The sequence below is a fragment of the Melitaea cinxia genome, chromosome 30 (assembly GCF_905220565.1).
Source record: "Melitaea cinxia chromosome 30, ilMelCinx1.1, whole genome shotgun sequence".
Lineage (NCBI taxonomy): Eukaryota > Metazoa > Arthropoda > Insecta > Lepidoptera > Nymphalidae > Melitaea > Melitaea cinxia.
Window position 1 is genome coordinate 2,344,944 of NC_059423.1, and position 121,896 is coordinate 2,466,839.

At 34.7% G+C, this 121,896-nt stretch overlaps 1 protein-coding gene across 1 annotated transcript; it reads right to left on the reverse strand.

The window, feature by feature from the left end:
* Nucleotides 1-46,298: 46,298 nt before the first annotated feature.
* Nucleotides 46,299-121,692, reverse strand: LOC123668091. The gene is made up of 11 exons (XM_045601885.1): nucleotides 119,865-121,692; nucleotides 79,617-79,934; nucleotides 54,441-54,549; nucleotides 53,524-53,987; nucleotides 52,169-52,308; nucleotides 51,374-51,470; nucleotides 50,014-50,369; nucleotides 49,479-49,628; nucleotides 48,554-48,722; nucleotides 47,249-47,527; nucleotides 46,299-46,710 (listed from the first exon to the last, which is right to left on the reverse strand). The coding sequence occupies exons 1-11, from the start codon at nucleotides 121,560-121,562 to the stop codon at nucleotides 46,399-46,401; spliced, it is 4,092 nt and encodes a 1,363-aa protein (XP_045457841.1). The 5' UTR covers nucleotides 121,563-121,692; the 3' UTR covers nucleotides 46,299-46,398.
* Between the last annotated feature and the right edge of the window lie 204 nt (nucleotides 121,693-121,896).

Consider the following 121,896-nt stretch of genomic DNA (forward strand, 5'->3'; position numbering starts at 1 on the left):
AAAATAGTACTCTAACGGTGGCAGGTTGAGATCCTTAACTACCGGCGGCAACGCCGGTAGTTAAGGCTTCAAGCTGAAGAACCTCCTCACACTGTGGACACAATCAAGCGACACTGTCCTTAGATTCCGACTCTTGAAGCTATCCTTCTATCCGTCAGTCCTTAAAAGTCATAGGCCTCCCGTAATATTTGCCATTCCATCTGGTCTTGCGCACATATGCTATATGGGAGGACCTCCAGCGCCTCACAACGGGCGGGTCTTAAGAGAAACATGGACAAGGCAAAGATTATGTCTAATGTCGCAAGAATTACGTTTAGCGAGAAAATATTACGATATTTCCTTGTTGACATCCGGCTGATGGTCAGCGATGCGGTTGAATAACGGCCTTATATATTGCATTACATCGACAAGTAATACAAAGTGTAGTCATATAGTCATAGGATATGTCTACTAACACACACTACTACACCAGAATTGCAGCATGCAAAATTAACGCAAGTTTTCTCCCGACCAAGTTAGTACAACTTCGGTTACATGGAGTATGTCCGATTCACAGATTAACATTTATTGAGACATCAGTCAAGATAATTCAAATATGTAGATTTAGATCGCAATCAAAGTCTCAATAGGTGGTCCGATTATGATATGTTGGTGATTATTTATCCTGTATAAAAATATGCTGTGTGGCTACGGCACTAAAGAATTTAGCCACCCCCTCTCTTCCCGTGGGTGTCGTAAGAGGCGACTAAGGGATAACAAGGTTCCACAACCATCTTGGAACTTAAGATGCCGACCGATGGCGGGATAATCATCCAACTGCTGGCTTTGAAATACACAGGCCAAAGACGGGCAGCAGCGTCTTTGGTGCGACAAAGCCAGTACTGCGGTCACCAACCCGCCTGCCCAGCGTGGTGACTATGGGCAAAACACATGAGTTCACGTTATTTTTGGCGTAAACTTGTGGAGGCCTATGTCCAGCAGTGGACTGTATAGGCTGTAATGATGATAAAAATATGAACGGACAGAGGTCGCTAGTCATAAATAAATTGAAATATGATGATGATATAAGAATAATATATCAAAGAAAAAATTTTGGGCATATTAACTACTTATTTTACTGTTTCTCGGTCAATTTTTTTTTGTTTATTTATTTTTATATTGATATAAACACATTATAAAACCAATATTAAAAAAAAAGAAATTATAACAATAAGTAAAGTAGTAAGTAAGTAGTAAAGAAATTATAAGCTTTTATCCATATTATATGTATTTCGTTTATATGTAGGTATAGTATTTTTATGCGTATGTATATATATGTTTGTATGTATGTATCTATGTATGTATTGTGCTGTATATGTAGATATGTGTATTTGTACTCGATAGTTGATATTGTTCTAGGTGACACTAATTGTCACTTCTCTGTGTACACTTCCCTACCGCTTTTTCACTACGCTGTGTCCTATATACCCAAAGGTTGTCTGGAAGAGATCGCTACTCTAGCGATAAGACCGCCTTTGTACACTGTTTTTTATTTATTTGTAATATGTTATTGTGTTGATCGTTGTTGTGTACAATAAAGAGTATCTATCTATCTATCTAAGTTTTCTTATATTGTTTTCTAATGTTAACGCGAATTTCACTCAGTACAATGAAACAACTTTTTTGAATTTTATTACATTCCCATTCCCATCATTTTTATTACGTTTCGAATACTTTACAGCAACCTTGGTCACGGGAGGACTGAACTAATAATTAAATAAGTTTTCTTTTAGACATATTAAAAAGATCACCAAACATGTCAATGCCAGATAAATATAAATAGCGTTTTCACAACTGGTGAAACCGGCCCCTAATACATATTTATATATGAAGCGTATATTTAGTATTTTTTGTTTATATTTTGTATATACATATTATATTTATTGACAGATTTACTTTAGGTGATATGCTTCTGTATAGCACAGCCCATTCCTTACGCTACTAAATTGTTTCAAAACTAGCCCGTTGTCGCAATAGACAACGACCACTTCTGTTTATGTATGTATATGTAATCACATTAATTTTATTTATTTATTTATGTTCATTGGAAACAAACAGTATACAATAATTTTTACAAATTAGCACATATTTGGAAAATCATCACCCGAACAGTTTCCAACGACTAATAACACATAACAAGTACCTACGCGGCGTAGATTCGCCTCAAAACCAAGCAAACTTACATGAGTCAATAAGATTACAGAGGGTGTGAAACTATCAAATATCAAATTTACAGATTACAAAAAATATAAATATGTACCTAGTCGGCTGTAATCTAAAACACAAAGAGAACAATTTATTATATTAAGCGTAATATAATCTACCAATTACTTAGTTTTAAAAATTAAAATACAACTAAAACCCACGAATCTACAAAAACATCTTCAAAAAGCACTCTTCACGCTGCGTTACGCTTCCATAATCACGGCTAACGACACGTCACCGGGTAATCATCAGACAGTACAAGATAACAATAAAATAATTACATTCGTCACTTTGGATCCGGGAAACTTAGAGTTTTTAAACTTGTGGTTTTTTTCGGAAGAGTTAAATACTTTAATATATTCCACTGATTACAAAATGCGAGCTCCGGCTAATAATTTTAAAACATATTTAAAACTAGTTGAACACTGCGCGCGTTGCTACTCTTTTTTTCTCAGAAACTCAGAAATCTTTATGTCACAACACTTTGCTGAAGATCATGACATGACCAAATGCGTAGTTTACAATTCTATAAAGGACATAGAGACAAACACACACATATATATATATATATATATATATATATATATATAGTCTAGTGTATTACAATTGTCATGTCTAATTGTTACTCAACTTTTTCGAAACGTCTTGATTTTTATGACTTTTTGTTTATATCTTTATATATATATTTCTTGTGTGCGTGTGTATGTCACTGAACTCCTCCCAGACGGCTGGACGGATTTTGATGAAATTTTTTGTGTGAGTTCAAGGGGATTCGAGGATGGTTTAGATTCACAATTTGGTCCACTGGAAAATGTTTATTTAACTAATTTTTCATTTATAAGTATCTAGTTGTTAATTTTGGAATGTTTTACATTGGATCCAGTAGACTGCGCTACCATCGCAGCATCAAATATTAAATCGACTGTCCCTACGTACAGTATCGAAACTGAAAATTTTCTATTTGTTTATTACATGAAAAAACTACTTTTTATGTATATTTTCAAAGAAAAAAGAGAAAATGCTATAAAATACACATAAAATCATATTTTCCATTTGAGTTTATACTCATTATCGATACTTAACAAATCATTCAGCGTAAAAAATGTAAAGTGCCTTTTTTCAATTTCGATATTATACGTAGGGACAGTCGAAATATTATTCTATTTTAATTTCAGTTTGACCCGACAGTTGGTGCTGCGATCAAATTGAGAAAAATATTTGAAATTTTGTGTTATGGCAAAACAACGTTTGCGGGGTCAGCTAGTTTAATATAGTTATTATTAGGTTCGAGAATACACAGTAGGCTAGGTAGGGTAAGCGCATAAAAAAAGGCAGAGGTTGTTATTACGATCCTAGATGATAACAGTGAAAAAATCAAAAACAACTCTATTCAAACAGCACTTTCGAATCGTCATTTTACAAAATTAAACATTTTAAAAGTAATTATTATTTTTAAAGTAAAGCTACCACAGATTCGGAATGTGGATTCTGCAGAGAAGAATCGGCAAGAAACTCCGCAGTTCGCGCAGTATAGAATTACTATTATCTTGCATGAAACACAGCCTCACCAAGTCCACACGTCTTTGTTAGCTATGTCAATATCGATAATAGTGTCCACATGGTAGAAGAATATTCGCCGGCTCAGGTAGTACTTGTTATAAGTTTTATTGTTACCACATCTTTATAGAGATATGGTACGACAGTGAATAATTTGCTCAAAATCTTGAGGTAGTAACTAAATGTGTCATCAGAAACTGATAAATAATACTGCTTGATATAATAGATAGTGTTGTATTACTGTGGTAAGGTATCCAAAACTCCTGGAAAGATTGTAATTAGGGCTGGCTAAGTCCTTGCGTTGCTCTGGTATCCAGGCGGCCATAAGCTACGGTACCAGCTTACCATTAAAATGGATTTTCTGTAAGGTTCAGTTCACAATTCTCTGCTCCAGATTTTAAGCGGGATATTCTATGCTCAATCTCATTAAATTTCGCATTATAAATAATATTAAAACGGTCAATTTTTTTTAAATAAGTAAAGGGCATCATTTTAAACAGTGGCAGGAAACAAACACTACTTATACACTCATTTGTCCACTTTGTGGTCAAGTCGAGTGAATCAGTGACTTGAAGGACACTCAATATTGACATCGCCTTGCTAAAAGTGATTCATTTCAAAAGGATTAACCGAAATATCATTAAATTATTGATATGACACTTGAATTATTTGCTTAATATTTTATAGTACACTTCAAAAGTACATAAAATAATTATACATTATACAAACTTAACTTTTAACGGCGGTCTTAAGCAAATTCTCATAGATCTCATTGCCTCTTAAAACACTGTATCAGAATTTGGTCTATATTTGTCCATGTTTTAATGAGTTTCATGAGATTTTTAAATAGCGTATCACTGATAGTGATTTCTTTCAGACGACCACTTTTTACAGAGGAACCATTAGGACCAATCAATATTCACATAGTCCCTTAAAGAAATAAAAAATCTATATATAGTTGATATCAATGTCGTTAAGTTAACAAATAAAAAAAATGGATCTAAATTATCTCAGATTAAACATATTCAATAAATAAATCATATTACACCCGTACATCTTCAAAACAGTATTTATCTTTTAAGACATGTTTCATTTAAAAACTTCTACATATATGTATTCTATATATCTATGTATGTATATTCTATATATCTATATATCTATTCTATTGGTATATTGTTTTTATTTATCTGTTTGAACAAATATATTTTGTATGTATTATATTACATATGTGTTTATATGTTTATGTAGGTATATACCGTTTAAATGTATTGTAAATTAATTTAATTATATGTACTAAACTTGCATTGTTGATTGCGCACTATAACCAACATATTTTTCTTATACTAATTTTATTAAAGGTTGCCTGGAAGAGATCGCTATAAGCGATAAGGCCGCCTTTGCATACATTAAGTACCTATTTGTCTTTGTATCTAATGGTTCTAAAATGTATTTTCTTTTTTGTGTGTGCAATAAAGTTTAATAAATAAATAAATAAAAAATTCCAATTGAAAGAAAAATCACAGAAAATAAACAGATTAAAAAAAAAATGTAGTTTTTTTGATCAATTTAAAAAAATAAATAAATAATGTATTTAATTTTTTTATTAGACTAAACGTATTTAATAAATTAATCACATTAAACAAGTATAAAGATATCTTAAAAACAGTATTTATTTATTAAAACAATAAACGAATAAAATAAAAAACTCAACTCAGAAACTTCTAGTACAACAACAAAAAGTGACAGATCAAGCACAGATTAAAAATCATTAACATAATTTCTGACAACGGAACTTAACAGAAAATTAAATCATTATAATCAACCTTCTTTTTTGCCACAATGTAATCTGTTTTATTAGATTGTGAAACGTACAGGCCATTGTATTTCCATTGATTATAAAGAATTATCTAAATTACTTGTTAATAAATCATTACAGAGAGACATTCAATTGTTATATCATAATCATCTTTGTACGAAGTAATTGTAATAAGAATTATAGATGTTATGATTTGTATGTCCGTGTTTCTAGTTATTAGATTACTTTGTCACTGATAACGCTACCTGACGTATTTATTGGATAAAAATGTATATTATATATTTTTTATATATACCGGTTTACAAAGGATGTATTGATATTTCATTAATTATTATCGTTAATGTGAAGCTTCTACCATCGTCAGATTCTGATGAAAAAATCGGTAATAAAATAATGTCTGTGACTATTACGTACTTTGTAATATGAAGTATTATTCTTGATATTTAATACTAGCTTTGCCCAGCGATTTCACCCGTATTAATAGGATGAATAAACATATTATATAGCCTATAGCCTTCCTCGGGAAGTGGACTATCTAACACAATAATTGTGTTAGTGTTGCAGGAATAACGAAAAATAAAAACAATTTAAATTACATCGATAAATAATACAACGTACATGAAAAAATGGTCCAGTAAATACGTATTATTAGATATAGCTCGAAAAGTACCTACTTGTCAGACCTCAATTAAATTTAGATGGGACCACATAACATGCACCATCTTTCAATTTTAAAAAATATCATCGAAATCGGTCCACCCATTTAAAAGTTCTGAGGATTACCTCATGTATGTATATTAATATGTATGTATTAATATACATACATGTATATTTATGTATTAATATACATACATACATGAGGATTACCTCATGTATGTATGTATATTAATACATAAAAAAATACAATCGAATTGAGTACCTCCTCCTTTTATGGAAGTCGGTTAAAAATAATTTTCAAATTCGAAGCGATAGTTCCTGAAATTAACGCGTTTAGACAAACAGACAAACTTTTTAGCTTTTTAATATTAGTATAGAAATAATATTATTCTAGATGGTATGCCCTAACATCAACAATATCCTAATAAAATAATGTAATATTATGTATCATTAATCATTAAGTCTGATGACAATAGTAACTGCATTACTCCTACATGTGACTCATAAGAGGCTGTGCGAGGTCGAAAGAAATTCCAAATCGCTTCACTTTCCGAGGTCAAATTATTCATACGACTTTTGCTTTTATACTATCTAGTGACGACCATTTCACGAAAGTCAGATCAATTATCCTTGTGATACTTAATTACATCTACATAAATAACTAGCTGCCTCGGCAAACGTTGTCTTGCCGCTAAACGCTATTTAAAAATAGGGGTTGGTGGTAGTAGGGTGAAAATTTAGGGTTGTATGTATTTTTCAACGCCAAATCATAATAAAATAAATAATTTATCTAGAAATAAAAAAAATTTGGAGTGGACTACCCTTAACATTTAGGGGGATAAAAAATAGCTATAGTTCGATTCTCAGACCGACCCAATATGCACGCAAAATTTCATGAGAATCGGTCAAGCCTTTTCGGAGGAGTTTAACTACAAAAACTGCGACACGAGAATTTTATATATCAGATAATGGATCGCTTAAATGTATGTACGTGTAGAATTTCCAAGCGATAGCACCAAAACAGATTCATATTTTTGTGTTCTTTGCAATAAATGCATTAAATAGGTCCGACATGTGACTGAATTGTACTCTTTAAGAAGTATTACCATATTTATTACATATAGTACTGTATATAATTGTATGTATGTTCATAGTTATCGATTCGACATCGCTTATTTACTTCAGTCTGTAATATCCCACTAGGCATAGGCCTCTTTCCTCATTTTCACCCGGTTGCGTGTTCGATTCCCGCTCGGAGTGGATATTTGTGTTTATACAAATATTTATTTCCGGTCTGGTTGCCCCGCAGAGCACGTTAAGGTGTCGGTCCCGATTGTTATCATGTACACCTGATCGTTATTCATAGTAGAGAATATATCCGCCAATCCTCATTGAAGCAGTGGTGGATTCAGCTGTAGTCCTTCTTACTATCACAGATTGGCAAAAGAAATTTCTTCCAGAGATAAGTCCACCGTTGCTAACTTTTATCTACAAATAACTTTACAAAAAATTTAAGTATATTGAAGAATATGATATGTTATAAAAATATAATATTTATATGTATATTTAAATTAGCTATAATACTCATATGTAGTCAATAAAACTATTTCCCTATACACCAATCAACTAGTTTTGGTCCAATTATTAATTTTATTTGTCATTCATTTGTATTGTTTAGTTTTCGTACTAAAACTTATGAATTAGGAAGTCATTGAGACGAATTTTTAATTGTTCCATTTTGTATAATTATATAAATTTAACTAAATTATATTTTATTATATTTTATACTGCGTTTTAATGATTTCCTTTAAAAAAAATCTTCATATGTTTGTATTATTTATGTTTTCATATATATAAAATTCTCGTATCACAATGTTATTTACAATACTCCTCCGAAAGGGCTGGACCGATTTTTATGAAATTTTGTGTGCATACGGGTAGGTCCGAGAATCGGCCAACATCTATTCTTCATACCTCTAAGTTATAAGGTGAGGGATTAAGGGGGTTATTAACATATATGGCTAAACAACGTTTGCGGGGTCAGCTAGTATATATATATATTATTTATATAAATATTCTTAGTCTATTTACTTCTTTATTTTTTTTTAATAATAACTCAATAGCTCCCAGTAAACTATATAACCTGTTATGGGGGTCCAAACCAGACGAAACGCTCAGACCACGGCAAACAAATGTATGTTATATATACCTAATGTTAATTGCGCCACACGGTTCCATCCGCGTAATTATCGATCCCGTGGGAATGCAGAGATAAAAACTATTCTGTGTATCATTCTGAATCTTCAGCTGTCTACGTACCAAGATTTATTACAACCAGTTCAGTAGTTTATGCGTGAAAGGGTTACAAACATCCGTACATTCTATCAAATTTTAAATAAAAACACATATCATAATTATGCAGGATAAAACCCGCGACTGCTTATACAATTGTTTATTGTTTTTTGTTGTCATTGAGTCAACGCACTGCAATATGTTATTATCAAAATCATTTTTAATTTTAATTTTACATTTTAAATTTTATTATAAAAACATTTACATAAAAAATCGATTTAAATAAAATTATCTTATTAGAATTAAAATAAATTACCTTTATCATTTTATAAGTCAAATACAGATAAGATATTATCGTAACTAGGAATTGCATATGTATTATAATTTAGTGGAAACTAGACTTTTTGACTAGCCCGTTGACGCAGTTTGCAATGACCCTACTTTCTACTTCAGGGTTGTGGCTTGGTCCCGCAGTGGTTTGTAAGTGCTTTAGCTTTGATATTTACAACTTTCTGCGTAATTACCCTAATTTTTAATTCCGTAAAAACCTTCTACACAGTATCAATAAACTGTAGCCAGCCATTTCGTGTTATGCGCTTAGCAACATATGAAGTTATTCATTTTTATTTATACATTTTTTATTTACCTGGCTGGTTTACCTGGTGGTGAGCAGTCATCGGTTGCCAATTCTAACGCTGGTAATACAGCTCCTGGATCTCACCTGGAGCTCTGGTTACCTAACACACTACAGGAATACAACACTATTTGAGAGCAGCATTACTTAGTTGTGATCTTCTCCAAGGTCGAAGTACTTTCCCATTTGGGCTGCTCCAGATTTTAACAAGGATTTGGATGGTTATCCCGCCAATAGTCGGTTTTTTAAGTTCCAAGGTGGTAGCGGAACTGTGTTATCCTTTAGTCACCTCTTACGACACCCACGGGAAGAGAGGGGGTGGCTATATTCTCACTGCCGTAACCACACAGCAACGTATGATTGTATATGTTTAATTATCTGAATAATTATTATAAATTTGTTGTAACTTGTACACCTATGCTGACGCTAGACCATTTCTTTTGCCCTAAGGTTGCCTGGAAGAGATCGCTTTTTAGCGATAAGGTCGCCCTTTGTACCTAATGAATATATTGTTAAAATTTATCTTTTTTTGCTAAGTATTATTTCTGTTTTTGGCGTATAATAAAGTGTAATATTATAATTATCACTTTTATTCAACACATATCCTTATTATTAGATTTTTAAATAATATATTTATAAAAAAACAGATAAAAATATTAGAAAATATAAAAATAGTAGTCCTTCGGTGGTAGGTTGAGGCCCAGGCCGCCGGTAGTTAAGTTTCAAGCAACTCGGCCTTTTGAATTCGACCCTTGATCCAACAGTCAAGCGAGAGTTTCATAAGGTGTTGATCGATACTCTTCGCTAATAAACCATTGACTGACACAACAATAGGAACAATTATTGTTGACTCTACATTCCACACGCTGGCGATCTCGTGTGCAAGGTCTAAATATTTACTTAAATTTTGTTTTTCCGCCTTTAGGTGATTATCGTCATGTATAACTGTAATGTATTATTATTATTTTTACTTCCTAAGTCAGGTCAGTATTTGAGTAAAAAACACTTTTCAATCTTGTCATCAAATCATCGTGACACATTACAAAAGAACTCTCAGAAAAAAACCTAGACCCAAATTTATAATAATTATAATCACATATTTTATATGATACAAAAAGATTTTGTCTGGAAGTTAAGAAATATTTTTCAAGGTTTCAATTAATGTTATAAATATGAAAATTTCGCGGTTATATATTGAACTTTTCTCGCTAAAAAATCGCTAATCGGATTATGGTGAAACTTTCCGATAATAATATTGATATCAAGGACAGTATTGCAAGGTTTTTGAATCTATACAAATTAATAAAATTAGAGTGTCTGTTTGTAATAATAAAATAACCGCTTTTTACTGAATGCATATGGTTGTGTACACTGTACATATACCAAAACAATATTTTTATACAATTTTTGTCTGTTTATTTTATCTCTTGTTAATCTCTGAAACGGCTGGATTTTGACGGGACTATCACTGGCAGATAGCTGATGTAATAAGTAGTAATTTATGCTACTTTTATTTTAGATATTTATTATTATTATTTAATTGAACAGATGAGTTCACGTTATTTTTGGCGTAAACTTGTGGAGGCCTATGTCCAGCAGTGGACTGTATAGGCTGTAATGTTGATTTATTTAATTTTATAACTCTGCTAACTGAACAAATACTTTTTTTGTAAAATTCCACGCGGATGAAATCGCAGGCACAGCTGGTGAGTTAATATAAATCATTATAATAATGTCGCATTGGTGATATAGTTGTACAATTCATATTATTAACAAGTAATTTTATATTTTAAGGAAAGTCGACTTCAAACAGTTTTTTATTTTATTTATAAGAGGCAAATAAACACATTTTTTTGCGCATATATTATATTTATTTTATTTTATACTAGCTGCCCGGACAGACTTCGTTGTGTCAAAAGTAAATAGTAAAAATTTATTATTTTTTTTAATTCTTTTTTTAGTATTAAAACCTTCTGTGGGCTTTAAGGAACATACAAAAAAAATAGTGGAATTAATCGAGCCATTCTCGAGTTATGCGCATAACGACATTCATTTTTATTTATATATAAAATATAGATTATAGATTAAAAAATCCGTGGCCTCATTATTGGCCGAGCCTTTCTTCAAAAATATTTAGCATTTCAATGCTTATCCGCGAGTGGTTTTGGTGCTTCACGCCAACAGTCCTCAGGCTACCTGGAAAAGCTTATGACATGATATAACAATGTGACGTTTTTCTGTTACTGTTTACATTCGTTGTTTTTGATTATTGCTATATATTTTTCAATTTTTTTTTCTTTCGAATATAGTTAGGGCAACGCTATCGACGTATACGGTTCGTCATGTTTTTTTTTTTTCATTAAGTAAATAACAGTATTTTTAAACATAACATTTTCGTTGACTCTGATGTGCGGATTCTTTGTAATAGACCTTTCTAGAAAAAAGTGCTTTCAGTAGATTTGGCAAAAGTCCCATAAAGCAATCCACGCGCCCTTTCATTTCATTTTCCGTTTGATTCAGAGCCAAGTTGATGCATCTTTAACCTTACACAATACTGATATTGAAAAGTTAAAGCCTGCACGTTTGTTTATACTCAGTAATCTCGAGATTTTTTTTATATAATTGATGAAAAAAATTTAAATAGCATCATTGGAGCAGTTTGCAGTAATCCTACTTTTTGCTCCGTTGGTTGCGGAATCGAATTTTGTACCAAGTCTGGGTGTAATGCATCTTTATTTATATATGTATTATTTATATGTAAATTTATTTAAAAAGTATATGTTTTTATCGGTCGGGTGTTACCTTATGCACAGATTAAGTTGCTTTACTTTGTAACAGACGATCGTATGTCTATGATGTCAAAAATTCAAATAGGCTTAAAAAGCACTTTCGAATCGTCATTATACAAATTAAAATTTAAAAGTTATTATATTATTTAAAAGTGAAGCTACCACGGATTCGGAATGTAGATTCTGCAGAGAAGAATCGACAAGAAACTCCGCAGTTACTCTTTTGAAAATAATAGTCACTAAGTCCACATATCTTTATCATCTATGTAATCCTGCACCGAATAATACGCTTCATCTAATAATAATTTCTTCCAAATAAAGATTTTAAATTTATGTTGAAACAATTCCGAAATTGCTTATGAGATTTTATTATACATGCAAGTACGATAACCCAGAAAGGAGACGTTTACTTTGCGCAGTCATAAACTTTTAAACATTAATATGTTGAAGAGGAAATAATTGTTGGATTTTAACTCCTTACGAATCGATTTTCATATAAGGCCCTCGGTATGAAAAAGATATGAGGGGTAAAATCTATTGAACGAATGACCTCGTTACGTTTTTGTCAACGCCATCTATCGGAACCCCATACAACGTTTTAGTATTAATCTTTTTCTTAGACTAGTATACCTTGGAACTTAAAAAGCCGACCGGTGGCGGGATAACCATCCAACTACTGGCTTTGAAATACACAGGCCGAAGACGGGCGGCAGCGTCTTCGGTGCGACATAGCCAGCCCTGCGGTCACCAACCCGCCTGCCCAGCGTGGTGACTATGGGCAACACACATGAGTTTCACGCATTTTTGGTCCGAACTTGTGGAGGCCTATGTCCAGCAGTGGACTGTATAGGCTGTAATGATAATGATTAGACTAGTAAGCCTTTTTTGTGCCTATTTAGACAGTCGATCTGAAGGAGTAAACTACAGTCGTGCGTCGGAGCTGAAACACACATTTTTTCCTTGTTGATTAAATTATAAAATAGCTAAAACAATTGCAATAATGATTCCATTGTTAGTGAACTACTTACTTCTAAGAATAATAGGCTAATTTAAATCATTCCACGTGTGCTATAGGGTACCTATAGCTATTAAAGCGAAAACGGGACTTAATCTTAACGTAATATAGGCTTCAGAAATAATATTTATACCGTGATATGAGTATGATACATTACGCTATGGCTCATAATAACAAACAGCTAGAAAAAGTCTGGTTAGTTACAAAATTAAATTCTCAGCGGGCGACACCGAATACCTTAGCTAGTGTTTTTTTTTATTTCATTTATCCTTTACCATCTTTGAAGAGGATAAGGAAATAATTTCACTAAATAGCTTTCTCCTTGTACGTTGATAATGCCTTTTATACCGGTATAAACATACATATAAGTGACTAAAGAATTCATTTATTTAAAGATTTTAAAGGATACAAGCGTGAGGTATTAAATTAAGCCACATACCAAACACATAATTCACGCTAGGCCTCTTTCTCCAAGTAGAAGGATTGGAGCTTAACCCACTACGATGCTCTACTGCGGGCTGGCTGCTATTAAGTTATTCGTAGTCGGGGATATTGACCGAAGTAGGGCACAGCAGGAAATTACCTGCTCAAAATATAGAGCAACCCCACTGGGGTAGTAACTGTGGGTAAGTAGAGTTTGTTGTATCATAAGTGTCCTGGGGGTAATCGGGGATAAGGTCGGCAACGCGTTTGTGATGCTTCTGGCGTTGCAGACGTCTATAAGAAATGGTAATCGCTTACCATCAGGTGAGCCGTACGCTTGTTTGCCGACTTAGTTATATTGAAAAAGTATCTATGACAGCACAAGAGACTAAATACAAATACATGCCGAGCGGGAATCAAATCCTCAGTCTCCGATAGTTGAGAGCCTTCACGCACCACTACACCGGCTGTCGCTCTGTTCAAAAACCCAAAATTTGTTTGATAAAGTAAATGAATCATGTAGGATATGTAATCTTTGGCATTGATTTTTATTAGTGTTAAATTAGTCATCTCTCCTTTGACATTGAAAGTTACGAATAATGCAATATCTCTGTGAAGGGTAAGTGACTCAATTAAAAATAACTCTACTCATAATAACTGATCCAATTCGTTGTATCGAAGATATTTTGAAATAATATCTTTGACGGGTATTTTATTATTCGACCCGCTTCGGCTTCGCACGGATGCAATGCTAATTTAGCAACGATCGCACGCGTTTATTATCAGAGCTCTCTAGCGAGGAAAATAACAATCACTACATAGTATAAAACAAAGTCGCTTTCTCTGTCCCTATCATAGATGAAGTAAAAAAAAGTAGATAATGCGCGCCCTTTGTTGTTAGTGAAGCCACAAAACTCGGCTCCTTCAAGTAAACACACGCCCTCACGCACACATATGCATCAAACTACGCTCATTTTCGTTAGTATCTCACGAGGCCTCGTACAGTAACTTTGCCTATAAAATGCCGTTCTTTTGTAATTAAATGGTGCAAAAACAATACCAAAGTGAACAAAAAGTCTGAAGAAATATCGTTTCACACGTAAATACATACAAAACTTTATATTTTTTGTTATTCCAAAATAATATTGAGGTTATTCGGAACTTATAATTTCTATGCCCCGAAATGACGTACTGAGGGAGTGTTACCAGTAATTTTTATTTCCATTAACCCAAAATGCGGGTAAGTAAATTGTAGGCAATCATAGAAAAATAATTAAGTAGAAAGTGGACATCATTATTGTGTTTTTTTTTTATCGTGTGATTTTATGTTTTACCTAAATTGAAGTCAATATGAATTTTCAACTCGTTTTTGTCTGTTTAAATTTGTGAATTAACTACTCATATTTTACTACTAAATATCATGATTTTAGGTTTCCAACGAATATTTTAATAGGAGATAGATAGAATAGGTAGCTGCTGTGCGACTGAGCTGAAATGAACTACAACGACAGCCATCCTCATCTAGTGTGGTTTGTTCAAACCATTTTGATAAAGCTGACATGTACGGTACAAAACGTGGACTTCGCAGAGTACCATCACGTATATACTACTACTTACTATTAGGTATTTTAATGTTGAATTTTTTGTTCTAGGACCTACCGGATGAGTCTTAAATTAGTCGTTAACCAAGATTCAATCTTTGATACACCTAGAAAACATAAACTAAGAGAAAAGTTAAAAAAACAGGAACTTTATTTAAAAAAAAAATGTAAAAAAATTAAATCATTACAGCAAAGAGTTAGACGTCTTTAAAACAGGAACTTGCCCTTCAGAGAAATCTTCAATTACTTAAAAACGCAATTTTCATTGACACAGATTTATATAATTCATTAAATCAAAACATGGCTGCAATAGATTTATTTAACAATTTGAAGCAAAAAAGGAGTAAATATATTTTAAACTATAAACAGATTTTTATTTTCGCATACCCATTTTACCTATATTAAATTAATTGTGTTTAATCCCATTTAATAAAATTTTCAGGGTCTTTTTTTAAAAAGTGTCAACACTTCACTCACTCACACATATTTAAAAAAGTGGCTTCACTTTTTTGTTCTAAGTGCGTTATCTATTCTTTTTACTTGATCTATGGTCCCTATGTCCCTATGTATGCTTAAATCTTTAAAACTACGCAACGGATTTTGATGCGGTTTTTTTAAATAGATAGACTGATTAAAGAGGAAGATTTATATGTATAATACAAGCGTAATATAATAGAGGAACTTTGATAGTTTTTGCAACCGTGCGAAGCCGGGGCGGATCACTAGTACTAAATATACTACAGAATGTCTTTAATTATAGTGTGAAGCTAGCGTATAGCATGGTTATTAACATAATAACAACAACATTCAAATATGTGTCTTTAGATTACACGTTGTTACAGAATGCGTTGAAGAAATAAAGGTTCATTGCTCGTTCCCCGTAGGCGATAGTCTGATAATATGTAGCCTATATGTTGACCCGACTTCCGAAATTTGAAGTAAATCCATGCAGCACTTTTTAAGTTTATCCCGGACATACATACAGAAAAACAGACAAATAGACAAAAATTCTAAAAACTATATTTTTGGCTTCGGTATTGATTGTAGATCACACCCCAAGTATTCTTTTAAAAAAATATTCAATGTACAGTTTTGACTTTCCTACCATTTTATTATATGTACTCGTATAGATACTGTAGCATAAACTTTGTTTTTTAACTATTTTTATAAAGTTGAGTAGTAACCACCACCAATAAACTTTGCAAACATCATGAAAGAACTTGTTAAGGGCAATCATTGTCAAAAGTAAGTTTTTTTTTCTTTTGTAATCTGTAATTTTTGTATCCTCTTTTGTAATCCTTTTTTTAAGTAATTAATTGTTTTATTTTGTGTTATGCAAGCTGAAAAAAAATTGAATGTTATGCTAGTTACTGATATATGTATTAAGGACCTTACCCTATACCTAATGAGTTTATATCAATGTAAAAATATGTTTATTGTTAATATGCTTAAATACGCCGCGTGGACGCAGCGGTCACAGCCATGAATTGTACCTGTTGCCTTGGTGGTTTTGGATTCAATCCCCGTACATGACAAACATTTGTATTAGCCATACAGGTGTTTGCCGTGGCAGACCACGGCAAACACCTGTATGTTGTATGGGTGTTTGTGCAGTCCTAGTGGGTCTCCCCACCGTGCCTCGGAGGGCACGTTAAGCCGTCGGTCCCGGTTGTTATCATGTATACCTGATAGCGCTCGTTACTCATAGTAGGGAATTTATCCGCCAACCCGCATTGGAGCAGCTTGGTGGATTAAGCTATGATCTTTCTCCTACACGGGGAAAGAGGCCTATGCCCAGTAGTGGGATATTACAGGCTGAAGCGAAGCGAACGCTTAAATAAATTAATAAATAAAAAGTAATGTAAAAAAGCATCAAACATTAGGTACATACTAGATTCTGTGCGCAGTTTTACTCGCGTAAGTTACGATACCATTCAAATTACATAAATAGTAGATTTATTTCTATTTGTACCTTCTCTTCTTTCAAGTATACATTACAATGAAACAAACTTTTCGGGTTTTATAGCGATTTATTAAGTTTTTTAGATGGCCAACATTCTGAATACTATACAGCAACCATGGTCATGGGAGAACACGGGGTTCTCTACAATAAATACTGAAGGCCACACAGTATATTTATAATTAACTAGCTGTGCCCGCGACTTCGTCCGCGTGAAATCTAACAAAAACGTTGTAGGTCAATTTGCAGCTATAAAAAAATAAAGTAGCCTAAGTTACTCCTTATTACATCAGCTATCTGCCAGTGAAAGTCTCGTCAAAATCGGTCCAACCGTTTCAGAGATTAGCCGGAACAAATAGACAGAATTGTAAAAAGTGTCATTTTGGTATATGTACCAAATGTCATGTTAGTGAAAAGCGGTTATTTTAAATTTACAAACTGACAATTCAATTTTATTTATATGTATAGATATTAGGAATATCTTGTAGTATAGGTGGCTTCATTATTGCCTCTCGTCTGTATCCACACTATATTAGATTGTGAAACAGTACACAGCATCTGGCTCATGCATATGTAAGTATTCATTAATCAAAACTACGAAAAATATAATATAAATCGGTTCAAATGTTATGGTACAGTCAAGGTGACGGAATTCGGAATGAGGCGTAGAATAAAACAATTGTTACCGATTCTTAGCCTCAATATTTATATTCTTTGTAAACGCCTCGATGTTTTTTTGGAGGTCAGAATGTGAGGTGTTTTTGACTATACGATATCAAAACCCTTTGTTTACTTTTAAAAATATTTATTTAATCAAAATTTGTAACCGAGGTAGAAATTTCCTGCTCAAAACATGGAGCAGCCTGACTGGGGTAGTACCTCGACCTTACAGAAGATCACAACTAAATAATACTGCTCTCAAGAATTGTTGTGTTACTGTTGGTGACTAAGGTGACCAGAGCTCTTGGTATTCTTCAGATGCTTCTGGTAGTGCAAGCGTTTATAGGTTACGGTAATCGCTTACCATCAGGTGAACCGTAGGCTTGTTTGCCGATCTAGTTGTATTAAAAATAAAATAATCGGTGCGGAATTCGAATCTATAACCTCTGGAGCAGAAATTAGGGTCACTGCAAACTGATAAAAAATTAATGCTATTTAAATTTTTTTAATAAATTATGTACATCGATTTATGTTACATTGTTTTTTTTTAAACGTAGTTATTTTATTAGCTATCATAACTATTATTAGAACTTTGTCGCTGATATTACATACCGTTGTTAGGGCGAAGCGTAAAAAAGCTGTAGATTTTTTACGTTTTTTTTTAGGTTTTGGTAAAAAAAAAGAGCAACATGGTTTCTATCTAAATTTATTTCAATACGTCTGAAACCATTACTTGAAAGAGTCATTTACGAAAAATCGATATATGCCAAATTTATAAATAAAGTAACATTTTATTTCTAAATAATATTTTTTTTTTGCAAAATATCGTATAGAGGATTTAGATTAGCAAATACTAAAGTAAGTAAGTCGTAAGGTTGCTTGGTTGAACTCTACAATAACTGATTTATTTAATCAACATGCTCCTTTAAAAAGAGTAAAACTGAAACATAACCCAGCGCCATGGATTACCCTGGCAATAAGGCAATGTATGACCAAGCGTGATAAATCAAAGTCACGCTTAAGAAAAAATGCATCTGATTTCAACTTGGATCGGTACAGGTCCCTACGTAACTTATGCAATAAAATGTGTCGTGAGGCGAAGCGTCGTTATATTCACAGCACTATTGAAAGTTCTGACGGTAAACATGTCTGGAAATTCCTTAAATCTTTTGGTATTGGAAAATCTCCATCTTCTTGTGACAATTCTGTAGATATCAACGCTTTAAACTCTTACTTTTCAACTTCACCTATTTCTTTGGACGACCACAAAAAATCAAAAACTATATCGGACTTATCCAAATCTTTATTACCAAATTGTTCTTCTTTTGCTTTGCAACCGATTAGCGAACACGAAGTTAAAAAACATCTTTTATCTATAAATTCTACTGCTGCTGGTCAAGATGGAGTATGTTCCAGAATGATAAGTATCATTCTTCCAGAATTTCTTCCCATACTAACTCATTTATTTAATTACTCTATCTCTAGTTGTGTTTATCCGTCAGCATGGAAAAAAGCCCACGTTGTCCCTTTATCAAAAATTAACAAACCTACTTCACTAACTCATTTTCGTCCCATCTCCATACTTCCTTTCCTCTCTAAAGTGCTGGAGCATATTGTGCATGAGCAATTGTCTCGATACTTGCTAACTAACTGTCTTCTGAACCCTTGGCAGTCTGGATTCCGATCGGGACATAGTACTGTTACTGCGCTTGTGAAAGTTTCGGAGGATATCAGATTTGCTATGGAGAATCAGTATCTTACGGTTGTTGTTTTGCTGGATTTCAGCAATGCATTCAATTCTGTGGATTTTGACATTTTATTAAGTATCTTAAGATCTTTAAATGTTTCTTCCTCTGCGTGTAGCTGGTTCGATTCTTATCTCCGGGATCGTTCACAATGTGTTTGCTTGAGTGAATGTTATTCAAATTGGTGCACTCTTAGGACGGGTGTTCCTCAAGGTGGAGTTTTGTCTCCCTTACTATTCTCTATTTTCATAAATACAATTGCAACGGTAATCTCTTCCAATTTTCACCTCTATGCTGATGATCTACAACTGTATCGACAATTTAGTGTTGCGGATGTAACGGCTGCTATTGGTCATATAAATGAAGACCTTAATCGTATTAGCTACTGGGCTGAGTGTTTTGGTCTTGTCGTCAACCCCGAAAAATCACAGGCACTGAATGTTGGTAGCCGTTATATGCACTCTTGCCTATCTACTTATAATGTTCCTACTGTGACGTATAATGGCGTACTTATTAATTATGTCGACACGGCAAAAAATCTAGGTCTTCATTTTAGCCGCGACTTGTCTTGGTCCAAACATATCAGTGAAATCTCTAAAAAAGTACATTATTCATTTCATTCACTAAAAAATCTCCAATACTTTCTTCCCATTAAAACTAAAACTATTCTTGTTCAATCACTTTTACTTCCTCTCCTTGACTATGCTGATGCTTGTTATCTAGATGCTACCGAAGAACAACTCAATAAACTAGAGAGACTACAGAACTCATGCATTCGTTTTATTTTTGGACTTCGTAAGTTTTACCACGTCTCTAAGTTTCGAAGTGAGCTCAAATGGCTTGCCATTAGGCTTCGCAGGAATACTCATATTCTTTGTCTCCTTTATAACATTTTATTTAATCCCTTGTCACCTAATTACCTTCGCGAGCGTTTTGAATTTTTACATCCTCCTGGTTCCTCGTGCCGATCCAACGTACAACTACTGTTGCGTATTCCTTCACACTCTTCTGGTTTCTATACTAATTCCTATACTGTCCACGCAGCTAGGCTGTGGAATTCATTGCCGTCATCAATTCGCACTTGCACGTCTATATATACATTTAAGAAAAAATTAAAAGAGCATTCATTATCTTTCCTTATCATAATTTTAACTATGTGGGTATAATATATTTATATTTAAATATTATTATTTTGTGTGTCAGCTATATATATTTTTTTTGTATGAGTATATATGTATATGGACTGTGTGAGTATATGTTTGCGCGTGTGCATGTCCATATGTGTCTGTATGTGTGTGTGTGTATGTGTGTATATATATGTATCTGTGTGTGTGCGCGCGTATATGTGTATATATATATATCAATTATTTAATATTTTCTTTTGTACGTCTGTCTACCTACTTTAATTTCTGTCTGTAATCGTTCCTTTTTGGGTGTGCTGGAAGAAATCTCTCACAGGGATAAGCACACCCATTATACGTGAGTCTCCATGACAAAATATTGTGTATAATCTTGTACGTATAAAAAATTGTTAAATAAATAAAAATAAGTAAGTCGTAAAGTAAGTAGTAAGTAATCTAACGGCAAAGAACCAAAAAATCAAATAATCTAAATAATATTTTTTTTTGTATTCGTTGACTTTGAATGCACTTTTTTATCGTTATTTTACAAAATTATAATATTCTTTAGTAACTTAACTAATCTTTTTTTAATGCTGGGAATTGCTTTTACTTAGTGTGGAACTTCTGGCAAAGACGGAACGAGCCAAAATAACCACATAAATCAAGGGGTGCCTTCATCGTCATAGCGGGACGTCACGAGAGCTTTCGCATGCTAACTTTCACTTAACTAATCTAGTTTATCAACATATAACCTTAGCAAAAAAAAAAATAACTCTTTAATCTCAGAAATAAATTTTAAAACCAGATCAGTAAGTCAGTCTACTGTTGGGCATAGGCCTGTCCGCTCCTCATGCCAGACATCCCGGTTTTCCGCAATCCATATTCAGCCACCACCGGCAATCACACGTAGATCGTCGGTCCAGTGGGCCGAAGGATGTCCCACGCTGCATTCGAAAAGACGCGGTCTCCACTCCAAGACAAGTCAGCGTCAACGGTCATCGGTCCTGCAACACAGGTGACCAGCCCTCTATCAATTCAACTTTCTCAAAACTAGGTCAACAAACTAATATTAGTGCCACTAAAACTTTCTCTTATTATATTGTTCAATTTAAAAGAGGATACGATATCGTATCGTACGGTGTTAGAGAGACTCGAGCCCTCTGATCACAATCGTTATATAACACAGGATGCGAGTTGAGCCTTGAACTTTTTAAGAAAGCAAAAGTAATATTTGTTGTGACGTCCCTTCCAAATTTAATATGCAAAGATTTCACATCGCCGTGCAAATGTTTATAAAAAAATAATTATATTTGAGAGTCACTTGTTAGCGTCATACTATCTCGCTCTAGCAGTGTTTGCGTCTCTGTTACACCATAACAAAATAAACAACTTATTTTGTATTATTTTATATTATTTTGTATACCTAAAAAGTGCATCGTCGAAATGTATTTACGAGAATAACTTCCCAACAGCTTCTTGGTTTGCAGCAGTTTCTTGGTCTGAGCAGAATTTATGTTTCGAATCGAATCGAATCGTGGAAGTACCTACTTTACTACAGTTAATTTATTAAAAAATTATATATGTATAAGTAGTTATAGTTACAAAAACGACAATACAATTCAGCCGGTAACATCCTACTGCTGCTTATTCCTATCCTTTAATTGCTGGGCATAGGCCTCTTTCTCCATGTAGGAGAAGGATCGCACCATAATCCACCACACTGCTCCGATGCGGGTTGATTAATAATACTTAAGATAATGACAATTCAAAGGCAAAGTTAGACGAAAATATACTATGAATATTGTATGAAGTAACTGTTCTAATGTGGATGTATGTTGATTTCCAAAAATGTTTGGATATGTATATCGCAATTTAAATGTGTACTTTAAATGTGTAAGAGTTAACCGTAATATGTCTACTATCTTTTACAGCCTCAAAAATTCTATTGAGGTTGCAATCTCGACCACACCGATCAATGTCCTTCATGTCATTATCCATTATACGTGACATTGGAGACATCATCTCTGCTATACTGGCGCTATTAAAAATACTAATTATTATTATTCATTGTATATTTTTTAAATGTAACCATATTTATTTAATCTGGAAAATACCAACTAAAGCAACAAAAAATAAATATATCTTAGACATAAATTTATACAGTAAAAACCGAATCGTAATGTACTTTACATGTAATGTGCACAAAGCGTAGACACCGTTGGTTTTTTTTTATTACAAAGGAATTCATTACAAGATCACTACACAACTTGATATCAGTATCATTTGTCTCTTTTCTATAAGGTTGAGGTATTTCCCCAGTCGGTCTTCTTCAAATTTTGGAAAAGGTATTTCCTGCTTTGTGCTTTTGTTTTGGTATCACAGGGTAACCCATTTACGGGTAGGCCCGGGTAGGCGGTTATAGACCGTATGTCGGCTTCAGCACTTGGGGGTGCAATACCGACCAAAGCCCTGCGGGAGCCTTTAGCTACTTTAACCCGGGTCCGGATGGTCCCGGGTCCGGGGTCCGATCCGGTCCGATCCGGGTCGAGGGTCCCGGATCTGCAGGCAGCAGGATCCCTCCAGCGACAGGCTGCTTTGTCCTACCGCAATAGAACCAATAAAGTCAACAGATTATTCCTATACTTTAATTGAAGTACGTATACGATTGTCTTGCAGTGTTGTTAATTAGCTGTGATCCTTTCTGTAACTTTAAAGTATTTACTCAGTGGGGTAATTTCAGATTTTTTTAGTAACATTTTCTACTCTCCTTTACTCCTTGGACACGCTGTGTTGACAAAGGTGAACAAGGTCGGTAATGCGCGATGATGCTTGAAATTGTGATCGCACTCTTGTTTGCCAACGTAGTAATACAAATAACTGTGTTTGCTCGCAAACGAAAAAAAAACCGACTTCAATTACATCAACAAGTATTACAACGTAGGTACACGAAAAAATAGTAAAGTAAATACGCGTTATCAAAGATTACTCAAAAAATAGTCATCAGATCTCAATATGATATAAGACTAGTTGTACCCTGCACGCGTTGCTACGCTTTTTTTTTGTCGTACCAGCTCAGAAACCTTTGTGGGCTCATGCACAACACTTTGCTGAAGATCGTCATGATCAAATGCATAGTTTACGATTCTATAAAGGACATACAGACAAATATTCATTTATTTATAATATGGCACGGTACGGTATAGATATTATATGATAATATGGCCGACGCGGCGGCTTGTCCGGATAAGCTCTTGTGAGTTTTCGTGGCAGGCTTATGTATAAGTGTTAAGTATGTGTTTTTTGTGTTAAACAAAATTAGACGCAAAAGTCTATTATATACACTTGTAAATACAAATTGTGAATTGATTACATTACCGTGAAATAAAGTGAATACTTTGTCGATATTTAATTAGCCAAATATCAAAATATATAATTCCGCCAATAATGCTATTGTAACCTACTTCCTGTTGTGTACATTTATATATTTAACGTACAGTTGTTACAACGACAGTTGGGAGGTCATCTTTGTTAAATTAATTTATCAATTGAATGTCTATAGGAAAAATAAATTGATATATGTAAACTATACAAATAACGTGGTGCTTGTTGTGAGAATATTTTTTAAGTAAAACTTTTTAAACACGCTTATCTTTGGGAATAAGCTGGTGAATTCGTGACGAGAGTGTCGAGAAAAGTGTGGTGAGGCGAACGGAGGTTGAGAGGGAGATAAGTTAGTGAAGATAGAAAGAAAGAGTTACGTTTCATAAGTTTAACTTCAGTCGTGTGGTCTAAAGCACACTCGTTTGATAGTAAACTTTGTAAATGTATGTAATTAAAATTAATTTCTATTTCAATTTTACCATAACTTTAAATTAACTGAGGTAGGGCACGGCAGGAATTTCCTGCTAAAAATATGGAGCAGCCCGACTGGGGTAGTACCTCGACCTTACAGAAGATCACAGCTAAATAATACTGTTTTCAAGCAGTATTGTGTTCCCGTTAGTGAGTAAGGTGACCAGAGCTCCTGGGGGGGATTGGGGATTGGGTTGGCAACGCACTTGCGATGCTTCTGGTGTTGCAGGTCTATAAGGTACGGTAATCGCTTACCATCTGGTGAGCCATATGCTTGATTGCCGACCTAGTGATATATATTTAAAAAAAAGCTATTTAAAACTCTGTAGTTAATTATTTTATTTAATACATCTATATCTATACTAATAAATGGAGAGCCGGTGTTTTTGTTCGGTTATACTGCGAAAACTACTGAACCGATCGGAATAATACTTATACCATAAGATGCAGCGTGTTTCGGAGAAAGTTTTTAATATATGGTATGCTGGTTGACATAGCTAGTATCTTTGTATTTGTGTAAAAGATGACAAGTTGCAATTTCGTTCTTAATAATTATTTTTGTCGGCCCATATGAATCATAATTGTATAACAGAGCCTAGATAATTATAGCCTATATAATTTATATACATAACGTAGATATATTTTTTTTAGGATTCGAATACCAATAGTTTATTAAACATTATACATATTATATGTAGATATGTATCTTGATGATAAATTTTCTAATAAATAAACTTTTTAAAGCAACGTGCAAAAACTAACGTCCTTTATGACTGTTTTGTATGTAAAGGTTTTTGTGTTATATACGTTTGAGGAAAATAAAATTACAATTTATCAATAAATCAATGTTTATTAAAAGTTTGACGGATCTCACAGACGAACATCGTTTTTGAGATACAGGAAATGATTACACATCTTTAATTTGTAATTTATACTATTAAAAATGTTTGTATACATGTTGTAGGTATTTTTGTATCACTAGGTGGCAACAAGCGTAAGGTCCGACTGATGGTAAGTTTTTTTTTTTTTTAATTAAGTGATATATCCACAGGCTTATAATGCCCGTGCTTTTGTTATTCCATATTTTTTAATTTTTTTCTTTTAAAACATGTATCGGTACTTCACTGCAACTTTAAAAAACTTAATAAACTAGGCTTAGAATCTCTAAAAATCGACGTGTGATGTTAACCGTAAGGTTAGCATACTTGAATCCTCCAGTCAAGCGCTGCTCCAAAATTTGACAAAGCTATTTCCACTAGTTACCCTAAACCATTTAAGAAATGTAATTTAAAAAACTATATGAGTCAGCTCTGATGTACGACTAGAGCTTACTCCTTTAGGTCGACTGTATAAAATAGGCACAAAAAGGCTTACTAGTCTAAGAAAAATATTAATACCATATCAAATGGTAAATAAACGAATCAAATAACGCCATCTATCGGAACCCTATTGAGTTCCAATAGATGGCGTTAACAAAAACGTAACGAGGTCATTTGTTTAATAGATTTTACCCCTCATACTTTTTTGATACCAGGGGCATTAAATGAAAATTGATTCTTAATTAGTAAACTGCTAAAATAACTTTATTATGTAGTATATATGGTTTGTGTATTCAAGAACTTTAAACTCGAAAATTGTCAATTTATTATTAAATGTCCGCCCCGGCTCCGCACGGGTACAATGTTGATATTAAATATAAAATATGAAATAAATATTTGCAATGTAAGCGCAAAAAAATGTGTTTATTTACGACATCAAATTAGAAACCTGTAGACATCCATATGCATGTGGCGTATCCACCCATATACAAACTTTTTATATCGGAATAATAATCAAACCTCATTTTGTTTTTATATTTTTGATAGATGTCTATGTAATAATATTACTAGCGGACCCGGCATACGTTGTCCTGCCCCGAAAATAGCTACTAAATTTGATTGCTTACATACCGATAGCAGCGTCACCTACCGGGTCCAATTGATATAAAAACTACCCTACCTCCCAAGTTGGACCAATTTACAGATGCTTACAAAACTTGATAAAAATTGGTTCAGTAGTTTCAGAGTTACATACTGATAGCAGCGCCACCTACTGAGTCCAATTGAGATAAAACTATCCTATCTCCTAAGTTAGATCAAATTACAGATGCTTACAAAATTTGATAAAAATTCGTTGAGTAGTTTCGGAGTTTATTGCCCATATACATCGTGACACGAACCTTTTATATATATAGATGCTTTACAATTTATTCATTCGATTATATATTTTGCTACATGAACGTTGTTTTTGATTGTATCATTTTTATATATCTAATATATAAAATTCTCGTGTCACAACGTTAGTTAAAATACTCCTCCGAAACGGGTGGACTGATTTTTATGAAATTTTGTGAGCATATCGGGTCGGTCTGAGAATCAGCCAACATCTATTTTTCATACCCCTAAGTTATAAGGGGTTAATAACATATATGTATGGTAAAATAACGTTTGCGGGATCAGCTAGTATAAATATAAAAGATTTTACGAGCTAATCTGTTCCGTTAACTAAAAAATGAACAACGAACACGAATCTCTAATTATTTATAGTAATTATACGTATTCTAAGCTATCATAATGTGTAACATAATAAAGGCGTTCACAATAGAACAGTATGCATCAGCGTCTACCGTTCTGTCACGACATGAATGATGAATGCCTGCGGAATGATTTCATAATTCTACTTAGTATATGAACTTAAGATTTAGTTATTTATTTATTTAGTTATTTATTTATTTATTTATTTATTGCAATCACAACTTATAACTATCATTACAGATACTACCCAATTCGATAGTGAAGCATACATAAATTAACTTATATAACATATAACGCTATCCTTGTGAATTCATTCTGTGTACATGTGTTTATTTTTCATGTGTTGTTTTGTGTATTATGAATAGACAAAAAATTGAAGTTGACAGGGAGATATAAGTTAATGAAGATAAAAGGGAGTTACGATTTGTATATTACTGTAGGGGCAAAAGAAAATTTACTTCAGTCGTGTGGTCTAAAGCACACTGGTTTTTTTATATAAATTTTATTCTAAGCATTTTTGAATATCATATCAAAAATTGACCGTTCCAGCGGGGATCGAACCTGTATCTCCGACTGACCGTATCGGTGCTCTAGCCAATTAAGCTATGGAACGATGTACTCACTAGATCGAAATTCTTGATATGATGATTTTATATTCGGTCTAAGCGACCGCGGTGGACCGTTTTTGATATGATATTTAAAAAAATGTTTAGAATTTCCTAATGTAACAGGTTGTTCCTAGGGAAACACAATAATAAAATCATACAAATTAATAAAATTAATTGTTTATTTTTTGGAGTTGCTTTGCATAATGTCAAGAAGTCATGCCAAACAAAATTTAAATAATATTAGAACAGATATATGTATATATATAGGGTATTTATATTTTCATATTATGTATTTTATATTTCAATTTCTACATATATTTATTTCTTATCTTTATTTTGCCATTTAATTCTTTTGATATCAAATCTGCTGACACTAATGTATTTTAGACATAATAATTCTAAATTTTATCTATTTCGTTTTTATTAAAACACGTCGTTGATACATAGTAATAAAATTTATATTTTTATCTAAATTAATTCTCATGTCAAGATATTGTATTACAGGTCCTAAGTATTTTAACTTAAATTGTGAATCTGATACATTTTTAAATTATAAAATCGTCCACACACACGTTTCAGCCTGTAATATCCCACTCTGGACATAAGCCTGTGTCTCCATGTAGGAGAAAGATCAGGGCTTAATACACCACGCTGCTCCACTGCGGGTTGAGGCTCCACATACTGTGCCACTATACGCTTTAGCCTGTAATGTCCCACTACTGGGCATAGTCCTCTTTCCCCATGAAGGAGAAGGATCAGAGCTTAATCCACCACGCTGCTCCAATGCGGGTTAGCGGATATATTCATTACTATGAGTAACGATCGCTATCAGGTGTACATGATAACCACCGGGACCGACGGCTTAACGTGCTCTCCGAGGCACGGTGGGGAGACCCACAAGGACTGCACAAACACCCAGACCACGGCAAATACCTGTATGGCTAATACAAATGTTTGTCATGTGCGGGGATCGAATCCGCAACCGCCAGCGCAACAGGTACAATCCATGGCTGTAACCGTTGCGCCAACACGGCGTCTACTATAATTAACAGATTATTAAATTATTCCAAAAAGGAGGAGAGTTTAAATTCGACTGTTTTATTTACGTGTCTGTCCTCATAACTTTATATTTTAACTTTGTATTTATATTTTATGTTTTAAATGTTTTTTTTTGTGTGACTGAAGCAAATATCTGTAAACTTTTGTGTATGAATAGTATAAAATAAAGTCACTTTCCGCTGTCTGTATTCTTAGATCTTTAAAACTACGCAACGGATTTTGATACGGTTTTCTTTAGTAAATAGAGTGATTCCAGAGGAAGGTTTATATCTACAATACATGCATAATATAGTAGAAGAACACTGATAGTTTTACAGGTTTCTAATTTGATGTCGTAAATAAACACATTTTTTGCGCATATATTAATATTTATTTTAAATTTTATGTTTAGTATCAGCACCCGTGCAAAATTGGGGTGGGTCGCTAGTTTAATAGATAAATAAGGAAATCGCTTAATTGTAACAAGTTCACACTTTATTCAGGTATTTAAACACAGATATTATAGATTAAATACTACCTAACTATGTATTTCATTTAAATTTTGCCCTTTTGTTTAAAAGTCAGAGTCGACAAATAACTAATGACTAACATAGTTTCATTATATATTGTTCATTTATTTTTGAGTTTGTAAAAAAAGCTTATTTCATAATAGTAGATAATTTGTTTTATTTCAATATGTAGGTCAATGAAACGTACTTTTAAGATCTTAACTGTCTAAACTAATGTTATAAGCGAGGACCTTTTAACCGACTCCAAAAAAGGAGAAGGTTTTCAATTCAACTATATTTATTATCTGTACCATATAGCTTTTTACTGGGTGAACCGATTTCGATGATCCTTTTTCACCCGAAAGGTTTTACTTGTCAGGTGGTCCCACTTAAATTTATCAACAAATTTAATACACACACGGTCATCTGTTCCTAAAGTAAGCAACTTAGCTTGTGTTATAGGTAACAGCGGACTGGTATAGCTACATTTTTTTCCGATAAACTTATAAATACTACATATATAAATAAATAAATATTTATATTACACCCAAACTTGGGGTGGGATTCGAACCCACAACCCTCGGAGCAGAAAGCAAGGTCGCTACAAACTGCGCCAAGGGCTAATCAAATTTAAATTTTTAATTCTACTGTATTTTTATGTGGACGCCATTTGGAATAATTTTCTTTGTCAATTGAAAAAAATTGTAGTGTGTTTGCCGCCCGGGGATGATCATCTCTCACCCCCCCCCTCCCGGCACCCCCCGAGCTATTCCACTGATTATGGGAAAGTTAAGGGATTGTAAAATATTGAACACAATGTAAATAACAAATTTCTCATCTATTAATAAGTATGATATTTTAATGTCAATGGCGTCGAATCAGAAAGTGACGCAATAAGTGTCTTTTTTTTAATATATAGACTATCGCTTGACTGCAATCTCACCTGATGGTAAGTGAAGATGCAGCCTGAGATGGTGAGCGTTTGCCTAGAAGATGCCTATTCCTTTCCTATTCACGATTTGAAGATACCCAAGTTATACTGCGGAGTTTTTTGCCGAATCCTCTCTGCAGAATCTACATTCCGAATCGGTGGTAGCTTTACTTCTACAAATATAATAATTTATTTTTAAAGTTTTAATTCGTAAAATGACGATTCAAAAGTGCTCATGGAGCTTATTTGAATAAAGCTATTTTTGATTTTGATTTTGATTTTGAATATCTATACCGATCATTATAGTTAGTTGGAAAAACGGATGCCTGAAGGGCATTCCAAATTTTTGCGGTGCGTATTAAGAATAAGGAATCAAAGCGCTTAGTGCGAGATCGAGGGATTTCACCCACGTAGCTGTGCAGATTTATGCTATGCCTTGTAGTTCGCTGGTAGAATGGTGACGGTGGAACCAATTTGTATAGTTCTTGGGCACACTCTCCGAAACATATCCTGCAAAACACCGACTGACAGGCAACCTTGCGCCGATGTTCCAGACTTTGAAATCTAGAGTCTACGAAACATTTACTTGAATACAAATGTGATACAGGTATTATATGCCAACTAACTGTAATTTAGAGGAAAAATTGCCTATAGCCTTTCTCGGTAAATGGGCGATCCAACACAATAATAATTTTTCAATTCGAACCAGTAGCTCCTGTGATTCGTGATTTTTAACAAAAAAACGAACTTTTCAGCTTTATAATATTAGTATAGATACAAAATTTAAACAATTTATCATACATTACCCTTGAGGTACAGCACAACGGACCATATCCTGCTCAAAACCTGGAGCAGCCCGACTAGAGAAGTTTATACCTCAACCTTACAGAGGATCACAGCTAAATACCTGCTCTATCAAATATATAATATATCATATAATATCAAAGTAATGTTATGTTTTGATGTTAAGTTAGAAGGTAAATTAAACATTACTCGTTTACAATTCATAATTTAAGAACTAAATATGTACAGATAGTTTTGATACAAATCATGTAAAATTATGCCAAGAATGCTGGCTGCATTTCAAGCAAGGTGTTATATCTCATTTCAAAAAATTTTTTAGCACTCCTACTCCAAGGTCCAAGTGTTTCGACAGCAAAAGGCACAGAGATGTAATGAATTGTTGAATTTAGTTAAAAATAAACATATGCAACTTTAAAAACAATAAAGACGTCGCCATTGGCACAAGCGGTCATAGGTCATAGACATTAGCTGTTGTGCATTCGAACCCCGCTCACAGTATATTTTGTATTGCCCATACAGATTATGATCGTGGTCTGGGCATATGTGCTTATCTGCTGTGTGTTTCTGAACCTCCGGCAGAGGAGTAAATCCTTCTGAAGGCCAAAAATATAATAAATATAATATTGTTATTAGTATATTAATAAAATTCTTGTATTATATTAATATATGGATTAATTATTAGCAATTCTAAATCAAATTCGACCGATTTGTATTCAAAATGAATTACTAAAACATTATACTGTTTAAAAAATATAAGATTCATTCTTTATTTGGTTTGAATTCGGCCAATCATTCACATATTCGCCATATTACAAAACTCTCAACTAGATTCTTACATTCTATCGATGTTATGAAATAATAGTTTTATTTTTATTCAAAAAGATTATTTAAATATTAAATTTGAGACGATAAATTTTATGAATGATTGAATGATTGAATTAAAAAAAATATTGATTTTTGAGGGACTTCAAATACAGAGGAGGTTCATTATTTGACTGTATTTTTTATGTGCAACCTCCAACTTAAGCTCATAACTTTTTACTGAGTCTAGCAATTTCCATGATTCCTTTTTTTAATCGATAGTTGGTGCTTTCATGTGGTCCCACTTAAATTTGATCGAGATTTGTCCAGTACTTTTTGAGTAATCTCAAATAATGCGTATTCACTTGACCGTATTTTACGTCTCCTTCCGTTGTATTGTCGATGTAAATGAAGTTTTTTTTTCATTTATATTTGTGTTTGTAATGGATAAACTCAAAAGTACTGAACTGATTTTAAAATCCCTTCACCAAAATGCTACGTTATCGCTGAGTGACATAGGCTGTGCATTTGAGGGTTATAACTTTACTATTTACCAACTAATTCCACAGAAATTGTTTTGTCAAAAATATTTTACTAAGTACATAATAGGAATATTTAAAAAAAAGTAACCGAATAGGTGCACCCGCACATGACAAACATTTGTATTGGCCATACAGGTGCTTGCCGTGGTCTGGGTGTTTGTGCAGTCCTTGTGGGTCTCCCCACCGTGCCTCGGAGAGCACGTTAAGCCGTCGGTCCCGGTTGTTATCATGTACACCTGATAGCGATCGTTACTCATAGTAGGGAATATATCCGCCAACCCGCATTGGAGCAGCGTGGTGGATTAAGCTCTGATCCTTCTCCTACGTGGGGAAAGAGGCCTATGCCCAGTAGTGGGATATTAAAGGCTGAGGCATAACCGAATAGGGCCTACATTATATGAGATATATTCGGTTACCTAGCCGCTAAGTTATCGAGTTTTGCGATTAGCTACACATTTAGTGGATAATTTTTATATAATACTAGCTGACCCCGCAAACGTTGTTTTGCCATATATGCTATTAACCATTTTGACCCCCCCCCCATTATAACTTAGGGTTATGAAAAATAAATGTTAGCCGATTCTCAGACCTACCCGAAGCCGTTTCATAGCAGTATGTTAATTAGCGTTGTGACACGAGAATTTTATATATAAAAAAACAAAAAAGTTATTATCAGTTCGCATTAGTTATAAATAAATTTCTTATATCAGCTATTAGTAATTAATTATATCAGCTATCTGCCAGAGAAAGTCCCGTCAAAACCGGTACAGTCGTTTCAGAGATTATCCGGAACAAACAGACAGACAGACAGACAGACAAAAACTGTAGAAAAAATATTTTTGTATATGTACCGTGTATACATTCACATGCATTTAGTAAAGATCGGATATTTTAATTATTATTTTAATATTACAGACACTCCAATTTTATTTATTTGTATAGATATATAATATATTACATAATATATTATATATCATTTTCAAATAGACAAACAGAAAAACAAAATTTTCTTTTTTATAGTATTAGATTTATTATGTTTGACAAATATAATCGAAATTTCTTAATTTTGCTTTATTGGAACTAAATATAAGTATAATATTTTTTATGTTAATTTTTTGATGTAAATATTTCTGACGGGTTGGCGCCAGAAAATATATAGCCATATTATTTGCTGGTCCATTAGCCATTATGTCTCAATTTATGTTTTTTTTTTTTTTTTTGAATGGACAGTAAAAATATTTATTAAAATAGAGCACAGCAGGAAATGTTCTGCTCAAAATCGGGAATACCCCGTCTGGGGAAGTACCTCGACCGTACATAAGATACAGCCAAACAACACTGCTCTCAAATAGAGTTCTGTTCCTGTGTGAGTAACGTTATGAGCTCCTGGACAGAGTCAGAGATAGACTCATTAACCTGCTTGCAATCATCATCATCATTATCATTTCAGCCTATTGCAGTCCACTGCTGGACATAGGCCACCACAAAATCGCGTCAAAAATGGCGTGAGCTCATGTGTGTTGTCCATAGTCACCACACTGGGCAGGCGGGTTGGTGACCGCAGGCTGGCTTTGTCGCACCGAAGACGCTGCTTCGCCCTTCTTCGGCCTGTGTATTTCAAAGCCAGCAGTTGGATGGCTATCCCGCCATCGGTCAGCTTTATAAGTTCCAAGGTGGTAGTGGAACTATGTTATCCCTTAGTCGCCTCTTACGACACCCACGGGAAGAGAGGAGGTGGCTATATTGTTTAATGCCATTGCCACACAGCTGCTTGCAATGCTTCTGCATAATATTTATTAATTTAGTACTTCGTTACAAAGTTAACCGATTATTTCATCGATTTAATAATCAAGATAGGTGTGGACAACCGTTCTGGTACATTGGTAAGCGTATTCGCCTAAAATATCAGCGGTCACAGCCTGCCATCTTTTAATATAGTCTTAATATTCCTGCCATCCTTTATCAAAAAAAAAAAAAATATTTCTCCTTTTTTATAGTAATGTACAATAAAATTTAAAAAGAGAACGAAATCGTAAGTCTTTTGAAGCTATGGCGTGACCAAAGTACATTGGGTATACCTACATTGGAATTCTTTTTTATGTACGTCACTTTTAAAGATAATTTATTGCCTAAAATATTTCCAAATTCCGTAAAATTCAAGATCTTGATCTCGTTACTATGTAAATATTACCAAATTGCGAGTTCTATGTATAATAATTGATGATAATATTTCAAGCATCGTCGTCCGCCCACGCTGTCACTAACAATGGAAATATCTTCACGTTAGGAGTTACTCAAGACCAAATATTTGTTACTATGATATACTTTGTATTTATAACTCACATTTTTGTTGGAATTCATATCGATGATAGGCTTTGGTTATTAGTTTTAATATGTCCGAAATTTGGGCACATTAAAATTCAAGGTCACATTTATTAATCTAGGTACAAGTAGACGGTTTTATCTTTTCCTTTTATACCACCTTTACAAAAATAAGGTTTGACGAATATTTTTTTTAAATAAAAATAAAATTTAAAGTCTAATTGAGAAATGCTTCGCGTTTGAAGTTGTTTAAAATGGGGGTTTTTAATTCGTCTGTATTTTTTCATGTGTAACTTTTTATTGGGTGTACTGATTTTGATGATCTTTTGCATTCGAAAGCTGGTCATGTGGTCTCACTTAAATTTGAGCAAGATCTGTTGAGTGGTTTATGAGTTATCGCTAGTAATAATGCGTATTTAACTTATTAAGTGTCAATGTACATTGAAGTGGGTTTTTATTTATTTAAGAACGAACACAAATTATTGTATAAACAGTTGTTTGCCTGTAGTTTTTTTAATCGACTTCCAAAAAAGGAGGAGCTTCTCAATTCGCTTGTATTTTTTTATTAATGTTACCTCAGAACTTTTGACTGGGTAGACCGATTTTAATGATTTTTTTTTTAATTGAAAGGGGGTGCGTGTCATGTGATCGCGTTTAAATTTAATTGAGATCTGACATGTACTTTTTGAGCTATAACTAATAATGCGTATTTACTTGACGATTTTTTCGTTGACCTACGATGTATTATACCGCATAACTTTTCACTGAGTGCACCAATTTTGATGATTCTTGATTTAATCGAAAACATACTTATATTACATTACGTATTATTTTTTTTTTTTAATATTATTATTTAAACCTTTTATATAATCACATGTGGTTAAGTAGAATAAGTGCACCGTGTTTGAGCATTTCATTGCTTTTTAGCAGGTCCTGGGCTTTTTGCACTTTCCATGGTCTTTATATGTTGATGTACTTCGGTTGCTTGTACTGAGCGAATTATTTCGGTAGTAGGAACGCTACTTGTAGTTTCTTCAATACAACTGTCACGAATTATTTTCTTAAGGTCCTTATGGTAATCAGTTGCCTGGTCCATTATGTCTAGATTTTATTATTAATTACTAGCTGAGCTCGTGACTTCGTCCGCGTGGAATAGTGACTTTACATATTCAACGTGATTCTTTAAATTGACATAACTTTTTTATTTATGAACCGATTGACATAAAACAAACACTAAATGTTAAGCTAAGCCTACCACACTATATTAGTAAAAACTGTATCTATGAGATGATATTAGCGTGCGCAAGGGCACAGACAAACTGATAAAAATTCTGACAATCATTGTTTTGTGTGCTATTTGCATTGCTAAAGGTCCCAATAATAATTTTTCTCATATATGTTAAATGTACAGATAGCGAATCATCATTATTATCATCATTACAGCCTATACCGTCCACTGCTGGACATAGGCCTCCACAAGTTTACGCCAAAAATAACGTAAACTCATGTGTTTTGCCCATAGTCACCACGCTGGGCAGGCGGGTTGGTGACCGCAGTACTGGCTTGTCGCACCGAAGAACGCTGCTGCCCGTCTTCGGCCTGTGTATTTCAAAGCCAGCAGTTGGATGGTTATCCCGCCATCGGTCGGCTTTTGAAGTTCCAAGGTGGTAGCAGAACTGTGTTATCCCTTAGTCGCCTCTTACGACACCCACGGGAAGAGAGGGTGTGGTTAAATTCTTTAGTGCCGTAGCCACACAGCACAGATAGCGAATATTGATTATTTGTTATAAATAGATAGATACATTATTTAAATACGCATTAGTAAATTTCAAATTACTAATAACGTCAAACTAAATTATATTATATAATTATATTACTAGCTGTACCCTGCGTGTTGCTGCACTTTTTTTTATTTTTAGTCGTACCAACTCGGAAACCATTGTGGGCTCATGCACAACACTTTGCTGAAGATCATGACAAGATCAAATGTATAGTTCACTATTTTATAAAGGACGTACAGACTAACATTTTTATATATAGATAATAGGAGTCGCGACTCAAAGCTGAGCATCGACAACAAGCTGCTCATCTACAAAGCCGTTCTAAAGCCGATTTGGACCTACGGCATACAACTGTGGGGAGTAGCGAGCGCCTCTAATTTGATGGTACTACAAAGAGCGCAAAATGGCATACTACGGCAGATGTCGAACGCGCCATGATTCCTCAAAACCTCGGAACTCCATGAACTGCTCCACATTACAACCATCAAAGAGGAAGTAGCTTTCTCGTATCGTAGATACAAAACACGATTGCAGAAACACCCAAATCAACTTGCGGGTCAGCTGACGATACCGGAAAGTAATCGCCGTCTGAAAAAGCGACGGGACATGTTTGACGATGAAGACGGCTGGTCAACCTGATTAGCTGTAGCATACTAGAGGGCTGAACTTCGATGGGAGTTGCACCCTACACATGATAGACCGACACCGCATCTGCTCATGGCCTACCAGCCGATTGCATGATTAAAACCAGAAAAAAAAAATATACATATATATATAGATAATATGTGATTATATATTAAAAGAAATTGCTTAAGTGTTATTAACAAGTGTGAATATTTTACGAAAAACACTTTGAAATGTGGTCCACAATCTTTATTTTCAAAATGAAATACCTACATTAGATAAAAATAAAATCCCGAACATAATAAAGGAAGATTCTAATTCCAATATATATATAATAAATTCAATTTGCGTTTTTTCTATAATAAAAGAGGTAGAAATAATATTGTAGTAGTCATCATTACAGCCTATACAGTCCATTGCTGGACATAGGCCTCCACAAGTTTACGCCAAAAATAACGTGAACTCATGTGTTTTGCCCATAGTCACCACGCTGGGCAGGCGGGTTGGTGACCGCAGGGTTGGCTTTGTCGAACCGAAGATGCTGCTGCCCGTTTTCAGCCTGTGTATTTCAAAGCTAGTAGTTGGATGCTTATCCCGCCACCGGTCGGCTTTTTAAGTTCCAAGGTTGGTAGCTGTGGAAATGTGTTATTCCTTAGTCGCCTTTACGACATCCATGGGAAGAGAGGGGGTGGCTATATTCTTTAGTACCGTAGCCACACAGTACACATTTTAGTAGAAAAGCTGGATATAGCTTTATGGGGGCAAACATATTTAGAGGTCACAACACGACCGCGGCTACACCAGAAAGGTTTTTACGTTATTATAGATCTCAATAAAAACATCTTTATTCTCGATGCTTAGTAATGTTTGATTCATTGGTTTTTAAATACGCTGACGCACTAAGCGTTTACTTTTAGACCTTCCAATTCATCGTTATCAAAGTTTTCCAAATAATGAATTTAATTTATTAGTATTATGTTAGTTATGTTTTTTTGGGTTCAGTGCCTCAAAAGGAAAATACAGAACCCTTATAGAATTACTTTGTTGTCCGTCTGTCTGTCAACACCATTTTTCTCAGGAACGCGAAGAGATATCAAGCTAAAATTCATACCAAATACACAAATCTACTGTGCCTTAGAGCTGTGAAAAAATCAAACTCCTAAGCCAACGCAATCAAAAGATACAGCCGTTTATTCTGCAAATTTTCGAAACTCGGAAGGGAATCAAAACGTATGGGGTACTTCCCGTGAACTCAGAATCTTGAAATTAGGTACGAAGCAACGTCTTATGGCGCAGATAAAGAGAAAATTGCGAAAAGCAAAAAAATTTAGTTACGTCATATAATAAAAATATCTTTTATAATTTTGTTTGTACGGAATCCTCGTTGCGTGAGTACGACTCGCACTTGGCTGTTGTTTTGTAATGAGATAATTTTTAAAACATCAATATCCTAGTCTATATAAGTTTATATATTTACAAATTATAAATACATCAATTAAATTTAAATACCCATATAAGTTTAATAACCGAAAAGTTTTCATTTTTGAATAAAAATATTGCGTTGCATTCACCGAGTCAGTTAGTATAACGGTATAAGGCTTTACGGTTCTAGAAAAGGTTTATAAAGGTGTAAAGAAGAGGTCCTCTATTAGCGTCATGTTTTTAGAAACTTTTTAACCCCCATTTATTGCGCCTTAACCAAAAACAAATGTAAGTTTTTCGTGAAATTTTTAGAATATTGTCTTTAAATACAGGTATATTTTGATAATTTTTTTGGATCATGCGCATGGTAGGATTCACTGGCTCACGAATACCAGCAGAACAGGACCGGACCCTGTACCTGAATTTCACGCAAGAGGAGAAGAAGGCGTTGATAAGTCGGGGATACGGAGCCGGGGAGGGGTCGAGAATCTTGACCATTCATGAGGCGCAGGGACAGACGAGTGAAAACGTCATTGTTATGAAGACGAGGGCGGAGAGGCTCCGAATCCATGATAGTGTCTCGCATGCGGTGGTCGCTCTGACTAGACACACTAACACCTGTGTCTATTACACCGACGACAAGAACGGCGCAATCGGCTACTTCGTGGTGGAGGCAAACCGTAGGCAAATTCGATCACAGCCTCAAAATGGCGATCCATAATAGGGATGTTAACGTTATTGAGGATGTGCTCGCGAAGCTGGCGGCGGGCGCTGTTTTATAAAAAACGAGTGTGGCCGTCGACAATGCAGTTAATTTAAAGAGCAAATGTGATAAATATTAATGTAATGTATAAAGCATGTAGTGTGTTATAAATAGTAATGCTTCTTCTTCTTCTATCTATCTTCTTCTTCTACCTATCTTCTTCTTATTCTACCTTATTCTTCTATCTTCTTCTACCTATCTTCTTCTTCTATCTATATTCTTCTATCTAACTATCTTCTTCTTCTTCTTCTACCTATCTTTATTTTCCTCTATCTTCTTATTCTATCTATCTTCTTCTTCTATTTAACTATCCTCTTCTTATACCTTTCTTCTTCTTCTATCTATATTCTTCTATCCATCTATCTTTTTCTTCTATCTTCTTTTCTTCTTCTATCTATCTATCTTTCTATTGAGTCAAGCAGACCATGTAGATAAGCTGTTGCATAAATTTTATATGATTGATTGTAAAGCCAGTGATACCCCCATGGAGGTTAAATTAAATACTGTTAAAAATGAGTGTCAGAAAAATGATAGTCCTTATCAGTAGCTTATATGGAGCCTTATGTATCCTGCTATTCTTACTAGGCCAGTTATTGCTTATTCTGATGGATACTTGAGTCAATTTAATAATTGTCACAGTAGTGAACATTGGTGTTATGCTAAAAGAGTTTTAAAATATTTAAAAGGATCTAAAAATGTGGGTAAAAATGGAAATGTTGATATTCAGGGCTATGTTGATAGCAATTTTGTGAGTACTCAAATTACTATTGTTGCTATTTATAAGTTATCTATGCGCATTGATATAATTAGTCTGTGGCGTGGTTTTTGTTTTAGTCTGTGCTATTGTTGTACTCTGTGTAAAATTAATTTAAATATATCTCTTCCGTTTTGGTCAGCACAAGTAAAAGCATGTTTTATTGAAACCTCTTAATTATAACATCTTATTTTTCGTCTATCTGTCTACTTCTTCTATCTCCTTCTTCTTCTTCTACTGTCAATCTTCTTATATCTTCTTCTTCTTCGTCTATATATCTTCTTCTATCATCTTCCTTTATCTTATTCTTCTTCTATCTTCATCCATCTTCTTCTTACTATCTATCTTCTTCTTCTTCTTCTTCTCCTATAGATCTTCTTCTTCTTTTTCTCCTATCTTTCTTCTTCTTCTTCCTCTATCTATCTATCTTTCTTCTTCTTCTCTTATCTATCTTCTTCTTCTTCTATCATCTTCTTCTATCAAAGATAGAAGAAGACTTCTACCTTCTTCTATCTATCTTCTTCGTCTTCTATCTTCTTCTTAATATCTTTATCTTCTTCTATCTTCATCTTCTATCTATCTTTCTTCTTCTTCTTCTCGTATCCATCTTCTTCTTCTTCTACCTTCTTCTAATTACTTCTTCTATCTTTCTCTTACTATCTATCTTCTTCTTCTATCATCTTCTTCTATCGTCTTCTTCTATCTATCGTCTTCTTGTTCTTCTATATATCTTCTTCTAACTATCATCTTCTTTTATCTTCCTCTTCTTCTATCTTCTTCATCAATCTTCTTTTATCTTCTTCTGTCTCCTTTTTCAATCTCCTTCTAATTTTTTCTTCTATCTTCTTCTTACTATCTATCTTATTCTTCTATCTTCTTCTTCTTCTTCTATATATCTTCTTCTAACTATTATCTTTTTTATCTTCTTCTTCTTCTTCTATCTTCTTCTTACTATCTATCTTCTTCTTCTATCTATCTTCTTCTTCTTCTTTCTATCTTTCTTCTTCCTCTATCTATCTATCTTTCATCTTCTTCTCTTATCTATCTTCTTCTTCTTCTATCTATCTACCTTCTTTTTCTAACTAACCTCTTCTTCTTCTATCATCTTCTTCTATCTTCTTCTATCTATCTTCTTCTTACTATCTTCTTTTCCTATCTATCTTTTTCTTTTATCTACCTTCTTCTTACTATCTATCTCCTTCATCTGTCTATCTTCTTCTTTTTTCTTCTCTCTTCTATCTTCTTTTTGCTATCTATATTCTTCTTCTATATTCTTCTATCTATCTATATACTTCCATCTTTTTTTTTAATATATAGACTAGCGCTTGACTGCGATCTCACTTGATGGTAAGTGAAGATGCAGCCTAAGATAGTGCGCGCTTGCCTAGAAGATACCTAGTCACTCTTGATTTGAAGATACCCAAGTTATAATTATTTGGAAAAACGGAAGCTGGAAGAGCATTCAAAATTTTTGCGGTGCGTATTAAGAGAGAGGAAGCAAAACTTTTAGTGCGAGAGGGGGGATTTCAACCACGTAGCGGTGCAGACTCATGCGATGCCTTGCGGTTCGGTGGTAAAATGGTGATGGTGGAACCAAATTGAATAGTTCCTGAGAACACTCTCCGAAATATATTCTGTAAAATACAGACAGACAGGAAACCTTGCGCCGATGTTGTAGACTTTGTAGTCTAGAGGTAACGAGCGGTTCGTCACCGATTAGTCTCCTGGTGCGTCGATCCACAGAATCCAAAGCAGCAAGCTGGTACTTGGCAGAGCCATCCCATAAGTGGCTGCAGTACTCCATACTCGATCGAACTTGTGCTTGGTTCAGACTAAGAAGCTGTTCCGGTGTGCAGTACTGCCTGACTTTATTGATGATACCAAGTTTCTTACCAGCAGTTTTTGCCATGGATTCTATGCATTGTCCGAAGTTCATATTAGACGAGATATTGATGCCTAGAAGATCAATACTATCGGTGATCGGTACAGATATTCAAAATCAAAATCAAAATCAAAAATAGCTTTATTCAAATAGGCTCCAAGAGCACTTTCGAATCGTCATTTTACAAATTAAAACTTTAAAAATAAATTATTATTTTTGTAAAAGTGAAGCTACCACCGATTCGGAATGTAGATTCTGCAGAGTAGAATCGGCAAGAAACTCCCCAGTTACTATTTTGAAAATAATATATAAACTGTGTTTTAGTACAAAATTAGAAACATGTTGTATGAAATACAGCGTCACTAAGTCCACACATCTTTATCAACTATGTAATCCTGCACCGAGTAATAAGCTTTATCTATTAATTTTTTTTTAAATAAAAACTTTAAATTTATGTTGAGACAATTCCAAAATCGTTTGTGGTATTTTATTATACATGCGGATACCATGACCCAGAAAGGAAACGTTTACTTTGCGCAGTCGGAAACTTGGAGTTACAATTTTGTTATTCCGTCTCGTGTTTACAATGCGATTATTACTATTTATTTTAAAACAATGAATATTTTGGTGGATATACATAATATTGTTATAAATATACTGCGACGCGATCGTTAATATGTCCACCTTTTGGAAAACATCCCGTAGGGAGACTCGAGCTCCAAGATCGTAAATGCCGCGAATAGCCCTCTGTTGCAAGATAAATATAGTGTCAATATCTGCAGCATTACCCCACAGTAACAGGCCGTAAGACATAACACTATGGAAATAGCTAAAATATATTAAGCGTGCAGTTGCAACGTCGGTCTTGTTGTTAGTTGTCGTACTTTTCTAACTGCGAATGTCGTGGAGCTGAGTCTACCATTCAAGGATGACAAATGATACACCCCGGAAAGTCGGAGTTAATAGGAATGGCGTCCGTTTAGCGGTGAAAAGACACGCTTGCGTTTTGGAAGCATTAAATTTGACTAGATTAGCGTCACCCCAATCGGATACCTCTTTCAAAGCCAAATTCATGCGTTCAACCAGAGCCTCTCTATGCTCAAGAGTTTTAGCCACACTAGCTCGGGGACCGGACATGTATCTCTCCGTAACAGTGCTGTCATCCGGGTATCCAAAGATACCAGGCCTGAGGAGGTCATTAATGTGAAGCAAGAAGAGGGTTGCAGAGAGAACTGATCCCTGAGGGACACTGGCATTAGCCTGGGGCACACTTATTACTATGTGTGTATATTTATGTAAGAACACTTCTTTAATGCTTTGCTCCTGTTTATCTTGTTAATATCTTTAATAGAGATTGTCTAGAGATTGACAAGTGTAGAACTGGAAAAAGAGTAAGTGCAGAGTTTCTCACAGGTTACTCTCTGCAGAATCTGCATTCCGAACCGTTTGTAGCTTCACTTTTAATTGAAATTTTAATTTGTAAAATGACGATTATGACGGCTTTGGAAGCCTATTTGAATAGTGGTTTTTGATTTATTTTGATTGTCCGTTTAACTATAAGACTGCATTTTGTACAAACATTTTTGAAGTTATACTTCTATTGGCGCATTACGGAGAAGTGAGAGTAAATTTTTACGATCCGTGCACACGCGGTCTAAAATCCGACACCCTGAAGTTAGCTAGTCAACGAAGAAGAAGTTAGCAACGTGAAGTTAGCTAGCCAATGAAGAAGTTAGCAACGTGAAGTTAGCTAGCCAGTGAAGTATAACTTCTTACGTGCGTACATAACACAGACACACACTTATTTTTCTACGTAAAAGGTATTTTATATCATTACAGCCTATACAGTCCACTGCTGGACATAGGCCTCCACAAGTTTACGTCAAAAATAACGTGAACTTATATGGCTACTTAAGGTATTTTATATATGTATGGTAAATTATAATAAAACACAGGTACGAATACAAATACATATTTAATATTCTCACAATAAAATTATTCTTATATTTACAACTTAAAAGAGCACAGTATACAAAACATTAAAAAAAAATTATAAAGCTAACAGCAGGATAATATCTAAAAATAAATTATCCCCAGTTTTAAGGAATAATACCAAAATTAAAAATCTATATTACCGATACAAAGAAGAGATTGAAGGCACTACTCTCAGGAACAATTTGGTCAGAATTAAATATTACTTCCAACTTATAGCTCTTTTGATCTCATTCATAGGCTATATGTAATAACGTTACGCGCAGTGTCAGTGATAAATGTTGTAAAAAATGGGACAAAATTATCAATTTTGATATACAATACATAGACATATGTAATAATATAAAAATATATACGCACCAATGAACGGTTGCAACTTTTTTTATTTTTATTAATTTTAATAGTATGTGATACTATTAAAAACTTGAAAGCGAATAAAGTACCAAGAAATAGGAAGTTAAAATTATAAAATTATATCAAATAATATAACTTTACGCTTCTAAGTATCGTTTGGACACTAGATTGGACTAGCGCTAGTAATCAGTCGAGTAGCGAGTAGCCATTTTTAAAGAAAAAAGTTCTGTTTCAGAAACTCGATTAATTTATATTGTTTTAAAAACATAGGACAGTAACGATCCACATTACTGCACTGCTGTGCTTAGATACAAGGCAGTATATTTCCATATGGGAATAAAAATCTAATAAACCTCATAAAAACAAGGACAAAGGGAGACTAAATTCTTATACCGATTTATGAGAGGCTATGAGACACATATACAAGTCCCCAATTAGTATGACACTAAGCGAGCGCCCCTATCCCCACTCTATCCCCTCCATTCCACGCACTTTATTACCTCTCCTCGCAGATTATATATATGAGATTTTTCCAAAGGATTTTAATTCTAATGTAAAATTTTGATAACAATTTCATTTTTACGATTAGAATTTTTTAATGTATGTAATCTGTATTAATATTATTGTAACATTTATTCATTTCAAACATATCCAAAACATTATTTTCTATTTTCTCAGATTACGATATATACACTTTAATGGCTTTTAAGCACTTCAATACCATATACACAGTATTAATATTATATATAAAAAAATATCCATAATTATATTAAAAATGTTTTTACTGTGGATAAATTATTATTAGAAATACATAAGATCTATAAACTAAGATATACACACATTTCGTTGTGTTTATTAGTACCGGCCTCGAAAACTAGATTAATAACTAAAAAGTCATTACATACAGACTTTTCTGAGTACTTTTAATATATATATATATATATATATATATATGGTGTATGTATCAAAATATAACATGACCTATATCAGTAATGACGTATTTAGCTAGAGTAGCTAACGTTACTAATGCCACTAACTAAATCTTGCATAACTATAAAATAATTATCACTGAGTGAACACTTTGTTTTACTAAGTATTTTCATTTGTCAATAGGCGTTATTAAATATCATTGCTTAGCTCAAAAATATCATTATTACTGTATGTATCTATTATATATTATCAAACACTTTTATATATTTTTTATGTAATTTTATATATTTAAATTGTAGAAATAAATTTAAAATTTTGTGATTACTCTAGTATTATATTACATGTTATTAATATTTATCATTATGCAACTAAATACGACCTATAGGCCATATTATATATCATTACAATTTGAATATTGTCTACTGTAAATCTTTTACCTTGATTGTACGCGATTATAGTAAAAATAGCGTAATGTTTCGATTGTAATAATTATTTAAAAAATGTATAAGAGTTATATGATAAAATATATTTATAATAACGATATTAATATATACCATGTCGTATAAAATTGAATTTAATTCCTGTTTAAATAAGTGATTTTGTCATCTTTGTGACACGTATGGCAGTAAAAATAATTTGTGTTATTTGATTGCTTATATACAAAATTAAAAATATTTAAAATTTTAACTATTGTCCATTAAAAGATTAAATGTTAATATTTTCATTCATACATTATATATATTTGTTATAAGCCGCATCAAAATCGATAAAATCTTTTTTCTAATACAATTTTGTAGGATCATTTTCTATCAATTTAAAGTGAATCAAAATTAAAAAAAAAGTTTTTTTAAATTTTTTTTTATTCTAAAGGAATGTTATTAATACGATTTTTTTTCATAATTTAATTTTATTTTAAAACTTACTAATAAAGTTTTAGACATAACATGTATGCGTTATTATATCAAATAATATTTTGTGTCCAAATCTTCATCAGTAAGATCATTACATTTTTTTACTACAGATTAAAAAAAATGAATATTTTTTAATAAGGCGTTAACAAACTGGCAACATTTCTACTATAAATTTACGACTAATCTATACTAATATAATAAAGTTGAAGAGTTTGTTTGTTTGATGCGCTAATCTCAGGAATCGGCTTCGATTTTATAAATTATTTTCGTGTTAGATAGCCCATTAACTGATGATATTATAGGCTATTAAATATTTAAGTGAATTTTTCCTCAAATTAAAGCAGGTAAAACCGCGGGACACAACTAGTACGATATGAAATTAAAGAAAATCTTTTTAAACATTTTTAATAAGGCATTTACAAGGCATTATCTCTATAATTATTTTAATAAGATATTAGTTTTTCAATAAGGCACCGTTTACACAATCAACATTACGCGACCAGATCTCTCAGTTTGGTTTTTAACATTTTAACTTTTTTATTGACTGCATTTTTATAATTTAACTTGTCATTTTTCTGATTTTGCGTTTTACTGCGGCTCTTGACTCTTTCGTGAAACAATTCATAGAAATTCGGCAGTGGGGTGTCGACTAGGTCGCTATTGACGTAATCGTTTGGTAGTGGTAGATCGTGGTAGCATGTCGCCATGTTTTGTATGAAATGGTTGAACATGGCGGTCTCTGTGAACCATTCCAAGAAATACTGAACTTGCTTCGAGCTCGAATTTTTGATGAAGGCTTCTTTCTGTAAGGTAAATTGGTTGGAATTAGTAATGAAGTTATTATTGGAGTTCTCTTTAGGAAATATATAGGTGTAATAGTATACCAGCTTTTATTATAATGATACAAATTGGCAAGTGAATATTTATGTTTTAATTTTAGATATACACACACACTTTTGAAGTAAAACTTCGTCACGCACGCTTAACTTGGGGAGTAAGCTGGTGAATACGTCGCGAAGACGTTACGAAAAGTGTGATTGAACGAGGCGAACGGAGGTTGAGAGAGAGATATGTTAGTGAAGATAGGAAGAGTGTTACGTTTAGTATATTACTGTAGGGAAAACTATAGAAGTTTTACTGCAGTCGTGTGGTCTAAAGCACACTAGGTTTTTTTTTTATAAAAGACATACATACATATAAAAATTAATATATTTTCCACAAACAAAATTTCTTAGAGATTTATTTCATTAAAACTACTGCATATAGCGCAACATTTATCGTAAAAACTAAACTTTAGCGTCTCATAAACACAAAACAAAGTAACAAAAAAGTTATACTCACATCAAAAACAACCCCGTTCTTCCCCAAATCCCCATCCCCAACCTCTCCGTCGCTGAAAAACTTCCAAAAATCACCCAAAATATCAACGAAGAACCTCAAAAACGCTTCCGATATCATAACGTTCCTTGTCTTCGTGTCTTCGTGCTTGTCTTTGTGTTTAATCGACTCCATTTGTAGCGAAGTTTTTAATGTTTTGTAGCTCGCTGTCGGAAGGATGGTGGATTCGTCTCCCTGGTAGAACAGGACCTTTGAGGGGTGGGTTAGGTCTATCAGCATGCCCTGGAAGAGTTTAAAACAAATTGATTAATACACACGGTCGTCTGTTCCCAAGGTTAGCAACTTAACGCTTGTATTATAGGTAACGCACGCACGCATACAGCCTGTAACATCCCACTACTGGACATAGGACTATTTCTCCGTGTGGAAGAAGGATTGGAGCTTAATCCACCAAGCTGCTCCACTGTGGGTCGGCGGATATGTTCTCTACTATGAGTAACGATCGCTATCAGGTGTACATGATAACAACCGGAACCGAAGGCTTAATGTGCTCTCCGAGGCAAAGTGGGGAGACCCACAAGGACAGACATCCAAACCACTATATTTGTACAAATACTAATATCCATCCCGAGCGGGAATCGAAACCGCAAACCCTCGGTCTTTTAAGTGACTACTTGCACCATTACACCAGAACGATAAACAGCCCTGACTGATAAAGCTAGTTTTTTCGATATAAATATATAATTATATTCAAAAACAGAATCGAGGCGGGTATCGAACCCAAAGCACCCGGAACAGAAAGATGACTGCATACTACGCCAATGGGCTAGTCAAAGAAGTTATAGGAGAAGCTTATATATATCCAAGAGATGCTTTACATGTGTGTTGTCACAGGGGTCGCAGTACTGCTGTATACAAAGTATGTCATTTGCGGGTTCAGTTCACGCTCACGACAAAGTTTTGTACAAGCCATACAGATTTGCTCTGCGCGTTTGTGCTTGTGTATTGTGTTTTCGAGTTTTATATAATTATTATTTAACTAGCTGACCCGGCAAACGTTGTTTTGCCTTATATATTATGAATAATCATAGCGTTGTATGTACTTTTCATTAAAAAAAATGAAAAAATACATTGGGGTGGGCCATCTTTATAACTTAGGGGTTTAAAAATAATTTACGACCGATCTTCAGACTTACCAAATATGTACAAAAATTATCATAAGAATCGATCGAGATTTCTTGGAGGAGTTTGGCCCCTAATATTGCGACATGAGAATTTTACCTATTAGATAGATATAGATGTATTTACCTCTTCGATCTGTGCCGGATTGTGATCAACTAGCATCGCGGCTAGGATAGGTAAGGGGGCGGTCAGAACATCTCTGGTGATCTGGGCCGGGATGCTGGATATCAAGGGTTGCTGCCATACGAAGGGGTACAGAGCGCTCTGGAGGGCCTCCATACATGAGGAGAGGACACTGGAACAAATTATATCTTATAAATTATAGGCTTATCGAAATCCTACGCAGTTTGGGCTGGGAACCTCGACTTTACAGAAGATCACAGCTAAATAATACTGCTTTCAAGCAGTGTTGTGTTACTGTTGATGAGTAAGGTGACCAGAGCTCCTGGGGTATTGAGGATTGGGGGGTAGGCGTCTATAAGCTACGGTAATCACTTACCATCAAGTGGGCAATTTTCTTGCCATAAAAATGGTATAAAAAACTTTTTTTAGAGTTTAAATTGATATAATATATTATTGTATAAATATTTATATATTTAAAAAGAAATTCCTTTACTAAAAAGGTTTTTTTAGTTTAAATTATGCCACTGGCTGGCTGTAATTAAAAACTATCTGTAGAGACAAAAAAAATGACGTCGCGTGGAATGTTTTAAAATTTATTTACTTATTGATAATTATCAGCATCAGTCAAGAAGAGTATTTATAGAATAACAAACTTGAAATGTGGTCTTCGAAGTGAAACTTCGATAGAACAGCTGTGATTTGATAAAGAAACAAACACATAAATGTATAGGAAAGAATGAGATAGAATACATTACACATTATTTTATATTCTCAGTGAGAAAAATCTCTTATAGGTTACTTTTCAGAAGTTAAACTTCTGCCGTGTGTGAATTGCACACACTTTTTTTTAATTTCAGAGCAATGCAAGTTATGTACTTACAATAATAAATAAAGAATCTGATATATGAAATTACATAAAATCACTTACCTCAGCTCGTCACCCATGATTATGATCTTCCTCTCCAGGAGTAGAGAACCAAAGACCTTTATCACCAGACCAGCTCCGAAGGTGTCCAATAATATTGATATGTTGTCTTCATCGGCTCGAGGGTCTAGTGGCCTTTTTATTATCATTGTCCTATTGCAGACGTTTTTAGTTAAATTACATTTGTGATTTTATTTCAAGTAAAGACGAGGAAAAAAAATTTTTTTAGGAATGTAATGTAAGACATTGAATTACATTTATATAAAGATGTAGTCACACGTCAAACTAGTGAATATAATATAAATCATATATTGTGGAATAACAAACACAGCCCAAACACAAAAACCAACACACCACAACAAAGCCAGCCCTGCGGTCACCAACCCGCCTGCCCAGCGTGGTGACTATGGGCAAAACACGTGAGTTCACGTTATTTTTGGCGTGAACTTGTGGAGGCCATGTCCAGATTAAAGTCGGTTTCATTTTTCGTTTTCAAGCAAACAAAATTATTAAGAAACTATTAAATTTAAAAACTTACCTAGACATATCTAAGCCCAACAATCTCGGCCGATTATTATTCTCCAAGTCGTAATACTCCGGCAATTCGTGGCTTTCCGTCTCAGTCGGACTTTCCTTTCGACTTTCCGCTCCAGTAAGGTCTTTCCTTACCGACACGTTCATTGAACTTTCGTTCCGTCTAGGATCTGGCATCGTCTTACACTTGTGTATATCTCCTAAACTCACTGAATTTCTCGTTTTTTCTTTGTTTATATTCGTGTACGTTATAGATACTTGTTCGCCTGTGTTCGGGAAGTCTGTTTCGAATAATTGTTGTAATATTTGATTAATTTCGACCTCAGAGTTGCCGTGATGCGATTCTATTTCTTGTAGTATCTGAAATTAGAAAAGGATTTAGGTTAAAACTTAGCTAACTTAGCCAGAAAGTTATTATTATGAAACTATCGATATTTCGAGACATTCAAAATAATGATTGTAATAAATCTCGTAAAATCAAAAGTATTCAGTGACCATAAATGTTCGAAAACTTATAGCCAGTCCCAAAATTCTCAGCTTTCTGCTTATTTTAGGATACTTCTGGTAAATTTCATAAACGTTTCTGCATTTTCATTAAAAAATTTCCACCCAGTAGTTACAGCAACCGGCTGATAACCAATGGCTACAATCTTGACAAATATTTGTATAAGCCATACAGATATTTGTCTTGGCCAGAACTTTTGTGGTCGTTTTGTGTCTTTCCTGATAATTGACAACGGATTCACATCCTACTGGGAGTCATTCAGTGCAGTATATATTATTTATTTCATTATATATTATACTATATATTTGGGTTTAACCAACCAAATCCGGCTTTAAGATTTCTAAACGAGAAACGAATGTTTATGGATTCATATGTATTCTAATTTAAGATTTCCCATTAGGAGTCAAAGTCAAAAAAAATATACTTTATTTAAATAAGCCTCCAAAGCACATTTGAATCGTCAATATACAAAGACAAATTATATCTGAGTTAAATATAATGTACTGAGGTAGGGCTAGCAGGAAATTTCCTGCTCAAAATGTGGAGCAGCCCGACTGGGGTAGTACCTCGACCTTACAGAAGGTCACAGCTAAATAATACTGTTTTCAAGCAGTATTGTATTCCTGTTGGTGAGTAAGGTGACCAGAGCTCCTGGGGATTGGGGATTGGGGATAGGGTAGGCAACGCGCTTGCGATGCTTCTGGTGTTGCAGGCGTCTATAAGCTACGGTAATCTCTTACCGTTAGGTGAGCCGTACGCTTTGTTTGCCGAACTAGTGATATAAAAAAAAAGTTACTTAAAACAGTAAAAAGTTTTAATGAAATTGGTAAATTACCAAAGATTTTGGCAATTATTGTACCTTATAATAGAAACCAGGCGCTCTGTACTTCCCTATAAGGCAATAACAGAGTGGGAGACAAGTCGTAGCCCCCTCTGGGAGTACTCTGCGACAGTAGCTGAAATGAATACATACGATACAACAGATTATAATTTACTTTTATTAATGATTATTCAAAATCAAAATCAAAAACAAATTTATTTAAATATATCCTTCAAAAGCAATTTCGAATCGACATTTTACAAATTAAAAGTTTAAAGTGATTATTATTAAAAAGTGAAGCTAACACCGATTTCGAATTTAAAAAAAAAAATATTGATAAAGCTTATTACTCGGTGCAGGATTACATAGTTGATAAAGATGTGTGGACTTAGTGACGCTGCATTTCATGCAACATGTTTCTAGTTTTGTACTAAAACACAGTTTATATATTATTTTCAAAAGAGTAACTGCGGAGTTTCTTGCCGATTCTTCTCTGCAGAATCTACATTCCGAATTGGTGGTAGCTTCACTTTTACAAAAATAATAATTAATTTCTAAAGTTTTAATTTGTAAAATGACGATTCGAAAGTGCTCTTGGAGCCTATTTGAAAAAAGCTATTTTTGATTTTGATTTTGAGATTCTGGGGAGAAGAATCGGCAAGAAACCCCGCAGTTACTCTTCGGCGCCAAAAGGCTAGGCAAAGTATGTAAATAAAATATATTACATTTAGACACATTGGGATTTGGTCTAGGTGCTCTAGGTTTGGTCTAGGTTTATCCTTATGGGTCTACAAATAGTAAAATAGCAAATATTCTATTCTATACTAAACTTACCCATAAGCCCTCTCCCCCCTCTCATCAGTAAGTACGAGCGAGTAGCACTGAGCCGCCTTCTCTGTCGCCCATTCGCCTATCGTTCCGGAACTTATCGTTTCCGGAAATATTAAATTTTCTATGTGAGGCGGCACTTGCACCTATAAAGAAAAAGCATATTAAAATAGAGGAAAAAGAGAGATGGAACTCCTGAGGGAAATGATGGTAAAAAGAGAGATAAAATACTCTTGATAACTTTGCTTGTGTGGTTACGGCGGTAAAGAATACATAGCCAAACCCTCTCATCTCGCGGCTGTCGTAAGAGGCGACTAAGGGATAACACAGTTCCACTAACACCTTGAAACTTAAAAAGCCGACCGATGGCGGAATAACCATCCAACTGCTGGCACTGAAATACACAGGCCGAAGACGGGCAGCAACGTCTTCGGTGCGACAAAGCCAGCCCTGCGGTCACCAACCCGCCTGCCCAGCGTAGTGACTATGGGCAAAACACTTGAGTTCGCGCTATTTTTGGCGCGAACTTGTGGAGGCCTATGTCCAGCAGTGGACTGCGATAGGCTGAAGTGATGATGATTATGATGATGATGATGATAATAACTCTTACAACTTTAGCAAGTAAGTACAAAATTACATTTTAGAGTTGGCACCGCTCTTGCGATGCTTCTGATGTTGCAGACCTCTATAAGCTACGGTAGCCGCTTACCATCAGATGAGCCGTAAGCTTATTTACCACCTAAGTAAATAACTGTAGCCTATAAAACACGACTATACGACTCTTGTGGCAGAAAAATAGTGGGAAGACACACGTTAAATAATCAATGTGATATCTACTCTACAATAATTTAACTCGCTGATAATTAGGAAAGTAATGAGAGCTAAGTTGAAAGTGGTCCCAAAAAAATTCGGGATAGGTTGTGCAGATTTTGTTGAGTCTTTTTTTTTTTAAGAGTTTTGCGATATGATTTTGGATGTTAATTCGCACAAAAGTTACTGCGTCTGACTTATTGTACACAGTTTAAAAACAGTATGTAGTATCTAAGATTTTTATTTTTATGTTACCCACATTAGGAATTCTAAACATTTTTGAATATCATATCAAAAATTGACCGCTCCAGCGGGGTTCGAACCCGCGTCTCCGACTTGCCGTGTCGGCGCTCTAGCCATTTTTTGATATGATATTCAAAAATGTTTAGAATTCCTAATGTGGGTAACATAAAAATAAAAATCTTAGATATTAAAAATATTCAAAAATGAACAGTATGTAGTTTAATTGCGTGGATCAATGTAACGCCTCTCGCTTGTATGGTAACTTGGCAAGTAACATATTAAAAAAAAGCAAATAAAAAAAAACTCACCTGACTTGGAAAAACACTCTTGACATACGCCTCCCCGGTCATATAGTTCAGACCGACCAATAAACACACATTAAACAAGCCCTTATCCCTTGGAACAAAGGGCAGATCGATATCCACACACCCAGTCTTCTCATCAATACTCAAATTGTCCAGAGAGTCATCACTGACCAAATCCTTCATAGACAGTATATTACCGCTCGAGTCGGTCAGGTTAATCTTGGAGTCCGTGGAATCGCGCCTCTCCATCTTGTCTCTGGTTAAGTTACTCTGTGACGTCCTAAAGCTTTTCCAAGATCGGAATGTGGAGTATGTATTGTCTAAGATTTCAGACTTGTACGAACAGATAGACGTTTGGTGTCTGAATCTAGACTTAACATTTTTGTCTAGATACGCCACCCTTGATGAGACGCGGCGTACGTAGTTCTTTCGCTTTTCAGTTAGGCTTCTTGTTAGGGTCACTGATTCTGAAATATGAGAAAATTGTGACGTGTGAAAATTGTCACGCGAACCCTTTACCAATTATCCTATTTTCTAATTTGGATAAGCATCTGTATGGAACATTTTAATGTGTTATAAATAAAGGTTTCTTATATACTTTCTTTTTGTAAGCATCAAATTTTAATTTTATCCCTCTCATTTTCCTATTCGAAGGACATGAAACCCAAATTTAAATTCAATAGTTAGTTGTTTGAGGTCAGATTAGCCTCAAGAGCTAATCGGTAAAAAATACCACAAGAAGATCCTGAATAATGACTGTTAAGCAAAATCACATTTATAGGAGGCATACCTTTTTTAAACAAAATATTTTTCTACTTCCAAGGACTATTGTTTATCATAATTTTTTACGGTCTACTCTGGTTTAGAAAGGTCTACTCTCGTCTACTATGGTCTACTAGGGTCTACTCCGGTCTACTCACCATCACTGTTCGCATCCGAGAGATCAGTGGGAAAGCTCCCCGGTTTGTTTTCGTCCATGTTGCAAGCTGCCTTCACTGTCTCGTAGATTTCCGTCATGAGACGGTTTAGCTGTAAAGAATAGAAGAATATATAAAAACATGATGTTAGACACTTAGTTGATCGTAAGATTTACGGTAGTTTGAGAAATTCGATTTGATTGAAGGTCAGATTTTGGAGTTACTTGTTGCGAGTTTAATCACTGTATGTGATAAATTTACAGGTCATCTATTATTTATGATAGTCTAGTCAGTTGTACTAAGTTCTGTGTTTCCGTACACCTGATATTAGACTACCACATCAGGTATTGTATCAGACTGTTATTTTTATTTTACTTTATAATTTTGCTAATAGACTATAAAATTAATGAGATATATAGAAATGTTAATATACGAAATATAAATAACATAAACTTATATGTTTGAAAAACAAATAAATAAATAATTATGCTACGCTTAATAGCAAAGCAAAAGGTCGTAAAGTGAGTAAAGCCGGGTTGTTTTAAATTAGAAAAATTCCACTAATTTCTAATTATGTACAATGGCGATAATCACACTATTTTATTGTTATGTAACTGATAATCTGTGACATCTGACCTTTCATAGAACGCCTAGTCAAATATAATTAACTAGATTCTGTCTTGGTACTCTTAACCATAGCAATATTCATCAGACGATATCTTAAATAAGATTTTTCCATGGTTTTAAAACCGGTATAAGGTCAAGGTTATTGCCATCTTTGATTGTAAATAAAATATTTCTTATTTAATAATAATAATAATAATAAATTTATTTGTGAAAACACACTGCATCAAGTTAAAATGATATAAAAAGAAAACACATTGTATATAATTTACAACAAGGACAAGGAAATACAAAGAGGATGCAAACGTACAACAAAACAAAAAAAGAGATACAATATAAACTTATCGATTAAAAGTATTTAACTAAGACATTTTTTTTATATAAGTTCGCAGCATGCCTCACAAAAAGGTGTGACCTCAGTTTAAGTTAGGACTGTTAGTCCTAACACTGGTGATTTCTTAAGTCTTCTAAATTACAGTTTTAATGGCTATACTTTAAGTTCAGTTGCAAATCCATCTTGGGCCCAAACTACTCCGTCGATTTGATTCATTTTTAATAAGTTTAAATAATTGTGTTTGCTCGCAAACGAAAAAAAACCGACTTCAATTACATCGCAGAGTAATACAACGTAGATCGACGAAAAAATAGTAATACTTTGTTCGTATTCCATATGACGCGACATTATAAAATTGTAGAATTATATAATGTTCTACTGTTATTTCTAACATTTTGTTAGCGATTGAAGGCAGAAATTTCATAAAAGGCCCGTCGTCGATTCGCGCGAAGCGCTGACATCGCTTATTACGGCGGGTTTTTTAGTTGAAGCGGATTTATATTGAATTACGGTTTATGTCTTTTTTTATTAAAAATATGTAATGTTCATGTTTTCACACAGCTCCGATGCACGACTGGAGTTTACCCCTTCAGATCAACTGTCTAAATACTAAATAGGCACAAAAAAGCTTACTAGTCTAAGAAATATATTATTACTATATCAAATTGTAAATAAATGAATCAATAACGCCATCTATCGGAACCTAATTGCGTTATTAGAAAACGTCTGAACGCCATCTCTAACAAGGTCATTCGTTCAGTAGATTTCACTGTTCAATTTTTTCATTCCGGGGCCTTAAATGAAAATCGATTCTTAAAGAGAAAACTCCAAAAACAGTCAAGTAAATACGCCATATCAGATATAGCTCAAAAAGTTCGAGTCAAATCTCAATTATATTTAAATGGGACCACATGACAAGCGCCACCTATCGATTAAAAAAAGAATCATCGATATCGGTCCACCCAGTAAAATAGTAATGAGGTTAATATAACGTTGGTCGACGTAAAATAGCCAAGTAAATACCCAGTATTAGCGATAACTCAAAAATTAAAAGCTCAAATATATTTATAACGAATAAACTGCTACTCTCTACTCTAGTGGAATATTGTAATTTGATCGATAGTGAACGAAGTAATTTCATTAAATTTTGATAGATGGCGTTGTGGCAAAGTATTGAACATGAACACAGTCGTCTTAACATCGTCATGTAAATACGTGTCATCAAAGATTACTCAAAAATTGCTCATTATATCTCAATCATATTTAAAACGGACGACATGACCAGTATTAGCTTTTGATTTATACAAAAAAGATCAAAATCAGTGTACCCAGTAAAAAGATATAACGTATAATACAACGTAGGGTGACGAAAAAACCGTCAAGTAAATACGCAATATTAGATATAACTCACAAATTACTAATCAAATCTCAATTAAATTTGAATGGGACCACGTGACGAATAGTAGCTTTTAATTTATATAAGAAACGTCAAAATCGGTGCACCCAGTAAAAAGTTATGAGGTATAATACAACGCAAGGTGACGAAAATAATGTCAAGTAAATACGCGTTATCAAAGATTAATCAAAAAGTAGTTATCAGATCTCGATAAAATTTATATGTGACCACATGATAAACATCAGCTTTCGATTAAAGTAAAAATTATCAAAATCGATGCACCCAGTAAAAAGTTATTGCGGATTTTCAAGAGTTTCCCTCGATTTCTCTGGGATCCCATCATCAGATCCTGGTTTCCTTATCATGGTACCAAACTAGGGATATCCCCTTACCCAACAATAAAAAAATTATCAAAATCGGTACACCCAGTAGAAAGTTATGTGGTATAATACAACGTAGGTCGACGAAAAAAGCGTCAAGTAAAAACGCATTATTAGATATAATTCGAAAAGTAGTTGTTAGATCTCAAATAAATTTAAATGGGACCAATCGGCACACACCACCTTTCGATTAAAACAAAATTTGTCGAAATCGGTCTACCTGGTCAAAAGTTCTGATGTAACATACATAAAAAAAAAAAAAAAAAAAAAAAAAAATACAGTCGAATTGAGAACCTCCTCCTTTTTTGGAAGTCGGTTAAAAAAGGTAGAGGTTCTCAATTCGACTATATGTATTATGTGTTATCTCAAAAATATTTACTGGGTGTTTTTTTTTTTCTTTACAAAACTAAGTCTCTAAGCTATTACCGTAGGTTACAGACGCCTGCAACAGCAGAAGCATCACAAGCGCGTTGCCGACCCTATATTTCCCCCCAGGAGCTCTTGCCACCTTACTCACTACAGGAACATAGCACTGCTTGAAAGCAGTATTATTTAGCTGTGATCTTCTGTAAGGTCGAGGTACATCCCCGGTTTTTTGTCCATTTTATGACAAGGTATAAAAGAAAATAAAAAAGATTACGTTACAAAAAAAATACGTACCCTACCCTGTGGAAAGGATCTCATAAACTTCATAAAATCATGGACGATTGCAGAATAAATTCTCTGATCGAGTTATGAGACGCTATTAGAGCTATGAGAATCTTGTCTGCGTTTGTTCGCGTTTTTACTTTATAAATCTACTACAGTACAGTGTACTGTTTCATTTAAAATTTCAATACCTAAGTGTGTAATTGTATCTGATGTCCCTTAACAGACTACCGTGTGTTAGGTCAATATATTTATATTAATTTTCTTTAACTATATCATAAAATTACCAATAAAATATGTACAGTTTTATTTTTGTGTTACCCACACATTAGGGATTCTAAACATTTTTGACTATCATATCAAAAATTGACCGCTCCAGCGGGATTCGAACCCGCGTCTCCGACGGACCGTGTCGGCGCTCTAGCCAATTAAGCTATGGAACGATGTACCCGTCAGAGCGAAATTTTTGATATGATGACCAATAAAATGTTACCTAATTTAATAATTTACTGACCTCTTAATGCGTAACATTTTTTTTTAGTTCAAAGTAACCTTCACGAAATTGTTTATTTTTAACTATCAGCGAGATAAGAGCACTTTACAACATCGTTTGATTTAATAATATAAAACAAAAAAAGACCGTTAATTTGATAATGTTATTAATTAAACATTAAACTGTAAACTGATATCTTATAGATAAAATTCAATACGTATGAGAATAAGTTAAGTAGTGGATGTCGTAAGAGGCGACTAAGGGATGACACAGTTCCGCTACCACCTTGGAACTTAAAAAGCCGACCGGTGGCGGGATAGCCATCCAACTGCTGGCTTTGAAATACACAGGCCGAGACGGGCAGCAGTGTCTTCGGTGCGACAAAGCCAGCCCTGCGATCACCAACCCGCCTGCCCAGCGTGGTGACTATGGGCAAAACACATGAGTTCACGCTATTTTTGGCGTAAACTTGTGGAGGCCTATGTCCAGCAGTGGACTGTATAGGCTGTAATGATGAGAATAAGTTATCGTGCGAGATGTACGGATAAAGATGTTAATATGCGATGCGAAACAGAAAAAAGTTAGTCATTTTTATCTGCCGGATACCGTTATACGTCAGATAGTTTTACCAGTAAACGGTGAAATAGGCTCTCAACTTTATCACGAATATTATTTACCTAGAACATATATTGATAAAATAGAAAACCGAGTGAGAACTTATTACAACGTAGTATACTAAAGCGCACGCTATATAAAAATTACTATAAATGTATAGCAATGAACTAACTCATACCAGCGCTTATGGCACAGCTATGACCAACAGAGTGATTTATTACGGCCTACTTTTTCGAATACTTTTTTTTTAATTTTAACAATTTATCTAACATAATAATATCAACAGAGTGATTTATTACAGCCTACTTTTCCGAATACTTATTTTTTAATTTTAACAATTTATCAAATATAATATAAATCACTGACACCGAGTTGGCGCAACGGTTACAGCCATGGATTGTACCTGTTGCGCTGGCGGTTGCGGGTTCGATCCCCGCACATGACAAACATTTGTATTGGCCATATAGGTGTTTGCCGTGGTCTGGGTGTTTGTGCAGTCCTTGTGGGGTCTCCCCACCGTGCCTCGGAGAGCACGTTAAGCCGTCGGTCCCGGTTGTTATCATTTACACCTGATAGCGATCGCTACTCATAGTAGGGAATATATCCGCCAACCCGCATTGGAGCAGCGTGATGGATTAAGCTCTAATCCTTCTCCTACATGGGGAAAGAGGCCTATGCCCAGTAGTGGGATATTACAGGCTGAAGCGTAATATAAATCACTATAATAACACGTTGAAATAGGCAATTTAATTAGTTATCTTAAGTTCATTAGCATTCCAGTTATTCCGTGATTAAAATCAAAACATTCTTCATTCACATAGACTTTCAAAGTATCTCAGGATCGTCATTTTACATTTACTGTACTCTTAAATAAGTTAATTATAATTAATGTAAGGCTAGCACCGATTCGAAACTCATATTTTTTGTTTTTATTTACCACCCCGTTGGCGCAATTTTTAGATGGCATACTCTCTGCTTACGGGGTCGTGGGTTCGATTCCCGCCTGAGTCTGAGTGTAATATTTGTATTTATATCTGCATTATTTCTATATATATTTTTTTTATGTCACTAGGTCGGCAAACAAGCGTACGGTTCACCTGATGGTAAGCGATTACCGTAGCTTATAGACGCCTGCAACACCAGAAGCATCGCAAGCGCGTTACCGACCCAATCCCCAATCCCCCCAGGAGCTCTGGTCACCTTACTCACCAACAGGAACACAATACTGCTTGAAAACAGTATTATTTTCCTGTGATCTTCTGTAAGGTCGAGGTACTACCCCAGTCGGGCCTGCTCCATATTTCGATCAGGAAATTCCTGCTGTGCCCTACCTCAGTTAACATTTATAAAAAAAAAAATTAGCTATATCAGCCGGCTGTTACCTATAACCAAAGCATTAAGTTGCTTACCGTAGAAACAGACGACCGTGTGTGTTTTTATAAGATATTTATAATCTGTTGAAAGAATTCGGCAAGACTGTATATTGACCTAAGTCAATATAAAACTTAAAAAAAAAACAACAACAACATGATAACTAAAAAAAATAGAAACTAACGGAATTGTCATTGGCTTTTTCCTTTCATGTCACAATCGATAAACAAAATATGTATGTGTAATCATATAGTCGTTCAGTCACAGCCGTAAGTCGTAATAATCAACACTATTTGAAGTTGGCTAGACATTTTACATTATGTTGATGCAAAAAAAGCGAATCAATACATAGAAAATAGTATAAATGATCAATTGTTACCTAAAACACACAGGATACGTTTAAAAATGTATAAAATTTCTTTCAATTACTATCAAGTTTAAGTTCGAACTCATGGGGGTTTGAGTAGACGGGTCCTAGAGTGGAGACCGCGTCTTGGCAAACGCAGTGTGGGACGTCCTCCGGCCCGTTGGACCGACGATCTACGTAAGATTGCCGGTGTAGGCTGGATGAGGATTGCGGAAGACCGGGATATGTGGCGCGAACTTGGGGAGGCCTATGTCCAGCAGTGGACTGCGATAGGCTGAAGTGACTATCAAGTTATATGGACCGATGATACACGTAGACAAAAATAAGCCACTTAACGTTAAGATGATTAAGACCAAGAAAGACGTGTAGTATTTAATCAAAACCAAAAATAAGTTAATCAAGTATACTACAAAAGTGAAGCTACCACCGATTCAAAAATCTAGACTCCACAGTTACTTGTTAAAAATACTGCGTTTTACTACAAATAATCCTATAAAACAAACACACTCACGCACACATAAATACCAACTAACATCATTATTAATACACACAAGTATAACACAAAAAAACAACTTTCTTTTAAAAATACATATATCACCTTGTACGAACATCTTGGACGGTATACCATTAACACAGAACCGATTAACGAAATTAAAAAAAAAAGTAATAATTCGAATTTCAAAAAAAAATTAAACTGTCAAAATATCCTTTGTACTGATCTCGTTGAGCATTCAGAGTAAACTATCTCGTATATTAAGAAAATATATAAATGATAATTAATGAGACGGTGTTATGCTGTATTACTCAATTAATTATATTTAATTTGATGTTATTTTTTAATATTACTGACTTCAAAAAATTAGGTTTCTCAATTCGACAGTATATATATTTCATCGTTTTGACCCGGTTTTGCTGATTCGTTTTTTTTTTCTTTTTGTTGGAAAGGACATATCCCAAGGATCCCAATGATGGCATCCCAGAGAAATCGAGGGGAACCTTCGAAAATCGTAGTGGCGACTAGTGCGTTTTTTTTTTTTAAATTTTCGTCTATCACTGTATTATTTGTCGATGTAATTGAAGTCGTTTTTTTTTTGTTTGTTAGCAACCACAATTATTGAGAATCACTTTTAGTGTTTATAGGTTTAAAACTTTTCAAAATCGTGGCATATGGATTGATTTTAAAATTCCGTGCATAAAAGATGTTATTCTCGACTATTTATTTGTACTGAGCCGCTCATTTGACATAATACTTCAGCCTGTAATGTCCCACTACTGGGCATAGGCCTCTTTCCCCATGTAGGAGAAGAATCAGAGCTTAATCCAACACGCTGCTCCAATGCGGGTTGGCGGATATATTCCCTACTATAAGTAACGATCGACATAATAAATATGTAGGCTCGCCAAATAAATCACAATTATAATTTATAATAGCAGTCATTTTTAAGCGATTTCAGTAATTCTCATAAGTTTTAAAGTCAAGCTTCGAATCAACCCAAATCACTTTCGGCCAAAAGAAATATGTGGAATTGAATATAGTTTTACTGTAATAAGATTTTATTATGATCATCATATATATTATTACGCTAAGGTTATATATGTTTGTCTCCATTTTTAGAAAAAAAAAAATGACAGTTACTCCACATAAATTATATATCATTTTTTAGATGATTGCTTGCCCTACCAGCATCAACAACAAAAAAATTATTATTGCTTTTGTTTTTGTAAATTAATTAATTATTAAAATTATATATATGACGGCTTTAATTTTAAAACAACGTCAACATGATTGACAATTATTATACTTATTTAGTGCGAATGTTCGCACGGGTATTGCTAGTATTTCTTAATATAATAAATTAAAACCATAAACTGCATAACACCGTCCCACACAAACGAGGCTAGGTCATCCAACATTGTACAATAACAATTACGATAACGTCAATTAGTGATGTGTAAACATTATATCGATACTAATTACAGGCTACTTTCGTGACAGCACATTGATTTGTTTTTATTTTCGATACAATTAATTATCTTATCGTGCGAAATTACTAGGAAGTCGTGGTTGTTATAATGATTAGGCAATTATGACGTCATAAAGTTCATCAAAGGGGTTGTTTAAATATGATAAATGGCCTTTGTCGAGCCCACTCACGCTGTAAGCAAAGCGTACTGGAAGTCTAGCGACAATTCTTACCACACGAACACAAAACACGCGAGAGCATTATTGGGGAGGTAGATGTAGGTAGGTAGGAGGGAGGCAGGTAGGAGGAGCTTCTATAAAGTTGATGATTTTTCAAGGTATAAGGTAAGGGTTCAAAATTCGAAATTATTAATTAATATAATCAGTGTAGAGTCGCTGTAGCGTGTAAAGTAGCTAGTCTGTTGATACGCTGTGTTGATAGCGGGGGTAGGGTCAACAACGCGCTTGTGATTCACTCATATGCTACGGTAATCATTTACAGACGAACCGCTTGTATGGATTGATCATTGTTTACACACGTATGACGTTCCACATCGATAACTCTCCACACATCACTATAAAACCGCGATAACTCTAAAACATCGAACCGTCAGACAGACAGACGCCGAATGACACAAAAAGAAATTTCTTCATAAGCACCGACGGTTATCTCTACCTACCGTCAAATTAGTACAGTGATTACGTACAAAGGAGCCGTTTGCATCATTAACTTTTACAAGAAATGCCGCGAATTTGTTTTCGTTTCACTGATATCATCTTTACATATACTTAAGATTACATATGTATAATTAGTTAGCGAATAACGTCGCGGTAATCGACATGTTTTATTTGATTATGTAATTATTAATTTAGTTTAATTTTTTTATATATATTAACGATATATTTTTATTATTTTTATTTTATTTGACTATAGTTATCAAGTATAATGATGAATATAGAATTTTATTGATTTAATACAAAACTAGATATAGCTTCAGGTTTTTCCTGGTATTCATTTACATACTTGGATGTTATTCTTTTTGATATTAAATACGCTATACTAATGATTAAGAAAGGCCAAGATATATCCAGCTCAAAATCTAAAACAGCTCTGAGCAGTCTGAGGATGTACCTCAACTTTACAGAAGATCACAGCTAGATATATGATACTGCTTTTAAGAAGTGTTATGTTCCTGTGGTCTTCTAATGAAATGAATCGAAATGAAATGAAAACATTTATTTCGTCATAAGGTGACACACTTAAAGAAAGTCAAAATAATGTCATTTACAGAAATAATAATACAACTAAATAAAAAAAAAACGACAATAGTAAAATAAACTTAAGGCAGCAAAAAAATCAAACAATAAAATAAAAATTTATGTCTTAACATTGGGTACACTACAAACTTAGGTAATTTAGTATATGGCATAATATATAGGTGTTATGTGCAACTTTAACTTAGTCAAAATAATCAACATATTAAGTTACTTAAAATTTCTAATGTCTCGGTAGACATTACCTTCCTATTATGTCCTCGGCTTTATTAAATATTACAAAAAATAAGATAAACTAATGTCCCTAGTGTAGGCCGAGGAAAAAAAGCCGATCTAAGATGGATCTGAGATGGTAAATCTCCTGGGATGGGTCTGGGATGGAGTGGGTATCAGAAATTATCTCGATCAGGAGGTAAATAGGCAACTATTTCATCACAAGTAATTAACCGCGACCTTTGGTTTCTTTCATGAATAAATAATGTGGAGATCGATGATGAAATATTAAATATATATTACAAATTAGTATCCATTGGATACCGTTATATGTGAGATAACAATGTGAACTTTTCAGCCATCAATGAAATAAGCTGCGTTTTGTATGTCTTAAGTATTTTTTTTTTTTTTAATAAAAAGGTGGCTAACAAGCATAAGATCTGCCAGATCAGTGGATACAAAACAAATACACTTTCTTATACATTAACAGAAGAAATTTTTACATCGAAAGGGAAACATAAACATGTACAAAAGGCGGTCTTATCGATAAAACAGCTCTTCCAGACAAGCTCAAGCATGAAAAGGACATGACAAAGAATTAGATGGCATGGAGGTGTACATACATATATAGATGTAATCATACACGTAAATATACATACACTATAGTCATAGCGGATACCGTAGACCATATACGCCTGCAACACCAGAAGCAAGCGCGTTAGCGAACGAGCTCTGGCTAACTTATCTGTCACAGGAATAACAATACTTAAGACCAGATTTATTAACCTGCAGTCTTCCATTAGATTGGGCTACTTATACACTGGGGTTGCTACAGATTTTGAGCAGGATGTTCTCTACTGTTCCCTACCTCAATCAAATTCCAGGAAATAGACAGATGAATACGCAAAATAACGTTAGCGAACAATCACGCAAACTATTCATAAAGTTCCAAGACTGGATTAAAATATACATAAATAATACTTGATAAACGGGGGTTATCAAAATCATTAAAACGCCTTTACAATATACACATCTTCCCCCCTATACATATCTTCCTTGTAATTCTTTGTTAAGTTTATTTTGAAATTTTAAAATTGCAAATGAAATATGTCACGGTTCTTTGGTTTAGTAAAAACGTATTTATTATTTTATTGATTAATAGAGCTTAATAATCAATTATTAATTTCATAAAACAACGAAAATCCACTGCAAACAAGTAAAAGAACAATCCTACGCTACATATTAATAAGCTGTATATATTTATTGTCAATTATTGTATACATTTACTTAATTTTGGTATCCGCTCTCTAACGCCATCTATCGGAGCCTGTGAACAAGCGCGTGTACAGCGCCATCTCTGATAAGTTCTCTTAAATAAACATATTTGGAACAGCACTAAACTACCCGCTGACAACATTATACCTATTTAATAAGCTCACCCCCGGGCTGGCTACCTTACCGCCCCCAGGAATACTATGAGAGCAGTATCATTTAGCCGTGATCATCTTAAGGTTGAGCTACTTCAAGCTGATTGCTCCAGATTTTGAACAAGATAATTCCTGATGTGCCCTACCTCAAACATCCTTTAGCTATTATACATTTCTTTTAAAATCGTGAAAAAGCAACTACACTGCTAGTGCGAACTAGCCTGTCACGCATCGAAGCACAGGTGGGGCGATTGCCTTAGGTCATGAAACCTTGACTCATCCCTCAGTTATGACTAAACCTCGTAGCTATATCTAGCTACTGTGTAGGGCGTTGTTCATTTTGTCATTTGATAATATTTCGTTATATCATATAATTGCGTTTGCTCGCAAACGAAAAATACCGACAATCATCATCAATTACATCGATCTGAATAATACGACGGTCGAAGAAAAAATAGTCAAGGAAATAAATCATCATCATCATCACTTCAGCTTATTGCAGTCCACTGCTGGATATAGGCCTCCACAAGTCCGCATCAAATATGGCGCGAACTCATGTGTGTTGCCCATAGTCACCACGCTGGGCAGGCGGGTTGGTGACCGTAGGGCTGGCTTTGTCGCACCTAAGACGCTGCTGCCCATATTCGGCCTGTGTATTTCAAAGCCAGCAGTTGGATGGTTATCCCGCCATCGGTCGGCTTTATAAGTACCAAGTTGGTAGTGGAACTATGCTATCCCTTAGCCGCCTTTTACGACACCCACAGGAAGAGGGGGGTGGCTATATTCTTTGATGCCGTAGCCACACAGCAAATAAATAACACAGGAAATAAATACGTACGCGTTATTAGAGGTAGAGTGAAAAGTATCAAAATTAAATTTAAACAAACGAGAAACACCTACCATACAGCTAAAGTATATAAGCACTATATTTTATCTCAAGTCAATGATAGCATAAAACTAATTAATAAAAACTCGGAATGTTTGCATAACAACCCACATATAACGAGTGAATGCCTACGAGTCGTCACTGTGTAGTGACGTCATCGCCCTTATCTTTACATCAGGTGAGATACGGCCTTGTGATGAAACAATAAGACACTGTTTTATGATGGTAAGTCATGGTAGGTTAATGGACTGCAAAACACACCGAAATGTAATGTACGAGCATAACTTGCCAACGTCTGCACAAAATTGGGTTTTCGAAGTAAGACTTGTTCACGCACGCTTGACTTGAGGAGTAAGCTGGTGAATGTGTGAGGATATCGTTACGAAAAGTGTGATCGGGTGGGGCGAACGAAACGAGAGAGAGGTACGAGCACACGTTTTCTTTCTCTCTTTCTCTCATAGCTCCACGTTTCGTATGATTGATTATCTAAGACGCAGTGCAGGCATATCGTGCAGGCCTAATGCAAAATAAGTTTTACTTCAGTCGTGTGGTCTAAAGCACACTCGTTTTTTTGTTATTTAAAAAAATTGACAATTACAAAAAAATATAGCGTTAGGATGTTCGGCAGGTCACCTAGTTAATAATGGTTGACAGTTTTTAAATGGGTAACACCTAAATTAAAAAAAAATCTATACAATACACCCAAAGTCGTCTATTTCTAAAGTAAGCAACTTCATGCTAGTGTTATAGGTAACAGCCGTCTGGTATAGCTACATTTTTTTTTTTTTTGATAAACATACTTATAAGTAATATCTATATATAAATAATAATTAATAATTGTGTTTGCTCGCAAACGAAAAAAAGCCGACTTCAATTACATCGACGAGTAATACAACGTAGATCGACGAAAAAATAGTCAAGTAACTACGCGTTATCAAAGATTACTCAAAAAGTAGTTATCAGATCTCAATAAAATTTATATGTGACCACATGACAAACATCAGCTTTCGATTAAATTAAAAATTATTAAAATCGGTACACCCAGTAAAAAGTTATTGCGGATTTTCAAGAGTTTCCCTCGATTTCTCTGAGATCCCATCATCAGATCCTGGTTTCCTTATCATGGCACTAACTATCTTCTTTACAACAAAAAAAGAATTATTAAAATCGGTACATCCAGTAGAAAGTTATACGGTATAATACAACGTAGGTCGACGAAAAAAGCGTCAAGTAAAAACGCATTTGTTAGATATAACTCGAAAAGTAGTTGTTAGGTCTCAAATAAATTTAAAGGGGACCAATTGACACACACCACCTTTCGATTTAAAAAAAAATGTCGAAATCGGTCTACACTGTCAAAAGTTCTGATGTAACATACATTAAAAAAAAAAATACAGTCGAATTGAGAACCTCCTCCTTTTTTGGAAGTCAGTTAAAAATATATATATATTACACCCACACTCGTGATGGAAATCGAACCCACAACCCCCCGGAACAGAAAGCAGGGTCACTACAAACTGCGCTAACGGACTAGCAGTTCTTTTTCTTCGTGACACTCTTGACAGAGCTGTCGTGGTCATCACGTAGAGACTTCTGTAGGGGCAGTTGTTATGTTCTTCACTAGTAGAGTTACTTTTAAAAATTTTAAAAAAATTAAATAATAAGTTTAAAAAAAACCGAGCGCGCCGGCCTAGCTATTAAAATAATAAAAATACATTTATGATGATAGTTGTTTTTGTTCGCAAACGATATAAAAATCGACTTTAGTTTGCATCGTAATTATTAAGATACCTCAAAAAGAACTCTTCAGATCTCCCATCTAATATAAATGGAACCACATGAAACACCATCCAACTGTTGGTTTTGAAATACACAGGACGAAGACGGGCAGCAGCGTCTTCGGTGCGACAAAGCCAGCCTGCGGTCACCAACCCGCCTGCTCAGCGTGGTGACTATGGGCAACACACATGAGTTCGCGCCATATTTGACGCGAACTTGTGGAGGCCTGTATTCAGCAGTGGACTGCAATAGGCTGAAGTGATGATGATGATGATGATGATGACATGAAAAGCATCAGATTCCGATTAAAAAAAAATCAAGTAAAAAGTTATAAGGTAACATAAAAATAGTCGAATTGAGAAACGTTTCCCTTTTTTTAAGCTCGGTTAAAAAGGTCGACATAAGGGTTAGTGTAGTTCACTCGAATGACAGTCAGTTTACATGAGACTAAAATATTCCTCAAAATAAAAAAAAAAACGCGTTGTAAGGAACTTAAATTTGAATGTTAATTAGATCTGTGAATCATACCGACGACGATAAAACATGGCCTCTACGTAAACACTTTAATATCAGAACAAAATAAAAACGAATATCTACTATGACGACCGTTCCGGTTTAATGGTGCGTGTGGCGTGTCGGCGGGGCGTAGACACCGACGGTGCTGGTTCGATTCCTGCTCGTAGTGGATAGTTGTGTTAATATATTTTTTTCGGTATTTACATAAATATATCTTTCTGGTTTACCACCACTTGGTGGTCCACCGTACCTCGGAGAGCACGTTAAGCTGTCGGTCTCAGTTTATATCATACACATCTGATCGCGATCGTTACTTATGCTGCGCCAACACGCAGTGGAGCAGCGTGGTGGATTAAGCTCCAATCTTTTTCCTTCATGGAGAAAGAGGCAGAAGCCCAGCAGTGGGATGTTACAGGCTGAAGCGAACTATGTAATCCTATACCTACACGACAAGTGTTAATATTGGCAATTTCTTGCACCACTACATCAGAGCATTCTAAATGAAGCGGTATACTCGTAGGTATCGGACCTTAATTGAGCGCTCGGCGACAGAATGAAGTCGTAAACAGATAAAACAGTTCTTCAGTTCAGATCAAATGCATAGTTTACGATTCTATAATGGACATAAAGACAAATATTCATTTTTATATACATAGATAACCGTGCCGATGAGCGATGACTATACACAAATGAAGTCCTCTAGGGGAAACACCTTAAACAATATATAATGATAGTTGATCACGCTCGTTGGTGAGCGTGGGTGGATGATAGCCATGGGAAATAATGGAATAATGTTTGAGTATATTAAAAAAAATATATCAAAAGAAAATATATAAAAAGAAATGGATCAAAACATTTTGGAAGTGATGAGGTTAAGATTATTTCAATATTAATTTGTTTACTATAGATATATTAATAAATATAACTATCATTTATTCAAAATAATTAATGAAATTCAAAATCAGCAAGGAACTCAGTTCCTTTTTACAAAAAAAAAAAAAACTCAATCGTTATAAATCTAGTCAAGTCTTGCATGAAATACAGCTATTCAACTTTAGGCTGAAATGGCAGAGTGATTCAGTTCATACAGCGGTACTTTTATCAAAACATACCAATTTTCCCGTAATTATTTCAATTCGGAACTTCGCTTGTGAAATTCGTTGCAACAATACAATTAAAACCGTTCATTGTCAATCGTTTCGTACCGGTGTGCCAAATTTAACTGTCGATCGATGCTTTGAACCGTGACAGACGAAAAAACAAACAAAATCACTTTCACTTTAACCCAATAATGGGCACGACTTCCGGTGATGTCGACACTTGTTCGTTTGGTCATGGTTACTATTCGATTTTTGGATCATAGGATCATATTGTTTTATAGGTCACAGCTACTGCTCAGGTTTTTTTTGGTCATAAAGTTACGGTTTACAGCCTATAAAGTTCCTCGAAATGGGATCTATTTGACATGATATGTTTAAAATAACAGTCTAAATAAACAACTGCCATTGTATAGATCAAAATAGGGCCATATTCTTTCGGGGGTTCAAAAATACACTACCATCTGCGAACAGCCAGACCGCAGCAAACTACGACGAGACCACAACTGGCCACAAAGCGAGAATCAAAGTTGTGACAGTCCCTATATCATGCGTTCTGGCTATTTTGTCTTCTTCGTCCCGGTTTTGACAGATATCAAATGATAACTATATGCGTCACCGCGTGTGCAAGTGTATTCAAATAATTCTGTTGAAGTTGGAAACAGTTTTGGTTACGTGTGTTTTATAAATTGTTACACATAATGTTACCTTAAAAAGTTATTTTTAAGGTACAAACGCGAAAACGCGATTGAATATTGATGCTGATTTGACTTTTATCCTCATCCAAAAATAAAAATAAAAAAAAAAAACAAGATCTAATGATCTTTTTTCTTTTAATAAAAACTTCCCAGTGTTCTTTCTACCTTGTGGCAGGAATTTAAATCAAAACGTAATCATAATTTTCTTTCAAATTAATTCAATAATAATAATGATACAACTTTTTTGGATTTTAGCGCGGTTATTAAGTTTTTTAAATGCCCGACGTTTCATTCAGTAAATTTATCGTTATACTTAACTAAGATACTCATTTCAGCCTATCGCAGTCCACTGCTGCACATAGGGCACCCTAAATTCGGGGAGGCTAAGATACAGACCGACGAAAATGGGAAAATTTTAAATTTTGCTTCAGTATCGATTATAGACCTTAGTTACGTCTATGTATATCCTTTACAAAATATATCCAACATACATAATCGGTTAATTACATATTCTTATATATAAATTTTTTTGTCACAGTTTTAGTTACCATACTCCTCCGAAGCGGCTGGACCGATTTTTTTGAAATTTTGTGTGCATATCGAGTAGGTCTGAGAATCGGCCAACATTTACTTTTCATACCCCGAAGTTATAAGCCCCCCTCCCCTTATATGGCAAAAAAAAAACGTTTGCGGGGTTAGCTAGTAGTTTTACAATAAGCATAGGTTCTATAATGACATAACTAAATAAAATCAAACTTAACCGTGGGATTTTCGCCAAGATACCAAAACAAAAACACCTATTTATCTTGTATATTACGTATGAAAGAAATACACAATTTACATAATTTGCTATATAACAAATATACCAGTTATAGTACATAGATTCTAAAGTAATTTAGAAATAAGTACATAATTAATTGTTTCCTGAAATTATGCCGCATCTTCCGCTGTCATTACGAAAGAAATAAACAACTTCTAGACGTGGACATACCCACATACATAGCAATACTAAACATAATATTAATTCTTGTATAGGATTCGTTGTAAATATCCCATTTTACAAATAAGTCAGTATTAGTGACCACGAAACTTGAAAAAGCTTATAAAATTAGGATGTTTGTTCAACTAGATAAAATTATATTTGACAAACTATCTGGTACATAATTGCGTTTGTTTGCAAACAAAAAGAAACGACTTTAATTGACGTAAATATAATAATCAATGTAAAAATATTCAATTAAACACGTATTATTTGGGATAAAAAGAAATGGTTGTCTTTAAAATTGGTTTAGAGACAATAGACAACGTCATAACAAAACGTCTCTTCGGACGTATAGGCCTATCAAGTGGAAGAGAGTTAGATGTGGCGCAAGCGTATATTGAGCGTAACGCTACAATGAGTCATCCTTTTTCGTGCATGTAGCCGGCGTTCATTTATTAGACGTTGTAAGTAATTGTCAGATGTCAATCAATTTTAAATGGGATCACAGCGTACAACCTTTCGAGGTTAATAAGGATCGAAAAAACATTAAAAACTATTACAGTCCAATTGAAAACTTTTTTGAAGTCTTTTAAAACTTATAATTTTGGTATGTTTGTACGACAAGATAAAATTGTTTTACAAACAAACTGATACAAGGATATCTACGTTAAAGATATAACAAAGTACTTACATATTAAAATTCAATTGATGTTTCAAACAATTACATTATAATGAAGCGAAGGTAATCACTGCACTGCGCAAAAACCGGTAGTTCATATAACCACATAAAAACCGTTTATTTTGTTATACTATCGATAAACACGCAAATTCAAAATGTAAAAAGTTGCTTATTTGATTTAGAACAACAAAATAGTTTCTTTATTGGCATCACATCACACCAAAATCGTTTTATATTTAAAATAAAATAAAAACTACTTTTTGTTTACTTGACTGTACTTGTTTAATTTAATGACACCGCACCCCAAAATCGTTCTATATTTATAATAAAATAATAAAATAAAATAATAACACAATCGATCATTCAAATATCAAATTTAAATTTAGAACACAGTTTTTATTTATTTATTATTACTTTTTAATTTTATTGATAGTACACACAAAAAGGTTAACACATCCAATATGGCGTTTAATATTTGACATATATTTTAGCGGGTAACGTTTTCACGAAACGGCTCGGAACGCCGTTCAATTTTGTACTAAACCGCTAGTTTGTGGAATCCTTCTACTTGTTTATGGTTGGTTTACATGGCGCTGTTTTTTTTTTTCATTCTTTTAAATTATATTCCATTGTTATGAGACAAATGTTGGGAATTTTACACGCTAATGTGGACAGTTTTATTTAGTGATTATAACCTACTTTTTTATTTTACTGTTTTATTTTTATGTATTAATAAAATATGCTATATTCCTTCTCCTACATGGGGAAAGAGGCCTATGCCCAGTAGTGGGATATTACAGGCTGAAGCGTGCTATATTAATAAGGAAATATTAAATATATATTTTTAAAGTTGCTTTAATAAAGTATTCCATTTAAAATATTACATTATTTGTATATCACATTTAAAATACACATATACAAAGTATATACAAGCGAGATTTATATTCTATATATACAAAAAAAACATGAAATAGTAGCAGCTATATATATAGGTATATAGGTAGTACATGTGACTTTATTTATTTGTATATATAAGCGACATATAACAAACGTTTTTCTATGCCATTTTTACTGTACATACCGTGACTCAGAGATAATAGCCGCTATTGTGTACATAGAACAACGCGGTGGAAATGGGAGCATTAAAATTTATCATTACCTGCGTTTATTTTATACAATATTATTTATTAAAAATATATGAAAAAGAGCGGAATCAAGCATATACTTTGCTTACAAAGATTTAGCGTGCAACTAACACACAAGATCAAATCGCTGATCCATCATAAACAAGTATCTTATCTTTTTATCTTGATTATCTTCTTTATCTTAATCCTTTAGCCTTTCAGGGATCATGAGTGTTTAGTAAAAAAATATTAGACGTCGTCGAAATCAATATACATTATAAATATCTACACAAAAAAGATAAGAATTAAAAAAGAAACGAGTGTGCTTTAGACCACACGACTGAAATTAAACTTACGAAACGTAACTCTCTCTCTTTCAACTTCCGTTCGCCTCGCCCGATCACACTTTTCGTAACGCTCACATCACGCATTCACCAACTCACTCCCCAAGTCACAGGTGCGTAAAGAAGTTTTACTTCAATAATTGTTTTGTTTTCTATTAATATCATAAAAATTCCAATTTCGCGTTTCCTAAACATCTCTGAAATACAGACATCGGTCACTTACAATTTTATTTTATGCGTCTAATTTTATTCTATATGTATATCTATAATGTCACAAACCAGCATTGCTTTTGCAACATTTTTCATTCATCATCATCATCATCATTCCAGCCTATTGCAATCCACTGCTGGACATAGGCCTCCACAAGTTCGCGCCAAAAGTGAACTCATGTGTGTTGCCCATAATCACCACGCTGGGCAGGCGGGTTAGTGACCGCAGGGTTGGCTTTGTCGCACCTAAGACGCTGCTGCCCGTCTTCGGCCTGTGTGTTTCAAAGCCAGCGGTTAGATGGTTATCCCGCAATCGGTCGGTTTCTTAAGTTCCAAGGTGGTAGTGGAACCTTGCCTTAGTCGCCTCTTACGACACCCACGGGAAGAGAGGGGGTGGCTATATTCTTTGGTGCCGTAGCCACACAGCAATTTCATTCATGCTTAGCTTCTATTGTTTGTAGTGTGATGCTATATGGCTGGCTATACATAGGTTTCCTCCATTAGCTATTCAGCAATAAAATATTTTATCAATTGTAACCAGTAACTTTCCTGAACTCTATGCGTTCGACCAAATTAACTCTTCAGCTTTGTAATATTAGAATAATACCACTTCCAAGATGTTTTATTCTATGGTTAAATTTCTGTTAGTAGTTTAGTACACTCAGAACCAGAACTGTTCTAAATTTTTGTGTACAAAAATTTAATTCTTCGAAAATCTATTCTTTATTAAACTGTAAAAGTTCCAATTCTGTGGATTAATTATATTTTGAAAACAATGAGGGTAGTCTATAAAACATACTGCAGTCTAAAGTGTATTATTTATTATTTTTGTCTGCTTTTTGGTCAAAAATCGAGTAAAAACTACTGAATTAATTTGAATGAAGCTTCGCACGCTTAAATTACTGACATCGTAATCCTCAGTATAAGCCGCCGATAGTCACCGGTTTTATTCCAATTTTATGTTTCTATGTTGTTATAAGTTAGTAATATTTGTTTTTTTTTTGTCTTGGTATATGTCCGAGCCTCGCTGAGCACGTTAAGCCATCGGTATCGGTTGTTATCATAGATACTTTATAGCAGTTGTTACTCATGGTAGGGAATAACCCACTCGAAAAGGAGCAACGTGATGATTTAAACTTCAGACCTTGAGAAATGTGTAGAGAGGAGGCCTTTGCAGTGGGACGTTTAGAGGCTTTTTTGAGGCATTCTGTACGTACATTTTTGATGTTATACATCATGAAAAAACCCACTCCCTAAAGAGACAACGAAGAAAAAGTAAGCAACGTGAAGCTAGCCAATAAAGTATCACTTTTTACGTGCGTACATAAGTACACACTCTTTTTTTAATTAAGGGGTACAAACAAGTGGATAGTACCATCTGGTGTTAAATGCCGTCGCCCATGAATATCAACAACAATAAAGAAGTTGCGGGTGCGCTGCCTGCCCAGATTAATTTAATTAAAGTACAGAACAAAGATGATTAAATAATTTTCGTGTAACAAGTTATCTTGTATAATTTTCTGCCAAGATCGAAACAAATCGGTCAAGGTTTTGCGATTTTTACTTAAAAAAAAATATTCATTAAAACTGTTCTACTTTTATGATAATTATCTCATAAAGTTACCGTTTAAAAGTGAATTAAAAAACGTCATAACCTTTATTCGGAAATACCTTAAGAAAGGTCACTTTGAGAACCTTATGAATGTATTATTGGAATTTTTAAAAGTATGCGAACTGTTTGTGAGAACATGAATGGACACAGTTTTTTGATATTTCTTGTAATTAAATATTTGTCATCTATAATTGTACAAGCAAGAAGCATTTAATTACCCCACATATACTACACACCACTTCCAGTGGCGTATTTTAAAATTCAGCGCCCCGGACCAATAAAGTTTGCCGCTCCATAAAAATATAAGTGAATAATTAAAGTGTAGATTTATTTTGGAATTTTTCGGCTGACCTTCTTCACCTTTTTTGGTCACACTCTCCATAAAATTTCCGCATATTATATTAGGTACAAATCGATTACAGCAAATAATTATCGATTTTTGTACAATTCAATATTTTTTTTGACCTTTTTGGCCCTAGTAACACGGCCTTGACCATTTTTAAGCTATACACAAGAAAATAACTATACAATAAATCTTAACGCTGAGTGGCAGATATATCTTTAGCCACACTATTCAATCAAAGCGAGTTATAAACTTCATTCTAGCTTTAAAATCGTAATTTTACAAATTATAATTATACTAGCTGTACCCCGCGATTTCGGCCGCGTTAACTTGAAGGAAAAAACGGCCTTAAATATTATTGTATAGCTTACATCCTCCTCGATATATGAGCTATTCAACACAATAAATAATTCATTTCAAGCCAGTAGATACTAAAATGATTGAAACAAACAAACAAACATTTCAGCTTTATAATATTAGTAGATATTGTCTTTGATAAATTAATTATAGTTGAGGTGAAGCCCCCACTAGGATTTCGGGATATAGATTCTGGTGAGAAGAATCGGCAAATAACAGTATTGTGTAGTTCAATCAGTCAGTCAGTTCAATCTGTTGCAGTCCACTGCTGGATATAGGACTAACCTGTAGAGTTATATTACTTATATTACTATTATTTTATTAAAATAGTGTAATTTTAAAGCATTTATTATTATAGGCTGCAATATATTTCTTTTCTTTCTTCTTCCGAACGTTAAAAAACAAACATTACGATTCAGCCCGTAACATCCCACTGCTGGGCATAGACTCCTTTATCCGTGTAGACGGATCGGAGCTTAATCCACTACGCCGCTCCACTGCGGGTTGGCGGATTATAAATAAATAAATATTACTTAATTGAACACTTTTCCATTCATCTATACACGAATCAATTAGCCTAACTAAAATGGTTCTATCTCTGTCATCCACAAACAAAACTATCATCTATCTTTTTCATACATATTATAAGTTTGCAGGACTTTCTACTTTATTACCATTATAATAAGCACCATTTTCTATTAAATAATATTAAGGTTATGAGTATAGTCCCATAATTGAAGATCATTAAGACAATGGAATACGATAGCAACAAACGACTGCAACTGTATATGTATATATATACGTGTATGTTTTGTGTGTGTGAGTGTGTGTGTGCGCGTGTTTGCGCGTGTGTGCGCGTATGTTTTTGTGTGCGTGTGTGTGTGTGTTTGTGTGTGTGTGTGTGCGTGTACGTATGTGTGCGTGTACGTATGTGTGTGTGTGTGTGTGTGTGTGTGTGTGTGTGTGTGTGTGTATGTGTGTGTGCGTATGTGTGTGTGCGTATGTGTGTGTGCGTATGTGTGTGTGCGTATGTGTGTGTGCGTATGTGTGTGTGCGTATGTGTGTGTGCGTATGTGTGTGTGCATGTGGGCGTGTGTACGTGAGCATGTGGGCGTGTGTTCCGCAGTGTCAACACCCTAGCGCCATCTAGTGTTTGGTCAGTGACTCTAGGTTAACGGAAACGTCTTTGTCACATGTCGCGGTCCATCTTTGAACTTTTTCATACAAAGATATTTTTCTTCTTTCATCTACCCACCGTACTCCATAGCTTCTAATGTCATCAGTCCGGTCCAATGCAGTGATTAATGGTGACTATAAGGACGACGACGAGGAGTCATCACCGGATTGATACCCCCAACGGATACAAAGTTACTAACCGAACAAGACCACCATATTTTAAAAAGGCCATGATACTCATAAGGCGTCTCTTCCTGGAGGCATGTCCTTGGCCCATTGGGCCTGTCTGTCTATTTGTTCCGACTAATCTCTGAAACGGTTGGACCTATTTTGACGGGACTTTCACTGGCAGATAGCTGCTGTAGGAAGGAGTAACTTAGGCTAATTTTATTAAAGAAATGTATTTATTTTATAACTCAGCGAACGGAACAATAACTCTTTTGTTAAGTTTCACGCGGACGAAGTCGCGGGCACAGCTAATAAAAAATGCATTAAATCAATAAAAAAAAAACATTATACACACTACCATTTATTTGACACACGCGCGTCAATCAAATTGAGAATCTCGGAAACGGCTCCAACGATTTTCGTGAAATTTAGTATGCAGGGAATTTCGGGGGAGATAAATAAATCTAGCTAGGATTCATTTTTAGACAATGTGGTTTAATCCCTATTTTTAGGCAGTGAAAAAATGGCTACAATATCGTTAGAATACGAAAGTAAATTTCGCACCTGTCAATAAAGTAATAGCTCAGAGGAAATCGGCCGGTCGCGATCGAGCGAAAAAAGCATGGTTCCAAATCCTAAAGTTTCCGAGATCGATTATCATTTTTTCTTTTTTTTTTCTAATTACACTCGTTATTTTTTATTTAAATAGCCAGTTCATATTTTTTATTATTATGTCGGTAAAATCGAAAAATATTATTCATATTTTATCTTTATTATTTTTTAATAATTTTTTATTTTTGACTTTTTAAACCTATTTACTTATATTTTTTATTATTGTCCGTAAAAAAAAATATTATTGATATTTTATAAATATGTAATTCGTATTTAAATATGATTTTCAAAAAACACGATTTACTAAAAATACCGAGCTTAGCTCGGTCACCCAGGTACTTATATATTTAAATTTACAATTTAAATAATAATGGTCCCAATTCGACCACTGAGCGACCACTAGTATAATTATAAATAAACTAGCTGTCAAACCGCCACTTCGTTCGAGTAAACTGCACTAAACCGTTTGTCGACCTTTTTTAACCGACGTCAAAAAAGGGGGAGGTTAACAATTCGACTGTATATTTTTGTGTGTCTACCTCAGAACTTTTTAATGGGTGGACTGGACTGATTTTGATAATTCTTTTTTTATTCGAAAGCTGGTGTTTGTCACACGGTTTCGTTTAAATATTTTAGTATTTTGTTTGCAATGGTCTGGACGTTTATGCGTGTGTGTTGTGTGACCCTGCCACAGATGTTAATCCTAGTGGGGGTCGATATCTGAGTTAGGTTAGGGGTAAACGATATCAAGGTTGTATACCGCAAATGAGGCACAAGCTGACATTTTCCTGTTCAAGTACCTACAAGTCTTTGTGAAAACTATTCCCGTCACAAAAAATACGCGAATTAACCCATTTTATAAGGTCAATAGATTTCCTCGAATGCTTGTGACATATACATTTTTCAATCATTACAAATTCACTCGTACATTTAAACCAGCTTTATTAAACCCATATCTTTGTCATTTATATAATCTTGTACCGGAAAATAATTAACACCACCAACATATACCTACTCACAAGAAGATACACCGTTACAAGAAATTCATATCGCCTTCACTAATGCCCTGACATCTGGCGTCTTGATCACAATCATTTAATTGTTCTATATATTATAAACCAAAAATATATTGCAATCAAAGGTTAAGAATAGTTACTGATTGTGGGCCGACTTATGGCTAATCAGCCCTTTCTTTCAGGTATCCCAAACACGAAAAGAAAAGCTTAATATCAAAAACGGGCATTTGGTACGTATTTACGTAATAAACTTACGCATATGAATGAAAATAAAAAATAATACAGAATGTATCCCCGTTATAAAATAATAAATATAAATGGAAGATGTCTACGTAAAATCGCCTTCGGGGACTGGATGAGGATTGCGGAGAACCGAAATGTTAAGAGCGAACTTGGGGATGTCCAGTTGTGGACTATGATAGGCTGAAAAAAGTCTACCTTAATTGATGATTGATGAAATTAAAATGTACTCACATTCTCTCTATCCACATCGAGCTGAGACTCTCTCTTCGGCAAGCTGAACCCCCTCCCTGAATCCTTCTTCTTATATCTCTTGATATCCGTCGCAAACTTCTTCTCCACCTGTCTTCTAGCGTTTTTGAACTCATCTGCGACATTCTCACTTGACTTCCAGACTTTCTTACTTAGTATCGGTTTAGGGATTAATTCTTCCTTTTCTGTTTTCTGTGATGCGTTCTCGAAGTTCTCTCGAAGTTTCTGGAAGTCCGATTTGGTTACATCCGGTGTCGGTGAACGGGACACTTCGTAGGGTACGTCATAGATTTTTTGATCCTGAAAAAAAAACATAAGCAACTTGAGTAAAAAACAATCATTACATATATAATGCCTGTGCTATGTATAAAGTTGAATTAATCGTAACTTTTTTTGGTATTTTTTAATTTACTTAGATTTTAATTCCATAAAACCTTGGGTAAAGCTTTAGATTAGGTAAAACCGAATTTCGGGACAGTGGGGGGATGGGGGGGGAGAGGGTGGAGAACGCTACCCCTAGTACCACTGTCGCACCTCGGAACCCCATGGTTATGGAGATATCCATGGTTAAAGTTTTGAGGTTAGAAGAAGAATTTCGAAAGTTAGAGGAACGCTTGGCTCCGGCGCTACGGGAAGTGCAGCCCTTCCGCCCTTGCGTGGACGGCGGGCGAGGGCTGCCCTCCCTTCGCGCCTCCGCGGCACAAAAAAAACACTCTAGGGGTAGGACAGACCAAGACCACGTGGACAGTGGGGTGCTCCGATTCGGTTTTGGGTATTTTTCGAATTTCTAAACCTATATTCTAGCACGCAATGTTACTAATTTTATTAGAATATTATGTCTGACGCGTTATTTTGTTTAAAAGTGTCGATTTGTCACACAATGCAAACAGTACGAGCTCAAAGGTATTATAATAGCTTTAAATTCTTCTTCTAACCTCAAAACTTTAACCATGGATATCTCCATAACCATGGGGTTTTGAGGTATGACAGTGTTACCTTGTATAGATTCCCCTACACCCTCTACCCTCCACACCCAAAAACCCCATAATTCGTTTTTTTTTGTACGGAGCATGAGTGAGCGTGCTTTCTCGCACGCAAGGGCTGCACTTCCCGTAGCGCCGGAGCCAAGCGTTCCTCTAACTTTCGAAATTCTTCTTCTAACCTCAAAACTTTAACCATGGATATCTCCATAACCATGGGGTTCCGAGGTGTGACAGTGGTACCAGGGGTAGCGTTTCCCACCCTCTTCCCCCCCATCCCCTCACAGTCCCGAAATTCGGTTTTACCTAATCTAGATCTTAGCCAAACCTTGCAACAAGGTGTTAGAAAACTTATAAAATAAGGCTAGAAATTCTTAATCTAGACGTTTTTAAGTGTTGTGCTTAGCAAAACTTTTGGCGATTAGTTTTTATTTATACATATTATTTTTAAATGGGTTTTCAATTAAAGAAATTAGTATTTTTATAACCAAAACAAATAAAATTAAAAGACTTGACAACGCGTTAGCTTAGTGGTCATAATGATGTTTAATTTATATTATTTTGTGTGCTCGCAAACGAAAAAACCTGACTTTAATTCACATCGACAAGTTATATGTAAAACGTGGGTAGTTGAAAAAAAGACAGATAAATTCACATTATTACAGATAACTCAAAAAATACTTGTCATATGACGCTGAAATTTAAATGGGATCACACCGGATGGGATTAAGCTCTGATCCTTCTCCAGCATAGGGCAAAAGGCCTATACCCAGCAGTGGAATATTACAGGCTGAAAGCGTATATACATCAGGCGGTTACAATTTTTTATAAGTATTGATTACATTACCTAGTCTCCACGCCACTTGGCATTAAATAAATCATATGTGCTTTTTAACTCATTGATAAGCTGTAAACCCAAGTTATGGGATGGTTTCGTTGTTATAAATGTTATGATCGTTATTATATCTCCTTTCAGAAGCATACTTTCTGTTTAGTTATTCCATTACAAAACAAACACGCACTGTTATGCAGACTTCCGGTGTAAATGAGTCAACGTTACACATGGGATGTTATCACTTAGACGATAGTGATGTATTTATCGACAGCGTCTGACTTTTTAAACTTTCACGGTCACTGATGAGTTCGAAAAAAGCATTGCTTTTTTTAATTTTTAAGTCAGTAAGTAAGTAAATTATTTAATAATCTTAAATATGTTAATTAAAATTTATCATAATAAATTTATTGCAAAAAAAAAAATGAATATTGTATAATATAATTATGTTGACAAGCATTAATTCCGCCGATAAACTGTTACGAAATTTGGCGGATTATGAAATTGTACATTATTTGGTCCAATAAAGAATTTATTATTTGTTTATTTATTTAGTTTTGATACAACACTATGATTTATAATTAAAATGGGATGTTTACCATGTTGTTAGTTATCTATACAAATAAATAAAATTGGAGTGTCTGTTTGTAATATTAAAATAGCTACTATAGCGCTTTTTACTAAATGCATATGGATGTATACACGGTACATGTACCAAAATAACATTTGTTATGTTTTGTCAGTCTGTCTTTCTGTCTGTCTGATTGTTTCGGTTAATCTCTGAAACGGCTGGAGCGATTTTGACGGGACTATCACTGGCAAACAGCTGATGTAATAAGGAGTAACTTAGGCTACTTTTATTTTAGTTTTTTGTTATTATTTTATAACTGCGAACTGAACAATAATTATTTTGTTAGATTCCACGCGGGCGAAGTCGCGAGCAAAGCTAGTAAATAATATTAATCTTAAAAGAAAAATATATATCGGTCAGACAGTGTCGACAATTACTTAAAACACAGACAATTAAATTACCTAAAGAACAGACTACCGTTTGTATTTAAACATTTATTGGTATATATTTTTGCCATCGATTGTACCATGTGAAGACATTATTTCCACATTATTGTCATAGCTCCGGAACTAGATTCTATTGTGTTTTACAATGTTACTACGTTTGACGAACAAGACATAATGACTTTGGAAAGTAGACGCTTCAAAATGTCTTTAGAAACTTGCTTGTCACTTAGGTGACATTTTGAACTGAACTGAATAATGAGGATCGAATCGTATAATTTATTTTTGTGTTATCCACACATAAGCGAATTCTAAACATTTTTAATCATCATCATCATCATCATCATCATTACAGCCTACGCAGTCCACTGCTGGACATAGACCTCCACAAGTTTACGCCAAAAATAACGTGAACTCATGTGCTTTGCCCATAGTCACCACGCTGGACAGGCGGGTTGGTGATCGCGGGGCTGGCTTTGTCGCACCGAAGACGCTGATGCCCCTTGTCGGCCAGCAGCCAGCAAACATTTTTAATATCATATCAAAATCGACCAATCCAGCGGGGATCGAACCTGCATCTCCGACTCACCGTGACGTAACCAATCCTACTCCCGACCCACTCCAGGAGCTTCGGCTGCCTTACTCGCCACAGGGCTAAGTAGATCAATCTTACAAAATATCATAGACAAATTATACAAATCTTAAGCAGTGTTTTGTGCCTGTGGTGAGTGGGGTAGCCAGAGCTCCTGGGAAGGCTCAACGCTACGGTCTGGAACGTACTTATAATGCACCTGAAGCTACAGACGTCGTGAACTGCGGTAACATCTTACCGTCAGCCAGAACCGTATGCTTGTTTGCCATCTTTGAAGTTAAAAAAAAGTGGCCAGAGTGAGTGTTGCTCCTGTTGTGCATGCTCCTGCAACGCGCAGCGCTCCAAGCGTTGCGCGTTGCATTAGGTCGGAAGTTAGGATTCCTACGCTTACTTACACTATAGCGGTGTTAACAGTACAGACAAAAACCAGATCGGCCATAACGCCAATAAGATAAATCGAAGAAATGTCTAAAATCTAGATATAAACTGCAGTATTATGAAATGTGATCTCGATCTGCAGTAACACAACACCGGTGACCGCAAAACGACCGCACGGGTCAGTGAACCCTAGTCACTATTTCATTTATTATTCCTTCTGAGGAATTCTCACATACATATATAGCGATGATAAAAATAGTTTTTTTTTTTTGGGTACAGAACAGCAGAATATATTCTGATCGAAATCTGCAGCAGCTCGTCCGGGGAAGTACCGCAATCTTACAGAAGATCACAGCTAAATAATACCACTTTCAAGAAGTGTTTGTATTCGTGTGGTGAGTAAGATGACCAGTGCTCCTGGGGAGGGCATAGGGTCGGCAACGCGCTTGCGATGCTTTTGCTGTTGCAGGCGTCTATAGGCTACGGTAACTGCTTACTATCAGGTGGGGCCGTACGCTTGTTTGCCTAATTCGATTTTATTTTTGAAAAAAAAAAATTGTTTGTTTCAATTATCAAAACTAGATACCACCCTACTTTCTGAATCACATTTTTGTTTCGACAATTATATTATACACAGTTTAAATTAATTTGAACAAAGTTTCATTGTAATAACTCTATTGACCAAGAAACACTATAGTTTGTGTGTATATACATATATTAAGAAAACGCTTAGAGACTGTGTTATCGGTTGTGGATAACGCTATTTAACGGGCGACGGTATCGGTATATAACATTTTTGATATATTAACCTTTATTACCACCGAATTCCAATATACTTATCAGCTAGTTCTATTTGCAGCTATGAATCTAAAAGTTGCAGTTTATTATTTGATGATAAACGCGTCCTAATGGCCTATTCTACTACCTGCTGTTGAAGTCTATTCGTAACTTTTTTTTTTTTTTTATGTCACTAGGTCGGCAAACAAGCGTACGGCTCACCTGATGGTAAGCGACTACCGCAGCCTATAGACACTTGCAATACCAGAAGCATCGCAAGCGCGTTGCCGACCCAATCCCCAATCCCCCAGGAGCTCTGGTCACCTTACTCACCAACAGGAACACAATACTGCTTGAAAACAGTATTATTTAGCTGTGATCTTCTGTAAGGTCGAGGTACTACCCCAGTCGGGCTGCTCCATATTTTGAGCAGGAAATTCCTACTGTGCCCTACCTCAGTTAACTTATTTGCTGGATAAACTTTATCCACAATTAGTAAAACCGGCCCTTAATATTTCACATTATTTTCAAAGTAGGTATAGTTCTGTTAAAATTACAAATAATTTAAGATACAGTACACTGTGTAATATACAAGAATCATGAGTACATTTAACCTGCGTACATTTTTTTTTTAATTGGTTATTTATAATTTAAATTTACTTAAAAATAGGGAATAAAGCATAAGAGATTTTATATATAAAAAATGATTTTGGAATCTCACCAACCATACAAGCAGAAAATCAAAAATCAAAAACAAATTTACTCAAATATGTTTAAAAAGCGCCATCGAATGGTCATTTTTTAAATTAAATTCTTAATTATAGTTAAAAGTGACGTTACCGCCGATTCCAAATTGAGATTCTGCAGAGAAGAATAGGCAAGAAACTCCCCAGTTACTCTTTAAAAAAACTGTAATCTATATAAATAATAATTGTGTTTGCACGCAAACGAAAAAAACCGACTTCAATTACATCGACAAGTAATACAACGTAGATCGACGAAAAAATAGTCAAATAAATACGTATTACCAAAGATTACTCAAAAAGTAGTTATCAGATCTCGATAAAATTTAAATGTGACCACATGATAAACACCAGCTTTTGATTAAATTAAAAATTATCAAAATCGGTACACCCAGTAAAAAGTTATGCAAATTTTCGAGAGTTTCCCTCGATTTCTCTGGGATCCCATCATCAAATCCTGGTTTCCTTATCATGGTACAAAACTAGGCACATCTCCTTTTCAATAAAAAAGAATTATCAAAATCGGTACATCCAGTAAAAAGTTATGTGGTATAATACAACGTAGGTCGACGAAAAAAGCGTCAAGTAAAAACGCATTATTAGATATAACTCGAAAAGTAGTTGTTAGATCTCAAATAAATTTAAATGGGACCAATTGACACATACCACCTTTCGATTAAAAGAAAATTTGTCGAAATCGCTCTACCGAGTCAAAAGTTCTGATGTAACATACATAAAAAAAATACAGTCGAATTGAGAACCTCCTCCTTTTTTGGAAGTCGGTTAAAAATGCATGTTGCTAAGCGCATAACTCGAGAATGGCTCGACCAATTCGGCTATTTTTTTATACGTTCCTTAAGGCCCATGGAAGGTTTTGAATACTAAAAAAAAAATATAAAGTGTTTACTGCAAAACGTTACACTTACTTAATTTTTAGCATTAACTTTTTACAGAACGAAGTTTGTCCGGGAAGCTAGTTTAATATGAAATTGATAATGCTCATGAATGCAGAAATTGTCTTGAATAAGAAGATTTTGAAACCATTCAAGATTTCTATGCTCACGTTTAGATTATAACTTTACTACCATACTTGACTTTTTTGTGTATTTGCCAACAAATAAATAAATAATTTTGAATAAGATCATTATTTTACGGGACTTATAGTGTACTAACACTAAGTTGGTACACAATAAGTGCGTTTGCTTGCAACCGAAAGAAAAATGACTTCCATTGTTATCGACAAGTAATTAGAACATAGAACGTCGAAGAAAATAATAATCAATAAGGATAGCTCAAGAAGCCTCGTCAGATTAGTATTATGCTCCAATCCATGGAGAAAAAGACCTATGTCCAGCTGTGGGGTGTTACAAGCATCAATCGTATAGACAGTATTAAGTTTACCAACATGTATTTATAAATACGGCACAAAATAAAATCGCTTACAGCAAACTATTTGAAAGATATACGCATACCCGATGCCACATCCAACAATCTTAAACATCAGTTCTCCAAGTCGTAACAACCTAGGAACATAAAAGGAAGCGGTGAGAGCCACTTTCTACCGCTAAACGGTACTTGAAACAGTTTCCATGTTTATTTTTTTTTTACTTTCTAAATATATATGGATAGAGTATTATAACATATTTGTTAAGCTAATAAGATAATCACTAATATCAAAAGTTCGTACAAGGTTAAAAATATCTTTAGCCGAGTAGTCAGTCAGTCAGTCAGTCAGTTCAGCCTATTGCAGTCCACTGCTGGACATATGTCCAGAAAATAAAGAATTGTCTTCAGAAGTTCGCACCTAAAAAGGGCGTGAACCCATGTGTGTTACCCATAGTCACCACGCTGGGCAAGCGGGTTGGTGACCGCAGGGTTGGCTTTGTCGCACCGAAGACGCTGCTGTCCGTCATGTATATATATTATTCTTTTTATTTATGTATGTTCGGGGATAACTTCGTCGTTTATAAACCAATTTTGATAATTCTTTTTTTGTTGGAAACTAGATATTCCAAGTGTTGTATCATGATAAGGAAACTATGATCTGATGATGGAATCCAGAGAAATCGAGAGAAACCCTCGAAAATCGTAGTGACAACTAGTCCGTTTGTAATTTTTTTCGTCTAGTTATTAGTCTTCAATATTTTGCCCATACATTACAAAATTGAGTTATCATCTTCATGAGCAAACATAAGTATTAAACCCCGTGTAACATACATCTATACATATATATTCAGAACATTATTATAATATTTATGTAATAACAAAATTAGTTTTACATAATAGCAATACATAACAAAGTAAATATTTACAATTTAAAACATATTTATTCATACGCATAACGTCCGCGAGGAATTGGGGCTATAATGGATATTAGAAGTCATGTAAGCGCTTTCAAATCTTTTCTGTATACGAAACACGCTAGTTTTATGCAAAATTGTTGTGTATTCTCGTATTGTAAATAATTATGTGTTTGCTGTGTATTTGTTGTAATAATAATATTATTATATATAATTATTATATATATAATATTATTATATGTAATAATAATATTATTACAACAGATACACAGCACACATACACTTTATGTTTGTTTGTATGTCTTGGTTTTTATGCTGGAAGTGCAATAAATGTTAGCTGAAATAATTCTATACAAATAAATAAAATTGGAGTGTCTGTTTGTAATATTTGAATAACCGCTTTTTACTAAATTTATATGGATTATACACGGTACATTTACCAAAATAATATTTTTATCAATTTTTTTCTGTCTGTCGGTCTGTCTGTTTGTTCTGGCTAATCTCTTAAACGGCTGGACCGACTTTGACGGGACTTTCACTGGCAAATAGCTGGTGTAATAAGGAGTAACTTAGGCTACTTTTATTTTAGAATTTTATTTTATTTTATAACTCTGTGGACTGAACAATAACTAATTTGTTAAATGCAACGCAGACGTAGTCGCGGGCACATCTAGTCTATTAATAAATGTAAACACAATATATAAAATACATATTATATAAAGAGTCTTCCTCAATTAAAAATAATATTATAATGTAAATAAACTTTTTTAACTTTTAATTTATTTTCCGCCGATAATTTATGATTTTTAACATTGTTTCCTACTATAGACAATTGTTTAATTAATTTATTTAGACATTTACTATATTCTAAGTGTAATATAAAAATATTTGTAAAAAATTAAACAATTATACAAAACTAATGGTTTCCCAGTGGTCGAAATTCGACCACAATTAATTTAATTTACAAGTTTGGACACTCTAAACAAAAGAGTAGGTATATATAGGTACGCGTGTGTGTGTATACATGGTAGTGTGTGTAGTGCTTTTTATAATTTATATTATGTCTTATGCATAATTAAAGAAAAACATATACGAGCATTCTATACTCGTCTATATAAACTATAATTAACAGATTATACCCTTATTTAAATATAATGTTCTGAAATCTTGAGCATAGTTAGACACGTGATATTTGGTTATGACGGTCGCAATTACAAATAAATAAATATCTACGAGTACAACATACACACACGGGCCTATGTTCCTACGGTAAGCAACTTAATGCTTGTTACAGGTAACAGTCGGCTGATATGACTATATATTTTTTTTTGATAAATATACATAGAAATATTACATATATAAATACAAATATTACACCCAGTCAGGCGGGAATCGAACCCACAATGCACAGCCACAAAAAACCACGAAAGCAAGGTCACTACAAACTACGCCAACGAGCTAATCAAATTACAAATGGGGAAAAATAAACCATTCACGTTGTTTTTATTTATTTTAGTGTTACCTACATACACATTGGAGAATCCTAAACATTTTTAATAGGTATCATATCAAAAATCGACCGTTCCAGCGGGGATCGAACCTGCATCTCCGACTCACCGTGTCGGTGCTCTAGCCAATTAAGCTATGGTACGATGTATCCGTTATGTCGAAATTTTTGGTATGATAATTTTTCGTTTCGGAGCCTATAAGATTCCACAGCTGTGTAGTAGAAGAGTCAGAGCTTAACGCACCTTTCTCTACAACGGGTTGGCGGATAATTAAGCTATGCAAGTATCAGCCAGTGTATTCATTAAACGTCATAATAAGCCTCCTACATCAACTCGATGATTAACAATTAATCACAACGATACGAAAACCACATGACGCAAAACCCAGCAGGAATTGTATAAAATCGTTCACTAATTTCTTCCCTATCTTCGTCATACGGTCAAATATATATTAAAATCCAACTTATATTATATTATAGATGCGAAACTTACCAAAACTACTGAACTAATTATAATTAAAGTTGGTACGTAAATAGCTGGAGGTCTAGAATAACTCTTAGGCTTTTTATACCCTCATTAACACGAGATCGAAAATTGATTGCGGGTAAAATAATAATAATGATAATAAAAAAAACACTTATCGGATTCCAGTAGGATAAAATTTTGTGCATTGGATACAAAAACACAATCCAAACACAAACGCACAGATCATAACAAATATTGTATGACATATACACATATTCATATCATCATAGAAAGGAGGTTAAAATCGCACACGACCAAAAATCATGAAATTATATTTTCACTTTGAAAATATTTCTTGAAATGTTAGATCTGAACGCGTGAAGCTAAAACCAATAAAGTTTTTTTATTTCAATTTCATTTTAAAATGCAAATCCTGCCAAGAATAAGCAGCAAATAACAACTCTTATAAAACTACCCTCAATACATCACTAAGACAGTAAAAACTCAGTTATCCTCTACGAAAGCCAATTTCACTTAGATTTATAATATAGGGGAGAAGTGGCATGAAAGAGCCAGGTTTTGAAAGAGCCACTTCTATTATTTCGGTAGTTTAGGAACGGATTTGCTTGGTGATTTTATTTTTAAGTGGCTACACTGATTCCCCGTCACCTACAAACATTTGGTAGTTCACCGGTATCAACGGACGCCGGTGCATTGAGTTAAAGTTTTTGACACTAAAAAGTAAGTATTTTACTTCATTTAAGATGTTTTTTGATATTTTATTGTAAAAAAATATAGGTAAATGGATTGTAGACTGAGTTTGTGGATATATTTGGCTTTGCAGCTGCGTAACAACTGAGTCGCAAAAGTTTTGATATTGTTATTATTTTGAAGGTTATATTTTTTTTAAGAATAAGTTGTGAAAGAGCCGGGTGAATAGGCCATAAAAGAGCTGGCTCTTTCGTAATCGGCTCATTCATAACCCTGCATTTGAAATTTACAAAAATACCTGAAGCTCAAGAGAAGAGAAAGAGGATAATGCAAAGAAAACAAAGAATATTAAGAAACTGACTACAATACAGTCCATAAAAACCATTAATACAAAATCAACAATAAATCAAGAAAATTCCGTACTGCAAGGTGACTGATTTGTCTGACTCTATCGTATTGGCTGAAGTAAAAAAAAAAAGGTTGTTCGAGGAAAAACAAACTCCAAAACAAAGAGAAATAGTGATGATTGCGTACTTTGTCACAAAACATATGAAAACAGTGATGAAGATTGGTTTAAGTTAAAGTTTGTTCTGTTTGGGCTCATGAATCCTGTGGCATTAAGGGGAAATTTAACTTCTTTTGCAAGACATGCTTCTAATTTTAAGAAAATGACATTATATTCTAAAGTTCCAAAAAAGTCTGAATCTCAAAGTTAAGTAAATTCATAGTTAACACTTTAAAGCTCAAAGTGAGAAATATTTTTTTTGAAGATGTTAAAGATTTAACGATGTTGTTTTTGATAGAAGATATTAGTTTTTTGTTTGTTAAATTTTTGAGATTGTTATTAATGAAAAATAATCCGCCTCTAATATATTAAGATTATATATATTATAATAGTTATGACTAAATAATATTTTAAGATTAATGACTTAAAATGACTGATAGAATTATTATTTTTTTAAAGTCAATTAGTTTATAATGAAAAGAATTTGTTAGAATTGTCGTTTTTTTTTTTATAGGACAATAATTATTATTCTGCATAATTTTCACAATTACACTTTATAATACTGACTGGCTCATTCATAACTTTTGGTGGCTCTTTCAATACCGAATAGTTATGAAACAGCCAAAAGACACATTTTTTAAAAATGAATACAGCACTAATTTTTGTAATGTTTTTAAGGTTTTTTCGTATGAAATGACATACTTTATTAAATAAATAATAGTTTGACAAAAAAATATCGTTATTTTTTTCATTAAAAGTATATTTCTTTGCTCTGTTTAGTAAACTGGCTCTTTCATGCCACTTCTCCCCTACGTGTTACATGTATTATATGTACATATTAGCTGTGCCCGCGACTTCGTCCGCGTGGAATTCAATAAAATAATTATTGTTCAGTTTGTAGTTATAAAAAAAAAACTTAAATAAAAGTTACTCCTTATTACATCAACTATCTGCCAGTGAAAATCCCGTCAAAAGTGGTCCAGCCGTTTCAGAGATTAGCCTAACAAACAGATAGACAGACAGACAAACAGACAAAAATTATAAAAAATGTTATTTTGGTATATGCACCGTGTACCGAAAAATCAGCAACGAACCATAAAGTTAATCTTTTAAAACTACCCTCAATAAATCAGTAAAACTAAAAATAACTAAAACGTTGTCATGTAAATCATAGTCATTGTAATGTACATATATTGTCTCATAAACCAATTCGAGACTTAAATTCTACGAGAAGAATCAGCAAGAAACAGTTACTCTGTTATGTTACCCTCAAAACATCACTCGAAAAAGAAACAATCATATTTTCCAAATGAAATCCAATTCAATAGTCCATAACTTCATATTCCCATGATATTACGTTACCTCGTAACATTGTTTATTAATCCGCAGAGTTATTTCGAACACGTCACAGCCTACATAGATAGTCATCTATCGGCACAGTTTAAGAACAATGAGGTACGTGACCATCTCACACTATTGTTTACGATAATATAACTACTTATTTTATTCTGTTTTCTTCTTGAATTACCTATTTTCGTGCTCAGTTCCAGAGTATTCTCAAGTCTATTCGCGTTAAATTTTTTGTTTTCCAACAAAAGGTAAAGTTACTATGGCGTCGATATGACGATAAGTCACTATTTTCTTAATGCCAATATGCTATAGACATATTTTCTTGCACTGTAGCATTGTTCTTATGCGCGTATATTTGGACCACTTGGAATTATGTTACAAGTACCAATTATGTTTCTAATAACGCTAATTGTTTCAAAGATGACTGCTACTCTTACGCTTCAGCTTATAATATCCCACAGCTAGGCATAGGCCTCTTTCCCCGTGTAGGAGAAGGATCAGAGCTTAATGGACCACGCTGCTCCAATGCGGGTTCGCGGATATATTCTATTATTATAATTTAATTGTCTTCGTATAAGTTATTCAGTAGTCAAATATAAATTCTTGAGTAAATAGAGAATCTCAAAATTATATATTATATATACACAAACAACATGTATTATGCAAAAGCCCGTACAACTCGCAGTTTCCAAATTACCATATTCACCAACATGAACACAACGATGCTTGAAAGCAGTATTATTTAGCTGTGAAAATCTGTAAGGTCGAGGTAAAACCCCAGTTGGGCCGCTCCATATTTTGAGTAGGAAAGGGGACTGTCCACTTTGTATGGAGGTTTCGGCCCCGAGTGGATAGTCGCTGAGAATAATAATTATATATTAATTAAGTAGTACTAACAAGTAGGAATTAGAAAAATGATATATTTTTGTATCCAGGTGTTTCATTTTTTGTTTTTTTTTTTTTTTTTGAGGATAATACAAGAAGGTTTCTGAAATAAAAATCATCGTTTTTGTTATTTTTGTTTTACTAATCGGATTCGTACGTTAACAGAATGTTAACTAAAAACTAAGCAGGTGGATTTATAAAATCTTGAAACCTTTTCCAGCCTAAAAACCTTTTTTTTTTTCTTTGTTTTGTAAAATTGTCATGACATGGGCACAACCTACTGTCCGTCGACCAACCATGCAGTTACAATATTTTTTTATGGCTTCTCTGCCTGACCTTTATTGTTTACATATAAAATAAATACAAAATATATTTTCCTACTTATGTGCCTACTGTGTATTTTACGTCGCAGTAGTGATGAATTCTCAGTTGACGGAAAACCTTTCAGTAGGTTGCTAATAGCAACTTGCTATATTTCCTATATATAATAAAGTACTCTGTGTTGCTATATCACTATCACACTATGAAAGCAATATGGAAGTCAAATGAATGTATGTCGCAAAAGTCTGTAGTTTAGGTCTGCCATAATAAATAATATTTTCAATAAACAAATAAATCGATTAAATCGATAATCGAATTTAATATAATTAATTGCTTGCTTTTTATTTAGTCAATAACAATGTTTCTAAAATAGTTTTTTTTTTCACCAAAGTTAAATGTATTTTTACTAAATACACTTTTATAGATAACTTTATTTCTTTATTAATTCGATTTAACAATACTTTTAATCGATTTTAACAAATAATTGATTTAAAAATATTTTAAAAACGATTGTTCGTTAATAATTATTGTTTGTTTAAGACTGGCAACGTGGTATAATCAAATCACCAACCGAAAATAAAGTATATAATTAATGAATTAAAATACTTATTAAATAAACTTTTCATCAGTTTATATTGATACAACTGAAAATCACGAATAATTATGATTTAATATATGAAAATTTTTGGTATATTTGTTTTTTTTGTATGAATTCTGTTCACGCTGGGCCGTCGTTCAGTACGATCGATTCTCAAAAATTTTATTAGAATATTTTCACACCGTAAGTAGAATTTGTCTGGATTATGTGTGTTCTTGCAAATAAACGACGATTATTATTATTCTAAAACTTAACGATTTTACATTTGTTTACTGGACGTTTTCAAGTTCTAAAGACATCTAACATTGAACTAAAGCTGTATACTAATCTTGTGACATTGTGTTATTTTCAATAGTGCGGGCCGTGGCCTGAGATAAAAACAGTATAATTGATTGATTAAATTAATTAATTAACTCATACTGCCACTAGCTTCTGACCGTAAGTTCTCTTATCAATTTTTATTTTAAGAATTTTATGTAAATAAATTTGTAAACCTAGAAAAACTACAAAATAGTATTCAAAATTATATTGAACATTATTTGTTGACAAGTAAAAAAAAAACGACTAATTTACATTGACAAGTAGATATAGTACGATACACATTTTTAAGGATATCTCAAAAACTTTTGTAGTCTTTATACACATAATAACATTATACATATTTACATTCACAACTTAAGAACTAAATATTTACAGCTAGTTATGGTACAAATCAATCGCGTGGAATGGTGCCAAGAAGTCCACGTGGAATGGCAGTTAATTCCCCGTTGAATCGCTATGCCGATTTTATGGCCAAGAAATGCACCAGCCCTATTGTTACTAGTGGAGGCAAAAAAAAGGAATTGCTCAAATTTGACACCACAATAAGCACTAATCTTTGAATAAAAAAAAAGAAAGATCGAAATCGGTACACCCATTAAAAAATATGAGGTAACAGATACTAAGCATACAGTCGAATTGGGAAACTCCTCCTTTATTTAAAGTTGGTTCAAAAAAAGACTGTTTATCTAATTTCGTGCAAATGCTACACAAATCACTGATCAAATAAGCAGGAATTCTAGCCTACTATCAACGTGAATAGCTTTGAAAATTCCAAAAGCAAAAATCGGAAAACCAAAAATTAAATTTTGACTTTGGTCACAAGAAAGATATCTTCAATATAATTATGATAATAATCGTTTTCTGTTACATCTTACAGTCATCATCATCATCATCATCATCATTACAGCCTATACAGTACATCGCTGGACATAGGCCTCCACAAGTTTACGCCAAAAATGGCGTGACTCATGTGTTTTGCCCATAGTCACCACGCTGGGCAAGCGGGTTGGTGACCGCAGGGCTGGCTTTGTCGCACCGAAGACGCTGCTTCGCCCGACGCCCGTCTTCGGCCTTTGTATTTCAAAGCCATCAGTTGGATGGTTATCCCGCAGTGGATCATTGTCCAGCAGTGGACTGCGAAGACGCTGCTGCCCCTCTTCGGCCTTTCTCTACATCACACATCTTACAGGCTGAATCGTATTGGTTATAAATAAAGAAGAATAGAGTTAATTCGAATTTTACACGCGTATCTCGACATTATTACTTTTCTCCTTCTTTAAAAAGCAAAATCATTTCTAAAAATTTTAGATCTCTCGATCCCAATAATAATTTAAAAAAACATACGAACAGACTCTTAGACCTTGTTATTTTAATACAGATTATGATAACAATATTATTAGTACCAAGCGTTACGTCTTGAATGATTTATATTCATTTTATCGCGAAAAAATAAGGTTCAAGTTAAAAGTCTTAAAATTGTAATGTACACTTTAACCTCGTCCTAATATTTTTTTATTCTAAACTTTATAATTTTAAGGACTTTTATCTTTATATGGATATGTCAGCTTTATCATATACTAATGTACCTATATAAATAATTACATTAATTGGTGGATTACAACATAAATAGATTTTTGAATAACGTAATATCTGGCGTCATATACTGACGTCGGTCACTTGTATATCGTTACTAGCTGTACCCTGCGCGCGTTGCTACGCTTTATTTATTTATTTATTTTGGTTGTACCAACTCAGAAACCTTTGTGGGCTCTTGCACAACACTTTGCTGAAGATCACGACATGATCAAATGCATAGTTTACGATTCTATAAAGGAAATACAGACAAACATTCATTTTATGTGTATAGATTTGTGTTTATTTTTTTAAAGGATCAATTTTACCAGTCACTAAGAAAGTTTCAGAGTTATCGGACATATGGCTGCCTCGAAATGACTGATTCAGATTTTTTTTATATAACTAGGTCGACAAACAAGCGTACGGCTCACTTGATAGTAAGCGATTACCGTAGCCTTTAGCCGCCTGCGACACCAGAAGTATCGAAACCGCGTTGTCAATTCTACCCCCTTCCCAGGAGTTCTAATCACCTTACTCACCACAGGAACACAAAACTGCTTGAAAGCAGTATTATTTTTATATAATCTTCTGTAAGCTCAAAGTACTTCCTCAGCCGGGTTGCTCCAGATTTTGAGCAGGATATTTCTTGTTGTGCACTACCTCAGATATCATTATTTTCCGTCATCAAACTCTGCTTTACCTATTTTTCTATTCACAGCCTTCGAAACGTCAAAAGTTGTCGTTTATCAGTCGATTTCACTACGACGCAACAGACCCAAGGCCTGATTTTATCCCCTACTGAGATGATAGCTTTTACTGAGTTAGGGTGAGATAATATCTTGCTTAAAATTGGAAGCAGTCCGACTGAAGAAGTACATCAACCAAGGCTCAATAATATTGCTATCAAGTAGTATTGTGTTTATGTCGTAAGGTAGCCAGAGCTATTGGGGAAGGGTCGAGCAAGAATCGGCAAAGCACAAATAGTGCTGCTGGCATTGCAAGCGTCCAAAGTCCACAGTATCCGCTTATTTAGTATATATCCGTTTATAGTCTTTTTTTTAATCTGCCAATCTGCATTGGAGCAGCGTGGCAGATTAAGCTCTGATCCTTCTTCTACATAGGGAAAAACATAGGGATGTTACAGACTGAATCAAACAATCAGTCAAGTCTTCAATACATTTTGCAATCATTACAAATTTAGTTGTTTCAATTATTGCAACGGGATATTGCAGGCTAAAGCGTAGCACGTACCGTATAGTCGTTTGGACACTTACGTGGAAGATAAATTTAATTAGCAGTTGGAAAAATTGGATCCAAATTCTGTCTCAATTTTCGTACTGGTTTTTCCATTTAAAAATGGGATAACCCGAAAGACCTCTAAGACATTTGTGTTAAGCGTTATTTCCGTGACATCTTATAACATTTTTTTAATAAGTGATATAATATAATTTAAACTTATAACAATGGAGAGGAAAATCCTTTAATAAAATGTAAAAACCAATAATTTAAAAAACCTGATTTAGATTCCACAAATGATGTTTTTAATAAAAATAATCTTTATATATTTAATAATCATACAAACAGTTTTTTTTTCACAGGTGAACTTTAGTTTTAGATACCTGAGGAAGATCTAATATAATATTGAAATGTCGCATGAATTTACCATTGGTATTTTGATTGGCACCTTATGTCCATTTTCCTGAGAACTCCAATAGTGTAATAACGAATGGACGCAATGACAAATAATAAAAACAATATTTAAGCGTCTCTAGGTAAATAGAGGAAGCATTTTCGAAAAAAAAAATTTTTTTAAGAAATTACTTATTTTGCCGTTGGCGCAGTCGTCCTGCTTTCTGCTCCAAGGGTTCGATTCGTAACCTGATACTACGTTTAAGATCAATTTATTTATGTATGTATTTTTAGATTGTAAATTACAATACAATATACATCTGTTGCCTATAGCAAAGGCATCTAATTGCCTAATGAATAGACGACCGTGTGTGTATGTCAAAATATCAATGTATTATTATATGTAACAAACGAAGACAAAACACATTAACATCACGGATTCAAATTCAAAACATTGAATAATCTGATATTTTGGCCTTATGAGTCTCCCCACCGTATCTCAATTTACATTGGTAAACAAACGTTAATCATTGTACAGAAATTATTGGCCGACCTTCAATGGAAGATTAGTGGAAGGGTAGGCTTCTCTATTAGGGCTGTGCAAGACCTTATGCATTCGGAAATACTTCTTTTTCGTCCAAAAGGCCATATCATGAAAACATTCGTTTTAGAATTGCGTTTTTCAACTTTGGGAGTGTGACGGAATAAGGTGTGAAGTCCCTCACCAACCGTAGAAAAGGGAGGATCCTCCGACCACACGGATGTTGTGTCTGGTGTGCTACCCCTACGGTTGTTATCGGGTTCTTGTATATATACTCAATCGCTCTGATAACTTTGATATCGCGATGTAAGATACGTCAGTTTTCTCTAGTTTGTATGTTGCGAGATAGATGCCGCCACACATACATACATACATATAATCACGCCTCTTTCCCGTAGGGGTAGGCAGGAGACCATTTCTTTCCACTTGCTACGATCCTTACATACTTCTTTCGCTTCGTCCACTTTCATTATTCCCTTCATACATGCTCTTCGGTTTAGGGTACTCTTGACCTGGCCTTTTTTCAAGGCGTCCCTTATTTGGTCTCGGAACGTCCGCCTAGGTCTACCCCTTCCAACCGTTCCATCCACACTCGCCTTATACACTTTTTTCGTCAATCGTTCTTAACTCATTCTCTCGACATGACAAGCCGCCATTGTTATTTTTTTTTCTTTTTACGAATGCTTAGATATTTGATATAGCATATAAAAAGAGACAAAGGTGATTGAATATAACGTATTATACTTGAATACAGTGATACAAATATATCACTTTCAAGGTCAAAAAGTCTAACAAAATCAACACGTGTAAAGCGGAAGTTTTGATTTGCTTTTTAAAGCAAATGGAAAATGTGTTATCTAAAAATATATTATGCTTAATATTTTGTTCTTTGTCATTTTTTCATTCAAGGACTGGACTTAATCACTACGTAGTATAAAACGAAATCGCTTCCGGTGGCCTGTATGCTTAGATCTTTAAAAGTACGTAACGGATTTTGATGCGGTTTTCTTTAGTAAATAGAGTGATTCTAGAGGAAGGTTTATATGTATAATACATGCATAATATAGAGAAACTGATAGTTTTAGAGGTTTCTAATGTCATGTCGTAAATAAACACATTTTTTTACCCATATAATATATTATATTTATTTTGTTTTATATTTTATATTTAGTATTAGCATGGTACCCGTGCGAAGCCGGGGCGAGTCACTGGTAAGAATTAAAATATAGGGTTGCTATATATACTCTACACCTACATATATATAGAAATTAATAACCGAAATGTGTAATAGCACCATTTTTTAAGTTTTTCACTGCTGGGAGATAGTTTGTACGAGAAAATTTAATATAAAATCGGGTAATTTACGTAAGTCCAACGGATCAGCTAGTACGCCGGATAAGCTTTTAAGTATTTAGGAAACTTCCTGACATGAGACATGACAATCACTATTTTGTTTTTATATATTGCCTGTAACTGAACAAGTAGCATTTGATTGATATGACACACAATAGCGATCTATCGGTCAACTGGTATCAGTGAATGATAGGAGGTACTGTGTGTCATCCATGTTTGTGATCAATTCGATTAAAAGACTCCTGTTTTCTGTTATATTCGTCATATTAATAAATAAATAAAAAATGTGTGTCAGCAGCGACATGCGACTAGAGGTAACTGTTTAAGAATTTCCTGGTTATCCATAATATTTAAAAATATACATATTTATCTCAGTAGGGCACAGCAGGAAATTTCCTGCTCAAAATATGGAGCAACCCGACTGGGGTAGTAAATCGACCTCACAGAAGATCATCACTCATCATTTCAGCTTATTACAGTCCACTGCTGGACAAAGGCATCCACAAGTTCGCGCCAAAAATGGAGTGAACTTATGTGTTTTGTCCATAGTCACCACGCTGGGCAGACGGTTTGGTGACAGCATTGCTGGCTTTGTCACACCGAAGACGCTGCTGCCCGTCTTCGACCTGTGTATGTCAAAGCCAGCAGTTGGATGGTTATCCCGCCATCCGTCGGCTTTATAAGTTGCAAGGTGATAGTGGAATGGTGTTATCCCTTAGTCGCCTCTTACGACACCCACGGGAATTCCTTAAATTACATTTATCAAATTCACTTGATGAAGACCACAGCCAAATAATACTGCTCAATAATTAGTGTTATGTTCCCGTGACTATATTCTTCATTACCGTAACCACACAGCGTAGCTTTAGCAATAGGCCTACCCAGTGTCTTATATATACGAAACGTAACTGGTTATGAGAAAAAGAGAGAAAGAAAATGTGTGCTCGCACCTCTCTCTTGCTCTGTTCGCCTCGCCCGATCACACTTCGAAACACTCTCGTCACACATTCACCAGCTTACTACCCAAGCCAAGCGTTCGTAAAGAAGTTTTACTTCAAAAATACAGTCGATTGAGAGATCTCCTTTTTTTATAATCGGTTAAAATGGAACACGGAATAACAAAAAATATTTTCTAGGAAGTGATAACAAATTACGTATTAAAATAATTTTAAACAGCATTTAACCTAGATTGCGCAAAAATCGGTAATTCGTTGTTACACGGACGATAAGCGTCAATGATGAGTCATTTTACTGTGTAGGAAATCGATTTATTATAAACAATTGATAAGCTTTATTTATATAACAGGTTTATATAACAATACTAGAAGAAAATACATGATCGGTGTTGGTTCACTTGACGTACAATTTTGATGTTTTGTCAGATTTGTGTTAGAATTTCCGGTAAAGAAGTACCAGGTAATGCAATCAAGATAGCTTTAGATTACGTAAATATTAAAATATTTACTTAATGCAAGCAAAATTTAGAGCAACCTGTGTTCCTGTGGTGAACAAGGCCGGAGCAGAGGATCGGCAACGCGTTTGTGATGCTTCAGATGTTGCAGGCGTCTATAAGCTACGAGAACCGCTTACCATACCAGGACCAACGACTGGAGCTCCCTTTTAAGCATGTTAATGCCTATTCCTGGAGACTCCACTTTTACATTGACATAACAAAATAATAAAATAACATATATACTAACATATAATATACCTTATATATAAAATTCTCGGGTCACATTTTTATGAAATTTTGTGTGCATATCGGGTAGGTCTGAGAATCGGCCAACATCTATTTTTCATACAACTAAGTAATAGGGGGGTGGGGGGGTTAAAAGGGTTAGTAACATATATGGCAAAACAACATTTTCGGAGTCAGCTAGTATTACTATAGATATACTAGTACTTAAACTGTTTGTGAAATAATATATTTATTCAACATCAAAGCATTTCTATTTTCCCGCCTAACAGACTGATGACCTTATCTAGTTTTATCAAACAATTAGAACTTAGGTCGCTAGGTCCTACTGCGTCATTTATTTGTTTGTTCCTAACTAGTACAGAAACTATAATTATACTTAAAACTTCAAGTTTACCAACTTTATAAAATAATTAGATCTGTAATGTTTAAGCCGACATTAGATAATTGTGTTTGCTCGCAAACGAAAAAAAACCGACTTCAATTACATCGACAAGTAATATACAACAATAATAATACAACGTAGATCGACGAAAAAATTGTCAAGCAACTACGCGTTATCAAAGATTACTCAAAAAGTAGTAATCAGATCTCGATAAAATTTATATGTGACCACATGATAAACATCAGCTTTCGATTAAATTAAAAATTATCAAAATCGGTACACCCAGTAAAAAGTTATTACGGATTTTCGAGAGTTGCCCTCGATTTCTCTGGGATCCTATCATCAGATCCTGGTTTCCTTATCACGGTACCAAACTAGGGATATCCCCTTTCCATCAAAACCGGTACATCCAGTAGAAAGTTATGCGGTGTAATACAGCGTAGGTCGACGAAAAAAGCGTCAAGTAAAAACGCATTATTAGATATAACTCGAAAAGTAGTAGTTAGATCTCAAATAAATTTAAATGGGACCAATTGGCACACACCACCTTTCGATTAAAACAAAATTTGTCGAAATCGGTCTACCCGGTCAAAAGTTCTGATGTAACATACATAAAAAAAAAATACAGTCGAATTGAGAACCTCCTCCTTTTTTGGAAGTCGGTTAAAAAAAGAGGGTTACCGTAATTTCTGTATTTTATTTTATTTTTATATATTGTTTTTGTAAACTACCGATTGCTTTTACCATGACTAGTGAGCATCGTTATATGAAAAACAAGCAAAGCAGTAGTCATTAATTTTTATAGTTTTATGTAATTAACAGGCCTACATTTTATCATTTATTTAAAATAATTAAACAATTTTTCATAGGAAAACTTAATTAAACTTATATGTACATTTAGCGTCTTCACCAACCCGCCTAACCAGCGTGGTGACTATGGGCAAAACACGTGCATTCAGGCCATTAGCGCGAACTTGTGGTGGCCTATGTTCAGCTGTGGACTGCGATAGGCTGAAGTGAGTGAGAAGTGACTTAAATAATAATAGTCGCGGTAAGTCCCGTAGAATCCAAACTGTTCATATAGTGAGTCATAGAAAGTTTAAAAACTTGGAATGTAGCTGTTTGCACCGAGTCCCTAGTTGCGTTATGTTACCAATTTTTCTTTTACAGACAAGAGTTGTGTTAGAAGTAAAACTTCTTTACGCAGGCTTGACTTGGGGAGTAAGCTGATGGCTGCGTGACGAGAGCGTTACAAAAAGTGTGATCGAGGCGGACGGAAGTTGAGAGGGAGATATAAGTTAGTTAAGTTAGTGATGACTCGTCATCAGCGGTCAGCGATAAAATCCGAAAAAGTTATTTCATTGTATCTCCATACGTATACAAACATCATCAATTGAAGATAAAGGGATGAATACCCGTATTCATAGCTGCGGTTGTTTATCGAGTGTTACTATTTATAGTTAAAATTAAACAGCTGTTCAGTCTATCTATAAATATACCACATTCCCTGTTTATAAGGGTCGGTAGATATTTAGTTTTCTTAGGATACCATTGATTAAACATTAATCAAAATTTACTTTATTCATTTAGGTTTTAAGATACTTTCAAAGCGTCATTGTATAAATTAAATGATTTTATTTTATTTATTTGTATAAATATCTATATAACATATTATATGCTAGCTTATTTCCACTGTTTGTACATACCTCTCCATTGCATATTTTTATCTATTTGCTTATGTATGTGTATTTATATGTTTAAGTATTTGTGTGTATATATATATACATAGTATTATAGTATTTATATTTATACTAGTTGTGCCCGCGACTTCCTCCGCGTGGAATTTAATACAAAAGTTGTTGTTCAGTTCGCAGAGTTTTAAAATGAATAAATTTCTAAAATAAAAGTAGCCTAAGTTACTCCTTATTACATCAGCTATCTGCCAGTCAAAGTCCCGTCAAAATCGGCCCAGCCGTATCAGAGATTAGCCGGAACAAACAGATAGACAGACAAAAATTGTAAAAAATGTTATTTTGGTATATGTACCGTGTATATTATATATACATTATGCATTTAGTAAAAATCGGTTATTTTAATATTACGAAAAGACACTCCAATTTTATTTATTTGTAAGTATGTATAGATGTATATATGAATTTGTATGTGTTTTGATTGAACTTTATAACCGAAGCGCTAACCCATTACATTGCTAGCTCCTTCCTGTTGGGTAGTCTGGAAGAGATAACAATTTAGTGATAAGACCAGCCATTGCACTCTCTGTATTTAATATTAAGGTTTGCAATGAAAGCTAGTTTTAAGTGCAATAAAATTGTTTATTATTATTAACATACATACACTATAATTATGTATCTTTTTTCATGAAATATATATAGGCAAAGTGAAGCTACCACCGATTCGGAAAGTAGATTCTGCAGAGAGGAATCTGCAAGTTGGCAACGACAGTGTTTGTTTTTGCACATGTAAATTTATGTATATCCATACTACATAAATATATAGAAATTAATCGATTAAATGTTTGTAAATTGGAGTTTAACATATATAAAACCTCTTTCAGCTTCGGAGGTTAAAAACACGAGAAGCAAGACATATTGGCACAAGTATCTACATGCAAATAGGCATTTATCCTTTCCTGTAAATCAAGAATTTGTATTACTACCTTCCTACATTCCAGTACTTATATATAGTCACCCTACTTCACTCCTAATTTAGATGCCATATTGAATCTATTATAGAGCACCTAAAAATAACCACACAAGCCCGGCCTTACTGAACTAAATACACTACTAAAATAGTTTCAGATCATTCAAATAGTAAGCACGATTTATTATTATTATTGTTGTTAGAAATTATAAAGACAATATTTTTATTTTAATCCCCCAATGTTACAATACATAGGCCTTAATATTATATACTTTCAAATAAGTATATATAATATTCTATTTGAAAAAACAAAGACACATGAGTTCACTCCATTTTTGGCGCGAACTTGTGGAGGCCTATGGCCAGCGGACTGTATTAGACTGAAGTGATGATGATGATGATGATGATGATGAGTAAATATTCTACTAAGTATTTTTTTATACAACTAGGTCGGCAAACAAGTGTACAGCAGACCTGATGGTGAGCGATTACCGTAGCTTATAGACGCAATACCAGAAGCATCGCAAGCGCGTTGCCAAACAAATCCCCAATCCCCCAGGAGTTCTGGTCACCTTACTCACACAGGAAGGCAACACTGCTTGAAAGTCGTATTATTCAGTTGTGACCTTATATAGGTTCCCCAGTCGGGCTGCTCCATGTTTTGGGCGGAATATTTCCTGCTGTGCTCTACCTCAGTTAATATTAAGTAATATCTATACATATGATAAAATGGTAGGAAAGTCAAATACTATTCATACTCTTCATCATTCCACTGCTGGACATAGGCCTCCACAAGTTTACGCCAAAAATAACGTGAACTCATGTGCTTTGCCCATAGTCACCACGCTGGGCAGGCGGGTTGGTGACCGCAGTACTGGCTTTGTCGCACCGAAGACGCTGCTGCCCGTCTTTGGCCTGTGTATTTCAAAGCCAACAGTCGGATGGTTATCCCGCCATCGGTCGGCTTTTTAAGTTCCAACGTGGTAGCGGAACTGTGTTATCCCTTAGTCGCCTCTTACGACACCCACGGGAAGAGACGGGTGGCTATATTCTTTAGTACCGTAGCCACACAGTACACCGTACTCTTTACTCATCTTAAAAAATTAAAAGTACTAACACACTCTCATCACATAACGCGTTATCGCAGTTAACTATGCGTTTATAATCAGTTGTTTGTTGGTTGTTCCGTATGAAAAAAAAAAATCGTTCCAAGCCTGCACACTTTACAGGGTTGGCAAGAGTTAATTTTAATTAATACCAAGTGATCCGGCGCACTTCGTATCTTAGTTTTGACGTGACAACGTCTACTAAATCGATGAACGCCGGCGGCATGCACGAAAAAGGATGACTTATTGCGTTACGCTCATAGTCCCGTTGTCCGGCTTGCGCCGCATCTATCTATATTCCATATACTATCTCGATTGCCCTATACGTCCGAGGAGATGTTTTGTTATGACATTGTCACGTTAAACTATCGTCCGTAAACCAACTTTACAGACAGCCAATTCTTTTTTTTTTTGTGGGATTTTTTTTTATATTTTCTTTCATACAAATCTTTTCCCGATAATAACTAATACATAAAAGAATTACCAAATTTGGTGCAGTCGTTTGGAAATTATGCGTGTACATACATTTCGTCGGTTCAATTTTATTTATATAGAAAATATAGATTTTATTAAATATTAAAAATAGTTATATTATACAACCCATTTGCAGTTAATTAAATTAAGCACTTTGAGTTAATTTACTGAAGTAAAAATCATACACACATTGTAAAGTAACGATTTAAAAGTGCTTTTGAGAACTACTTTAATTAAGACATTTTTGTTTTTCGTAACATTCTTAACTTAACTAATAATAATATATATAATAGAAGATAGATAAATAAATAAATGGGTATGCAGTGACAACCCTATCGTTCACTTTCGATGACCACCTACACGCGATCCCTAACAATTGACTTTCGCTTGCCAATACCGCTGTAACGTTGCTTCATACGATGTTCTGACAATTATATTTTATTATCTATGAATAAATTTAAGATACATACGTATTCATTTATACTACTTCAACGGCAAACAAGTGTACAGTCCACATGATAGTATGCAATACCGTAGTCTATGAACGCCTGCAAAACCAGGAGTACCACAAGAATGTTGCCGACCTTACAACCCCTTCCAGAAAATCTGATCACCTTACTCACCACAGGACCACAAGATTACTAGACAGCGGCCTTACCTGACTTATCAAATAATCTTTGTGTACAAAGCGTGAAAATACCTTGCCCATAATTTGGAATAACCCGACTAGATGTACCTGAACCTCATAGATCAGAAACAAATAATACTCCTTTCCAGTAGTGTTGTGTTACTGTTGTGAGAAGCGGGGATATGGTTCTCCGGGGATGCGCTGTATTGACAGCAGGGGTAGGGTTCTAGGACCCTTTTGCGGTCGTCTATACGCTACGGTAACCTCTTACCACCACGCGGTCTGTACGCTTCCTTACTTTCTACTACTACTTCCTAGGGTTATATGTACCTAACATTATATTTTTATCAGTGTTAGTTCATCAATACATATAATAAAAATGTAACAGATCGCTATCTGTACGTGGAAGATATATGAGAAAAAAATATTATTGGGATCTTTATCAACGCAAATCCAATCTGTCTGTGTGCGCGCACGCTAATCTCAGAAACGCAACCATCTAGTACACAGCCAAACCCACAACAAGATCTGGCCCCCCTATTCGAAGTTTTAAATGAAAAGGTCGAGATCATGTCCTCGGAGCTGCGCACCCTGAGGGATTCTAGCAAGACCACCGCATCCCCAAAAAAACCAACACTGGAGACGGAGATGGCGGTTCAGGAGGTCAAGCAGACCCTCAATACTATTAAAGAAGGAGTCACGAAATTAGCTCCTTTGGCGCCGACAACCTACGCCCATGCCGCCGCCCGACTAAAAACAGAGAGTGTGGAACAAAGACCCAACCACACTCTCATCATCTCGTCCCGGAACCCGCAGGAGACCAGCGAACAAGTGCTTACCAAGATCAGAGACTCGCTGGATTTAAAGAAGTCTGGGGCGAGGATGGAAAGGGTCCGTAAGGCTCGCGACCAGAAAGTCGTGGTGAGGTGCGCCTCAAAAGAGGACATGGTTAAGATCAGGGGCCAGGTCCAGAAAAATACAGAGCTGACGGTGCGGGAGCCCACAAACCAGGACCCCCTGGTCTGCGTGCGGGGAGTGCTGTCAAATTACACCAACGAGGAGATTGTAGACCTTATCAAGGCCCAAAATAGTCATATCCTCGAAGGAGTAGACAAGGCGGCACTTAAAATGAAGGTGCGGTTTAGGAAGGTTTGATTTGGTTCTCACTAATAGTGTGGTAAGCTTAACTTAACATTTAGTGTTTGTTTCATATCAACCGGTTCATTAATAAAAAAGTTATGTCAATTTAAAGAATCACGTTGAACATGTAAATACCCAAAACGCGGAAGAAGTCGCAGGCACAGCTAGTCTGTAATATGAATCAGTCATAATTTCTATAAAATAGATCAATATTATATGACTGATTTAGTTTTAAAAAACATTGTTCTGTTTTGGACCAATTTATTATGAACGGTCAATCAACTCTATATAAATAGAATACGACAAATACGTAACTTTATTGACTGTATTATTACCCTCCTTTTTATTAACCGACTAAAAAAAAAGAAAGCTCTTAATTCGACTGCATTCATTATTTATGTTACTTCATAACACTTTACTAGGAGAACGATTTTGACGTTTTTTTTTTTCAATTCGTAAGCTGGTGCTAGAAGCTAAAGATTTAAGCCGAATCTGACGAGATTTTTTTTTAATTATCCTAATAATGCGTATTTAATTGATTATTCTATTTTTTTGTTTCTTATTCTTATACATTCTATATTATTTAGATTTATTATTATTTCTATAACTGTATTTTATAAACGACTTCCAAAAAGGAGGAGGTTCTCAATTCGACTATATTTTTTTTATGTGACTTCAGAACTTTTGACTGGATGTACCGATTTCGACAATTTTTTTTAATCGAAAGGTTGTGTGTGTCAATTGGTCCCATTTAAATTTATTTGAGATCTAACAACTACTTTTCGAGTTACATCTAATAATGCGTTTTTACTTGATGCTTTTTTCGTCGACCGACATTGTATTATACCACATAACTTTTTACTGGATGTACCGATTTTGATAATTCTTTTTTGTTGAAAAGGAGATATGCCTAGTTTTGTATCATGATAAGGAAACCAGGATTTGATGATGGGATCCCAGAGAAATCGAGGGAAACTCTCGAAAATCTGCATAACTTTTTACTGAGTGTACCGATTTTGATAATTTTTAATTTAATCAAAAGCCGATATTTATCATGTGGTCACATTTAAATTTTATCGAGATCTGATAACTACTTTTTGAGTAATCTTTGATAATACGTATTTACTTGACTATTTTTTCGTCGATCTACGTTGTATTACTTGTCGATGTAATTGAAGTCGGTTTTTTTTTCGTTTGTGAGCAAATACAATTATTTTGTGTAAAAACTGTCTACGATTTGTGTGATATCCCAAATTAACGTGTTTTTTTTTCTTTCTTTCTTCACGTTCCAGCTTATACAACCATTGCATTAACCGAGTGAAACCGTACCGATTAATTAATCCACCTTAAATCCCGTTTCTAACATTGCACCAGTAAGTCTGTACAGGTTACCAGTAACCGGCCTAATTAACGGAACGACTTACAATCAACAGTTTCAACAGTCGCCTTGAGAACTGGTTCTACATCCTGTGATTGTACAGCGAGCGGGATATAGGTACTTGGGGCCTGTTTCATCGTTTGCCGTTAACGCTATCTGACGGATGATGGTATCTAACAGAGCTCTTGTTTATGATAGATTACATCAAAAAATCAAAAGAATTTTTTGATTTTTGATTTTACTTTTACTTTATTTATTTTTATATTTATTTTATTTTACTCATTGATTTTTTAATTTAATTTTGTTTTGTTTTATTTCAAATTTTATTTTGTTGTACTAACCTAATATGGACTTAAAATTTAGTCTGAAATAAAGTATTATTATTATCACCAAAGAAGCACCAACGAATTGTCATTATATCAAAGATTCAAAATGTAAATTTTGCATAGAAGAATCGGCAAGAAACTTCGCAGTTTTTACAATAAATAAATATAACAAACACACACACACGGTCGTCTGTTCTTGTTCCAATGGTAAGCAATTAATGCTCGGTTGATAGTAACAGCCGACTGTTATAGCTAAATATTTTAATACAAATATTACACCCCAGACCCAGGATTAAATCAAAAAGGCAACCCGCGGAGCAGAAAGCAGGGCCACCATAAACGGCGCCAACTGGCTAGTAAAGACGTCAGGGTCAACGAGTTACTCTTTAAAAACTAACCTGTGTTTTATTATTATTATTTTTCACCATCGAATTCCACTATATGAGATAATTCTATTCGTAAATGTAAAAGAAGGAAAAGAAGTTTTGAGGTTTGTTAATTATAGATAAGTACCTGGGTGACCGAGCCTAGCTCGGTATTTTTAGTAAATCGTGTTTTTTGGAATTCATATTTAAATTTGAATTACATATTTATAAAATATGAATAATATTTTTTTTTTTTAAATAACGAGTGCAATTAAAAAAAAGGTAAAAAATAATTGATCAGGGACATTGGGATTTGAACCACGATCTCCTCGGTTGATCCCGACCGGCCGATTTCCCACCGAGCTATTACAACTTTAATGACAATTGCGAAATTTACCTTCGTATTCTAACGATATTGTAGCTATTTTTTCACTCCCTAAAAACAGGGATAAAACGTCATTTTCTAAAAATGAATCCTAGTTAGATGGATTTATCTCCCCCGAAACCTCCTATATACTAAATTTTATGGAAATCGTTGAAGCCGTTTCCGAGATTCAGATTATATATATATACAAGAATTGCTCGTTTAATAGTATAAGATAAGGTCCTAATGACGACGAGTTGGCGCAACGGTCACAGCACTGGTTTGTACCTGTTGCGCTGGCGGTTACATGTTCGATTCCCGCACACGACAAACATTTGTATTGGCCATACAGATATTTGCCGTGGTCTGAGTGTGTGTGTTTGCGCATTGTGCAGTGTGTCATGTCAATGGTGCTCGGAGAGCACGTTAAGCCGTCGGTCCCGATTGTTATCATGTACACCTGATAGCGATCGGTATTCATAATAGGGAACATATCCGCCAACCCGCATTGGAGCAACCTGGTGGATTAAGATCTGATCCTTCTCCTACGTGGGGAAAGATGCCTTTGCCCAGCAGTGGGATATTACAGGTTGAAGCGAAGGTCCTAACGTCCTAATCTACCTTCTGCTGTTAAAGTCTATTCGTAACTTATGTGCTGGATAAACTTCATGCACAACCGGTGGAGAAGGCCCTTATAATCAATGACTTGCTAACTGGCGTTTTGGGTCTTGAGTGTACTGCTCTGAGCCATATTATGGGCTCTCGGACATTACTAGTAGGGCTCGAAAATAATCGCTCCGTATTTCTTGTTGTGTAAAAAAAAATATTAAAAAATTTAATTTAATTTAACTAAAAATATGGTATTTAAGGTAACGAGGCTCCAATAAGAATTATACTTAGTAATAATTATAGTGTAATATACAATATTGCGGTGTCGACAAATCAAAATTAATCTGCCAGAAACTTGGGACTTAACGCTATCGGGCCCCTGGATACTTGTGTCATGCCCCCTTTTTTTTTTTTTTTTTTTTGATATCGCAGGGTAACCCATTTACGGGTGATATCCAGGATGCCCGGGTAGGCATTCCTAGACCATATGTCGGCTTAGCACTTGGGGGTGCACTACCGACCAAAACCCCTGCGGGAGCCTTCAGCCGCTTTAATTGGAGGGTCCCGGAACTGCAGGCAACAGGATCCCTCCAGCGACAGGCTGGCCTCGGCGAAAAGACCAGACTTCTCCTCCATGGGACTGTCCGGCTCACCTCTGAACAATCCCGACGACGCCATGTCTAGCAGGACCGGGTTCCCATCCCGGCCCGACATGGGCACAGGGGCGTTACTGGAGACGCATTAAGTAGCGCCTCCTACGCACCCCCGTTCGTCGCCTGCGGACGGAGGCCTCGTCGGCGGCCCCCTCTCTCATCCGCTCGTCGTTCTCCTTCTGGGACATTACTGTCTCGCAGAAGGAGACCATCGCCTTCCAGGACTCGTCGTCACCGAGCATCGCGGTGATAACGCTCGGCAGTGACAAGTCCCCTCCGAGGACTGTCGTCAGATCGCGACGTAGCGCCGCCCATCTCGGGCACACCTCGAGGGTGTTCTGGGCAGAGTCCACCGCCGCGCCGCAATCGTGACATTCAGTCGTCGGCTCCCTTTGGGCCGTCCGACACAAGTATTCACCAAAGCAGCCGTGCCCGGTGAGAACCTGCGTCAGACGGAAGGTGAGGGGTTTGCGCTTACGGCGCATCCACCGCTCAAGGACCGGGTGCAAGGCAGCCGTTACGCGTGTGCCATACGGCTGCTCCACCAGGTCCTCCCCCCACCTCCGCATTAATGCTTCTTGCCCCATCCGGCGCACCCGTAGGATCCCGTCCAACGTGAGGTTCTCACCGAGAGCCCTCCTACCCGAGACGTATGAGTAGGTCTCGGCAAGGACCTCCGCCACGAGCTCCCACGGGGGGTCGCCAGCTAGAGCAGTAGCTGCAGCCCACGATACCGTACGATACCCCCGAATCACCCTCACCGCGATGATCTTCTGCGCCGACCGCAGTGCGGCCTTATTCTTCGCAGTGAGGCGATCCGCCCAAACCGGGGCACCGTACGTCACCATACTCCGGCAGACTCCGGAATATAGCTGCCTGCAGGCGGCGCTGGGTCCTCCGAGGTTCGGGAGGAGTCTGCCCAGTGCACTCGCCACCTTCACGACCTTCGGTCCCACCATAGCGAAGTGTGGACCGAAGGTCCACCCTCCGTCAAGGATGAGCCCCAAATATTTCATTTGGGAGCTCATCCTGACCCTCCCCTCTCCGATCTGCAGGGTAGCCCCCGGTGGGGGTCCCTTGCGTCCGGTCCCGCGAAAGAGGAGGGCTTCGGTCTTTTCAATTCTGTGTGTCATGCCCCCTGTACAAGAGGGACCAACATGTAAATCTTATATATAAAATTCTCGTGTCACTATGTTAGCTACAATACTGCTCCGAAACGGCTGGACCGATTTTTATGAAATTTTGCGGGCATATCGGGTAGGCCTGGGAATCGGACTAAGTATATATTTTTTTTTATTTTTTTTTTGACAATTTTTTTTTTATTTTTATTATGATTTGGCATTAAAAATTTACATAGTTAACATTCTTGACATTTCACCATACATAACCCTGCCCTACCCATGCCTCACCATTCCTTCGTCTCCTACGTTCAACGCAGAACAAATATCACTACGTGTATTACCATCTAACCAATATCCATGCTAATCCACTTTCAATTCACTCCCGTTAAGTAGATCGAACTAACACAAAAAAAAATCGACAGTTTTAAATACCGTTTACTGTAAAATCATTGTATACATGTGTGAAAACTCACATTTATCTTTATTTTATACCTTAATGTATTCACATATGGTAGAATTTTGTATATAATTTGCATGGTAAATGCAATTCAGGATTTGTATTCGATGTAAAGAAAAAAAAAAACTGTGACTATACTAATTTTAATGATCGTTTGAAGGTGTGAAGACTAGATGTGTGGCGCGGTTTCGTTCGCTTTTACTTACTCTTTTAATTACTTGGTTAGATTGGACATTCAAAGTAAAAAAAAAGTATTGTTTAACTCAGATCAAAGGGGGTTTAGTAATTATTATTTTATTGCTATAAAATTTATATTATAGGTATATATTAATTTATTTAATATAATATATTTTTATATAAAAATTATTTCATAATTGTATGAAATGAACTGCTATTTTAGTATTTATACTAGCTGACCCAGTAAATGTTGTTTTGTCATATATATTATTGACCTCCTTAATCCCCCCCCCCCTTGTAACTTAGAGGTGTGAAAAATAGATTTTGGCCGATTTCGACCTACCCTGCACACAAAATTTCATAAAAATCAGTCTAGCCGTTTCGGAGGAGTATTTTAACTAACATTGTGAAATGATAATTTTATATATAAGATTAAACAAGTCAAATATTTTTTATTTTTCAGTGATTTTGTATATCATTATAAGAAATAAATAATTCTTAAACCTAAAACATAGGGTAGGACTGACGTCATTATGCACAATTAATGTCTCATAAATGTTATATAATCAAATTTAAATATAAAAATAAGTTAGCGCACAGACAAACTCTCCCACTCTATTTATCACTATTTTTAAAGCACAAAAGATGACACCGAACGGTGATAAATTAGAAATTTTCTAACAGAACTACGAGAGAAAGTCTGCGATTTGACAACATAATGAGACACGTCTCAGCAGGTCAATTACTACTAGGTAGCTGAGACACGCATCTTTGCATACGCGAAAAATTAACAGATAACTCTTTAAATAATAACATAATGTACAATCATTAAATAGTCAAACTCCAGCTCTGTTGAAGTAGGGAAAGAAGATATATCTTGCTAGAGTCGCTCGACTGGGCTTTCCTTCAAACCTTCCAGAAGATCAGACAAATAATACTTAATAAATAAAAATAACGCCGCCGCGTTGGCGCAACGGTTACAGCCATGGATTGTACCTGTTGCGTTGGCGGTTGCGGGTTCGATCCCCGCACATGACAAACATTTGTATTGGCCATACAGGTGTTTGCCGTGGTCTAGGTGTTTGTGGATTCCTTGTGGGTCTCCCCACCGTGCCTCGGAGAGCGCGTTGAGCTGTCGGTCCCGGTTGTTATCATGCACACCTGATAGCGATCGTTACTCATAGTAGGGAATATATCCGCTAACCCGCATTAGAGCAGCGTGGTGGATTAAGCTCTGATCCTTCTCCTACATGGGAAAAGAGGCCTATGCCCAGTAGTGGGATATTACAGGCTTAAGCGTAAATAAAAATAAGGTCTTAACACGTTGAACGCCATAGGGGGCACCAGTTGGGCCTCATTTATTTAGTCGATGGGCCCGGCTTAAAAGTGCATATTTACAAAATTTTAAATCAAAATTTTATATTGCACTACCTTGCCTTTTCTTAGAGAACTTACGTATTTTGCCTTACACTATCTGAGATATTTTTTTTAAGTCATATTCGTTAAGTTGACTCTGGCTCGCGGTCATGTGGTGGTCTCCCCCGCGACACAAACGGAACAATTGTGTGTCGACTACATGGTGTTTTGTTTAACGTATTTTTTTCCTGTGGTAAAGCTGTGAGTGGTAGCCTTGCAACGCTCCTGGTGTTATAATGTCCATAGGTATCTGCTTACCATCAGACAGACCAGCGTGTTTGCCACTCTAGTGGTCTAAAAAATATCTCCCGCATAACATAAATTAACAAAGCAAATAACCCCTCCATCTTTATCGTTCATTCAGTCATTTTGAATAATAGCAACCATTAATCTTTATCGTTAGACAAGCATAGTCCTAGCATTAAATAGTAGCATATTAAAACAGTTTTTTTTTTTTTTTTACGAAAGAATAACTGCGGAGTTTCTTGCCGATTTTATTCTGCAGAATCTACATTCCAATCATTACAAACTTTAGATATACACACACTTCAGCCTATCGCAGTCCACTGAAAGAAAGAAAGAAAGAAAGAAAGAAAAAAACGTTTATTTGATCACACACAAGAGACAAGAACAATAGTTTAAAACGACTATAGAAAGCAACATACACATAACACTGCTGGACATAGGCAAGACAATTTTGCGCCAAAAATGGCGTGAACTCATGTATGTTGCCCATAGTCTCCACGCTAAACGCACAAGTTTAGACATTAATACGTCAATTTTCTGTATCATATTATATTGTTTACAACACAATTGTTAGTGTCCGTGTTAATGGTAATTGAAATGTACTTTATTAATAGGTGGAGACCCGGTGTCCTGAAACACAGGCCTTGAGCCTAGCTTAGGCACCAGTCTCCCACAATATTATTGCTCATATTATTATGTACCTACCAAATTTTACCAACCAAATCTTGTTATTATATTATTCCGAATCGGCTTGAGCTTCATTTTTAACTTATGCTGGACCGATTTTAACGGGACTTTCACTGACAGATAGCTGACGGTGTAAGGAGTAACTTAGGCTACTTTTATTTTACAAATTTATTATTTTAGTGACCTATAATTTATGTTAAATTCCACGCGGACAAAGTCGCGGACACAGCGATTGTATTATGTACGATAGTACATAATACAATTTTTGATTTTACGTTTGAGTACCGTACACCTGTCGCCTCGTTGATCCTACGGTAACCGGTCGTCAAAAACACAAAACTTGAGATACATTTCATTGCTCAATATTTATCTGACCGTGAAGGTGCGTCACGGTACGCCGCGTGTGAACCAACCCCACATCTTAATCATCCTGTTATTAATACTTGTTTTGACTATATTTTATATAGTAGATTAGCACATTATTTTTTACATACTGTGTGTATACGATCCTTAAATGGGGTCTTTTTAATGCGACTGTATTTTTTGTGTTCATAAATTTTTACTGGGTGTATCGATTTTATTGATTCTTTTTTTTGGGAAGGGTGATGGTTGTTGTGTGGTCCTAATTTAGTTTGAGCAAGATCTGACAAAAAAAAAATTGACGTGTTCCTAATTATGCGTATTTAATTCAATATTTTTTCGACTACCACACAGATGATATTCTCATTGTATGTCGATGTAAATTGGAGTAGTTTTTTTGAATGTTTGTTAACAAACAATTATTTAACTTCATTTTATACCAGTTTGGTCTATATATGTACATACCATCTTGTCGCTATCCTTGTATGGGACAGTGGGTTTTAAATTAATCCAACTGTATTTGTTTTGTTTGCTCTAATTTAGGTGGATAATTTGGAAGAAGAAGAAGGAGAAGGAGAAGGAGAAGGAGAAGGAGAAGGAGAAGGAGAAGGAGAAGGAGAAGGAGAAGGAGAAGGAGAAGGAGAAGGAGAAGGAGAAGGAGAAGGAGAAGGAGAAGGAGAAGGAGAAGGAGAAGGAGAAGGAGAAGGAGAAGGAGAAGAAGGAGAAGAAGGAGAAGAAGGAGAAGAAGGAGAAGAAGGAGAAGAAGGAGAAGAAGGAGAAGAAGGAGAAGAAGGAGAAGAAGGAGAAGAAGGAGAAGAAGGAGAAGAAGGAGAAGAAGGAGAAGAAGGAGAAGAAGGAGAAGAAGGAGAAGAAGGAGAAGAAGGAGAAGGGTTTTGGTCAATGTGCATATTTATCTATTATCGTGAGACTACAAATATGCAAATTTGCATTAATTTGAAAGTGAAGAATGGACATTTTAATTTTATTCTATATATTCTTTACGAATTCTAATAATTATAAATAACTAAATAAGTCTTGATGCTGTGTGGTTACGGCATCAAAGAATATAGCCACCCCCCTCAACACATGACTTCACGCCATTTTTAGCGTGAACTTGTGGAGGCCTATGTCCAGTAGTGGACTGCGAAAGGCTGATGTAATGATGATGTGATGAAACAAGTCCTAAAACATTTATTTTGTAACATAACCGATTTTTTCTCTTTACAAAAAATGTATAATGCCATCTCGGTGAACCTAATTCAAAGTAAAGAGAATCTGTGGGATTTTTTTATGTAGATAAAATACTAGTATTTCAATAATGGACACAAGATTTTTTTTTAATATTCCAAGTTATTTTCTAATTGTGGAGTTACAATTTTTTTGTATCTTACACAGCCTTATATTAATTAAAGCCTAAATACCTATAGAAATATACTTCTTTTTTGTTTTGCTAAACTTGGAAACCCAGGGTGAGTTTTTACTGATGATACCGGTTTAAGATAACGTTTCTTTATTAACAAGATTTCTATAAATATATTTCTCTAAGTTCAGTGGACGACTATTGTTCTTTATAGTCTATTCCGTATATAATATATAATAAAATAGTGCCTCATCATGGAGTGTCTGTCTACAATATTAAAATAACCGCTTTTTACTATATGCATAATTATGGATGTATACACGGTACATATACCAAAATAACAATGTATGTCTGTATGTCTGTTTGTTCCGGCTAATCTCTGAAACGGCTGGACCGATTTTGACAGGACCTTCACTGGCAGATAATTGATGTAATAAGGAGTAATATAGGCTACTTTTATTTTAGAAATTTATTTATATTGTAACTCTGCGAACTGAACAATAACTTTTTTGTTAAATTCCACGCGGACGAAGTCGCGGGTACAGCTAGTATACATACATATAATACACTAGCAGCCCTCTACGGTTTTACAGGCGTTAATTTTAGGAAGAAATTAAGGCGACAAATACAGGCTACAATATAGTCTTCCTCGGTAAATGGGATATCCAACACAAAAAGAATTTGTCAATTCAAAGCAGTAGTTACTGAGATTAGCGCGTTAAAATACTTTACAGCTTTATAACATTAGTATAGATAAATTAAATAATTAATTTTCGGCCGTTTCAGAGAATAGTCGGAACGAACAGACAGACAAAAAAAATTATTGTGGTTTATGTACTGTGTATATACCCATATGCATTTATATTTTAACATTACATACAAACACTCCAATTTTATTTATTTATTTAGAAGATGTATATATGATGATGTATGTACATATAATAATATACATATCACATGCATAAATAACAAATAAATAAATATCTTATAACATTCACACACGGTCGTCAATTCCTAAGATAAGCAACACTTAATGGTAACCTATACGAACAGGTAACAGCTGACGATATAGGTAATTTTTTTTATAGATATATACAAGTATACATGGAAATAATACATATATAATCGAACCCACCACCCGCGGAGCAGAAAGCACAAACTGCACCAACGGGGTAGTCAAACAACAGCTAATAGCAACATAGCTACTATCACTGTAAATTTCCATAAGAGATAAAGTATTGGTGCAAAGTTTAAATACATTATTTACTTTATTATTTATCGTTGCGTCCATTTGCTATAAGTACTCTTTGACGGTTCGCAGGAAAGTGGACATAAGGTGCCAATCAAACCACTAATTGCAAATTCATGCGACGTTTCGATCCCTTATTGGACCATCATCAGGCCTCAAAGAGTACATTATTTACTATTTATTATTGTACGAGGGACCCGCTCCGTCTTCGCTCGGGTGCAATGCTGATACTAAATATAAAATCTAATATATAAAATTCTCGTGTCACAGTGTTAGTTACAATACTAATAAATGGATGGAACAATTTTTATTAAATTTTTTATGCATATCGGGTAGCTCTGAGAATCGGCCAACATCTATTTTTCATACCCATAAGTTATAAGGGTTAATAATATATATGGCAAAACAATGTATGCGGGGTCAGGTAGTATTAAATAAATATTTGCAATGTAAGCGAAAAAAAAGTGTTTATTTACGACATCACTTTAGAAACCTCTAAAACTATCAGTGTTCCTTTACTATATTATGCATGTATTTATACATGTATGCCTTTCTCTGGAAACACTATTTACTATAGCTAAACCGTATGTAAATTCGTTGCGTAGTTTAAAGATCTAAGAATACAGATGGCGGGAAGCAACTTTGTTTTATACTATGTAATGATTCATATAACAACTGCTCTGGCCTAGAGGTTGCTTTTGGGTTCGATTCCCGCTCAGGATATATATTTGTATACATTTGTATTTGTACAAATATTTCTTTCCGGTTCGGATGTCCTATCCTTGTAGGGTCAAGTCTCCCCACCGTGCCTTAGAGAGCAAGCTTAAGCTGTCAGTCCCAGTTGTTATCACAGATGCCTGATAGCGATTTTTACTCATATTAGGAAATATATCCACCAACAACGTAACCGATCATCATGGAACTTTGTGAACATATTCATAGTATTATATACATATGAGGGCAAATAAACAAAATACTTCTTCGTGCTTTTCTTGTAGACAAATTCTTTTAGCATTAAATAGTCCCACTTATGTATGCACTAGGCTAAATTACATCACGCTTCGATTAATAGTAGCAGGGTATCGATAAAAATGTTGCGAATTGCAATTTTTTTATTCCTTTTGATAGCATAATATATGGAATTTTTGGATAATTTCTATGGAAATTAAATAATAATTTTTGATAACAAATTTTTATTTATATGAATGATATAATAATATAAATTAATGTGACAATTATGAGTATTTTTGTATGTACAAAGGTATTGTCTAATAAAACCTCTTTTAAATAAAATGAGCCCTTGTTCAGTGACGGAGCATTTTAAGATATTATTTATTTATTTATTTACTTTATACTTTATCATACACCACAAAATATACTACACACAAAGCATAAAGATATTAAAGATCAACACATTTTTATCATAAAGATAAATGATTGATGAATTGTTCTTTGATAGATTTTATGTTTTATTTATACATCTGGATTAATGGCTTCCAATGGTGCAAAAATAGCTCGGATATTTTGCCACAATAATGTAGAAAATTTTATGCTTTCAATATGTATTAATAATGACACTTTACATTTAATACTTATTATTATTTAAGCGTTAACTTCATAGACTGATTAATTATTACTTTTTAATACCGTGAGTATTGCGCATGTGTGGATATATGTATAATATATGGATTGTATATATTATTTAATTATATATTATATTATATTCTTAAGCCGCACAAGCCCTTAAATTCAACAAGCTCCTTTCTGGTGGGTTGTCTGGAAGAGATTACTATCTAGTGATAAGACCGCCCGTTGCATGCGACGTAATTATTATTTTTTTTTCCCTTTAAGCTTTATACTTATGTAATTGTTATATGTTACTGTGTGCAATAAAGTTGTTTATTATTATTATTATTATTATTTTGAGATAAATTATTAATCGTAATATGCATATAAATAGCTAAAAGGAAACATAATATTCAAAAAGTACTCACATCAATATTCCTCAACTGCAAATCCTCCAAACTCCGACTCAGAATACCGAGCTTAATTTCCTGTGAGTTCAGTATTCCATACTGATTATCACGATTACAAACTTCAATATATGGAACGTCATATATATGTTCCTTTTCAACGTAAAACTCAGACTTCATGTCCTTACATTCACAATTTATATGTGACTTAAACCCGTCAGACATATTGTTTGTTTTACACTTAAGGCACTTATTGCTTAGAAATGTACTTATTTTGGTTGTATCTAAATTTTCATTACTGGATATAGAGTCACGGTTATGCGTACTTAACCTTGTATATGGCAAGCTTAAAGTCGAATTGTTCGTTATTATGGCACAGTTAAGGGAATTGAAACATTTGGAAAACGGATCTCTCTGGTTCGGTGTGAGTGTACGATTGGTGATATCGAGCAGCTCGGTACATAAATAATGCATTTCTTTAGGTTTCTTAACTGGTTGCTCGGATTCGGCTATGTCGTATATATTATTGCTTTTTGGACTTTGAGCTTCTCGTTTTTGTAGCACCTGCTCGAGTTTCTCGAGCATTTTCTTTGCGTCCTTTTTATTTTCTGGAGATTCAGATATTGATGGCACGGCAAACGTACGTGGAGGCTTTTTAGGCGGCGGTCCGGGGGGTAAGGGTTGTTTTAGAGCCTTTTTTAGTGTGTCTGTTAAAACTAAATGTGGATTCTTACGTTCCAGTTTCATAGTTTCACTGGAAGCACACAAATCATTCATTGATTCTAAATTTGGTTTCGACTCTATAATAGGTTTTGATTCCATACCAGGTTTGGATTCTATAATAGGTTGTTTCTCTATGACGGCTTTAGATTCTAAGGTAACTTTTGATTCTAAAACGGGTTTGGTTTCTAAAACAGGTTTTGATTCTAAATTAGTTTTAGATTCCTTTAATATAGTTTCTGATCTCTCATACTGGGAGACAAGTTTCTTAATTTTACTAGTTTTATCTTCTTCAACAATTTCTGTCTCCGAACTAACACCGCTATCTGTCATCGAATCCTGTCTGTTCTCCGATTTGTGTTTACTTTTCACAACCTTCGCGTACTGATCGAGTATATGCTTAGGAACTTGAGAATCGGGAATTGAATCAGGAATTATTTCGTTTACCTCACCAACGATAACTGAATCATTTGAGCTAGTATTCATTGGACAAAAGTTCTCTTTTTTCATTTGTATTTCTAAAACGTTACCCAACTGCTTCAAGCGTTCCTTACTCAACTTCTTATCCCCCATTTTGAAAGTGAAGTCACTGGTCTCCGATCTTCCACTACAGCTTCCGTGGCGTTTTGGACTCTGATTGATGATCTGACTTCTATCACATCTAAAAGCATGGCTTCTATGAAGCTTCTTACAAGGATCGCTTGTTTGTCTTACTAACGTGGGTTTAGTTTCGCTCAGACTACGTTTCACTTCATTTTTACTGTACAAATAACTGGAATTAGGCTTCGGCGTCCAATCATCACAGTCTGAATCATGTGTAGCATTTTCCTGCAAAGATTTATTATATACAATTTCACCAATAACTTTATCCTTGCTCGCGTTTGTCTCTTGTTTGTTCAGGTGTGTCGATTTTTTCTTAACGAGCAACTCGTTATCAGTTTTCAAACTCTCGAATTTACTTTTAATAGTTTGCACTCTGTTTTTAGGCTGTGCTAACATTATTTCAAATTTTTAAAATACATTTTCGTAAACGAAAACACTTCCGGAAGTTTTATTTATATACACTATAAACAAAAAAAATCCTTAAATCACTTCACTGAATTGTAGATGAAACACAAACGAAAATTATAATTAGAATAAAATATTTAATAAAACCCGTCTTATGTTATCAACTTTTGATTAACATTTTTTTTTTTAATTTTATCATACGGTTTAAAGAAACGAATATACCCAGCTTAAAGATGTTACAGTTTTTGATTATTTAATTAATTTCATTCACTATCAAAGAATTATAATGTTTTGAGAAACAAAAAACGGTTTTGAACGTATGTGT

Bases quoted from the DNA above. Each gene is read 5' to 3' on its own strand.
- LOC123668091 (XM_045601885.1), bottom strand. From the start codon at position 121,562: ATGTTAGCACAGCCTAAAAACAGAGTGCAAACTATTAAAAGTAAATTC. The intron at 48,723-49,478 runs GTAAGTGATTTT...AATTTGTTCCAG, and splicing joins ATCATGGGTGACGAGCTGAG to TGTCCTCTCCTCATGTATGG. The intron at 46,711-47,248 runs GTGAGTATAACT...TTTACCTTACAG, and splicing joins AGAACGGGGTTGTTTTTGAT to AAAGAAGCCTTCATCAAAAA.